Source organism: Callorhinchus milii, unplaced genomic scaffold (assembly GCF_018977255.1).
Source record: "Callorhinchus milii isolate IMCB2004 unplaced genomic scaffold, IMCB_Cmil_1.0 Scaffold18, whole genome shotgun sequence".
Classification (NCBI taxonomy): Eukaryota; Metazoa; Chordata; class Chondrichthyes; order Chimaeriformes; family Callorhinchidae; genus Callorhinchus; species Callorhinchus milii.
Window position 1 is genome coordinate 3,673,698 of NW_024704759.1, and position 144,179 is coordinate 3,817,876.

Genomic DNA, 144,179 nt, shown 5'->3' on the forward strand with positions numbered 1-144,179 from the left:
TGTCCTGGCGACAAACCCCTCAGATACAAAATAAACGATCATTCAACTTCATGGCTGTTTGTTGGACGTTTGCTTGTCCAAATTGGCTGCTACGTACACCTAGAAAATGCAGTCATTGCAGTTTACAGCAGTTCTTGTGAAACATTTTGAGACGTCCTTCCGATGTGAGTAGGTGTTACAAATGTAAGGATGATGCTGATTATTATTAATATCTAAGACAAAACAATCTGAAGGCTGAGAGTGGTGGAATTTTAGCTAACTCCTACTTAAACGTTTGAAGAGCAAAACAAAGCAAAAGTCACAAGTGTATCAGAATTGAAAATAGAGCAATAATAGCAATAATAAACCTTGCATTTGCTATAGCCCCTTACCACATCTCAAAGCGCTTCACAGAATATATTGTAAAGTGAATTGACTGTAGATTTTGTGGGTGAAACACGGCAGCCAATTGCACACAGCAGTGTCCCACAAACAGTCAACTATGTGCACAATTTCCAGTTCTTTCTCCTCCCCATCCCAACTGCAGCGTGAAGTCGAAATATGAATAGCAACGTTCATCTGTCAAACCAGAGGTGTGTTTGGCTGCTACATTCTGTAAAGTTGCTGGAGGCGATTCAATGAGACGGAAGCTGCACATTATTGAAATTGGATTTGACAACAAATGGAGATGTTAAACAAAATGCTCGGAATGATCTTAATTCCCATTAGCAGAATTTAGTCTCTGCTCCAGTAATGTACAGAAATATCACTGCTATTTATAACATCCCTCCCCACCCTATCGACCCCCCCACCCTCCAAAAAAACAAAAATCTACGAGGATTCCAATGTATGTTTTTTTTATTTCCAAGGAATGAAAAATGACAACCTGAAGCCTCCTGTAGGGAGCTGCAATAGATTTTCCTTTGAACGTTTTAAACGATGGTGCAATGTTTTTTTTTGACGGCTTTAAGCAGGCAAGGCTGTGACCATGGCACAAACAGAATGCGGTCGCATGGGGCGCTGGGGGGAAGGGAGGAAAGGAGACGGACGCAGTGAAGTATTGAGCAAATGTGGGCAGGTGCTGTTTTTATACCCTTACAGCACGAGAATGCAACCTCCTTTTGATGAGTTTTCCCAGTGCCTTTACTGGCTCGGGCAGCTTCAAAGTTGCGTTGCTGCGTTTAATTTTTTTCACTTAGAATCGTTGAATCCTACAGCACAGGAGGAGGCCATTCAGCCCATCGTGCCTGTTCCGGCTATTTGAAAGAGCTATTCAATTAGTAGAAACATTGCTGTGGCCAACCTGGTGGGTGCGATCTGCCCAGGTTGGCCACAATAACGTTTGCCACAAACAGCTGAGAAGTGAATGATCGAACGACTGGGGGAATCGTTTGCAATCTGGCAATCTGGGCAACAAATGTAATTTTGTTTTTGTGATTATTGTGTTAAACTTCATAGTAAAATCCTGTGAATAATAATAATAATCCTTGCATTTGATATAGCGCTTTTCATGTCTTCTAGATGTCTCAGAGCACTTCACAGAATATACTGTAAAGTGAATTGACTGTATTTTGTGGGTGAAATGCAGCAGTCAATTGCGCACAGCAGTGTCCCACAAACAGTCGTGGATTGAGTCACCAAATTATTTTTTTTTTTCTCTTAAGGATTATTATCAGGCATGTGGCGTAAGGAAACTTGGCCAAGGTTTCGCACTGTCGGGAATTGAACCCAGGTCTCTCGCTTGCGAGGCGAGTGCTCTAACCACTGAGCTACAGGACTCCTACGCTACTTCTCTGGACGTGAAAAATGCAGGATCGAATGCAAGGCTTGTTATTTATTTCAAGCGTATGCCCTGTGCTACCTTCATGTTGTTCCCTTTGCAAGGTGTGTGGGGGGCGAGTGGGGGAGGTGTGGGCTGAGCCATCATCTACATCAGTGAAGTAGTGCTACTCTTTTCGCAGTGCAGTTTCCCCAAAGCACATTAAAGAACCTAGATATGATGATGCTATTATGCCAGTGTTGCATGATTGATGATTTTCTTTTGGTCAGCTGAATGTCTGACAGATGCAGAAACCCATCACTGTGCTTAAGAATATCCAAACCAAGCTTAGATTTCCATGTATCCCACCTACAATATTGTTGGAATGGTATGCAAGCTCTCTCCCTGGAGGGATGCTTCCTGCTTTCCCAATTCCAGAAGGTATTGGGCATAGTATGGAAAGAGCCAAGGCTTGGGGACCCCCAGAGTGTGCGTTGGGGTAACTGCTGGAATCTAACCAGCTTGACTCCCACCCTCTGCCACCAGCGCAAGGGAAGAAAGCACCAAAAATCACATTAATCTTTTTATTTAAAAAAGATTATGCTAACTTTCTGTTTGAGACATCTCACTGTACGTCTGTTTGCAGCATCCCTGAAAACATAAATATAGCCAGCATTGTAGTGAGATTCCTTGGTCTTCGCCTGTCGCCTACTAATTGGTTCATTAAACCCATTTAGCAGCCACTCTGGGAAATAATGAGTAGATTTTAAGTACTCTATAAGCTTCTGAAACTGCCTGGATGCAGAGAAGTTGAAGTACATCAATGTAGTACTGACTTAGTCTAAATATCCTGGTAGAACGGGCATCACCGAATGGATTGGCTTCAAGATTCTCACTCTCGTGTTCAAATCTATTCATTCCCTGGCACCTTCCTACCTCTCCGACCTCCTCACTCCACCATCGACTAACACCAGACTCCTGCTTGTCCCTTGAACCTTCCGCTCCACCATTGGAGGTCGCGCTTTCAGCCACTACGCCTCGAAACTGTGGAACACTCGCCCTCAATCCCTCCGCCTTGCCCCCTGAAAACCTTCCNTTTTGATCGTGCTTACGCTCACCTCCCCCTTCCAACTTGGAGTCAGGCTCAACCACTGTTAAGCATTCTGAGAAACTACCCTGCGTGGAGGGTGCTATATAAGTGCAAGTTGTTGTTGTGGGTTAAAACTCCATGATCCCATCTCCCCAACTCTTGTCTGCCTCCATTGGCTCCCTATCCTTCAGAAGATCCAGTTCAAGATCCTGGTCCTCATATACAAAGCCCTCCATGGTCTCGGCCCCCCTCCACCTCTACAACCTCCTAAACCCGTTTGCTCCGCTGAGCCGGCTCCGGCCTGCTCCACTTCCCCCGACCCACCCACCCACCTGACGTGAAAGGCGCTATACAAATATAATCTTCTTGTTGCCATTGTTTAACCCCCACTTCAGGACGTGGAATCACATAGTCTAAGCTGACACTCTAATGCGGTGCTTGGGGTGTGCTGCATTGTCGGAGGGGCCGTTCTTCTGATGAGATGTTAAACCAAAATCCCGTCTGCTTGTTCAGGTGGATGTTAAAGATCCTGAGGCACTATCCGAAAAGCGAAGGGAGGTTCACTCGGTGTCCGGGCCAACATTGCCCCGAATAAAAAAAAATTGGTCGTTCACTTCTTGGTCATTTGTGGAACATTGCTGTGTGCAACTGGCTGCTATGTTTCACCCACACAATACACAGTCAATTCACTTTACAGTATATCCTATGAATCATTAGGAGACGAATCGGCGAGGTGCTCAGGCGCTATATCAAATGCAAGGAATTCCTCTTTCCACCCATCGTACCTTTTTTTAAACAATGAGTGTTTTAACAAAACAAATATTCATCACCATAAAGTATTCCTTAAGCTTCCAGAGCAAAGCTCCAGGATCATAAAGTGTCGCATTTTAGCGACGTTACGTGGATAGACGTCTCCAGTGTCCAGACCTGAATGGATGTGACTCCTTCAGGTAGAGTTGCAGATTGCCCTGTTCCAGTGTCTGACTCCATTCACGATCCATACATTGCCCTCAGGGCTTGTAAGCAGTAGTGGTGCACACTTCAATAAACAGCCACTCTCTTACTGCAGCAAACTGCTGATGTGGTGTGTTTGGTGGGTGGGGGGTGTGGGAAAGGGAAAGAGAAAGACAACCAGATCCAAAAAAAATTAAAATAAATAATAATAATTTGGACACTCAATCCACAACGGTGTGGGGGACACTGCTGTGTGCAGTTGGCTGCTGCGATTTGCCCAGAAAATACACAGTCGTTCCACTTTACAGTATTTGAATTCTATGAAGCGCTTTGAGACGTCTTGAAGGCATGATAAAGTGCTATATCAAATACAAGTATTATTATTATTATAGATCCAACCTTGATATACCTTTGCCAATGTCTTTGGTCGTAAAATGAATAATTTGCATCCAGTTGATTTTAATTGTTAGGACAAAAATACTCATTTGGATCTCAGCAATAATATGAATTATGAACTTGTTTAAAAAGTACTACCTTATTACAAAATCAACCAAATTAAATACATATTCCATATACATATTACATTCTAGAGCCGCAAAATAATGCAACATATTTTCAGCCGTTCAATATTTGAGTGATTGAAAAACTTAGCCTAGAAACGAAAAGTTGTGATTTTTGCAAGCTCAGCGATTGCAGGTCAAAGTCCTGGTCAAATCAATGGAACATTCTAGCAGGCGATGCACATATTTTTGCTAAAATTAATACATAATGGTTACTGTGGAAACCGCAGGCTTATATTTATGTGCTGAATCCATTTGGGAGGGAAAAAATTACTGCCACGATAGTCAGACCCAATAATGGTAAAGTGCCGGCGACAAGTCACATATTACAGGGTTGCTGTGGAAACAGGACGATTACTGATTGCAATAAATGGCAAAAGGCAATCAGACACAAATTAGGACACTGATAACAAAGACGATTGAAACCGAGCGCCTCCCAGTGGGTTTCAAATGTAACGTCACCATTTCCGTAGTTGAACTTTTCACAATGCGGAATAATAAGAATAATCCTTGCCTTTTGATATAGAGCCTAACCACGTCAGTGACACGTCTCAAAGCGCTTCACAGAATACACTGTAAAGAGGATTGACTGAAATGCGGCAGCCAATTGTCCTACAAACAGTTGTGGATTGAGTGATCACATGTTTTTGTATGGGAGGGGGATTATTACAAAAGCAATCCCCCATTCGACTAGCAACCTGGTTCCTACTTACTCCGAGGTAAACAGACGTGTGCAATAAGGAATTTTGCTTAAGCTTTCGGCCTGTACAGGAATGGAATCTGAATTACTGTTGAAAGCAAGACTGCAGTAAACGTGATATCTGCAATGGTTTCCTACACATTTACTGCAGTGCTTTCAACAGTAATTCGGGTTATTCGGACAGGACACTCATTCTGAGGTACCTGGGCGTGAAGCACAGTTAACAATCACTTCTCTGCCATTCTCAATGTCCATGAGGTCCCAGGTTTTGACTTTGAGCTCGTATTCTAGGCTGACACTCCAGTGCGGTGCTGGGGGTTTACTGATTTGTCGGAGGTCACATCTGCCTGTTCAGGTGGACGTGGCACTATTTGAAAAAGAGAAGGTAGTTTCTCCCGATGGCAACAATCTCCAGATAAGTTGGTCATACACTTCATGACTGTTTGTGGGACACTGTTTCCCTGTTCTGTGCTAAATGGCTGCCACATTCACCTAAAGCACACAGTCGCTGCACTTAACAGTAATTACTAAGAAGCCCTTTGAAGTTACAGCGTAATATCAATTGCGAGGATTATTCTCATTATAGTTACAAGATTTGCTGGGTTGACAGATTACACACCTGGCAGCAGCAGAGTTCCAGCAGTGAAGGAAGAGAAGATCAGAAACTGACCGAGACACCTGCACAGCACGAGAAGTGTTGTATGAATCAATATGAGATACATAAGACAGCTGCGCTAAATCGTTGGTTAAACCTTGACTTAACAGCAGTAAGGCAGGACAAACTGGAGGTCAGAATACACAAGAGGGAAAATATAAATGCCATTTCGAGTGATGCTTTGGGACGTCTGCCCGACATGAAAGGTGCTGTATAAATTTATACTCTGTTGTTTGCATTGTGCTTATAAAAAGCTTCAGTGAAAAATAAACCACAAGCACTTCCAATTATTTAGAAATTGACATTAAGGGATTTAAAATTCCATTGGGCAGTCAAGTGCAATACAGAAAAGCCATATTTCAGTGAAAATATTCTCCTTTCAATAGCAAGTCTGAGGCTAGTATTATGGCAATGAGATTGGTGCAATGAGATTGCTCATTGACAGCCAAGTTTCTGGTCCGTTCATAGAGAGAGGCATGTTCTCTTGGAGGAGACGCAGAAGAGTTTAGGAACTCACCCAAACCAGCCTCAGAATGGAGCCTGAAGGAGGTTAACAACAACAAGAACAACAAATTAAATTTGTATAGCGTCTTTCACGTCAAGAGGACATCCCAAGGCATTGGACAAATGGAGAAGGAAGAAGGAAACATTTTGAAATAAGAAAAAGGGTTTACACAGAAAAAGCCGTAGAGAGCAAAGCGGAGATCCAATGTCTTGGCTCCGCAAACCCTTGTGGAATCATAGCCACGAGTATTGTGCAGCCAACTTTATACGAGTGTCACCGATGGGGAAGGACAAGGTGCAGAGTTAAATGTACTAATAATAATCCTTGCATTTGGTATAGTGCCTTATCGCGTCTTCAAGACGTCTCAAAGCGCTTCACAGAATATACAAAAGTGAATTGATTGTATATTTTGTATAAATGTATGTATGAGGGAGAAGGGAATAGAGGAATGAGGGAGAGGATTGGGAGACGGGGTTTCAAGGGGTGGAGACTCCTTTGGAGCATAGATATCAGCGTTCACAAGTTGGGCCAAATAGCCACTTTCTGTGCTATAAGATCAATGTAATTTATCAAGATTTCCACTAGTTGCATTGAAGGACCAGTTATGGATGGGACACTGCAGGATATGGATGGATGACAGAATCAATCCTGCAGGCAACCTGCGCTCCTAAGTGTATCCACCTCACTTTGATCTGCATCTACCCAGAGTCTTTCCATTTTGCATTACTTCGATTCAGAGCTTGTTTGAGATTCAAGAGGCAAGAAAAAAATATGCCACTTACTCAGAAGACAAGTTAGGAAATATTTATGGATGAGAGAATGCAGCCAGGCCTCTCTGGCATCTAAGGAATATACATTCTGTAATGACTCCATCTCTACAGTAATATCCAATTTGACTAGGCACTCGGGCAGAGTGGTGAGCGTGGGCAGCTGGGTGAAGATCCTAATACTGATTTAGCAACTCATATGTTCTGATCCCAGTATAAAATTAATCCGCAAGACTCATCACACACTCAGGCACCTTTGTCGTATGAGTTTCCTAACAAACATTGATTGCCGTGGTCGAGGATCTCAATGTATACGAATGTGCAGCTGCCTGCTCCAGGTACCCTTCAGAAAGACATTGTTCTGTAATAGACCGCATCTCGTGCTTCTCGCTCTGCGGTAATTAGCTCGTAAATCCGAGGCCTTCCCTATTTGAATAGCTAATCCGACGGAAGTACTTTATGCACATCGAATTTACTACTAAAAACAGACATGGAGCACTGAAATGACCAAATGAAACAATTCTTTTTAATAGAAATTGTAATCACAATAACGCAGCTTCCCACTCTTTCTATTCAATGATTTAATACATTGTGGAGGAGAATGGTAACTAGGCCCTTTAAGAGAAGAATGGGCGAGCCATGATATGCACTGGTAATTTCACGTTGATTGTTCAACGTTCTTCCCAATACCCTTGAAGTAAGTTGCTCGCTGCACCTTCAGATTAGATTTTTTGTTAAAAAAAATCTCAAACTCTGTCAGACGTGAACGAGAGGCAACTTGAAAGCACCGTTTCATAAAAGTGTTTGATTTTAGCATTCAATTAACAACCAACAACGACGACAACCTGCAATTATATAGCGTCCTTCATGTTCATTAACGTCTCAGAGGGCTTCACGGAGATGTGGAGGGGGGGGCGGGGGGAGATGATGTTTGCTCCAAGCTCCGTCCTTTAAATAAATATATCATAATAATCCATTGGAAGGTCCCTTTCTGTTTGCATGGAATTGCACAGACTGGACAGCACAAAACACATCACTCCATCCAACCAGTAACGAGTCTGTGGACCTTGCTGCATGCAAATTGACTGCTGTATTCGCCTACAAAATACACAGTCACGACACTTTACAGTAAATCCTGTAATGCAGGTTGAGATGTCCTGCCAATGTGATAGGTGCCACATCAAATGCAATTGTTTTTAGTAATATTAATTATAATTGTTGTTATTTGGTTTGATAGTCCACCCAACCTAATCTCTCTCCCACACTCCTCGGTTCCCTTCCCCCTCATGAATGTCTCGATTTTCCTCGGATTCTTATTTCTCGAGTGCTACACAGTTCTGAGCATCAAATCCTCTCCTCCAGAAGGATGAGTCACAGAACTCCCATCTTAAGCTGGTTCATACTTCTCCATGAAGGGAACAAAACACCAACAAACAACCCACATTCATGAGCAATGGGTTACATGTCCTCTCTACGTGGAATTAAACACGGTGGGATTCCAAGCGACTTTCTCCAGAATGCAAAACGTCCCCTAAAAATATCCAAGCGATCCAATAAGGAAGATCAATTATAAGGAGGGGTGGCGGGGGTTGTGGGGGGGGGGGAGAAGAGTCTGCAGATTTGCACTAGCTATAACATTGAAAAGGATGATTCTTTTTCTCTCTCGCAGGCCTGTGATGTGGATTAATCTGCGTTGCTAGGTAACTCGGGGACCTGCACACTGCTGATAACACTTAAGGCATCATTTGCCCACCCGACTGCACTGAATCAGAACAAAGCTGAGTTAATGAAGCTTTCAGCCACTGCAGGCTCTTCCTTTGACAGGCTAAGCCAGGGTTACAGCATGTGTGACAGCCATAGCATTAATACCACGGCACTGAATGTCCCCCACAACTATAGCACCTCGGGTCTATTCCCAGAATATTGCAATGCAACTTGACAGTCACACAGCAAGTGACAGGATGACTCAGAGTCTGTCAAACACGCAGCAGTGGGGGGCTTGGGCAGTGGGGAGGGGAACAAAAATTATGGAAACCTCGTAGGAATATAAATCGCAATAGATCAGCTTGTTTCCTCAATTTTGAACAGTACGACGATGCTTAATATATCAATATGTTTCGTCCACAAAAATACATGGTCAATAAACTTTACACTATATTCTGTGAAGTACATTGAGATGTCTCAATGACATGATAAGGCGTTGTATCAAATGCAAGCATTATTATCATTAGTAATGGTATGTTTTTTTTGGAGGGGGCTGTTCTCTCCCCCCCCACCCCCGATGGACAATCAGTGGTTCGGAGACAAGGGATCAGAGGAAATGAGATGGCTTAGCGGGAGAGAAAATGGGAAGGGAGAAGAATCAACTCATAAAACACCTGACCGGACTCATTATAGGTGAGATAACCAACTATTTTTTTCACCAAAACACAAAGATTATTATTTATTTTTATTTCAAGGTGCTCCCCCCACCCCCCAAAAAGATCTCATTAGGTTGATTCCCTATCGCCACACAAAAAACACACACAATGCAATTCCTTACCTATATCCCGCACAGTAAATCAGGGAATGGAAATTAGTCACTTGCATAGAATTCTTAAGTTGGAAGCTGGTTCATATTATTTTCGTAAGGTGCGTAAACACCCCACGTCTCTCCCCTCACATTTCCCCCCCACTTAGCCAACTAATTTCCCCCGACCCCATGCCTCTGAACCATTGATTGTCTAACGCCTTGGGACGTCCTCCCGACATGAAAGGCTCTGTACAAATGTAATTTTGTTGTTGTTGTCTCCACCATATTAGCAGCCGTGCCTTCGGCCACTCTGCCTCAACCCTTTGGAACTCGCTGGCCCAATCCCTCCATCTCACCCCCTCTTTGCTCATCTTCAAATCGGGCCTGAAGACCTTCCTCTTCGACAGTGCCTATGGCCACCTCACCTTTCACCCCAGCATCAAAATCAAGTGTCATTCAGTGCTTCGAGATGCTGGCCCACGTGAGGCGCGCTGTGTAAATCTAAGTCGTGGTTGTTGTTCTTATTGAATTTAAGAATTTTCCACAATTCTGTGCCACCTTAAATTTTTAAGTTGTTTTGCGGGAGAGAGCCAGGGGGTGGGGGGGGTGGGGAGGGGTCGGGTCATGTGCATATGTTCGATCGATTAAATAATCACAAAATATGGCTTGCTCGCACAGTTATATCCATAAACGGATACTTATCCCTCGACACACCATCAAGGAGGTATAGTCCTTTGAGGTTTTATTAACATGGGTTGCACACAGCTTGCATTCCTCTTATCTCCGTCGCTGTGAGCGACACTGTGACCTTCAATGAATAACTGAATTAACAACAACGTTTTCTGTGCAAAAAGAAAAACGAAAAGCAAAATGGGAGAGCAGAGCTGCAATTATCCAGAAAATAGAGAAGATAGTTTGCCCTGACCAACAATCTCCCCCGAATATAATTGTTCATTCACTTCATGGCTGCTTGTGGGAACAACAACAACAAAATTACATTTCTATATCGCCTTTCACATCGGGAGGACGTCCTAAGGCGCTGGACGATCAGTGTTTCGGAACACTGCTGTGTGCAAAATTGGCTGCCACATTCGCCCACTAAGACACACCGTCACAACACGGTACAGTAATGTAGTGTCAAATAAGTGCTTTGAGACATCTGACCGATATCAAAAGGAGCTCCACCAAGCCCAAGGAATATTATTAGCTATTAATATTCATTATTAATTGTTATGTTAATTATTTTATTAGGTTCATGTTCATCAATCATCATCATCGCTGTCATGATTTTAATAGCTATTACAGCATAATCTCCACACCTTTACATCTGGCACTGGATGTTCTGGGCCCCAATAATAATATTTGCATTTGATTAAGTGCCTTATCACGTCTTCGAAACATCTCAAAGCTTTGGTATTGCAGTAACTTAGACTGAGTTCTAACGAGACTTCCCCACTCACCTCCCCCTCCCTCCCTTCCCCCAAAGTGAGATATTTTTAGACAAGGTATTTATCTTATGGCCTCAAAAGAATAAAGGACTGAATGGATCCTCTGGGATTCAAACCCCAGAAACCTTCAGGCGCTAATTCCAGTGCTCAGCCAACTGAGCAACTGAGGACGCTATATCAAGAGCATTAGCTTTCAATGCAAAAAAAACCTGGTAATGGAACCAATTGCTAAAACTAAGCAAAATAGCAAAGAAAACATGCTGAAAGAAAGTGCTCGGTGACTGGAATATGGTAAACAATTGCAGATTCCTCCAGCGAAGGGCATTTTACCTTTCGCCTCTAAGGGTTTCCTGCGGGACCTTCAGGTCACCTTCAGGCCTGGTTCGCCTGGTACAAAGAGTAAATTACGCAGCCTCTGCTCATTTAACGCAGCCGAGCTGCTGGTCTCCGATGAGACTGTGAAATTGCCAGTAATTTCCCATTTCAAGAAAACCAGGTCATACCCAAGGGGAACCTCAATCAACCCTGGCAAGTGCCAGGCACCAGGTTTCACTCTGCGACTTTGCATCTAAGCCTAAAATACAATACAATAGTACATTTGTATAGCGCCTTTCACGTCTGGAGGATGTCCCAAGTCGCTGGACAGTTAGGGATTTGGACCTGAGCAGAGGAGTTTGGATCAAGGAGGCTGGCGGTCAGGGAGGTTAGGAGGGTGGCCGAAGGCATCAAACAAACATTGCTTTCTTTCCGAAACACTTCCCCCAGCAATAATCCAATAATCAGTACTTTACGGACTTTGTCATTTAACCCTTGGTGTGCCATGCATTATTATAGCATGGTTTCAAGATCACTGGGCTAATACTTTTGTTTATAAGTAAAACTCTGTTTTGTGCTGAACATTATAATCTGAATCAAATTAAACTTGAATTTACGCACTGAACACTGTTACGCATCAAAGCCTGGGTCATTGCTTTATTACACTTAGTCACATTGCAGTTTATGTCAAGCTCAGGCAGTCTATTGTATATAAGGTTAAACCAAAGTTATATTCAAAGTAAAATCCTGTTTGGAAAGGTAAGACACCAATACTGATGTAGAGAATAAGGCAATATTGTCATTCAGTCTCACAGTCCCACTGATAGTTTGAAATTTTCTCTCTCTCTGTCATCATCAAAAGCATGAATCTGAATCTTTCTAAGTCTTCTATTATCCTACCTGGAATCTGCATGAGTAGCCAACAATCTGTAACTTTTATCTATTTGCAGAGAACCAAACATCCAGGCAGATTCGACTGTGTAGAGGAGAGCAATCAGGATTCCCTGGGTTAGAGGAGCAATTAAACAAGCAGGGGTCTTCAGTATCAAAAAGCAAACTTTCAGAGGTGACTCACAGATGTATTTAAAAGATTTTAAACGGGATTGTGAAATGAAACCCAGAACAATACTTTCAGAAGCACTGAAAAAGTAGAACAATTGTTCACAGGATTAGGGTTGCAAGTTCAGGACAGACACCAGAAAGTATTTATTTACACAGAAGACAATTAACAAATATAACAGGTTGCCTGGAAAAGTGGTTGAGGACAGGATTAAATAAAACATCAATGCTGTACTGTGAGGGTGGACGCTCTGAAAGAATGAGACTAAACCATTGTGACTGTGGACTAAGGTTGAATAAAAATCCAAAGCACTGACCAGAACCTGTTTGAATATTCATCTTCATTGAAGAAGCTCTCCATCCTCAATGAAAACATAGCTAAGGTTTAAAGACGTGTGCTATCAGGATAGGTTTGGGCTCCATTTTTTCCTGCTCTCCCCATGATAAATACGATTGGATTGAGAAAAAGCGTGGGATTTGTACCCAGTCTCTCTCATTCTTTTCTTGTATGCTGTGGTTAATATAATTCCGTTGCTGTTCCCATGGTATAACTTTGTGTATTTTGTTTAATACCATTTCAAAAGCAAACACAAAATCCTTAAAATAGGGATCACCACTTTTCTCGTTGCCAGTGACTGGGCAAAATGCTCTCTGAGACTATCCCTCACTAAAGCCGTTAACAATAACAATTGAACATCAAATGCACTGCAGGTGTAACAATCAGGTGAATATGTTTATCAATCAATGAATCAAATCAGTTGCACAATTGGCTATACAGCAGATTGAATTGGTACATACCACTGCGCCCCTTCTCTGACCTTGCCATCCTCCTTACCGTGGAACCCTCCAATTCTATCACGTTTGTAGGCAAGTACTCTATTGTCATCAAAAGCACCTTCGCTGACTGGAGTGTTTTGAAACGCGCTGACAGATTTATTTGGATTGCACAATGTGGGGCTCCTAGGTTTTTAAAGGTAAGAAAATGTCACGGTCCACAACCCAGTCACATTTTCAGCCATGTCTTCAACAAGCACATTATAAGCAGGGTTCAATGGTTCTGTGGTTCCACCTGTGCCTATTTAGGTGGATTCAAACTATCCCGTGTGGATAGTTTGGCCAAGAATCTCCCAGATAAAATTGATCATTCACTTCACGGCTGACTGTTTGTGGGAACGTTACTGTGCACAAATTAGCTGCTATGTTCATCTACAAATACACGTCGCTGCACATTACAGGTATTCTTGTGAAACACTTTTTGTGATGCCCTCCTGATGTGAAAGGTGTTCCATCAAATGTAGGGATTATCAAATGGAGTTGTTTTGCTCAGTGGTTAGAGCACCAGCCTTGCAAGCAAGAGACCTGGGTTTGATTCCCAGCAGGGTGAAATGTTGGGCAAGTTTCCTTACTCCACATGCCTCTGTTTACCTAACAGTAAATTGGAACTCAGTTGTTAGTCAATTGGCAGATTGCTTTTCTGGGGATAATAATCCTTCAATAAAAACAATAATAATTTGGTCACTCAATCCACGACTGTTTGTGGGACGCTGTTGTGCACAATTGTCAAGTTTTGCCCAAAAATATACAACAACAAAATTACATTTGTATAGCGCCTTTTACGTCAGGAGGATGTCCCAAGGCGCAGGAGTGTCAGTGTTTCAGACCCGAGCTGGGAAGCTGGGAATGGGGAGATTGGAGGGCAGTGGACAAGGAGGGTGATCGAAACCCAGTCAAAGAGTAGGGCCTCGAGATGAGTCCTGAAGGAGTCAAGGGAGGGGGCGAGGCGGAGGGATTGCGGGACGGAGTACCAGAGGGTGGGGGCAGAGTTGCAGAAGACCCACCCACCATGTGGCGGGGCACATGAAGCAGCGGGGCACGTGAAGCAGGCCGGAGCCCGTTGAACGGAGGGAGTGGGGAAGACGGTTGGGGGTTAGGAGATCGCAGAGGTAAGGGAGAGCGAGGCCATGAAGGTGAGAAGCAGGATCTTGAACTGTATCCTCTGTGTGATGGGAAGTCAGTGGAATCAGCCAAGGATGGGCCCGATAGGGTCACGGTGTCTGGTGCGACAAGTAGGGAGTGTGCATAGTCAAGCCTGGATGTAATGAATGCGTGTATGAGGGCCTTGGCAGCCTGAGGTGTGAGACAGTGGCAGAGCCGGGCGATGTTGTGGAGGTGGGGGAAGGCAGAGTGGGTCATGGCATGGATGTGGGGTGGAAAGGGTAGGTGAGGGTCAAACAAGACGCCAAGGTTCCAGACTGGCTTAGGAAAGTGGATTGTGCATCCTTGGATGGTGATGCTGTCAGCACCTGAGGTGTGAATCATAGAATCGTACAACACAAAAAGAGGCCATTCGGCCCATCGAGTCTGTGCCGGCTCTTTGAAAAGAGCAATGTAATGTCAATCCCACTCCCCAGCCCTTTCCCCATGACCCTGCAAACCCGTCCTCCTCAAATACCCGTCCACCGCGTTTTTAAAAGTAGTTATCGAATCGGCCTCGACCGCCCTTTCAATGCGTTCAAGATTCGAAAACTCGCTGCGTGAAAAAATTTCTTCTCACCTCCCCTCTGCTTCTTTTAGAGACTATTTTAATTCTGTGACCTCGAATCACCGACACACCCACCAGAAGAAACAGTTTTTCCGTTTCTAACCTATCAAATCCCCTCATGAGGCACTGTTGACGTTCAACTGAAGAAAGTTAGCTCTCATCCAGGACTTGGTGCCTGACAGACATTTTGTCAGGACAGCAGTGGTCCTGGAGTCAAGGCTGGAGGCAGAGAGATAGAGTTGAGTGTCATCCGCACACACGTGGAGGTTGACCCCATGTCTGTGGATGATGTCACCAAGAGGGCGCACATAGATATTGAAGAGGAGGCGACCAAGGACAGAGCCCTGAGGAACGCCACACAAGGCTGTGGGGGGGCTAGAGGAGAAATCGTTTGTGGAAATGAAGTGGAGACGGTGTGAGTGGTACAATCTGAACCAGTCAAGGACAGAACCATGAAGGTTGAGGTGAGAGGAGAGGCGGTGGATGAGAATAGAGTGGTCAACGGTATTGAAGGCAGCAGAGAGGTCAAGGAGGACGAGGAGGCAGAGGGAGCCCCGGACACAGTTGGACAGAGTGTCATTTATCACTTTGACCAGGGCTGTTTCTGTGCTGTGGGCGGCATGGAAACCCAATTGGAGGGAATCGTGAAGGGAGTGGTGGGAGAGGAAGGAGCGAAGCTGGGAAGCAACAACTCGTTCCAGGACCTTGGAGAGGAAAGGGAGGTTGGAGATGGGGCGGTAGTTTGAGAGCAGGAATGGGTCCAGGGAGGGTTTTTGAAGGATAGGAGTGATGACGGCTGTTTTTAAAGGGGTGGGAACAGTATACAGTCAATTCACTTTACAGTATATTCTGTGATGCACTTTGAGATATCTAAAAGACGTGAAAAGCGCTATATCAAATGCAAGGATTATTATTATTATAGTGATGTTGTTCTCCCAAAGTGAAAGGCGCTCTCTAAGTGTAATGTTGCTGTTGTTGTTCAGTTTGTCAGGCATGCGCGCTATTTTACCATCTACCACCAGATGGAGACACTGTGACAAAGTCTGGATGCACTTTGGTCTGGTTCACTGTGATGAGGTGTTGTGTGAAACACAAGTGATCCCAGTGCTAATGGATTGATCATCAGTTTACACTGATGTTTGCCAATGGCAACGACTTCAAGACCTGCAATGAAAATGACAGCAGAAATACGTTTGCAAAGATGACATTCTTTAATCTTCTGGGAAATAATTCACCGATTCACAAGGTGGCATGTTGAAGGGGGCGGCTGTTCAAACAAAACTACCTTAAAATATAAAATATTCTTAGAGCTATAGTGGTCGCGATACATAGAAAAAAAAACATACCAGGTATAAAAGTATTCACATTGAACAGTAAAAATCTAACAAAAAAGGGCAGGAGTGTAAAAGGAAAACGCAATACACGACACGCAGGTTTCAACTAATGATATAGGGAGTGGGATTCCACCCAGATCTCGATTTGATTCGTTTGATTCCTGTGGCATCAGCCATTTCAGAGGGTGCAGAATTTGGCAACCTGTTGATTTCCGTCTTGACTGTTGAGTCGGCTTTCCGCAGTTCTCAAAAGAACCTTGCAGAAAAATCAACGACGACAAAGGAGATTACATCCAGATGGAATTTTTTTCCCAATCGTCAAGAGCCCTGTTGGTTACTGCATTTATATAAAGAACTGCATTTCTTTTAAAACGCTGGATAAATCACAGACTGCATGTCTAAAACTGTAAAGTGCCAAGCATAATCCCAGTTTGTCGTCCAGGCTAATGATCAAGCTAATCTAATTGAATTTTCATGAGAAATAGATTGGGAGATACCGATTAATACTTACTAGCTTTTTTTTTCAGATGTGGTACATCAATGTATTAAATGTGGTTTTGGCACAAAAGTCTGGGCCATCCATTTTCTCTGCCTTCANTTTTTTTATGCTAATCACTTTGTCCGAGGGTTTTAAAAATAGTATCCAAACAAAAAAAACACATAAACATTCCAGAGATTTTTCACAGTGAGAAATAGGGCGAGCTTCTATTTCCCATATCACAGGATCTTTTTCTGACAGCATTTGGCAGTGCTTACTAAATGAGTCTTCTCTCGTCCCTCCCTCCCTCCCCCGTGCATAAAAATAATCAAGGTTAAATATATATTTTGTAGAAATGTCAAGTTCTCAAATCTCTCACGTTAACAAACCGACTAACAAAAAAGCTGATTTTACTTCACTTTCAAACAGCGGTAAAAGTGCCTCTTTTCTTACAACTGATCTGTACTTTTCCAGCTGAGTTTCTTCTAAGATGTGCCTTGCACAGACACTATAGCTGCACAGTCACTTCAGTGAAGGTGTGAGCTTTATAGAAGTGTCCTCGACAATCAGCGTTCAATCAGCAAACTCTCTTTTCTTTGTTTTGGATCTCGATGACAAACGGTCGCAAGTTAGCTTTCTTTCGGCTTTTGATGTTGTTTCATAATCCATTCGGCTTGTGGGTTAACCTTTAGAAGGTCAAATATGTGCGTGTCCGGATCAAGGCAACGTTCACCTAGTGGAATAGACATGACCATCCCAATTAGTATTGTTGCAAGAATATCGATTAGAGACCCGCCCCACCCACCTCCCTAATGTAAAAAAGGGCAGTTCACCCTAAGTAAATTATGTTTAGTTCGCTGGGTGTCTGACACATGCGGAAACCCATCACCATCCTGAATAACCTCCAAACCAGCCTGAGAGCTCCACTTTTGCACATCATCTAAGACGGAAATTGCCCTGAGCCTGGAAATGGGATGTGGGTTCTTTCTCCAGTACCACCTGTGCTGCTCACTTAATTCTGGAAAGGATCAGGGACAGGTTGGCAAGAGCCAAGGCTTGGGGAGCCCCAGAGGGTGTGTTCCGGCTTTAAACCAACTAAAACCAAGTAGATTGGCCACTGAGAACACCATAGAATCATAGAATTATAAAGCGCAGAAGGAGGCCATTCGGCCCATAACTCTTTGAAAAGAGAGAGCCAAATCAATCCCACTGCCCCGCGCTCTCCCCATAAGCCTGCAAACCCATCCTCCCAAACTGTCTGCAGTAGCACATCACTCACCAATATTACCACCAACTTCATACAAGTAGAATTCTGAGGAATCCGTGGATCCATTGCTACAATAAAAAAAACATATAGGCATGAGCAGCGATTATAAATAATAATTATTCTTCCACAAAGTATATAGTCAATTCACTTTACAGTATATTCTGTGAAGCACTTTGAGACATCTCGAAAACGTGATAACGCGCTTAATCAAATCCAAGGATTATTATTATTATTAGATAATTATTTGGGGAGGACTAGTTTGCAGGGCCATGGGGAGAGAGTGGGGGAGAGGGATTGATTTGCTAGCTCTTTTCAAAGAGCCGGTACAGACACGATGGGCCGAATGGCCTCCTGTGCTATGATTCTAATATAATAATCTGCAAGTTTCTTTCAAAACTGTTTGACCGTACTTTTGGTCATCTTTCCCTTCCTCACCGTCTTGTGCTCCACCCCCACCCCTATGCCCAGCCAGCATAGTAAAGCGCTTTGAGACGTCTTCCCAAGGTGAAAGCCGTGATATCAATGTTCATTGTAGTGCATTGCATAAGAACTGTCTTTGAAGTGAAGACTGAATTGAACAGTTTGCCAGAATCCGGACAATCTAAAACGCTGCATAAATAGAGTAGATCCAGCCCCGGGTGGAATTAACCCCACACACAGGTTTCCAATTAAAATACACTTTGTTTGGTGATGCCCCGAAGCATCGCCATTAACACCAACTCCGCACAGGAACCGGAAATGTCAGCTCGATTTGGAAATAATCACCATTTACAACTGTTGGACGGATCCCAGCTGTCCTGGTGCAGATGTTTATGAAAGTGCTGCACGAGATTGCGAGTGGTCATCTCACGCTCTAGGCAAACTTCCAGCGTATCTTTCAACAATTGAGGAGCTTGAATTCTTATCTTGTTAAACTGTTGGCAATGTAAAACAAAAACAATACACACATTATTTATGTTCGATAGCCCACAGCACACACACACGCGTGTGTGAACACACAGAGTCAAAGCACTTCATAGTATATCATCTGAAGTGTTTTTGAATGTCCTCCCGACTTGAAAGCAAATATTTCTTAGGTCAGGATATTAAGGGATACGGAGTAAGGCCGGGTAATTGGACTTGAGGTACAGATTAGCCATGATCTTATAGAATAGCAGAACAGGCTGGACAGGCTGAATGGCTTTCTCCATAAGCTATGTCCAACAATATTCACAAATAGATCTATCCATACAGTGACAGTCCCAACGCACCTATCTGATGAGTAGATCTCTTTCTGCCGGAAGAAACCATCAAATCTGATGATCGAGAATGCCAGCAATTTGGGGTATTAATGGATATGGGGCAAGGGCGGGTAATTGGACTTGAGGTACGGATCAGCCATGATCTTCTAGAAGTTGGCGAGAGAATCTTTTAATTGTTATGGTTAACAAAGGACACATGCAGAAACTCATCGCTGTACTTAAGACTATCCAAGCCAAAAAAAGTTCCACGTATGCTTGTCACCTACACATGGAACTCTTCCGGCGTTTGAAATGGAATGTGTACTCTCTCTCCCTGGAGGGATATAATATAAATAATAATCCTTGCATTTTGATATAGTGCCTTATCACGTATTCAAGAGCTCTTCACACAATGTACTGTAAAGTAAACTGACTGTGTATATTTTGTGGATGAAACGCAGCAGCCAATTGCGCACAGCAGTGTCCCACAAACAGTCGTGGATTGAGTGACCAATTTATTATTATTATTTTTTTGAAGGAATCATTATCCCTGGAAAAGCAATCCACCAGTTGACTAAAATCCGGGTTTCTACTTACTGCTAGGTAAACAGAGGCGTATGGAGTAAGGAAACTTGCCCAACGTTTTGCCCTGCCGGGAATCGAACCCAGGTCTCTTGTTCACGAGGCGAGTGCTCCAATCACTGAGCTACAGTACCCTTTGCTTACATAATTCCGGAGAGTATTAAGGGCAAGAGCCAAGGCTTGGGATGTTGCTGGAGTTCCACCAGCTAAAACCACACAGCTTGACATTCAGAACACTGACTGTTCTGGCAAAATTACCGCTGCTTATCGAGCTAAGACTACCCGAATAACAACAACAACATACATTTGTACACCCTAACCATTAGGGCTTTGGCTTGCAGGGTTAAGAGGAGCTAAGTGGGAAGAATCCCTGCTCCTGGTGACTCACACTATATCCCACTGAGCCTTAGCTATGCTGAGGCTATATGTGCCGGTAAAATGATTTGGTATTTTGTTGGTATGTTACAATGGTGAGCAGCTGGGACTACCCCTATACCTTGTTCCCACTACAATAGGACTAAGACAATCACAATCACCGTGATACATAGCTGTACATTGCTACATTACACTGAGCCAAACAGCCAGAGTATAGTAAAATACTTTATAATATTATTTCCAGCACTAATGGTCAACAAAGCTTTGCTGGGCTGAAAAGCAGCAACAGCAGAGAAATCGTAGCGAGATAAGGGGTTATTCCCCTCCTCCCTCTCCCACCCCACCTCCCTTATTGTTTTAATAAACAATCAATAAGTTTATTTTAATGAAATAAAGATAAATCTTTATTTACTTAAAGATAAGTAAAGATTTATCTTTTATTTCATTAAAATAAACCATCCTGATTTATTGTGGGGAGCTGTCATTTCACAAAGGAGGGCAATTGTTTTTCCCCAAATCATTTTCCAAAAGGAACACACTGAGATTGTATCAGCTCTACAGCATGTGCCTGATGTATTTATAGGGGAATTATTATAGATGCAAACTTGTCAGCCCTCGTCAGTGAGGAGATTGGGGTCAATGGTAATTTGAGGTTGCAGGAAAACAATCAATCAGTTTGAGCAAGCAACAGCCTCAACCGCACGGACACAGAGAATTATCTGATCGAGAGGGGAATGGGCTGCAAAAAAATCGATTATTATGCAATAAAAAGGCACTAGGCGACCGACTCACTGTGTTTTGCTTCTCCTGCTTGTCTTTTTCCGTGTGGATCTTGCGCAGAAGGTTTTTCAGCCGTTTGTCATAAAACTGATAGCGCTTGCTACTGTTCTCGTTCAGTTTCCTCACCTGAGCCACCAGGAAGAATGGGATCTAACAGAAGAGAAGAGAAGCTGTTGGACAGGCACTTGAAAAGAAAGCAACTCTGCAAGGCTATGCGGAAACAACAACAAAATTACATTTCTAAAGCGCCTTTCAGGAGGACATCCCAAGGCGCTGAACAATCGGGGATCAGGACCCGAGTGTGGGTGGGGGTGCAGGGTTTGGATGAGGGAGGGCAGAGAGGTAGGAGGGCGGCTGAAGGCACGGTCAAAGCGGAGCGTCTTGAGTTGTACCTTTAAGGAGACAGGAGGCAGCAAGGCAAAGGGATTGTGGGATGGAGTTCCAAAGGGTGGGGGCAGAGAGGCTCAAAACCCGGCCACCGATGGTAGGGGGGTTCAGGCGGGAGAAACAGCTGGGGGAATGGGACTAATTGGTTAGCAGGCCCAGGCACGAAGGGCCAAATGGCTTCCTTCTGCCCTGTAAGATTCTATGATTCAATGAGAAGAGAATCTAGGGCAACAATAATAATCCTTGCATTTGAAATAGCGCCTTCGAGATGCCTCAAAGCACTTCACAGAATATACCGGTAAAGTGAATTGACTGTATATTTTGTGTGCAATATTTAGGCCAGGACACCAACCAAGAAACGCGTAGCCACTAACATTTCACAGTGAAATCCTGCAAAGCACTTTGAGTTGGGCTCTCTCCAACGTGGAAGGCTATTTTGAATATAATATATAATAATCCTTGCATTTGATACAGCGCTTTTCACATCTTCTCGACGTCTCAAAGCGCTTCACAGAGTATACTGTAAAGTGAATTGACTGTATATTTGTGGGCGAAATGAGGCAGCCAATTGCGCACAGCAATGTCCCACAAACAGTCGTGGATTGAAAATGACCAATTTATTATTGTTTTTGGTTTTGGAGGGATTATTATTAGGCTCTGTGTGGAGTAAGGAAACTTGCCCAAGGTTTCGCCCTCTGCCTGGAATTGAACTCAGGTCTCTCACTTGCAAAGCGAGTGCTCTAACCACTGAGCTACAGGACTCCACAAATGCAAGGAATATTATTTTATTCTAATTAATAAGCCGTGATATGGTGTCCGGCAACAAAAGCCTAACATGCACATTCCTACATTTAAACATTAAAGGTCAGAAATTCCTCCTACTTTTAATCTGTAGGGGAAAAAAAACTATTTGTTTTAAAATATAAGAACTGCGAAAAATTATTAAATTCATTCTTAATTTGGAAGCTATTTTCCTCCCCATGGCAGATGTCAAAAAGAAAGCGGCTTCCAAATTCATGCCGAATTGAAGGATTTTCCCTTAAAGATTGTAAAATTAAATGGTCTGAAAACAGGCCAGGACTGAACGGAATTTTGGACCTTGAACAGTGGAAGCCGTTATACCCCACTTCATTATAACGCGGGCACATTGTATGTGCAGCAGGCGAATGCCCAACCTAACGTAGGTTAGGTTGTGTATCGCGAGACCGTTGGCCTTCTGTACAATACAATGACCTGGGAGTCGACCATCCTCTCCCTTGGCCCCCCGGCCATCATTGAAGTCTTTCTGCGGGAATGCAAAATGAATACGGAAGCAGCCTACCACCGATCGCTGGTTATAGTATCCCGCGAGTTGGGATTTTAGCACATTATAACAGTTCTCAGTTAGGTAATAGGCAGTCAACGTACAATCCAGAGGATATCCTGGTAATGGGTCAGCATCCGTACAATGTCGGCAGCCTTCTCCGCTTGCTGCTTCTCTTTCCCATCGGGAATCTTGTTCAGAATTCCTTTGTGCATGAAAAGGTTTGGCGCAATGATGGTGGAAACATTCCAGAGGTTCATCCTGTTTTTCTTTTCCTTTCCTATCACTTTGCACAGGAACTCTAACAGGCACTGCAGCAAAGAGGAGAGTGCATTTTAAACTGGAGGAGGGAAAATCGCAAGCTTTACATGCTTTAACAATTCATTAACATGTCAGACAATTCTTAATTCATACAAAGAACAGGATCATCCCCATTACAGTGTTCAAGTGCTTTCAGAAATCTTGAGATGTTTGACATGACATAAAAGCTGGAGTATAGACAACACAACTGCAGGAAGCACAGTATTGGAATGGCAGGAGATGGGGGAAGATCGAAGATCCCACTTTCTTCATCGAACCTCTCTTGTGTTTGTGTCCGATTGGGATTGGGGAATGAGAAACTCTACTAAAAGTCTGTACACATCTTGCTCTGAGTTTGTAGGTGAGGAGGTGAAGAATTTCTTTGGGGGTCGCTGAATGGTTCCAATAGATGGAAGTTCAAAGAATGATTTTAGGGATACAGTGGAAGCAAAAGTGTCGATCCTTTCACAAACAAATTAGATACATTTCTTTTACAAAATAATATTCTTGGGATACAGTGTATAGTTTGTATCCCAAGATTGTATTGCATGACCAATGGAACAACAACAACAAAATTACATTTGTATAGCACCTTTCACGTCGGGAGGACATCCCAAGGTGCCGGACAGGCAGTGTTCCGGAGCCGAGCCGGAGGGGTCGGGGAGAGCGGAGGGCAGGGGGCTGAATCAAGGAGATCGAAAGCACGGTCGAAGAGGAGGGTCTTGAGATAGGTCTTGAAGGAGGTAAAGGAGTGGGCGAGGCGGAGGGACTATGGGATGGAGTTCCAGAGGATACGGGCAGAGTGGCAAAAAGCCAGCCCAATTGTGGGGCGAGCGAGGCGGGGGACGTGAAGCAGGCTGGAGCCTGCTGAGCGGAGGGAGCAAGCAGGATGGTAGGGGGTTAGGAGGTTGCAGAGGTAAGAGGGAGCAAGATGGAAGGTGAACTGGATGGACCTTGGTCTTCTTTCAAATTCTTATGTTCTTATGATGAGCACTCACACATGTAGCCATACATATAGTACATCTATAGTTAAGGATTCAACAAGGCAGATAAGCCTACCTTCAGCGTACACCTATTTGGTTCTGGTAGGATCAGCACAAGGAGATTTAGAGCATGCAACCTCTGCTTGTGATCAGTAATATCTGCAAACGGCAGGAACATATGACAGCATCTGAATAAAATGCCATTTTGAACAAACTAAAAATACAAAGAAGCAAACAAGGCTTTCCTTAAGACAGAAAAAAGAACCTCTAATCCTTGATAATAATGCTATTTAATTAAAAATACTGAACTAAATCTTGCAGCCACAAAACCAACAAAAAAAAAGGACAAGTTCTTACTTTTGACTGCCGCGAACGCAGACAGATATTCCGTCGTCAACAAAGGATGAGGCATTTCACGGATAAACATCTTCAGCAAACCTGCTGCGTCGTTTTGGTTGACCTTCTCCCAGTCAAATGTTTTCTGGTAAAAGTTTTCTTCAAGTTCCTTTTGCAAATTCTGTGGGGGAAAAAATAATTTGAGGGGACGATTTGAGGGAAAGCATTGAATATTGCAATCTGCAAATATATATATATAAATATACTAGCTGTACCTGTTGCAGTTAGGTTTACAATCAAAGAATCTAATGTAGAATGTAGATTGGCACACAGATAGATAGACAGACAGACATTTCATCTTTATCTATATGTATCTAGGAGGACTCCTGTGGGAGGATTCATTTTGGCCATGCAGTTCTTTGAGTGGGCAGCTCATTTTGTTGCAGCCCTTTCAGCACTGAAGCGCAGCCGCTCTGTTCTTTGTTCTTCAGTTTCATTTAATTGGCCTTCTCTCTTTTGTCTATGATTTTTACTTATTCTTGAAAAGTTAGATTTTCGATTGGGCCCAATCTTGAGTCTTGATAAAGTATCTTTATAGTGATAAACATAAATGTATAATTTATAATCACTGGAACGTCCTCCTGATGTGAAAGATGCTTTAAAAACGTAATTTTGTTGTTGCCGCGGCTTAGCTTCGTCTGTGCTCTTTATTTTGTTCCCGCCGCCGCTTGGCTACATGCGTGCTCTGTGACACAGGATGCCACAGTGCCACGGTCAGCCGGTGCTGCCACCAGATGTAACTGCACGATGCCACAGCGCCACTTGGACTCGGAAGCCACCAGGTGTGACTGCAGCAAAAAACGCAAAACTGAAATACATTTTAGGTCACAACTCATGAACGATAGGAGATACCCGAAAACAAATATGCCCATGTCACTCCCAGGGGAAGACCTTTCCAATGAGGTATAAATCATGTCTCTACGTCAACTGGTTATTGAGATCCTTCTTGAAGCACAGGCAGGCAGGCAGACATTGTCGCTTTATTAGTAAAGATATATTTCAAAAAATCACTTTTTTTAAAAAAAAATCAAGTTTGGTTTGACTTTACTTTATTTTGCGCCAATACCTTCATTCGAGCAACTGAGCCGGATATGCGGAGAATCCCCTCAGTTTCCAGTCCCTTCTGTTCCAGACAGCAGAGCAACTATGGAGAGAGAAAGTTTACGTGAGTATTAAGACAATGCGACACAGCGACTGCAACTTCACAGCATCTCAAAGTGCTTCAAAGGCAATTACAATGCATTTATGCACCGCCATTCTTGCCGGGAGGATGTCTCAAAGCATTTTACACAGTGACTGGCACCTGAGTTGCATGAAATGGTAGCTAAGGTAGGTGAGGGGGTGGAGTAGATAACGACGACAACAAAATACATTTATATAGTGCCTTTCACATCGAAAGGACGTTAAGCAGTTAAGGATTTGCACTTGTGCTGTGCGTTATAATGAAAAGGTGTGTCGGGCAATTTTGAGATGACCAAAAGCATGGTCAAAGAGGTAAGTCTTGAGGAGGGCTTTGAAAGTGGGGAAGGAGTGGGGGAGTGTAGTGATTGTGTATTTGTATGAAAGTCATTCCACCACTCCCCTCCCATCCATTCCGTAACATTATCACCCAAGAATTGTTAATTGTTTACATTTATCTTCCCCACTGAAGAGACTTACTTCTTGAAGAAACAGCGGAACCTTTATGTTGGGAACAATCTTCTGATCATTTTCAATCAGTTGAGTGAGAGGGACCCCAAACAGCCGGTTATCTGCACAGAGACACCAACATCCAATATCACAAGTGGCTGAGTGGCACTTTAGGGCTTCAAGTTTTCAGACAATATTCCCACTCTCAGAGTTTCGCAAGATCAGTTTGGATGAAGAAGGCCCTTTGGCCGAGCTATCCTCATCCTTCAAGAACACGATCCCACCCATCATTGCATCCAGCTGCTTTTTAAATGAGTCCCAGTGTCCTGCCCTCAACCACCCTTCCAAGCAATTTGTTCCTGTCATCAATTACCCTCTGCATAAAGAAAAACTTCCTGGTGTCTGTCCTGAAGTTGCTCTTCATAAACTCTAAACCTACATCCTCTTGTTCTAATGTCACAATACACCCTAAAGTGCTGATCTGGGTTTTACTTTTTTGATCCCATTTAAACATTTTGTACACAGTAATCACTTCATTACGGTCAATTGCAGTGACTATTTTTTCAGGCCGATGTCACATTTGTTTCCCAGCAGCTATTGGGCCAATTTCACTACTAGGCCCAGGGCACTTAATCTCCACGAAAGAGGTTGGAGCAGCGAGTGAGAATAGCCCATTTGGACCGTTGAGCTTCTCTTTCCTTTGTTCGTGTCCAACAAAACCAGTTGACTCCATCGCCAATCTACCGCCTTCGGGTAATCTTCAACCACAGACTATGTAGCTTTTTACAACTGCTTTTGCTCCGGGTCTGGTCAATGAATTCATGGCTTTACTTTAATTCCACTATGCCAGCCCCCCCCAACCCCAATGAACCCACATTGAATACATACCGCCTGCCTTCACTTTCACTACTTTGTGCCTCTTCACCTCTATGTCCAAGGTATCAAAGAGAGCCGTGAGCTCAATGAGTGCCAGAGTGTGAACTTTCTTCATGTCCGCTGGCGACAGATCCCCCATCCTAGTCATTCCCAGTTTATTCTTGTGGATCACATATTGCTGTGATTAAGGGAAAATGCGGATTTCAGTATTCTGTTAGCCCCTCTAAGCCGCTGGGTCCTTAACCAGTTCCTTGCCTGTGGGCTCGCAACAGCACTGCGCTCTGCATAGTCTTAGCTTGCGAAACCGGTTTATCATAAAATTTAAAGAACTGTTTGAGAAATGTTTCAATTTGTTCCTTTGGAAGCTAGTTTTCCACAGTTCTTAAAACAACAACGGGCTTCACAATTACGGCTGAATTTAATAATCTGCCAAATATTCTGGACGCTCTGAAATGTTCTGAAAATAAGAGTAAATCTAGACCCAGGTGACATTTCTCCCCATTAATGCCTCGCAGTGTTTCACCCCACCCCACCCCCGCCCGCCCTTAGATTTCTAGGGAGACTCAAAAAAGGAAATTTCCCAACGATGAAGCTATTCATGACAGTATTTGACAAATTGACTGCTGTGAGCGCTTGCAAAATACACACTTTCCAGAAAGCCCTGTGAAGTGCTCCAAGATATCCCCTCGACGTGAAAGGCACTGAGCCAAACGTAAAGTATTTACTTACAGGTAAACTCCCCTCGTCTTTCCTTTTTCTCGCCTCTTTATCATCTTGTATCCTTTTCCGCCACACTGTCGCTTGCTCAGAGTAAGAGACGTCAAAATTGATCAGCTCTTCCTTCGAAGAGTAGCCTTGCCCTGGTGACGAGGTTTCCTGTCTATCAGGGTCGGCTACGAAATACAAGAGGAAAAGATGTATTTGGGAACCCAAGCCACACAGCTTCAGTTACAGTGGAAACATGTTATTTAGGGCAGTCAATGGACTGGCTAATTTTTCCCCCATACTAGTCAGTTTCAGATTTTGGTCAACTTCAGTTTCAAACAGAAGGAACCCATAACTCCACTGTAATATAATAATCCTCACATTTGATATAGTGCCTTATTATTTCATTCAGATGTCTCAAAGTGCTTCACTGGATTTCCTGTAAAGTTGAGTGACTGTGTATTTTGTGGGCGAAACGCGGCAGCCAATCCCACAATCAGCCACGGAGTGAGTGACCAATTTTATTTGGGGGATTGTTGGCCAGGACACTGGGAGAGCAAACTCCCTTCTTCTTGTTGATCAACAACACAGATCGCAGGTGAAATTGCAAGCTCTGTACGCAATCTATTCAAAGCCCTAAACTACGGTTCTACGCTACGAAAAAACTGTCAGAAACAGAATAGATGAGGAGAGGGTAATTAAATTTCACAGTCAATCCTTCTAAATGGAAGGGTTTAGCTTGCTTGTGCTGTTACCTTCGCTTTTGTCCTCTTCTGGTAGCAGGTACTTGAGACGCTGTTCTGCTTGTGTGTCCGACACGTCTTGCTGTTTCAAATGCCTGCTCTGCAAACATAATCCGTGAAAATATAATAAAGATTTCAGACTCAAGTGATAGCAGCATGTTTTCCAGACAGTTTTTGTGTTTTATTCGTGGCTGTTGATGCTGCTTTAGCCAGGTTCTTCTGCACAAAGTAAAATATCTCAAACTCCCTGAAAAGGACATATATTTCCACTGTAGCTTTCTGTTGAAGGAATCAATATTATTATAATAATCCTCATTTTTGGATTTGATAGAGCACCTACAACATCACTGTGTTTCAAAGTGCTTCATAGGGAATTGCTGTCAAGTGTAGTGACCGTGTTTTAATGGACGACAAAGTCTCACAGACAGCCATCTTCACTTATTGGCTTCATCAGTCCCCTGACGTTCTGTCAGCTTGTCTGTCGGACATCAAGAACTAGATGAGCGCAAATTTCCTGCAGTTAAACGTCAACAAGGCGGAAGCCATACTCTGCCTCCCGCCAACATCTTCTGTCCCACGGTTCCGACCTCTTCAACCTACCCGACCTGTCCTTAAAACTCTCCGAACCCATGCACAACTTAGGGGTCAAGTTCAATCCCCAGTTATCCTTCCTCTTCCACATCCGGTCCCTGACCAGCACCGCTTTCTTCCACCTCCGTCACATTGCCCGTCTCCGACAATACCTCACCCCAAAAGCTGCCGAAACTCTTGTATTCTTTGTCACCTCTCGGCTGGACTATTCTAACACCATCCTCGCCGGTCTCCCCTCCACTATTCACAAAATCCAGCTCATTCAAAACTCCGTCGCCCGTATTCTCACCCGCACCAAACTCCGTACCCCGATTACCCCAGTCGTTGCCAAACTCCACAGGCTCCCTGTCACAGAGCGGATCGACTTCAAGATCCTCACTCTAGAGTTTAAATCCCTTCATTCCTTGGCAACCCCCTATCTCTCTAACCTCCTCTCTCCTCATAGCAGTACCCCCTGCCTCGGCTCTACTGGATCCGGTCTCCTCCTCTTCCCCCGAATCCTCCGCTCCATCATCAGCGTCCGTGCCTTCAGCCACTACACCCCAAAACTTTGGAACTCCCTCCCTCAACCTCTTCATCTTGCCCCCTCCTTCCCCATCTTCGATCGCACCTCCAGTCACCTTCCTCCTCCCCCTGGCTCGGCCTTGGGCTCTGCCGTTGTCAAGCACTCGGAGACGTCGCCCAGCACCGAGGCGCTGTATAAATGGAAGTTGTTGTTGTGGGACACTGTTGCATGCAAATTGGCTGCCACATTCACCCACAAAACACACAATCCTTCCACTTTACAGTTTATCCTGTAAAGTGCTTTGAGACCTCGTATGAAGGAGAAAGACAACGTGTGAATTATCATTATTATTACTATAACATGATTGACCAATTCATCTAAAAGAGCATTGGCCAGGACACCAGGACAATCTCCATTCTCTGTTTGAATATAATAATAATAATAATAATCCTTGCATTTGGTATAGTGCCTTATCACTTCTTCTCGACATCTCAAAGCGCTTCATAGAATATACTGCAAAGTGAATTGACTGTGTATTTGTGGGAGAAACACAGCAGCCAATTGCACACAGCAGTGTTCCACAAACGTCACAGATTGAGTGACCACATTTTTTTTGAGGATTATCTCCGGCAAAGCAATCTGCCAATCAACTAACAATCGGGTTCCTACTTGCTGCTAGGTAAACAGAGGCCTGCGGAGTAAGGAAACTTGGCGGGAATCGAACTCAAGACCTCTCACTTGTGAGGCGAGTGCTCTAACCACTGAGCTACAAGACTCCAGAATAGCATTGAGTCTGGAATCTTTAATGCATATACATTGTGGAAACCAAAGGCAACAAGTCAAAGCTTTTTGGCTGTTACCTCTGGAAGCACAGCCTCCAAAGACATAATAATAATAATAATAATCCTTGCATTTGATATAGCGCTTTTCACGTCGGGAGGACGTCCCAAAGCGCTTCACAGAACACACTGTAAAGTGAATTGACTGTATATTTGTGGGCAAACACGGCAGCCAATTGCGCACAGCAATGTCCCACAAACAGTCATGGATTGAAAATGACCAATTTATTATTGTTTTTGGTTTTGGAGGGATTATTATTAGGCTCTGTGTGGAGTAAGGAAACCTGCCCAAGGTTTCGCCCTCTGCCTGGAATTGAACTCAGGTCTCTAGCTTGCAAAGCGAGTGCTCAACCACTGAGCTACAGGACTCCACTAATAAGAATCTTCTGTCAATCAAAATGAAGCTCCATTGCCTCTGGATGTTTCATTACTGACCGGTTTACCTGCTACACCTACAAATATAGACTGTTGGTAATCAACATCACTGTAACATGACCCAATGCTCGGAGCATGGAATTTCATTGTGAAAGACTTCAGAGACGAAGCACTGACAGACTGATGTTGAGTCAGTCAGTCAGGCATGTGAAAATTACTGAGAACTTGCCAAGTGCTACATCCTTAAAAGCTGCCCCTGTATCCATTCAGCCCTACCTTAACTGTTAAAAGCATGAGCTCATGGTATCACATACTCAATCAGTTTGAGTCAGTTCATTCATACTGCAGCTAAATTTATCTCCCCAATTTCCTTGAAAACCGTGAGTAGATCAGATGGCTCGTGTGCACACAGTACTGGTATTTTGCCTCCTGAGACCTCATCCATTAGGTGGTTATATTCATTGAGGGAAATCCATTCATTTTATTCTTTTGGTCGACCGTGTGTCTGACACATGCGAACACCCATCACCGTGCTTTAGAGTATCCAAACCAGTTTGAGAATTTCACATGGGTTTGTCACCTACACACAGTCTGGAATGGAAATCCGTACCTTCTCTCTCTCCTTGTGGTGGATGAACAACAACAACAACAAAATTACATTTGTATAGCGCCTTTCACGTCGGGAGGACGTCCCAAGGCGCTGGACAGACAGAGCTGCAGGATGCTGGGCTGGGGGTTGAGGTCAGTGAGGGTGGAGGTCAAGGGGGGGAAGAAGGGAGATCAAAAGCACGGTTGAAGAGGAGGGTCTTGAAGGAGGCAAGGGATTTACCTAATTTGCCAGATTTACCTAATTCCAGAGAGTATTCGGCGCAGGTTTGCCTGATTTTTTTGTGACTTGACTAAATTGGACGGGGAGGAAGCCGGGGAAATATTTTGACAATTTTTTAAAAAATGTTTGACAAAGATTATAACAAGAACAACTACTTGCATTTACGTAGCTCCCTTCACTGGGGGGGCAGCATCTCGGAGTTCTTTCACAAATGCGCTCTTTACAGTCAATCCTGTGCACCGTTTCGAGACATCCTCTTGACAGGAAAGGCGCGTTGTGTGAATTGCAAGGATTATCATTATATTTCATGTCATTAAAAGGAGCTAAGTTGCGCAAGCAGCTCTTTAGTAATCTCAAAACAAAAAGAGCAGACATTTCGAATTCCACACATGTCTTTGAGGTGAGGGTGTTCTTTTTGAAAGCATCCTGGGCAAAGGAGTGAGAGGTACAAGGGCACCCTGATCTACAGTTGAGATACCGCAACGCTGACTTGTTTCGAAAAGTCTAGAGAGTGCATAAAGGAGTACGTCAGGAGGATGTCTCAAAGCGCCTCACAGGGTTTACTGTAAAGCCCAGTGACTGGGTGTTTCGCAAGAAAAAATGCGGCAGTCCAATTGCACACTGAGATGTCCCATAAAAGAGTCATGCAGTCAGTGATTAAGTTTACTCAAGGGATGACTTGAGAGGACAGGAAATTGAGCTGCCCTATTTAACCGGTTTTGCCAAAGATCCCCGTTCCGTGACAAGTCAACAAGACAAGTTACAAAGCAAAGGGTTTTTGTTTGCTCAAATCAGACTTCGGCTGCCGCCTGCTGGCTGATTCCGGGGAGTGCAGATTCAGGTGTCTCAACGCAAGTCTCCAGAGCCCTAGAGTAAATGAGGTAGGTGGTGTCTGCTGATGATGGTTTGTGGCGGAAGCACACGCTGGGAGATTTCGATGCTAGATTCTCTCTCAATCCCAATTTGAATTCCCCCCCCACCCCAAAATAAGATGGTGGAATAAAACAGTACTGAACACACTGGTCCGGCCCATAAAAATCAGAGCGCTATGATATATGCTATGATATGATAATAATAAGGGTGAGATACAATGGCCACCACCGATCTCACTTCGGGTTCACACTCTGGGTTCACAGTGTAGTCGGACTTTATGCGACTTTATCGGACTAGAATTGAGTCAAGCTGCGGCGGTCAATTTTTTTTAACTGAACAGGTGACCAAAACGTCGTGATACCATCACAATGTCTAATAAGCCTCAAGGAAATGATGCTATTTTTGTTTTTGTTTCTCTAAAAGACAATTAGGGTAGTTATCACGGCTTTTTTGGGGGGTCACCCTGTATTTGGCAGCGACAAGCTGGTCGCACGCACTCACAGTGGAATTAGGAGCTGCGAAGACGTCCCTGACATCCCTGACGGGCTGTTTGATCTTCTTCCTCATGGACCGGGTGCAGGTTTCCACGCGGCGCTGTACGGCCGCAGCCTGCGTGCGGGTCAGTGTGGAGAGCAACACTATGTCATCATCGTCCCCGCTCTGCTCCCTGATCAGGGTGGAGAGCCCAGCATCCTGCAGCCAGTCTGCCTCCAGTTCTCCCTCTGCAAACAACCAGGAAGGACTCAACTGACCAGTGCAACAATGACAACAACATAGAGCGCCCCTCACTCAGGGTAGCACTTGACAGTGGCAGAGTACGACCCCCAAAACCCAAGCCGGGGGTGGTGGAGGGGGGAGAGGGGGAGGTGACCATAGGCGCGGTCAAAGATGAAGGTCTTTATATGCAACCTGAAGATGGGGAAGGAGGGGGCAAAGCGGAGGGATGGAGGAAGAGAGTTCTAGAGCGTAGCAATCAGCCACACAGCGCCAGAGCTGCTAAACTGGGAACGTGTAAAAAAAAAGCACGTTTCATACAACGCCTCAAAGCACCTCGCAACATATAGTGTTATGTGGAGTAACTGTGCATTTGTTTAGTCCAGTGGTGGCCTACTTATGGCCCGCGGGCCAAAAGTGATCCTGAGGGCCGTCAAGATGGCTCCCCACATGTGCGCACTAGTCTCGGTGACTCTGTTAAATTATTGTTTTTTCTTGATTGAATAATTCTTGATTTAGGGCATAAATTTATGGTATGGCATGGCGCCCTTTTGTCAGGAGGACATCTCAAAGCGCTTCACAGGGTATACTGTTAAAGTGCATCGATTTTGCCCACAGTGACGTCCCACAAACAGCCATAAAGCGAAGCGTTAGAAGAATTCCTCTCCCATTTGTTTTAATGGTGGGGGGGGGAGGAGAAGAGAAATCTGTTCACACCAGCAGGTTTCAAACCATTGAACAAATCAGTCACTGGTTTGTCCTTTTTGCACACTTTTGAAACAGTGACAGTATACACAACAACAAATTACATTTGTATAGCGCCTCTCAACGTCAGGGGGAACGTTCCAAGACGGTGGACAGTTGGGGATATGCACTTGAACACTTCAAAGGGAAAGCATTTTATCCTGAGCTGCAGTCAGTTCCTTTCTAAAGTCTAACTTGCCGACGACTCACCCTCTGGCGTTTTCACCTCCACGTTATTATCATCAGGCTCACTCCCGTGGCTCTCCTTGATGTTCTCCACTTCAGTCCAATAGTCGTCCATAGACAGATTGTCCAGTGAATCCAGGGAACTGGAGCAATCAGAGGACAGCTGCTCCTGCAAATGCTTGCCCGGAGCCTGGCTCATGGCTGGAGGATTTGACATCGACCTGTTTTTTTTTGGGGGGGGGCAGGCGGAAGAGGCCAAAAAAAACAAAAGCCTTTTTGTAAGAGGTACTGTAATAACTGCACACCTTTCTCTACAGTGAGAGACTTTAACATCCCATCAGCTACAGCACAAATACATTGAAAACAGTCAAAATCACAATCAAAATGGGTTTGTGAAATGCATTGGTTATTATATTGAATTAAATCCAGGATTACACACACACACACACACAGACAAACACACACACATATATACTCCTCGCGTGTCAGGAGTGCGCCTCATTTAACTTTACAAAGCACTTTACTAGACTTACTGTAAAGTGTAGTGACTGTATTTGTAGGCAAACACCAATCACAAGATTGGTTCAGAAGATTTGATCTCATCCATCCATAATACCCACCTAATGTCCTCCCATCACAGCATCAAGCCATCTGTTAAATGAGTCCCAGGGTCTCATAAGAAGGTAGTGTTATTCTGAAGAATCTACAATCCTCTAATTGCAGCAATAACAAACTAATGGGGAAAGATATAACTGGGAGTCCTGTAGCTTAGTGGTCAGAGCACTCACCTCACAAGCGAGAGGACCTAGTTTGATTCCTGGACAGGGCGAAATGTTGGGTAAGTTTCCTTACTCCATACGTGACTGTTCACCTAGCAGTAAGTAGGAGCCTAGTTGTTAGGTTCCTACTTCCTACGAATGGCGGATCGCTAGTCCAGGGGTAATAATCCCTTTAAAAAAATTGGTCACTCAATCCACTGTTTGTGGGACGCTGCTGTGCACAATTGGCTGCCATGTCTTGCCCACAAAATATCCAGTCAATTCACTTTGCAGTATATTCTGCGAAGGGCTTTGAGACGGCCTCCTGACGTGAAAGAAACTGCACTAAATGCAATAATTATATGTATTATACGGAGAGAGGGAGAGAAATATTTTACATATGCATTAAATAAAAGAAAATGATAAAAACAATCTGCTATTAGTTTGAGCGGCCAAGCTTGCAATTGTTTGAACAAACATACCATAAAATAAAACGTACAATAAAATAAACCACTTTACAATATATCCTGTGAAGCACTTTGAGACGTCTCAACGACGTGATAAGGTGCTATATAAAAGGATTATTATTATATTATTATTGCTATAAAACAAAAAGGGCCTTCCATTTGTAGCATCTTCATCTCCTAACGGACTTGAAAACCCAGAGAGGTTTTGAATATCACAGGGCTGAGTGGAGACTGAGCCTGCTTGTCACAAGACTCAAGTAACAGTCCCTGTGCAAATACTTACTGAAATGACGTACAAGAGTTTGCATTCGAAAATCAACAGGGGATAAGAGATAAACAGGTCATTTGTTTGCACCTCCGGAATGGTTTTGCATTGAAAAATATTCAAAAAGATCAAAGGCTGAAAGCAAAGTTCCTGTGGCTCTACTTCCTATGCATAATGCACACTGCGAAAGGAGGGCTGAAAATAGCCGCGTACAAATTTGCATTCTTTCCTCTCCCCTACCTTTCCTGATGATACTAACTCACGCTAGAGTATGCTCCCATGTGCGCCAGTCTGTCTCTAGTATCTTGTCCAAATAGTCATTCTTGATGTGGACCATTAGTGACAACAAATTACATTTGTATAGTGCCTTTCACGCGGGAGGACGTCCCAAGGCGCTGAAATTTGGAAGCACAAATGTCATGAGTTTAACATTATGCTAAAATTTCATAAAATGTAATTATGTTTAGACGACAAAGGCACATTAACCCTGCTTTCAGCCTTTAGCCCAATATAACTGGCTCAATTGAACACAGTCGTCCATTTACCAGTTAATAATAATAATCCTTGCATTTGATATAACACCTTCCACATTGAGAGGACATCTCCAAGGACTTCATGGGATCTTACTGTGAAGTGGAGTGTCTGTGTATTGGTAGGTGAACACAGCAACTGACTTGTGCACAGAAATGTCACACAAACAGCCCTGAAGTAAATGACCAATTTTATCTGGGGGATTGTTGGCCAAAAACACTGTGAGAAACAACCTTCTGTTTTTAAATTGTGCCATGGGATCTTTAAAGTCCACTTGAACAGGCAGACTGGACCACGGTTTAACGTCTCATCCGAACGACGGCACCTCCCACAACCATCCCCAGCACTGCAATGTACAATAACAACCCATTAATATTAAAGCCAAGAAAATCAGTAACTGTGAATGTTCAACTGCTAATGTGGTAAAATACTGTAATCAGAAACCTGAAACGTCTCAACAGTTTTCAGAGTTATTTTCCAGTTGCAGTGTTGCACTTGCTTTCGACTGTGCTCCTTCTTAAAGGATAATAAACTGACCCGATTCACTGATAACCAACAGATGGCATGGTAAATGAATGGCAAAACTGAGCCTGAGAGGATCGACATTGTGCCAAATTGTTTGGACAGAAGGCAGAAAGTTCTTTTTATATAAGCTTAATAAGTAACGCACCAATGTTAATGTACAACTCTTCTAAGAAGAATTTAAAAACCTTAACATCAGTTTAACTCCCATCCCATCGTTGCTCACATAACTCATTCCACTAATGCTAGGGATCATTCACTTCACTTAATGGTTGTTTGGGAAATATTGCTGTTCGCAAATTGGCTGTTGGGTTCAGCCACTAAAATATACAATCTCTACATTTTACAGTGAAATCTGTGAGATGCTTTGAAATGTCTTCCCAACTTAAAAGGGGGTATAGAACGCATCCTTGCATTTGATACAGTGCCTTATCACGTCGTTGAGATGTCTCACAGGATTTTACTTGTATCTGTCAGCAAAGGTTGCAGGCAATTTGGGCACAGCAATATCCAGCAAACAGTGATGAAGCGAGTGGTCAATATCTGTGGGCAATGTTTGGTTGAAAATGGGTTTTAATTTTAAAAAAAGCATTATAAAGCGGGACACATGGAATCATTTAGAGTTGAAATAAATGTGAAAAATTCAACTTCACAATTAAAAGTTCAGTGGAAATGTGTCCTAAGTCTTCTTCTGGGACCTACTTATTTTTGATCAGCTACTTCTTCTCCACATCATTGTCTTTCCAGAATGGAAACCTGTAGAGCTAAACTGAACTTTCTACAGTTTATACTTTATTTCAATATTTTATCTTAATTCACATCTAAGTAGGATGACAATTGTCGCTGAGCAAATTGAACGACAAAAATATAATCCTTGCATTTGATAGAGCGCCTTATTGGGTCAAAATATCTCAAAAAGACCTGTACTGTAAAGTGTAGTAACCCGTGTATTTGTACGTTAACGCAGTGGCCGATTTGCACTCAGCAAAGTCCCACAAACAGCCATGGAGTGATTAACTGACTTCATTCTGATAGGACCGTCGGCCAGAACGCCAGGAGAAAACTGTCCTGGTCAACAATCCCCCAAATAAAATTGGTCACTCAATCCACGGCTGTTTGTGGGACAATGCTGCGCGCAAACTGGCTTCCGTGTTTTGCCCACAAAATGCAGTCAATGCACTTAACTGTATATCCTGTGAAGTGCTTTGAGACACCTCGACATGGTGATAAGGTGCTCTATCAAATGCAAGGATTATTATCTCTGTCTCCTCGCTGGAGAGAGAGAGAGAGTCATTCCAATCTATCCCACCTGGGCAGAAAGTAGAACTATATCTCACACCACATTCATTCAATAAGAGAACACTCTGGCAATGGAGAAGATCAGTATGTTCTGTAGACTTGTGAAACTTTCTGGGGATTTTTCAGCCTAGTTTAAGTCACTTCTTTGGGTCCTTGGCTCATCTTTGTGTCTGTCTCTATCTGATGCGACAAACCTCCCCTTCCAGAAGGTCCACATTACAACCCATTTAAATTAGGCACCGCTTTGTAGGGAATGGGTTTTAAATGCCAATCCAACACATCTTTCACTTGGAAGCAACAACAAACAGTGCTGAAACACTGTATGCAGCGATTACTTAAAGTTACAGAACTTATTTTACTTACTTAGAAACACCCAGTTTCTAAACAGGATATTTGGAGTAAATCATTTTTCCTAAATATATATTTGTGGGTAAAAGGCCAACAAAAACCGACAGAGAAACGTCCACACACAAGAAACCCTTCAAAGCAGCGTTGAAACAAAATGATCCCCAAATTAATTTCCACAAGCACCGGCAGAGGGATTGTTACAAGGTTTTTATTCCAATTAAATACTGTATTAAATGTAATTCTAAATGAGGAGAGGAAATAAGTTTATAACCTCTGGGTTTCAGCAAAGTCAGAGCCAGCAACATTGCTTGCAACAAAAAGGCTAGTTTCTGAATTATAATGTAATATTAATTGAACGATAAAGAGACCTCTTACCTCGGAGCAAAAGAGCCCAGTGAGTGTCTGCGGAGGTGCTGTGGACAAATAGCTGGTCTTGGAATTTTCGTTCTGACTGAACCCTGAACGTATTTTAAAGTACTGCCATTTTGATCGTGTGCCATCTTCAGATTAAACGCTTCCTCCTTTTTTTAAGATTTCTTTTTTTTTAAATGGAAAAAAAACTCCCAAAGAGGCACTCATTCACTCACTCTCTCTCCAAAAAAGACCTTGCTGCCTGCTCTCTGACAGGCTCGCACGTGAAATCCCTTCAGCAAGAATTCAAAGTCCAACCTACAAGAGTGACGTCAGCCTATGTTTCAACTGAACGCGTTAACTCCATCCACTCACCACACACTTACTCTTTGACATAAAAAAAATAATCAACTATTTTGAGATCTATTCGACTGCTCTCCACAACGATCTTATTTCACAACAGCTCGATATTCAATATTTACCTTTTCTTAATTGTGACACCCAAAGCTCAGTGTTGAATGTAAATAAGGAAGTGGCCCTTTCTTTATTGCGGAACAAAAGTACCACAGAAATGCCTGGTGTTTCCAATCATAGGTTAGCAGGTTCTACTCCATTCCTTTGCCAAAGGTTAGGTGTCAGCTTGGCTGAATCTTGTGACTTCAAGCTCTACATCGGGAATTTACCCTGGAACTGGAGTGGCAGTCTTTTCAGCGCTGGTAGAGGTTGCATTGTCGATGAGACATTAACCCAAGGCTCTGTCTGCCTGTTCAGGTGAACATTAAAAGATCCCATGGCACTGTTTGAAAAAAAAAGGAGTTTCTCACAGTGTCCAGGCTAACAATCCAACCCCCACCCCCCCACCCCCTCCCCCCGATACAATTTGTCATATATTCCCTAGCTATTTGCAAGATGCTGCTGTGTGCAAACTGCATGCTGTGGTCAACAACAATAAATTACATTTGTACAGTGCCTTTTACATCAGGAAGATGTCCCAAGGCGCTGGATAGCAGCCGAGGGACACCCACTCGAGCTGGCGGTTGGGCTCAGGAGGGGTGGAGGGCGAGGAGAGTAGGGGTAGGAGGGTGACCAAAGGCACGGTTCAAGAGGAGGGTCTTGAGGGTCTCTGTCCTCGCCTCAGCTAAGTCATTCTTTTATTCCAAAATCTACCACAAACCAACTCCTCCGTCCACCCTCCCACGCCTCTGTCATCCTCTACTCCAACACCAAATGCGAGAAGATGATGGATTTCTTTGAGTCCAAAATTGAGGGAATCCACTCTGCCGCCTCTAGCCCCTCTACCAGCACCCCATCACCACCTCCCGCTCCCCTTCCAGCACCCCCCCATCCCTCCCTCCATACATTTGACCCTGTCTCCCCCTCTTAGCTCACCTCCATCATTTCCCATACGAAACTCACCATCTGCTCCCTTGATCCCATCCCAATCGCTCTCCTCACCTCCCAGCTCCACCTCCTTTCCCACCTACTAACAGATCTTGTTAACCTCTCCCTGTTCACTGGCACTGAACCCATCCTCCTAAAGATAGTCTTCATTACCCCTACTTTCAAAAAAACCTTCCCTTGACCCATCCCTGCTCTCTAACTTCCGCCCCATTTTAAACTTGCCTTTTCCGTTAAAGGTCATGGAACAATTCGTCGCTTCCCAGCTTCTCTCTTTCCTCTCTCAGCATTCCCTCCATGAACCTCTCCAATCTGGGTTTCGTGCTGCCCACAGCACAGAGACAGCCCTGGTCAAAGTGACAAATGACATTCTGTCCACCTGCGACCGGGGCTCTCTCTGTCTCCTCGTCCTTCTCAACCTCTTGGCCGCTTTCGATACTGTTGACCACTCTATTCTTCTCCACCACCTCTCCTCTCACCTCCAACTCAATGGCTCTGTTCTTGCCTGGTTCCAATCCTACCTTTCCCACCGTCTGCACTTCGTAGCCACCAACGGTTTCTCCTCTAGCCCCCTCTAGTTGCTCAGGGCTCTGTCCTCAGTCCCCTCCTCTTCAATCTATACATGCTCCCACTTGGTGATGTCATCTGCAAGCATGGGGTCAATTTCCTTCCACATGTATGCGGATAACACCCAACTCTATCTCGCCACCTCCACCCTCTGTCTGACATGAAGTCCTGGACGAGAGCCAACTTCCTCCAGCTCAATGTTGGCAAGACAGAGGCCCTCCTGCTTGGCTTCCAGCAGCACCTCCTCACACCTCAGCCACTGACACTATCACCATGCATGGCTGCACTCTTCACCTCACCGACCCAATCCGAAACCTCAGTGTCCTTTTCGACCCTCAGCTATACTTGAAACCCGACATTCGTGCCGTAACCCGTTGCACACCTACGTAACATTGCCCGCCTCCGCCAATGCCTCTCACCGCAGGCCGCCGAGACCCTGATCCACGCTTTCATCACGTCCCAGCTTGACTACGCCAACTGCCTGCTCACTGGACTTCCCAACTCTTCCCTCCACAAGCTGCAGATTATTCAGAACTCTGCAACTCGTGTCCTCTCCTGCACCAAACTCCGGGAACCTATCACCCCCATTCTTGCCCGGCTTCACTGGCTCCCCATTTCTCAGAGAATCGAGTACAAAACACTCGTTCTTACATTCAAGGCCCTCCACAGTCTTGCTCCCTCCTAACTCTCCGACCTCATAACCCTATATCAGTCTGTCCGCTCCCTCCGCTCGACGGACACCGGCCTACATTGGTGGTCGGGCATTCAGCATCTCTGCTCCCACACACTGGAACTCTATCCCGCAATCCCTCCGCCTCACCCCCTCTCTTGCTTCTTTCAAGTCCCGTCTAAAGACCTTCCTCTTTGATCGTATCCTCACTCCTGGCACCACCACCCACAAATGGTGATGGAACAAACACAAGAAAGTTCTTCGAACTTCTCCTGAAGAGTTTCTTAACTTATTTGCAACTTTTTTTAAAAAAAAGACAGCCGGCGTTGACACAGGTTGAAATGCAAGTTGCGAGACGAAATGTCTTACTATCGGAAGATGCGTAGTTAGAAGTAATATTGTTGATGGTGCCCAAGTGCGTGGGAGGTGAGGGCAGAGTCATAGTTAATATCAGTTAAGCAAAACATTAACAGCTCTACACTGCATGTACAGTCCTTCAAGCAGAATGCTTCGATGGAGAGAAAATGGTAGTAAATGGGGGAGGGTGTGGTTGGTGGGTTGGTTGGTTGGAGGAGAAAAAAAACACAATTCACCAGAGAATGGTGTCATATCTGCATTTCGGGAGAAACGCACTTTGAAAACCAGTTAACCCTTTCAATGCCCACTTGAGCGGGCATGGACAGAACCTGGGTTTCAACGTCTCATCTGAAGGGTGGATAATCAGAAAATAATATGAGCTCACACAATAAAGACAACAACACAACAAAATAATAATATTATTATTATTCACATCAGGAGGACGTCCCAAGGTGCTGTCCCAAGACGTCCCAAGGCATCAGTGTTTCAGACCTGAGTTGGGGGTTGGGATTGGGGAGGGTGGAGGGCAGGGGGGGAAGCAGGGTGAAAGGTCTTGAGATGAGTCTTCCCTCCCCCCTCGGGTCCAAAAACCCGACTGCCCAGCGCCCTGGGACGTCTTTCCGACGTGAAGGGTGCTATACAAGTGTAATTTGTTGCTGTTATTGAGTAAATTAATAATTAACAAAAGGGCCAATAAGAAGAATGTCAGGAGGTACAAACAGACACTGGGAGTGAGACAAAGTGTGTGGTTTAGAATGGTGAATTATTGAGAGTTTGGATGGACAAATAAACCTTGATCTGGATCGAGTTATAGCACAGTGCGGACTAGTTAGACCGAATGGTCTGTTGCCACACCATATCTCTAAAATCCCATTGTGTTGTTCCCAGTGAGATTTCCTCCCACCAACCGCCACCACCAGCCCCCATCCCGGATCAGGCATGGCTGTGATGCTCCCACGATCTGCCAACACTCAAAACCCCAGGACCGCAGGCGGAACGGGAAATGTAGGGCAAAACACCATCTGAAACAACCACCACCAACTTGAGTATATACAGCCCCCTTCAATAATAACCCTTGAATTTGATATAGGGCCTTATCACATCTTCGAGACGTCTCAAAGCGCTTCACAGAATATACTGTAAAGTGGAGAGACTGTGTATTTTGTGGGCGAAACGCGGCAGCCAATTGCGCACAGCAGCGTCCCACAAACAGTCGTGGATTGAGTGGCCAAATTATTATTTTTTTTCAACTTCATTTTATTTTTGAAGGGATGAATACCTACGGAAATCGATTCATCAATCGACAAACAAGCAGGTTCCTACTTACTGCCAGGTAAACAGGGGCGTGTTCGTGGTGTAAGGAAACTTACCTAAGGTTTTGCCCCTTATGTTTATGTAGGAGAGGGCTTCAGAAAGAAGGGGCCAGACTCGCTCGGACCTGGACTAACCTCTTCCCAGCTCCGGAAGCGCTTGTCTGCTCCTCTAGTGACTGCTTGAGTGCCAGCAGTCACCAGGGAAGCTTCAAAAATAAAATGAAATTGAAAAAAATAACGCCAGACCCAACTGGGGTGGGAGGTCAATGAGTGACCAATGCTAACAAAACTAAACCTCGTTGGCAAGAGTTAACTCTTAAGATCGTGTTGTCCCCACTCCACTCATCCTCTCCCTCCTATTTCTTTCTTTCTTGTCCTTTCACAAGCTGCTCACTCTAATCAACCTTCGCCAAGTTTCCTGCCTCCACGCCTCGTGGCTGGAGCCCGTCACTCAAGCAGTCACGATAGGAGCAGACAGGCACCTTTACCTGGCAATAACAGTGGCGCCTGCTATCGGACAATCGCACATTCTGTTCATACTTTGCAATCGGAATGGTCTATTGCTTCAGATTGGATAACTATTGAGTTAACTATTTCAAGCATCTCTTCACATGCCATTGTTTCCATTTCTAGATGTACCAAAGGTGATAGTTACACCGCAAATGCAAATGTATTTAAAGTCGCAGGAGCTGTGTGTTCATCTTACGCAAAACGAACACTACCAAAATAGTCGTCGACATTGTTGGGAAGAAAAATTTGGCTCCAATGAAGTTTCATTCACATTTCCCTCCAGAAGCTATACCTGAGCTGCAGATAAACTTGGTCACTCGCTTCATGGTGAGATTCCGCTGTGTGAAAATTGAACACCATATTTGCCTAAGAAATACACACTTTTCAATATATCTTGTGAAGCGCTTTTAGACGGCCTTCTGACAGATGCAAGGATTATTTATTTGCTTTCCTTTCAATTCCACTGTGCCATACCCACAGTATACTTCCCATGTATAATGTTCTGGTCAAGACTACGACAGATTTTAACCTGCGACTGATGCTTAAACTAGTGGATTTCACAACTGTATATAGAATACATAATCTGCCCATTGTGGCCCAGATTTTTGCTCAATATATAATTCTCTGCCTGTCAAAACCATCTGGCATCAACTCAATTCCCTCCTAAACTGTTTCTGTACCACCATAGAATACAGGATTGCCTTTTACTCTGTGTCACAAAGTGCCAGGGTTCAAAAACATTAAGAGAAAGTGCATGTGGAAATGGGGTGAATTAATACAAACGTTTTTTAAAATCCTTTGGAAACAGCCATTTGTAACCACGTTTTATGCATTAAATTTTGGCTGCTTCAGATTGGAACCAAATTGGTGCCAACTAGGCAGACCGTAGGCCCTCCACTTCCAACTGGCTAAATCCTTAAAAAGTAAAGGATTTGATGATCCATAACATTAAGGATGGCAGCTTGGTCAGGCAGAGTTTGAACGTAAGTGCTGTGTTACTTCGGCAATCATCTCAACTAAGGCAAGTTAGCCTGCCACTGGAAGCTTTAAGGAAAGCACGTCCACAATACTGCTTGGAGAGCATGTGGGTTCTGATGCTGAGAACAATTGGTTTGAAGACAACTTTGTAAGTTTCGGGACTGTGCTTGCAATCTGTAGGCTAATGTTCTATTATTACAGCCTACAATACAACCGGGTTGTTAGTCGATTGCTGAATAGCTTTGCAAGGGTAGTAAACACCCCCCAAAAAATTGGTTACTCAATGCACAGCTTTGTGCACAATTGCCTGCCACAAAACACACAGTCAATACACTTTACAGTATATTTTGTGAAGCGCTTTGAGACGTCTCAATGACGTGATAAGGCGCTATATCAAATCCAAGGATCTTTTTACAATTAAGCCAACATTTCGTGCCTATTTTGAACAACAAAGATTGTTCTCTTCTTCAGAACCTGTTTGTCACAGGACTTTTCAATTTTATTTTCAGGGCAAAACAAAGCAAGCTGATAAACCCTGCACGCTTCAGAAGTGAGTCAAGTTGCACGAGCTTCAGATTAAGTGGTTCCTGAAAAACAGGAGGTTTTGTGGAACTGAACACTACAAGAACAACAACAAAATTACATTTGTATGGTGCCTTTCATGTCGGGAGGATGTCCCAAGGCACTGGATAGACAGTGTTTCGGACCCGAGCTGGGGGTTGGGGATGGGGAGGATGGAGGGCAGGGGAGGGAAGCAGGGAGATCGAAAGCACGGTTGAAGAGGAGGGTCTTGAGGTGGATCTTGAAGGTGGTAGGATGGGGTTCCAGAGGGTGGGGGCAGAGTGGCAGAAGGCCCGCCCACCAATAGTGGTTTGGGATGTCCTCCCGACGTGAAAGGCGCTCTATAAATGTAATTTTGTTGTTATTGTGTTGTTGTTGAGCAAGGCGGGGGACGTGAAGCCGGCTGGAGTCCGCTGAGCGGAGAGAGCGAACAGGGTGGTAGGGGGTTAGGAGGTTGGGGTGGTAGGGGGGAGCAAGACCACGGAGGGCTTTGAAAGTGAGGACCAGGATCTTGAACTGTATCCTCTGTGTGATGAGAAGCCAGTGGAGTCGGGCGAGGATGAAACACTGAGAGCGACTAATAAAACATGGCATTTTCTCGGTTGTTCTTTTCCCCTCTCGATCACTGCAACAGCCAATGGCAAAATCTTGCGATTTGCTAAATTAAGTCCACTAGCTCCTTTGCGTTCAAATGTAGTCATTACTCCCACACAAAACAAACACATTTATATCATTGTGACTTTTGTACTATTTAATAAGAAAAATAATATTTGCATTTCATAGCACTTTCATCTGCTGCACTTCATTGCCAAGGTTTGCCCACAAAACACCCTAACTTACACCACTTTACAACATTTTGAGATACTTCAACAATGTGATAAGGAGCAACGTTAAATGCAAAGATTAGTATTACAATACAATATTACATTTGTACAGTGCCTTTCACGTCGGGAGAACATCCCAAGGCCCTGAACAGTCCAGGGATTTGGACCTGAGCTGGGGGGCGGGATCGGGGATGGTGGAGGGCAGGGAGGGTGGCCGAAGGCTCGGTTGAAGAAGAGGGATTTGATATGCGCCTTGAAGGAGGCGAGGTAGGGAATGAGGCGATAGGAATGTAGGATGGAGGGTGGGAGCAGAAAGGCTGAAGGCCCAGCCGCTGATGGTGAGCAGAGGGAGCTGAGGCCTGCTGAGCAGAGGGAACGGACAGGTTGATATGGCATAAGCAGGTCACAGAGGTAGGAAGGGGCAAGAAGGGGCAAGACGTGGAAGGCCTTCAAGGCAAGGATGACGATTTTGAACTCTATCCTCCCGGGGATGGGGAGCCAGTGGAGTCGGGCAAGGTTGGGCGTGATGGGGTCACGGAGCCTGGGTGGGAGAGGACACGAGCTGCAGAGATCTGGATGAACTGCAGCTTGTGGAAGGAAGAGTTGTGAAGGCCGACAAGCAGGGAGTTGGCGTAGTCAAGCCTTAGCTACGATGAATGCGTGGATGAGGGTTTCGGTGGGCTGAGGGGTGAGGCAGTGACAGAGCCGGGCGATGCTGTGGAGGTGGGAGAAGGCAGAGCGGGTGTCATGGCACAGATGTGGGGTAGAAAGGACAGTTGAGGGTCAAACAAGATGCCAAGGTTCCGGACTGGCTTAGTGAGGTGGAGTGTGCATCCCCGGATAGTGATGCTATCAGTGCCTGAGGTGAAGAGGCGTTGACGAGAGCCAATCAGGAAAGCCTCGGTCTTGTTGACGTTCAACTGTAGAAATTTAGCTCTCATCCAGGACTCGATGTCTGACAGGCATTCTGTCAGGACAGCAGTCGTTCAGGAATTGAGGGTGGAGGCAGAGAGATAGAGTTGGGTGTCATCCGCATACATGTGGAAGTTGACCCCACGACTGCGGATGATGTCACCCAGAGGGAGCATATAGTATCACAGTTCAACTGTAATGCCGTCACCTAGTGGTTATGGTAAAAGTGTACATTCGGGGATTGAGAAAACCACCAATTGAACTCCCACGCCCCACCCCCCCACCCTCCAGCTTAAGAAGAGAGAGAAAGCCTACAAGGAAAAATGGTCACATAGATAGAAAGCTAAGTCACTTGTTTGTACAAAGAAAAGCACTCCATTCTGTGCAAATCCAATCCAAACCTTCTCCATCTACATCCTCACTCACACCAAACCCCACACATCAACCTCCCCAGTCTTCGCCAGATTCCACTGGCTTCCTGTTTCCCAACTGATCGATTTCAAGGTCCTCCCCATCGCACTCAAATCCCTTCATGCCCTCCCCACCTTTGTGATCTTCTCCTACTCCATCAGCTAACGTGGACCTGCACCGTCTCCCCGCCCTCTCTGCACCACCAAAAGGAACAAGAGAGAAGTTGTGTGTTTATTGAGAAGTTGCTCCTGATGTCCTTGCCTGACAATCCCCCACATAAGATTGATCATTCACTCCATGGCTATTTGTGGGATGTTGCAGTGTGCAAATTGGCTGCTGCATTCGTGTACAAAAACACAGTCACTGCCCTTCAAGTAAATCCTGTGAAGATGTTTCCCACAATACTTATTCTTGCTTGTTTTTATTATTTTAATGCGAAAGTAGCACAAAAAAAGAAGACCACTAAAGTGTCTGAAATCTGCCAAATAAAAGGAGAAAAAGGTGCATCTTAACGCTGGGTGGCAATTGAAGAGATGCAAGGAAACACAACGGAGCAGTTACCCGATTTGTTATTTCCATGCACTAAGTTTTCACGTCCACAAGGGGACAGCACATACCTCTCTGTGGTTTCCTGATTCTCTCAATGAGAGATGCAATCAAATCCTTGGATATAACGCTGTACTTTCGAAATGCAACACGGAATTACAGCACCTAGCTATCAGGCAAGCACGATTCCTACCTCAGCCGCTTACTTCTGACTTCAATGACTTTCTCCTGCTCGCTCTCTCTAACTCCTCGCCACTGAGCAGTGTCGAAAGTAAACCTCACACTGATCTGTATAAATCGTACAATGGCCCAAGTCGTAAAAGTGCCTAAGTTTCTATTCTATACAAGCTTGACATAACTCGTGCTTTCATAAGGCGTATCAAACGTATGGTCCCAACTGATAATAACAATAATAATCCTTGCATTTGATATAGTGCCTTATCCCGTCTCCGAGATGTCTCATAGCGCTTGATAGCATATACTGTAGAGCGAATTGACTGTATATTTTGTGAGCGAAACTGATATGACTTATGTGAGGCTTACTGTGTAACCATAGCAACATCCCCTAGTGCGACTGCCTGCACGAGTTCTGCAGTGACAGTTACTTACATCACTTCTCACTTGTTGTTCCTCTTTTCTGTCTGATCCAACATTTTCTCAGTTTCAAATTGCAAACAGACGCAAAGGAAACCCACCCCTGCGCTCCCACAACACGTCAGCCACGTATGTATGAACACCATACAAAGCCCCTGCCTTAATGTCATTGCAGAAAACCTCAAGGTTAATTCAGACCACCTCCCATAGAGGGGTCGGCATGGGAGCTGGCATGGGGTTATTATAGGCTATTATACACTTTGCCGTGTCTAACCCTAACCTTCTGCCTTTCACTGTCAGATGCTGACTGACTCGTTGTGAATTTCAGGCCTCAACAGTCCTCCAGTCACTGCAGAAAGTTAAGAGTCTGGTTCAAGCAGAAATGAAACACTGGTCTCCATCACTCTCTGACCTCTGAAATGCACACACATTCTGATTCAAGCCCAGAAATCAACACTTATTTGTTTTTTGCACAGAGAGAGGCTGGACTGCCGAGCACACACAAAGATCGCTGTCAGTCGAGCTCCAACCAAAAGCTTTCCTCCTGTTTGAGGTAATGGGATCCTTGAAGCTCATATTACGATATGGGTTGCATCCTAGCCACGTGGTGTAGAAAAGAAAACCAGCCATGTTTCCGTCCTGTCTTAATTTACAGCAGATGGCTTTAAGATGACTGCTGCTCCAGTTTCCGTTGGATTATTTGCGGGAGCTTTAGCAATTTTGGTGATAAATTTGTGCCCCTGTGTTAGGGAGGGTGGTTTCTGGTTTCCTAATGTATCGCCTGATAATAATAATAATCCTTGCATTTGATATAGCGCCTTATCACGTCTTCTGGACGTCTCAAAGGGCTTCACAGAATTTACTGTAAAGTGAATTGACTGTATATTTGTGGGCGAACCCGCAAACAGTCATGGATTGAAAATGACCGATTTATTATCACTGGGGAGAGCTCGAATCCAAACTCCTGACAGTCCAGCACTTTGGGACATCCTCCCGACATGAAAGACGCTGTACAAAAGAAATTGTGTATTTATTTTTGTAGTGACTGTATGTTTTGTGGGCGAAACGCGACAGTCAATTGCTCACAGCAATCACTATGCTTTACAGTATATCCTGTGAAGTGGGTCGCGATGTCTCAATGACGTGATAAGGCGCTATATAACATGCAGAGATTATTTGTTTTATTTATTATTTTTGCTCTCTTTTTCCTCTCTGTTGATAGTTAGATGTGTTTCCAGTTGGTGGTTAACAGCCCAGTACAATTCGTCCCCCACTGGTCTGTTTCACAGACTGGAACCTGACGCTGTAAAAGGTCATCGCCTCAGAGAGTCACTGATGCGGTTTTATTTGATTTTGATGGCATCCACACTGTGGCTGCACTGGAGCTCTGAGGTGCCAAGTTTTTCAGAAAGTCTGAATTTTTCTGATGACATCCCTTCTCTTGGGAGGTTGCCCAGCAAAACATCAGCCACTCTCTCGCTGTCCTAGTTCTCACGCCCCATCAAATGTCCACCCTTCCTGGACAATTTACTGAAGGTTTTTCCAGATCTCATCTCGTCTGTGGTAGACCAAACACTGTTTTTGTTTTGTGTCTCATGCCTCACCCCCACTCAAACACTTGCTCCCCACACATTAAGTGTACAATTGAGGGCAGAGGAGTTTGGACTGAGCACTCTGAGATGCCGTCCAGGGTGAAAGGCAATATATAAATGCAAGTTGTTGTTGTTGTTGTTAGTGGATAACGTTAAACAGTGAGGGAAAACAGATTTTAAAATGAATCGATGATAACTTTTGGAATTATTTTGTGTCCTGGGAACGTTCACCTTGGAAAAATAGAGAGAAAAAGCCTCTGCTGTATACCCAACGATGATCACGAGGTTCAAAGCATGAATAAAACTCAAAGAAAATTGGGAGTGGAATAATCTCGCATTTTTAACTATTGTCCTGCTTCGAATTGCAAACACGCAGTACAGTTTACAGTTCAAAGTCTCTAACGTGGCCAAGCTGGAGTATAAAAGGGGAGGAGGCTTGGGTGAAGTATAAATACAGGGATGGATCTGTTGGGCTGAATGGGCTGTTTCAGTGCAATTCAATGCAACTCGCACTTGATAGCAGTTGGTGTAAATAAGTACTTTGAGATGAGACATTGAACGTGAAATGATACTATTAAAATGCCCAAAACAAAATCTCCCAAAATGCAAAATACTGCAGATGCTGGAAATCTGAAACAAAACCAGAAGTGGCTGGGAACACTCAGCAGGTCAGGCAGTATCTACGGAGAAAGGAAGGTGAGTCAACGTTTCGGGTCCACGACCGACCCTTCGTCAAATTCTCTCTCCTCTTGAGAAATAAATCTAAGCCTTGATACGCTGAACAGGACTTCAGGGTTCCAACACTGCCATGAACCCCTGATCTCCTGCCTGTGGAGTGTGCTGCACAGAACACATGCACAGACGGAGAGACAGACAGACCCACAGAGCAGACCGAAGCATAACATTGCTGATTTGAGAATAATAATCCTTGCGTTTGCTGTAACGCCTAACGAAAAGCTTTCAAGACCTTTCAGCAAATAATTTTGACTCAAAGCAATACAGTTAAGCAACGTAATTCAGTCGCAGTCACAGGCATTGAAAATGTGGATTTACTGCATTCAAATTTAGTTGACAATTGGGGATTTCCTTGGACTGTACCCTTGTGGTAAGGCCACGGAGAGGGTGGTGTGAAGGGGATTTCACTCCTTCCTGCTTTCTCTCTTGCCCTCTCCCTCACCCATCCCTGTACTTAGGAATAATAGTCACCACTATGATATCGAATTCCCATCACCACACACTCCTCCCACAGCAAAACAGAAACACATTGTTCATTGCCCTTGGGACATTCCAGCGAGCTTGCCTGATTAAACATTTAATGTCACTTTTATAGCCCTCTTCCTGGCTTTCAGTGAAAAATGGTGTGACCTCCACGAGCAGACATGAGGAAGGCAAGACTTCAAAGTTGCTTTGTAGATCAGAGGTGTGTGTGCGTGTGGGGGTGGGTGTTGGTCAAAATCACGTCTTGAACATTTCACGGCGTTAATTATGATGCCTGCCATAAACTGGAGAGATAGGATTGGAAACATAAAAGCACAAAAATGTTACGTGTACAATCGATATGAGGTACTCCCTCATGCCTGTTCTTGTGGCAGTACAACCGCAACAACTTGCATTTATATAACACCCCTCATGCTGGGTAGTGTCCCAGAGCGCTAAACCTGCAAAGCTCCTGAAATATCCAACTGTTTGGAGCGATTTTCTCGTAAATTGCATTGCTCCTAATTTACACATTCTTTGGAACAATGCAGACTGTATTTTGTGCTGCTGGTAAACTCCACAGAACAAATATAATTTTGTATTGTATATTGTAATACACTGTAAAATGAATTCACTGTATATTTTGGGGGCAAAACGAATAACGGAGCTATCAGCAAATATGAACGTGCAGAAAATATAAGAGTAATAATCATTGCATTTGTTATCGTGCCTTTTACATTGGGAGGATGCCTCAAAGCCATTTCACATGATTTACTCGAAAGCTCGGCTATTTTCTGGGCAATGCTGCAAACATTTTTGTTAAGACACTTAATTTCCGCAACAAGAGAAGTTGGGAGACAAAGCACAGACCTTTGGCACAAGCCCTTAAGATCCATTTTTTAAAGTCCTTTTGATTCCAAAAAAAGACTGTACCCTGCACGTCTCTCCTTCCTCTTTTATTTAAGAAACAACAGTTGTTTCCCTGATCTGAAACTTCCAACGGCTCCAATTGATGGTTCAATGTGGTCGGTGGAGGTGGGGGGAAGGAATTGGTTGGGGAGTGGGGAAGAGAAGAAAAATGAGGTCGTCAATTGTTGTTATAAGGAATTTACTTCTCCAGTTACTAAGTGATCCCAGATGGATGCTCAGGGATAAGCTGCTTTAAGCAGCTGAATTTTTAACTGCAGAGACCCATAAAGAGAGCCGAAGCTGTAGAAATTCCTGTTTAAAAAAAATCATTGCTCAGCTCGTGCGGTTAAATCTCTCAGATGACTTCAACACAAAAGCGCACACACACACACACACACACTTCCTTACCAGAGGCCCCAAATTCCACCTGGTTTTAGGGTTTAATCTTCAGAACTTTGGGATGTCCTCCCGACGTGAAAGGCGCTCTATAAATGTCATTTTGTTGTTGTAAGGCTATTGATTGACGTACAATATAAGATCTTTTACCAAATTTTACAAAAGTGCTTAAATGCAGCCTTCATCTAGTTATTCACTGTTCAAAGATGGCAGCAGCCAAGTTGTAATATAATTACCCTGTACACAGAATGTTAATGCACAGTCAATTCACTTTACGGTATATTCCGTGAAGCGCTTTGAGACGTCTCAATGACGTGATAAGATGCTATATCAAATGCAAGGATATTATAAGATATTATTATTATTATAACTGCTTTGTGCCAGTGTTTAATCCCCACACAAACCTAGATTCCTCCTCTTCCCCTCTATTCCCTTCTCTCTCATGTATGCAATCAAGTTTCCTCTCAAATGCTTTTTGCTTCAACCACAGCTTTCTATAGTGAGTTATACATTCTCACCACCCTCTATGAGTGAAGAAGTTTCCCTGAAACGCTCTGTTAATTCTGCTGCTGGCTAGCTTACATCTGCATCCACTCAGTTCAGTCTTGCTGACCAGTAGAAACAGCCCTTCAATGTCCACCTCATTGATATCCAATGTCTTCCTTCATCACCTCATTCCCAACTGGGAAACATAATAATTACTGTCAATTTTGACGACCTCTGAGTTTTTTTGCTTGCAATGGACAGGACGGGTTAAAATCAATGCAAATTAAACCTCCCACGCTTTCTGACAGAATCACTGCTTAATTGCTGTGATTAAGTAACACGTTCCTCAACTCTACTGGCACAGCAATCACAAGTGCATTGAGCACAGCCACCACCGACCCACCCCTGCCCCCACACATACACCACTGGCAGATGGAAGTTGAATGAAACAAACCCCAAAACATAACAACAGCAGGATTCAACTGAAATGTTCCTAGTTATAAAAGCAAAAGGTTTAATCTGCAAGATTGTGGTAACTTTTATGAAACAGGAAACTGTCATTTAAATTTCTTTAAAAGATCATTTCCAAGCATTCAGTAAATCAGCTGCTGCGACCAACACTTCCTACCAAAGTGCACTCGATTTTTAGCAAACCGGTTAAAAATCGCTGCTGCTCGTACCTGAGATCTATTCAAGGAAGAGCTGGAATGAATGGTCTCTCTGCCTGACCTACAATAATCAGACACAAGTGCCCTGCTGCCAACATCTGTGCAAAGCGGCTGCAAAGGACAATGCGGATATGTCTTAAATTAAAAATGAGTTAAGAGGATATAGTGCAGGTACAGTATCTCTCGCTTGGTTCCCTTATACTCCACTCAACAACAACTTTTGTTTATATAGCACCCCTCACGCAGGGTAGTGTATCAGAGCACTTGACAGTGGCAGGACCTGACCCCGAGACAGGGGTGGGGAGAATGTGACCATCAGCACGGTCGAAGAAGAAGATCTTCAGGCACCACCTGAATATGGGGAAGGAGGGGGCAAGGCGGAGGGATCGAAGGAGAGTGTTCCAGAGTTTCGGGTACCGTCCACTGACTTTCACACTGCTCTGTGCACGCTGTTGCAAATAAGAATAATGGTACAGGTGCTGAAACCTCATCGACTGAAGGCCACAAGTAATTAGCATTAAACATAGGAGTCAAACCACCAACAAAAAGGGGAATTACGTTCACAGCGCTATTGGCAGACAGTTTATATCCATGCTTGAGTTTAATATACTTCCTGTAAAGCTGAAATTTCTCATATGAATTGCTACCAAGTGTAGTGACCGTGTATTTGCAGGCAAGAGCTGCAGCCAATTTACCCACAAACAGCCAATGAAGTGAATCACCAACTTAGAAGGAGAGTTGTTGGCCATATGGACACCCACACACCTCCCTCGCTTCCCCACTGGTAATATTAGCGCTGATAACATTCGGATTACACACACGCGCACATATATATCAGGTCGGTGAGCAACTCGAATGCAACGGCAAGGCAGAAAATGTCAGAGCTCTCCGCTGTTCCACGCCTCTCCATAAAAGTCCAGGCAGGGGAGCACAGCACTGATGTCAGATGCTGAGATCCTGCTCTCGACATTTATGCTGTGAGCCGGAATGGTCTGGCAACGGAGGGGGAATCGAGCAGCTGTGTGGAACCGTGGCCAGCTCGTTCACGCGCAAAACACTTCCGACGACTGGCTCCCACACAGCTTCGAGCAGGCGTACTACCAGCGCCCACAAATTGCACGCACAAAGTCCTAGACTGCACCACAAAGCACTATGTGAAATGTAAGGGTTATTATTATTATTATTATTAAAGATTAAAAGCCTTGGGAACTCTCTGATTACTTGGCCGGATTCCGCGGCATTCCTTCGACTGCCGATGCCATGGGGATTGAAACTAAGAGGTAGCATACTCACCCTCATGTTACCAGGGCTAATGTTACTATAGTGATAGAGAGGGCGGTGTGTTTACGTGTGCGTGTGCTTGAGGGGGAGAAGGAAGTGAAGCGGAATTTGCGCAGTCGGCCTAGTTCCAGGAAGCATCTAATCAGGTGAACTGTCTCGCCTCCTTCTTTATAACAAATGGAGATTTCCTGGAGGCTGGAGTCTCACATTCCACTTCAGGCTGCGAGGGAGTTGCGAGCATGGAAACAGAAATGGATCAAGGAGAATTAAAAGGAAACGTTTACATTCCTTTCACTAATCACAATTTTTTTTTCAAAAATCCCTTTTATACCAGGACAACCCCTTTGGGCACCTGAACAACAACAACTATAACAACAACAATTTGGCCTCAAAATTCACAAGAGACGTTGCGAACGAAGAATGGCTCTTCGGCAGGCCACAGGTGAGCACAAGAAGAGCCCATCGAGCCAATAGACTCAATGGGTTGAACAGAGATTTGCTATGTTTTACTGTTCTGCGCTCTTGAACAAGGTTTTGGAGAAAAATTTAACAGCAAACACGTGTTGTTAATTGCAACAAAAAAAAGCCCTTCCCTCCCTCTCACACCCAACCACACAAGCACCATCAGCCCTCTCAAACTAACAGTCCACGCTAGCCTCCAGCACACACAACGTAGAGCAGGCTTCACGGGATCAACTTAAAAAGCAGTAGAAGGGTGGATATGGTAGATAATTACAGGGAATGAGTCTGTAAAGTAATTATACCGCACTGTACACAATATACGTCAACATTAGATTTCTCACACAACGATTGATTGGAGGTCGTTCCAAATGAGCAGTGGAGCTATCAAACTACAAATAACAGACATATCGGGTCATCATTCTGCGTTCACGGTTTACTTAGAATTATGTGGTGATGGGGAGGGGGAAGGAAACATCTTAAAGAGAAAAAGAGGGGAAAAAAATACTTACAAAAGTCCTCACTTTTTACATTATAGCTCACCTACAAACTTATACAAGTCATTGCACTTCAGTGTGCAGCACTTTGAGACGTCCTCCTGATGTGAAAGGCGTTGAATCCTAATGCAAAGGTTATTATTATTATCCTCCATCATTCAGTTCCTTGTGACCATTTTATGTCTGAAAATATTCACAATGAAAGCATTTCACACATATCATCATGTCACCATCAAATTTATTGGAGTGCCTTTGAAATCTCAAGAGGACTAATAAATCTTGGTAACCTCTATTTATAGGTATATAAATCGTGCCCAACAATGCCTATAATTTTCCGAGTGGGAAGAGGACGGTAAAATGCTTGTGCATTTTCCACAATGATTCCCTCTCCTGTCAACAGCAGGGTAAGAACCAGCCTTCAAGAAAATGCCAGGCATGTCAACAAGGAAACGCTCTTTTTAGAGGAACGTCACTCTAGAACTACGCCTCGTCTGCTCACTTGATCCAAAACAACAAGCTTGCATTTATATAGCTTCCCTCAGGCAGGGTAGCGTCTCAGAGCGCTTGACAGATGCGGAGCACGATGGCGAGGCGGGGGGAGGTGACTGTAGGCACGGTCAAAGAGGAAGGTCTTCAGGTGTAACCTGAAGATGGGGAAGGAAGGAGCAAGGCGGAGGAATAGAGGAAGAGAGTTCCATACCAACGTGGAGTCCTGTAACTCAGTGGTTAGAGCACTCACCTCGCAAGCGAGAGGACCTGGGTTTGATTCCCGGGCAGGGCGAAACGTTGGACAAGTTTCCTTACTCCACACGTCTCTGTTTACCTATCAGTAGGTAGCAACTTGGTTAGTCGATTGGCTTCTCCGGGAGTAATAATCCCTTCAAAAAAAATTCAAAAAAAATTGGGTCACTCAATTCATGACGGTTTGTGGGACACTGCTGGTCGCAATTGGCTGCCACGTTTTGCCCACAAAATAGACAGTCAATTCACTTTACATTATATTCTGTGAAGTGCTTTGAGACTCTCAAAGCTGTGATAAGGTGCTATATCAAATTCAAGGATTATGATTATTATAACCAGGCATTGCTTTACTGCTGAAAACAATAGAGGACGGAAGGAGAGAGCCAAGTTTGTAGTGTTAAGGTGCTAAGTTCTTATATTATTATTATTTACAAGGCTACTCAAACAGCAAGAGTAAAGAATGCCAAAAAACATCATGTACCTGTCAAAGGTCTTTCCTCGTCCTAACCTCTCTTGGGGCGAGTCAGTTTTAGGAGGAATATTTCTTCCTTCTCAATTTTGAACCAAGCGCCAGGGAGTATATTCTCTAGAGAGATGCTGCTACTTCACCTAAAACAAGTGTAAACTCGTCTGCAGCGACCAGAACATTTCCATATTGGAGGAGCTGGCGTGATTAAAAGTAACAGCTGAAGCAGCATCTCTGACAGCAAGTCCAGTCCTGCCTAAAGAGGTGCTTTGGTGAAATCCTGCGAACCTGAGCGATTGAATTCAGCCCATGGGATGAGGTGGATGTTAATACCCGTGAGGACTTTGTGCCCTGTTACATGTCTCAAGATGCACCACCCTCTGGTACTGTCCCAACATGCAATGTCATTGCTTGAACAATTTGGGAATTCTAAGGAATATAAACACCTATGTTATTTAACTCGCTTTGGGGTGGCGCCACACTACACTGTGGTAATGATTATTATCATTATAACCAGCCATTGCTTTACTGTTGAAAATAATGGAGAACGGAGGGAGAGAGGCAAGTTTGCAGTGTTAAGGTGATGAGGCGCTATATCAAATGCAAGGACATATAACAATTTATATAGCGCACTTCAGGGTCTCGGAGTGCTTGAAGCCCTGATGGTCGGTGAATTACCATCCTGTACTGAGGTCGCACTTCAGCTCTTTTGACTCGAAACGGCCTGCATCAATATTGCAAACATATCATGCCAGGCTTGACAGCAGACTAGCATTCGGGTAGTACCTTTCACATGAAATATTTCTAGCGCTTTACATTTCTACAAAGTTAAAAGCTGTGCATCCGTAGCTAGTTGTGTCACACTGTGAAGTGTGCTAATTAAGTAGCTTAACAAGTTCCATCTTATGTGCAGATGCGGTGAGATCATGTAGAAGACATTTTTTTTGTAGCGAGCGCAACAGATTCCTTATCAGAGAAAGCATCCCTCTAAAGACTTTACTGTCTACCAGGTGCATTATACTCAGCATTGGACTTTGAAGTCAAATTGGTGGCTGTTTGGGATTCTTTCCTCTCAGCTCCTGTCCAACCCTGCAAGCCAAAAGTCTCACAGTGAGGGTGGACCCAGGTGGACAAGCAGCAGGAAACTTGCCAGACAGCACTCGAAATGGCAAGCTATGCGGTTTTAGTTAGTTAAACTCCAACCGTTACCACGTCACACGTTCTAAGGTCCCCACCTCTCGGGGCTAACACACTTCAGAATTCGGGAAACAGAGTGAGTCCCTCTTTGGAGGGAGTGTGCATAATAATAATAATAATAATAATAATACGCGCATTTTCGTGCATAATTTCACCCACAAAATGTACAGTCAATTCAATTTGCAGTATATTCTGTGAAGCGCTTTGTGACGTCTCGAAGACGTGATAAGGCACTATATCAAATACAAGGATTATTAGTATTATTATTATTTGGCATTCCATTCCATAGGGAAATATCCACATGTAGACAGCCCTCATATGTGGAACTGAGTCTCGGTCTGGTCTGGATACTTCTAAACCTGATGATGGGTTTCTGCATGTGTCAGACACCCCTCAGGCTGACCAAAAAAAAATAATGGCATCAGAAACCTTAAGCAAGTTCAAGCAGCTTCTCTTTTTCATTCAGAGTGAGTGCTTTTCTGAATCCCAACCGAATTCCGTCCCAGGTCTTTGTTGCTTCACATAAGGAAATAAGATTTTGAAGGATTTAACTCGTCCAACGGCTTATGAACAACATAGAGAAAAAAAAGAACAACATTCCCAGTTTCCACATCCCCACCTTCCTTTTCCAGCGGTGTTTCCCGTCTCTCACACACTTCCCTCCTGAAGGATGTTGAGTCCCTTCCCGAGGGAGCTCAGGATCCCCCCCACCCCCTCTTCTCCTTACCTTCCAACAGCAGAGACGCAAGAGACAAAGGAAAGTTCATTAAAAAGCTAAAGCAACCGAGCTCACCAAATCGCTTCCAGGTTGTGCCTCTCTACCAGTCCTGTGCAGTTGGCAATGCCTCCTCGCCCCAAAGCTGCTCAGAAACAACTCAGCGATTTCTGCTGTGCTACAGGGACCGGCTTGTATCAGCGCGCTCTCATATCCAGATAGCACACAAAGGACGGACGATGAACTGAACAAGATAAATGACAGCTGGCTACAGCCGTCTGGTTTCTATTTCCACTTGTAACCCTGGATATAACTCACATGCCGCTTCGTCACTCGTGCGTTGGCCCGGCTCACTTGTAAAAATAAAAATCAGGCTTCGCAGCTGGCTACGGATCATTGTCTTCTGATGTATCCCGAGCAAGTTTAGCCGATTTGAAAACGGGGCAGCCGACCTTCACACACCACAAACAGCTATGAAGCGCTGACCGATTTTATCTGAGGTATTGTTGGCCAGGACACCGACCGGGGGAGAGAGCGAGAGAGAGAGAGAGACACTCTCCATTCTCTTTTCAAATAGTGTTGTGGGATCTTTAACATCCACCTGAACAGGCACAGTTTCACAGTTTCATCTGAGGAATGGCACCTCCAACAATGCAGCGCTCCTTCAATACCACACCTGAGCATTCGCCTAGACTGAGCTCAGACTATGAACATTTCGAATAAAGCCCTTCATTTGAAAATAAAAAAAATTGCCCTTTTTTTCATATAAACCATTCCAAGCATTACCAAGCTGTCCCGAAATTGAACACTGACACATGACCACATAACAGCTTGGATCCTTGTGCACAGAGCAAGCAGAAGTTCTCCATTATAAGCTTGTGGTAGTAAACATATGATACAATTAAATTGTAATAGTTATTGTCTCACTTGTGGATGATGTTATCGTGATAAAAATAACAAACGACTTTCCAAACCAAATGCTGAACCAGATTTGCCTCTGCAAAAGGCACTACAGTAGTGAACGAAAACACACCTTTTCAGTAGTTAGGTAAAGTGAAACCATTATTTTGCCTCCGACTTTGTATGAATATTAAAAAAACATAACAAAACCAATTCAGAGAGCGAAAAGAGAGAGAGAAAAAGGCATCGGATTTTCAAGATGGTACACAACCAGATTTCTTGCCTCTCAGAAAAAAATACAACGCATCAAAATTAAAATACAGAAAGGGGATAATTACCATCGGAACACAACCACAACACAACTTGCATTAAAATAGCACCCTCCAGGCAGGATAGTTATTGTCAGTAAATACACTGATGCTCAGTGAATCTCCATTACCTGTCACTTTTTACTATATTTGCCCAACATCTCACTACGTTTATAAATAGCTTTGCATAAATAAATGCATAAAGCATCTACCATTGTGGCAAACAAAAGCCACCAAGGAAACATGTGCCAAACCTCCCACATAACTAACCAAACTAAATGTATAGTATTTACACTGCTGAACAAGACAGACCAAGACATACAAAGCAGTCAGTAAAACAGGAGTTGCCTCGGGGAGCAACCGGATTGGGAACATGTTAACTTACCGTTGCAGTTTTCTGTTTGTTACCTGATAGTAAACAGAGGTCAGTTTTCCTGAAGCGATCAGGGCTTTGTAAATGCAATGTTTTATATTTTATTCAGCAGCATATCCAGTCCCTCCACCCCCCCCCCCCCTACACACACACACACACACACAGAAGCACACGTCCCCCTCCACACATCTTACTGCTGATCTTTACTTGGGAGGAAAAGAGCGGATATCTGTGTGGCCATCCTACTTCCAGCCACCAGCAAAGCAAAACCACAACTCTAACCAGACTTCCCCATGGCAACAGGTCCAGCTGCCATTAGCAACCAGCACAGCTGAGTTTGGGGGCTCCTGCAAGCTTTCCTCTCGTCGTCCTTGTACGTTGGGTTTTGTAGGCAACACACACACACACAGACACAGAGAGAGAGAGAGAGAGAGAGAAGGTGAAGGAAACACTTCCAAAAAAATAAACGTATTAAAAGTTTAATTTTGGCCAACACCTACCTCGAATAGTTTTGGGTTGGTGGTGGGTTTGAGAGAGAGATGAGAGATGAGAGATGGTGAGGAGGAGAAGGAGGAGGAGGAGAGTGTGGAACCACAACCAACGCTGCTAGATTGGGGGGGGGGGGGGGGGGGCGGTTCTTGGCAGAGCTGCGGGAAACTTTGCGATCGTCCGCGAGGAGAGAAGAGGAAAGAAGAAGAAGAAGAGGAGGAGGAGAGAGAGAGACAGTCGGTGATGGGGTTCGGGAGTAGTGAGCAGTGACGCTGAGGCTGAGGTTGGCTACACTGGCGCTGACGTCACTCAACTCGCAACAATGGGGGGCGGGACCAGGATTTTAATGAATGAACCCGATGGGCAGTGAATGAATGAATGAATGAATGAATGAAGAATGAATGAATGGCCCGTGGGCTCCAGGGCGGGACACAGTGCTACCGACTGGCAAACCGACTGCCCTTAACTCCCTCCCCATCACGTTCACATTTATTCGTCGTTTATTTCGCCGCCTCCTCCCTTTCCTCCTTCAAGGCCGGTCTCAAGACCTTTCTCTTCGACCGAGCCTTCAGCTCCCCTCTCGACTCTCTACCCCCTCCTCGCTCCCTCCCTTCCCTCCCCTCACCCTGACCGTCTCCCCCCCCCTCCTCGCTCCCTCCCTTCCCTCCCCTCACCCTGACCGTCTCCCCCCCCCCCCCCCCCCCCCCCCCCCCCCCCCCCCCCCCCCCCCCCCCCCCCCCCCCCCCCCCCCCCCCCCCCCCCCCCCCCCCCCCCCCCCCCCCCCCCCCCCCCCCCCCCCCCCCCCCCCCCCCTCCTCGCTCCCTCCCTTCCCTCCCCTCACCCTGACCATCTCCCTCCCCCTCCTCGCTCCCTCCTTTCCCTGCCCTCACCCTGACCATCTCCCCCCACCCTCGCTCCCTCCCTTCCCTCCCCTCACACTGACCAACTCACCCCCCCCCCCTCGCTCCCTTCCCTCCCCTCACCCTGACCATTTCCCCCACTGCTCGGGTCCCGACCCAACTGTCCAGCGCCTTGGGACGTCCTCCCGACGTGAAAGGCGCTCTATAAATGGAATCTTGATGTTGTTGTTCACCCATTTACACTCCCCACGAGCTATTCTCGGACTCCACCAACCGGTTTGGGTTCGGGTTGGCTAAAGGTTCTTGCAGGATCACATTTAATCTCCCTCTCTCCCTCCCTAGAAACTCCCTAGTCTAAGGTTTCTTGAAGTTGATGTCGTTTCTTTTGTTTTCCTATTGGTGTATGTGTGTGTGTATATATATATATATAAAGTTTTATATATCAAACCGTGTTGCTTACAAGCTGGCAAGGTGCTGGGCTCCTGTACTTTTGAGTTCAGTTTTTCCCTCACTCTTAATAATAATAATAAAATAATCATCATTCCATTTGATATGGCATCTTATCATGTCCAAAACCCAAAAACAATAATAAATTGGTCATTTTCAATCTACGACTGTTTGTGGGACATTGCTGTGCGCAATTGGCTGCCGCGTTCGCCCACAAATATACAGTCAATTCACTTTACAGTGTGTTCTGTGAAGCGCTTTGGGACGTCCTCCTGACGTGAAAAGCGCTATATCAAATGCAAGGATTATTATTATTATTATTAAGATGTCTCAAGGCGCTTCATAGATTATATCGTATAATGAATTGACTGGAAATTTGTGGGTGAAATGCAGCAGTATTTTTTTTTCAAAATTACAAAAACGTATTCAATTTCCTTTGGTGAGATTTATGTTCTGCATCTTGTTTGTTGACATTTTGGAAAAAAAAATTGGTCACTCCATCCCAGACTGTTTGTGGGACTCTGCTGCGCGCAATTGGCTGCTGCGTTTCGCCCACAGAATATACAACAACAACAAATTATATTTGTATAGCGCCTTTCACGTCAGGAACATATCTCAGTCAATTCACTTAACAACAACAACAACAAAATCACATATGTATAGCGCCTTTCATGTTTGGAGGACGCCACAAGGCGCTGGATAATCAGTGTTTCGGACCCGAACTGGGGGTCAGGATTGGGAAGGGTGGAGGCCAGTGGTGGGGGAAGGAGGGCGATCGAAAGCACAGTCGGAAAGGAGGATCTTGAGATGGGTCTTGAAGGAGGCAAGGGAGTGGGCGAGGCGGAGAGACTGTGGGATGGAGTTCCAGAGAGTTTGGGGGCAGAGACAAACAAGGAGTTTGCATAGTCAAGCCTCAATGTTATGAATGCGTGTATGAGGGTTTCAGTGGCCTGCAGCGTGTGACAGTGGCGGAGCCGGGTGATGTTGCAAGGTGGGGGAAGGCAAAGCGGGTCATGGCATGGATGTGGGGTAGAAAGGATAAGTGAGGGTCAAACAAGACGCCAAGGTTCCAGACTGGCTCAGTCAGGTGGAGTGTACAACCATGGATGGTGATAATGTCAGCGCCTGAGGTATGGAGGCACTGACGGGAGCCAATCAGGAGAGCCTCAGTCTTGTTGATGTTCAACAGAAGAAAGTTAGCTCTCATCCAGGACTTGAAGTCAAAGCTGGAGGCAGAGAGGTAGAGTTGGGTGTCATCTGCAATCATGTGCAAGTTGACCCCATGTCTGTGGATGATGTTACCAAGAGGGAGCATATAGATATTGAAGAGGAGGGGACCAAGGACAGAGCCCTGAGGAACGTCACACAAGACGGTGCGGGGGCTGGAGGAGAAACTATTTGTGGAGGTGAAGTGGAGGCGGTGTGAGATATGATCTGAACCAGTTAAGCACAGAGCCGTGAAGGTTGAGGTGAGAGGAGAGGCAGTGGATGAGGTTAGAGTGGTCAACGGTGTCGAAGGCAGCAGAGAGGACGAGGAGGACGAGGAGGCTGAGGGAGCTCTGGTCGCAGATGAACAGAATGTCATTTCAAACTTTACAGTATATTCTGTGAAGCACTTTGCGATGTTTCAATAAGTTGATGATGCACTGTATGCAAGAATTATTATTATTATTATTATTATGTATAGGAGAGTCCTCATGGAGCAGAGGGCAAGAGTGGCTGAAGGTTTGGCCTCTGATGGTGTGATGGAGGATATGAGGGATAAGTAGTAGCCCAAAGTCAGAAGAACAGAGAGTGGGAGACGTTTACAAATGAAGGGAGGACAAAGGGATCCAATCCATGTTACACCCAATACTTTAAGACGTTAAACAGTGTAACACACCCAACCACACAGCTTACAATTCAAGACAGTTTCCACTAATTAAAGCTTGTAGGGTCATGTCCACCCCTTTGGGGCCTGGTTGGTAAGCCAAAAAGACCAGTCATGCAATGTGTTGGATTACTGCAGATCAACCGGCCCATCTCCTCAGAGCCCATTTGACCTGGGAGATCCAGGATTCCTGGCATTTTATCAAACTTTATCAAACAAAGGGAAGGAAACATACAAGCATACAGAGCTAAAGGAAGCAACAGCGATAACATAATAACAATAATAATAATAATAATCCTTGCATTTGATATAGCACTTTTCACGTCTTCTCGACGTCTCAAAGCTCTTCACAGAATAGACTGGAAAGTGAATTGACTGTATATTTGTGGGCGAAATGCAGCAGCCAATTGTGCACAGCAGTGTCCCACAAACAGTCGTGAATTGAAATGACCAATTTATTATTGTTTTTTTTCTTGAGGGATTATTATCAGGCGTGATTATAATTAATATAATTATAATATTTTATATATAAGTGATTATTATAAGCTTATATATCAGGGGATAAGACATTCCTAGATGTCATGGAACCATATCAGCCTTGTCCAGAATAGAAAAAGGATAGACCACGAAAGCATGGGATATCTGGACTTTTGCTCTGTAGGATGAAAGAAGAGTAGATTTCTGATACTTCCCTGATTGAAGTACAATGAATTCCATGATTGTCAGAATAAGACTTTCACAATAAGACTTAAGAAACCTCTTTTGGAAAAAAGGAGGTGAGGGAAAGGAAGAGTGGAGAGGAAAAGTATGTTTTTTCCAAATTCAGCCCACCTTAGCCAGAAACACTCCCACCTCTCAGTCAGAAGATTATGGTTTCAAAACTTTCGCAGTCTAGACTGACACTCTAAAACAGTTCTAGGTCAGCGCTGCATTGTTGGAGGTGCTGTTCTTTGAATGAGACTTCAAGACCCGTCTGCCTGTTCAGGTGGACATTCGAGATCCCCCGACATTACTTAAAAACAAAACTGTGAATTATTCCTGGTTCACTGGCCAACAATCTCCAAGATAAAATTGGTCATTCAACTACACGACTGTTTGCAAGATGTTTCTGTGCTCAAATTGCCTGCCCTGTTCGCCGACAAAATAACCTGTCAATACTCTACAGTAAATCCTGTGAAACGCTATGATACAAACTCAATGACATCCTGGTGTGAAACGCACTGTGTCAAATGTTGTGGAGTCCTGTAGCTCAATGGTTAGAGCACTCATCTTGCAAGCGAGACACCTGGGTTCAATTCCAGGCAGGGCAAAACCTTGGGCAAGTTTCCTTACTCCACACACCTAATAATAATCCCTCCAAAAAAAACAAAGCAATAATAAATTGGTGATTTTCAATCTACGACTGTTTGTGGGACACTGCTGTGTGCAATTGGCTGAGAAGCGTTTTGCCCACAAATATACGGTCAATTCACTTTGCAGTCTATTCTGTGAAATGCTTTGAGACGTCGAGAAGACGTGAAAAGCGCCATATCAAATGCAAGGATTATTATATTATTAAATGCAAGGAAATTTGCTGGGCCACTTGGCAAGCCAGATCTTGGAATTCGGCAGTTAATTGTGTTTCTCATGTGTGTTGCTAACAATCCACACGGCTTCAGAGTTTCCATGACTCACTGATTAAACAGGTTGCATTTTGAGGTCGTCAGGAGATTGGGCGAAGAGGATGGATGTCAACAACACGGACAAAGTGGTAAGCAGGAAGTAATCCCAGTTCCTGGAACTTTGTATCACAACAATGTGGTAGCACACAAAAACAAATATATATGTATAGATCTATTTGTACAGCCCCAGGTTGCACATGTAAAATACAATCTGAAAAGCCGATTGACTTGTGTACAGTCAGGGTGCAATTACATATGAAATTATTGCAACCAGGAAACACACAGAATAAGCTTCTTTTTATACTGCTTGCATTCTTTTATCTTCTTACTTGCTCAAAAATGGATGCGACGGTATTGCTGTTACGCTTGAAGCCCAGTAGTTTACGTGATATAAACACAACAGGATTACAACGGACAAGTTGTGCAGGTGGAAGGGAATTTTGGTCACAAGTGTTTTCCATTAATATCTGAATTACATAAAATAGACGATGGGGTGCAAGCCTGGCTCAGTTGGTAGCACTCTCTCACCTTAGAGTTAGAAGGTTGTGGATTCAAGCCCCTTGTTGAAACTTTGAACTTATGTGGTATAGGCTGAAGCTCCAGTGGAGTGCTTGGGGGAAATGCTGCATTGTTGGAGGTACTGTTTGTTGGATGAGGTGTTTAACTGAGGTCCTGTCTGCTTGTTCAGGTGGACGTTAAAAGAGAAGGGAGTTTTTCCCAGTTTCCTGTCACTGTTGCTTCGAAAAAACATTTATGTTGCGAAAATATTGAAAGTAACAAAACATGCCAATTGTTCCCAAAGCAAAGTCAAAAGCCTTGGGAAACCAATATTAAACAGGTTATCGGAATCGGGCCATTTATGTTTAACCCACATGGGATATATAGTGGGTTACTTGTGCTGGAATTGGCACGTAATACATTCAACAGAGCTCCATTGTTTGCGTGCTCTAATCAGACAAAACAAGGAGTGGTCAGTCCTGTAGTAGAGACCTTGAGAGTGCACATATGCAATGTTCAAAACAACCCATACAGAAATACAAGCTCCTTGTCTGAGCAGATCATTCATTGTTGCTGAACCATGTGTGTTAATGAGTGTTGAATTATCTACAAGTGCGGGGAGACAGTTAAACAATTAATTCACTGCTTTTATACAGGAAATATTCACACTGAAGAATAGTGTTAACTAACCTCACTAAAAGACAATGTGCTGAAAGTGCTTTATTTGAGTGAAACGTGCAAGTAACTGGCAATAGCAAAAGGTCCAATAAGATTTTACAAATGTCGGAAAGCTCACAGATTTGTAGTTAGGTTTCTCTAGCTGCTGAGCGTACCTCAGCTTGGAAAAGCACTTGCAGTTGAGGTCCTCCTATAATGGAAATCCAGAAATAATTTAGGAAAAAAACTCCTACAATCCAATTTTCCCACAAAATGCTTAACAAGATCATAAGATCAGTTCGACTGAAGAGGCTTTTCGGTGCATTTGATCTTATCATATTCTGTGAAGCGCTTTGAGACGTCTAGAAGACATGAAAAGTGCTATATCAAATGCAAGGATTATTATTATTATTATTATCCTTCTCGAATCTCCAGCCCAGTGTCTTTCCATCACAGCATTCAGCTGTTTTTTTAAAAAACAAGTTCAGTATCCTGGCATCTATCATCACAGAATCGTTCCTAAAACACTGAGTGTGAGATAAATCACATTATATTTTTGTTGTGTTAATCCGCAATTTTAAACAAATACTTTCTTTTGCTTTCAATAAGGCCAAATTGAGATGTGGCCAAATAGAAATGTATATTAGTTGCCTGTACAGTAATATTCCAACAACTACTTTTTTAAAAAAAAGCATTTATCAGCGCTTCAATAAATTACACGTAAAATGTGACTGATCACAGTAAAAACAAATATATTTTGACATATTTTCTTATCGTCTTCCTGGAATAATCTTAGTACATTATCATTGACCTATGGATAATCCAAGCAAATAGTTGCAACTTCACATATACAATATATTATATATATTATGTATATCTTGTCAACCACAAATAGTTTTGATTTGAAGCTCATTCATTCCACTTGACACTTCTTGGCATTCAGAGAACACATTGCATTGTAAAATTAAAAGAAATACCGAATGATGAACAGGGTACAAATATTCTTCCCACCTGCCTGCATTGCACTTAAATAGAAAGGAATGTCATTTTAGAATGTCGTCTGCACTTTTGAACATTAGAATTGAATTATAAATCTTTAGCGCCGGCCCGAGTTTAATGCTCATGATCTTCACGATATCTGCTTGATTGAGCAAAAGGAGAGCTTCACCATCAATCAACTGCAATAGAAAGTGAACACATGGATCAGTTACTTGCCAGTAATATCAAAATCAAAATGCAATTGAGAATATATCTTCTTTCCACAAACCCCTGTAAAACATAATGAAACCATTTCTAATTCATGCTCTCTGCACATAAGCAAATATCCGTTTTAATTATGCACATTTATCCTCTCCTAAACATATATATTTTTAAGCATTAATGCCGATTTTTAAAACAGTTAGTCAGTGCAACAATAAAGTGAATTCTTCCAATGTTTAAGCACCAGTTTTAAAATTCCACCGGCGTCTAGATTTACCGTGCTAACGTAGCAACAACAAACCAACTTGCATTTATATAGGGCCCCACAACCAGGATAGAGTCTCAGAGCGCGTAATTTAGCAATTCAGAGCCTCCAGAATTTGACAAACTATTGAAATCAGTCTCAATTTTGAAGCTGCTTTTCTGCAGTTCTTAAAAAAAAGACAACGTACAAACAAAAAACACCAAAATGAGTTGGATAATAACAACAATAATTTGCATTTATATAGTGCCTTTGATGCCGGATGGTGTCTCGGAGCGCTTAATAATTGAAGTTTATGAATTGAAAACAGCTTGTGAAGTCAATGTTCTATTTGTCCGGGAGACGTGAGGTAAAGCAGTAAGATCTACATAGAACCACTTGCAACCACACTGCACCAGGAAACAATAGAAGCAGCTCCAAGTTCACGTTCATGCTCTCACCTCGAGGCCTGTGATGTTTGCAGATTTTATACATTGATCAAAGCTAAATCTATATGCTAACGTGTAGCCTGACAGGATCCATTTGCATTCAGAGAAATGATGCGAGATGTGCTCCGCAGTGGAAGGCAGTGGAGTGTTAGGAACCACCATCAAAAGCACATTTTAAACATTCTGAGACAGTAATTTTAGATCAGAAATATTGAGTGGAAAAAGTAATTGAAAATGCGTTCCTCCTGAGACCGCGAGGAGTTATTGACTGCAAAGGTCATCATCATGGTATGAAGCGCACAGTATGATTTGTGTTAACGCTCTGTATTAACTGTAATGGCTATTACTCATCCAGAGATCTGTATCATTTGTCATTTATACGTAATACATTTCCCGTGATTTATTAGCCCCGTATAATTTTGACAAAGAATGTCATTACTGTTCACCACACCTTCCTAAACCCAGTGAGTATTTCAATGATTAAATACGACATTTATAATAATAATTATGATAATATCCTTGCAATGGATACAGAGCCTTTCAAGTCAGGAGGACACCTCAAAGCGCTTCACAGGATTTACCGTAAAGTGTAATGACTGCGCATTTTTTATATTGTACATTTTGTCGCCTTACAACAATAACAACTTGCATTTATATAGCACTCTTTACGCAGGTTAGTGACCCAGAGCACTTACACATAAACCAGGTAATGTTTATAAAAGCAAAACCAAATGATACTAAAACGATAGGAACACTACCTCCTCTTTAAATAGCTTTGCTTGGTGCTCAGAGCCAGTAAGTGTCTGGACAAAGCTTCCCACCTGTTTAAAAGAAAAGACACACAATGACTGGTATTTCAATATGAATTCATAACAATAAAAAGACACTTACAATGATCTTGAGCGGCTCAAGATTTATTAGTCAATCTCAGAGATTAGTTCTTAGACCCTTGGCAGTGGAAGATACACTTAAGAATATTTTTTAGGGGAAAATAAGTCTTTTTAAGCTTTAATTACAGCTTCCAATTTCATGATTTGTGTAGAGCTCTTTATTAAAACACGATTTAATGGTGTAAATACACTCACTCACTTTGTTGTATTTATAAATACAACAGCAACAAAAAATAATAAATTGGTTCAAAAGGATCAAACACACACACACAAAACACACACACACAGGGAAAAAGAACTCCCGCAACTGAATGTCATCCTGCTTAGTATCTATTGTACCTCTTCGACGGTCCATTGGGCCACTCGGCTGGCACTGATTCCTGACACACCGGGAAGCAGTTTGCAGTGTTGCTCCCAGCACAGGGGCAGCGACCGGCCTGGATGCGGTGACATGGCAGACATGAAGACTGATTGGTGCAAGACATGCTGCAAACCATCATTTGGAAAACCTGGAGAAATGCATCAGAAAGACATCATGATCGTTACCCCGCATGTAACCTAATGCACTGACATGCAGAAAAATAGGTACGTCATCCGATAGCTTAGACACATTCGCACTGAAAGTCAATGTCAGCCTGGCTCAGTTTGGTTAGCACAAGCTACTAAATACCAGCTACCAATAATTCCTTAAAAAAATAATAAATTGCTCACGCAATCCACGACTGTTTGTGGGGACGCTGCTGTGCACAATTGGCTGCCGTGTTCCACCACAAAATATACAGTATATTCTGTGAAGCGCTTTGAGACGTCTCGAAGACATGATAAGGCGCTATTTCAAATTCAAGGAATATTATTATTATTGGGAGCACAAGTGCCTCTGAGCCACAAGATGGTGGGTTCAAGCCCCACATCAGGGACTTTGAGCTTACAGTCTAGGCCGACACTGTACGCAGTGTGTACACTGCATTGTCGGAGGTGCTGTCCTTTGGATGAGATGCTAGACCGAGATCCAGTGTGCCTGTTCAGGTGGAAGTCAAAGATCCTTCCTTGCCTTATTTGAAAAGAGAAGGGGTGTTCTCTCAGCATTTTGGCCAACAATCTCCCAGACAAAATCAGTCATTTACTTAGCGGCTGTTCGTGGGATACTGCTGTGTGCAAATTGGCTGCCGTGTTTGCCTACAAAACCAACAGTCACTACTTTTTGCCGAAATCTTGGGAAGCGCCTTGAGGTGTCGTCCCGGCGTGAAAGACGCAATATCAAATGGAAGAGTTACGATTGTTTATAAGGCTGACCGCAGAAATAACCAAGCTTGCTTGGGAACATCGAAACTTTGGTACTGTAAGCCAACACATGGTTTGGAAAGTTTGATAGATTAGGAGTCAGCATCGTGTGGAGATGAAGGGAGAAAGAATAAGAGAGGAGGGAAAGGAGCACTGAGCTCTGGGATTTTTGGAATACCAGTTGAAGTTTGCTTTCTGCACGTTATTTGACTTTACAAAAATAATCGTCAGAGCTGGATTCAATCTGTTTAATTTGCTTGGCTTCTGCAGAAACAAACCAAGATGTCAAACGGCAATATTTGCACAGAGCAAAGAAGTACAACCGTGCAAAGTTCAGTCGGTGCAGTTTCATTGCAATCCGAAGGCTGCTTGGTGTGAACACTGCAAAGCAGAATTGTGTGCCGGTCGGAGGAGGATCAAATCCAAATAGAGATAAGTGAAATTTGTATTAGAAATTAAATATTGAACATGCTTGATATCAAAGAAATAACCTGTGCTGCAGAGAATGATGCATTTGAACTCACTCTGAAAGCCGACTTTCAAGTCTTCATGTTGCAGTTTATGATACTTGGGGGGGCGCCCAATCCTGAAAGACAAAGAAAGTCCACGATATAGTAGGAGGCCCTGCGACCCTTTATATCAGGAGGTTCATTGACCCATCAACCATAGTTAGGCTCCGAGACAAGTGACGATACATTATGAAGCACATTTAATCCTCAGCCTTTCTCTTTCTATATCCATTTCACTTCACAGGCTGTGTAGATTGGGTCATCAGCCCTCGTTTCACCCACAAAATACACAGCAAATTCACTCTACAGTATAGTCTGTGAAGACCTTTGAGACATCTCAAAAATGTGATAAGGAGGTAAATCAAATGCAAAGATTATTATAGTTTACACCATTGAATATGGGTTCTGTGTGCAAATTAGTTGTCACTAACAATGTTTAGCCAAAGGGGAAAGTGTGTGACAGCCTAGTGCTGTGTGTTGAGGTATACGCATGTGAAGCATGAAGGGATCAGTTACTACAAACAAAGCTTCGAAAAATGATTATAATGTGGAACAGTTTTACTTTGGCTTCAAGAGGTGCAGTCGGGTTCGGGACAAGGCTGGATTTTAAGTTCACACGTTATCAAATTTGTACATAACAACTTTTAAATTACACGTAGTAATATTCTTTGCTACATTCCCCCGACTCGCAGCCCCCCACCCCCAACCCCACCCCCCGCGCACACATACGCGCTCGCACAATTGCTAATGAACAAGTATCTGTGGTGGTATTCTATCAATCACGTTATCATAGAATCCTACAGCATCAAAGGCCATTTGGCCCATTGTGCCTGTGCAGGCTCTTTGAAAGAGCTATCCAATTCGTCACACTCCCCACTCTTTCCCCATAGCCTTGCAATTTTTTTTCTTTTCAAGTGTATATCCAATTCCCTTTTGAATGTTATTATTGAATCTGCTTCCACCAGCCTTTCAGGCAATGCATTCCAGATATTTGTTATTTAGTTAGCAGTTATTGCTGTGATACATCTCGATGTTTATTATGCCATTTCAGAATTTGCCACACCAATTACGGTAAGCTTTATTTTTCAAATAAATACAGCCAGTTACCCTGATTCCTCAGTACACACTGTGTGTGTATTGGCATTCTGTGAAAGTATAAAAAGAACTGATGCAAAAACAAACCTAGGAACTATTCACACCAAAAAAATGACATGTCAAACAAAATGCATCTGTCTAAATGGATAAATATTTAATTGCTTGGATAAAGTTAATTTAAAACTTCAGGAATTCGGGAATTATCTGTGTGTATAACATATCATAAGATAAGTGAGCTTCCGGGTGAAGATACTAATTTTTCTGGTGGTACGAAGAGGAAATATAATAATATATTCCTTGCATTTGATATAGCACCTTATCATGTCTTCGAGAACTTTCAAAACGCTTCACAGGATATACTGTAACGTGAATTGACTGTATATTTTGTGGGCAAAATCTTCAGTGGGAAACTGTTACGTTGACAGCCTGACTCAGTCAGTCGCTCTCTTTCCTCTGAGCCAGAAGGCTGTGGGTTTAACCTCCACATCAGTGGAACTCACACTCTGAGCTGATGCTCCAATACAATGCTGGCGGAGAGGGAGGGGATGCTGCATAATATCCTGGCCAACAGCCCCCCAGATAAAAATTGATCATTCATGTTTTCAAGGGACATTGTTGTGTGCAAATTGGCTGGCAGGTTTGCCTAGAAATACACAGTCACTATACTCTGCAGTAAAAATCCTGTGCCAAAGGTAAATTACTGACTTGTTTTGTTGAATATTCTCCTGAAGCTGGCTTTGTGGTGTTTCTCATTATTACCTGCCGTGGTGGTTTGATTTCCTTCTCCGACCAAATGACATGAAATTCCTTTTTCGGGATGACCCATCCGTGTCTGACGCCTCTGCTTTTACCCTTGCTTGGTTTCTTTCAGCTAGCGGGCAGCCTGACAGGCGGTGATGTGCGGTGAACTTGCCAGTAACATGGCCTGAGCCGTCACAGCCAGGCGTGGGGCACTTCCTGGAGCAATCAGTGAAGACAAGAGAACACGGCATTGAAAAATGTATCAAGTTCATCCACTCTTTACAGTGCATTCCCCCTCCCCACCATATCCAGGCTCTTTGAGCCCATTGCCCCCTTCCTTACTTGGTTCCTTCCATTGCCTCATCTCACCCTACATTTCCAGTAACCCTACCATCCTGCTCAGCAACCACAGGCCTGCTTCATGTCTCCCACCCAATTCACCCCACCATCAACGGGTGGGCTTTCAGCCATTCTGTCCCTACTCTCTGGATCTCCATCCCAGAATCCCTCTGCCTCATCCCCTCCCCACCTTTAAAACCCAAGTTAAGACCTTTCTCTTCAGACGTGCTGTGGCCACCTTAGCCCCCACCACCCCCCTGCCCCCCGACACCTCCTTGAATGCTCCCCACCCCCAGGTTGGGCTCCCAGTCAACTGTGTGAAGCACTTTGAGACATCCTCCCGGGGCTATGAGAAAGTAACACTGTTATTGTTGTTGCAGGTAAAATCAATGGATAAAAATAAGGCAAACAGTACTTGGGTAAACAAAATAAACTCTGTAATGTTGTGACTGTATCTCTCTCCCTGAAGGTCAGAACAGATGGAACCATTCTGTCGAGAAAGTATCCAGATTTTTGGAAATTCTACCAAAAACAATGAGATTTTTGCAGCACCTACCCAGCAATCATGTGAATAAAATGAGGCCAGTATGAAACATAAAACAGACTATAACACCACATTTGTTGACACACTAAACTTTACTGTATACATGTAATTTACGCTGTACACAATAGATCTAATTGGGAGTTTAGGAGGAATTTCTTCACATAGAAGGTGGTGAGAATATGGAACTCACTGGCAGAATCCGTGATTGAAGCAAATAGCACCAATGAGAGAGGACTTGATATGAGGGAGAAAGGAATAGAGGGTAAAAGTGAGGGAGATAAGAGGGTATTGGAGTATTCAGAGCAGCATAGATTAGTTGAGCCAAAAGGCTATAACACACTATCTAACTCGAGGTAACATCATAATTTCCAATGTGAAACCACAATTTCAACAAAGAAGCCAATTTACAGATGAATGAGAACCACGTTTTTTTATCGCTATCGCATTGTTGTTATGGCTGGAGATCCTGAGTAACCGTGTATTTTTGAGAGAAACTGGACAGAGCCTTTATTGATGTGGACAGCAAACAAGCTGATAAATGCTGAATATTTTGGCTGTTTGTTCAGCAGCAGAAGTCTTAATGGAAAAAAATCACTGGTTTGGGAGCTGACCCAAATCTTTCATTGCAAACTCAGCCAACTCAGCTCAGAATTGCTTCAAGGTCCAAAAATTTCAGCAATCTTTGAAAACCTGATTTACGTCTGAAGATTTTACCATTGAGCACGTGGTCAATATTTACTCTTCAAATCAGACTGACGGTCATTCTGGTGTTTTGTCCTTAAATAACACAGTCTGCTAATTCACTCTGCTCTTAGCTATTAATAATTTAACATTGACTGACCAAAAATTGACTCTTCATTGGATTACTTTTACAAACCCTTTTAAGTGTCATTACCACCACTTGGTGCGTACTGCTGCCAGAGGTGAATTATAAAGGAAGTTTCTCACCTGTGATGGGAGGTGTACTTTGAACCTTTTGTGTGTCCAACTGCCTTATACCCTGGGACAGGACATCCCACCTGCCCAGGATCTGGTGAGAAATCTACTGCCTCTGGAAAAAGAAAAGTCAAGTCCTTTTTGATCACACGCGCTGCCGCAAATATTATTTCGAAGCAAACAATTTCACAGACTTAGACAGATCTGAGCATTGCATATTTTCACTGAAACATTTTCGGCACAAAAAGCGAAGGGGTGAATTACGTTAAATAAAAAGAAGCCTAAAGCAGAGCGGAAAGAGGAACAAGGAGTCTGTGTAGAGAAACAGCGCAGATTTCATGTATATGGAGAGAAATAGAAAGAGGATGTGACTCCATCTCCATGCCTGCCTTGGATTACCGCTTAACTTCCTAGTTTTGCCAGGCGTGTCTCCTCAGAGGCAGTTCAGCCCAGGGAGACCATGGCTACTGGAATATATTTTCTGATCCTTTTTTTTTGTCTCACAAGTTCGGTTCAGCCCATCTGATCTCATCCTTCCAGAACACCCACCCAACTTTCATCCCATCCCAAATCCATTGCACCTCAGATCGTCTAAGATTTAGAAATAAATTTATAAGTATACTGTGTGTTGCATTCTTTGAAATGACTGGGCAATCTGAAGATGAATATAAATGATATATGAACTGCCAAGTTTTAAAGAAAACCATTTAAAGAATTAGACAGGTACTTGAAAAGGGAAAACATGTGCAGGGCTGTGGGGTAAGAGCAGGACTGATTGAGTGGCTCTTTCAAAGAGCTGGTACAAGCACGATGGGCCGAATGGCCTCCCTCTGTGCTGTCAAGTTCTATGATTCTATGATTCTCAGAGAACAGGCGGCATGGATTGGCACTGTACTCACTGACTGGTGGATGGAGAGGGTAACCTGTTCTAGCACACCACCCGACGGGGTGTATATCGGGATTGTCGGCATCCACCCAGTAATTGTAAACATGACTCCATCCGTCAAAATGGATCTGTTTGGAAAATAACCAGAGAAGAAATACACAACAATAATTTGCATTCACACAGTGCTCTTCACGCAGGGTATCATCTCTGAGCACTTAACAATTTTGATGCCGAGCCTTTGAGAAAGGGGAGGTGACCGCAGGCGCAGTCGAAGATGGTCAAAGAGAGGGCAAAGTAGGGGGATTGAGGCAGAGATGTTCCAGCTGTTCAGGATGTCCTGCATTGTGAGCACGAGCAGTGTGATTGAGGGCAGAAAACATTGACAAAAATTATCAGCAGAAGCCCCTTCTGCTTCATCCAACACGCAAAGTAGGACCTGGACCTGCTATTTTATATGTTGATTCCATGCAAATGGTGTCCTTATTTAACACAAAAGAAACAAACGTGTTGTGAGGGTGTTGTTGCTGCATTGCTCAGTGATTTGGGATCAATCAGTGGGGGAAACTGACTGATCCAAGATCTAAATCCGCAACACGGCCTCCTCGGACTTACCATTACGCCAACATATAAAGCAGCAATCTATTGCCACATGTTGTCAGTCCGCAGCGTATATCAGTAAACGTAGTTCGTTCATTACCTTGATCCTGTGATCATCCACATCCACAATCGTGGCCACGCGAATCAGCATGGAGTTACGCCTGTCCACAGCTTCCAACTTCATATTTATCTGGAAGCCGTGTGGAGGATGCTGGAAGTAAAGGAAAATATATCAGCCAAAGTTTCAAACGTTAAAAAATAGTTTTTTTAAAAAAAAAGTTACAGCTCCAACAAGTGAAGGCTTTTGGAGGAACACCGATAGCTCTAGGAGGTGTGAAAAGCACTTACTATTTTAAAAGCACGAACAGGAGCTGCACACGATCCAGTTCCTTCCAAATATTTATCCCAGGAAAAATGCTCTGGATGGGGATGACCTGAGTTAAAGTTAATCAAGAGGGAGTCTTAACGCTTCGACACAATGCGCAATTGGACGCCTAGTTTCGCCCACAAAATATACAGTCAATTCGCTTTACAATACGTTCTCTGAAGCACTTTAGTAGAGACATCTAAATGAAGTGATAAGGCTCTATGTTAAATGCAAAGATTGTTATTATTATTCTTGATTCACTGCGTAAAATCAGATATCCTCCAATCTTGAAAACAAAATGGGAACTGAAGCAAGTTATAACAAAACCCAATTCTTATTAGAAATCTGGTTTAAGCACTGGTATTTCAATTGCCCGTCTAACAGCTGTAAGGGTCAGGTGGGAAGTGATTACAATGAATTATATAGAATGATAGAGCAAGGAAACAGGCTGAGCAGGGGAAAGGGGAGCATCCGTAACCGTAGCAATGCGGGAAGTATTTTTTTAAGAAATTAAGTTTTAATGAAGATTAAAAGTTTGCGACAAATATTACCAACCGCATTTCTAATTTATGGGGCCTTGTTTATTTGGGCTGCAAAGAGTTTTAATTCAACTCTGAGACACCATGTGTCAAGCGGTCTGAGACGCTACACCCTCGTGAAGGGCACTATATTTGTTGTTGTTGTTGTTGTATGGATGTCCTGCTAAATCGCACCTTGTGGTGGTGTGAGGGTCTTTCCATGTTCCTGGCACCAGCCCACAGGATGGATGTACGGGCTACTTGCGTCACACCTGGTAGGCAGAGAGACCCACAAAAGACAGTCACTTTACAGTGTATTCCGTGAAGCACTTTGAAACATCTCAATGATGCGACAAGGCGCTATATCAAATGCAAAGATTATTATTTTATTATTTAGTCCCCAAAAAGTTACACACCCACACACAACTTTCGGGACAGTTGATAACAATTATTAGATGATTCCAATAATCCAAAGGGAGAAAGATGTAGGTCACAGAGAGACTGGCCTCGAAGGGAGATGATCAAAACATTCTACTTACAATCGAAAAGACCTACCAGTAATCATAGGTGTCGTCCCAGTTGTCAAAGTGCACCAAAAACCTGTTGTCAACTATATCTGTCACCGTAGCAACGCAAATCAGGGATGGATTCATTCGATCAACCGCTTCCAGTTTCATGCCCACACGAAATCCCAAAGGGATGACAGACTGAAAGAAATTCATCAATAGGATCAGCATTGGGATCAAACAATGAGGCTGGTAATAATGCAGTCAAATTTCCACAAAGGCAATCCACTGTCTCAATTCCAAGTTCCACGTTCGTTAGCAGAAAATATGCTTTGGCACTAACGAACTCCTGACTGGAACTTTATATCATTAGCGAAAAGTGTGCATGTATTATTTTCTTGAACTTGCTAACTTTTTGAACTCCCAATTAAATACGATATAAAGCCCCTCCCCTACCCACACCCCCACCCAACCACCTCCACAAGTCATTTTTGTAGCTTCTTTGAGTAAATCGATCCTGAATTACCGCAGGTTTGTGCTCCCACTTTGCTGAACTCAATTTGAACTGTCAAAAAAAACACTTCACACACAGAACCCCCATTACAACTGCCAAACTTTCATCTCATCCGTTATTTGCATTCAAGTGGCAGATTATGAGGCAACATTGACCCACTTACAGTAATGAGTTTATGAACACAATTTAATTTCTGCATGAAGATAAAAGCAGGAAACCCCACAACTACTGATTGGATTCAAACCACGGTGCCAGAAATGCTTCTGTGTAGAATGTCTATTATGCCACACACAAAAAAGAAATTGATGTAAAAGTTCCCCATAGACTATTCTCTGAAAACTCACATTACTTTGATTGCAGAAAAGTTGTTTTGGTGCAGCTTGGGATTTGGTAATCCTCAGATAGTTGGCCCATTTGAACTCTTCCTCCTTGTACCCTGGAAAAACACAGTGTGATATTTTAAATGAGCTTATTAATGATAATCATAATAATACTTACATTTCATAAGGCACCTTTCTTGTCAAATGGACATCTCAAGGCGCTTCATGGGATTTACTGCAAAATGCGTAGACTGTGCCTCCCGTAAACAGATGCAGCAGCCAATTTGCGCACAGCAATGTCCCACTAATAGCTATGAAGTGAGTGACTAATTTGTATTTGGGGTATTGTGGTCAGGACAAAGGAGAAATTCCCTTCTCTATTTGAATAACGCCACGGGAACGTTAACGTCCACCTGAACAGGCAGACGGGGGACCTTGGTTTAACGTCTCGTCCAAAGGACAGCATCTCTGACAATGCGATACTTTCCCAGCACTGCACTGGAGAATGAACTTAGACTATCGAGTTCAGTCTCGATGTGGGACTTCTGACTCAGAGGCGAGAATGTCACCAACTGAGCCAGACTGACACTTATACGTGAATAGCGTTACTCTTATATAGTCTCCATTTTAACCTGTTGGAGGATCTAGAATTCTTTACTATATTGACGATCGGGTGCATCGTAGCATCATTCCACATATCTGTTTGGTGTGATGCCATCTGGTGGGAAATGTGTGCCTTTATTCTGCAGAGTTTAATCCCGATGTCCCAAGTTGGTGAAATATCACCCGTCATAATCATTGAAACTACACTGTTGTTTTATGATTGTTGGAACAGGGTGTATACAAAACAAAATCAAATGCAGTATATCTCTGATGATAATGATATCGTGGATTTTTTTTTGAGGGATTATTACCACTGGAAAACGATCTGCGAATCAACTAACAACCGGGTTCCTACTTACAGTTACACAAACAGAGCCGTGTGGAGTAAAGAAACTTGCCTAAGGTTTTGCCCTGCCCGGGAATCAAACCCGTGTCATCTCGCTTGCGAGGCACGTGCTCTAACTAATACGCTACAGGACTCCACATTATCTGGAACTCTTTTAATCCATCCTTCCGCCTTGCCCCTCCGTCCCCATCTTCAGGTTAAGCCTGAAGACCTTCCTCTTCGACTGTACCTACGTTTTCCTCCCCCTGCCTCACCATTGTGCTCCGTCACTGTCAAGCACTTGGATAGTCTGAGGGATTTGTGCCAAACAGCATCGTGTCTCTCACCTTTCGGAGGGTATAATCTGTGCCCTGTCTTCTCACACCATCCTGCGGGGTGGATGTCCAGAGAATCAGCATTCACCCAGAAATCGTGGCACTCTGAATAGCCATCAAAGTGTAGCCGCAAACGGTAACCACAAACCTGCGAGGGATCAGATTCAGTCACCACTTTCCCCTCTTTGAGTAACTTTTTCTCTCGATGAACAAAAAAAGGATACAATATATAATAATAATAATCCATGCATTTAATATAACACCTTATCACGTCTTCGAGACTTCTCAATGCGCTTCACAGAATATACCGTAAAGTGAATTGACTGTATTTTTTGGAGGAGAAGGAAACACAGCAGCCAATTGCGGATAAATATTTGAGGAAGAATACTGTTTAAAAGAAAAAGGGATGGGGAAAGAGTAGGGCAACGGGATACAGGCAGATAAGCGGAGGGGTGGGGGGTGGTGGGGAGCAAGAAATAGCCAATTTGATGATCCTAATAGCCTTCTTTCGTGCTATAAATATTGCCAAATCTGTGATTTAATTTGCCTGTGGTCCTTGAAACAATGACGACATTTTACATTAGGCTGAACTTGCACTCGCTATGTATATGAATAATGAATTGAAGCTTTCTGTACCTCGGACACAGTCAGTACAAAGTACATAGATGGATGCGTGGGATCGATACCCTCCAACTTCATCCCAACCCTGAAACTGTTTTTATTCTGGGGGAATAACTGGCACTGTCAAAAACAAAAGCTCAGTGTCACAACAGGAATAAAAGGAGAACATTTTCATGTCTACAGTGAATGCTCCCATTAGTAAGGCTCGAGATATGGAATCAAACATTCAGGCAAATTCAAGCAAATTGACAGCTTTATAAAGGAAGTAAATCCTTGCCATGACTTTCACACCGGGAGGACATCTTAAAGCACTTCACAGGATTTTACTGAAAAGTGTAGTGACTGTGTATTTTATTGGCAGACATGGCAGCCAATTTGCACACAGCAATGTCCCACAGACAGCCATGAAGTGAGTCTATTTTAAAATTACCTAAAAGAAACGGAATGAATCTTCGGGCAAAGCTCATTTCAATGTGTATGTCCCAATTTGCTATGTGATCATTGTATTACTTGTCTTCTTACTTAGTGCACAGTGACATCTTTAGAGTGGTGCTACTTGCTAAATGTCAGGTGAAAAAAGGAACACAATCACCAACGGAGGCAATTCTGGCTGAACTGAGAAAAACAACAAAATGAATCTGATGATTAACAAAAGGTTATTACCTCTCGAAAGAGTTTGACTGGCGCAGGGACTGCCTTTTCACTCTCCAAATATGAAACCCAAGACCAGAGTGTGTTCTTTTCCATTGAAGAAATACCTGGGGGGAAAAACAGTGAACATAGATACTTCTGATAAAATGTGAGGATTATTATTAACCCTATTTACTTATTTACTCCCAAATCCAAGTTTAGTTTTAACTTTTGAAATATTTCTTTTCAGAAACAGCATTTCAAAGGATAAATACTCGAGGAACAATCATATTAAATGATACAAGGAAAGAGCAGAGGAACGGGATTAGGGCAGGTCGCTTCACTGGGGGATCAAACATCTGCATAGCCTATTATTCTGGTCACCTCAAGGCTTGACACACGCAGAAACTGCTCTACATATGCATGTCATTTAAGCATGAAAATTGCCTTGTGTCTGGAATGGAGTGTGTACTCTCTCCCCGGAGGGTGCTACCCAAACTGAGGGAAGTATTAAACACAGACTGACAAGTGCAAGGGGTGGCATGTTGGGGTATTGCTGGAGTTTAAGCAGCAATAAATATTCTACAAGTCTAAATAATAATAATAATAATCCTTGCATTTGTTATAATGCCTTATAACCTCTTCGAGGCATCTCAAAGCACTTCACAGAATATACCGTAAAGTGAATTGACTGTATATTTTGTGGGCGAAATGCCAAATTCCTGCTCGATGGGTATTGCTTATCCAATGTCATATTGTATGAATTTTATTTTAAATGCAGACAGACAAATGAACCTCCCATACCTTGTCCAGACACCGTGCAACTAGGTTCAACAAATTGCAATTGGCTTTTGTCACCCACGAAAGGTTTTCTGACAATTTTTCGCTCTTCTTCATGTTCCTCCTGAAAACCATTGAGAAATTTAAATAGAAATTGGAAATATCTTAAGTGTCAAATTTAAAATTTAATTGGCACCACTGCATTCAACAATTTAAATATGCGTAATGTTTGTAGCAACAAACACGGGTTTCGGATTTTGTTTCCTGTCCCGCGACAGTGCTCAAGAACCAGGCTGACATTCCAAAGAGCGTTGGGGTTGTGCACAACATTGTTGGAGGTGCCGTCCTTTGAATGAAATGTTAATCCAAGGTCCCACCTGCCTGCTCAGGTTGACGCTAAAAATCGTCTTGCACGATTCGAAAAAGAGAAGGGAATTTCTCATGAGGTCTTGGCCAACCGTCCACCAAGATAAAGTGGATCATTAATTTCAGGGCTGTGTGTGTGAAATTGTTGTGTGCAAATTGGCTGCTGAGTCTGTCGACAAAATGCACACACGTAACAGATGTGAGAGGGTCTATTTCAAATGCAAGCATTATTATTATTATTTAGCGAGAGAGAGAGAGAGAGAGAGAGGGGGAGTTCAATTCTGTATCAAACCAAACTGGATCACAAATAAATGCGTGTGTCATACCTACCACCTGCTCTGATTCAGTAAATTCGTAACCGTACTCTTCATCTGATTCTGTCCTCGGACTCCGGCACATCTTTCGCTTTCTCTTTTTGACCCGTTTGAGTATCGCTCCAGCGCTTCTTTTTACTGCTGCACTCTCCATCCTCAGTGACCTGTTCAATGGACAACAATAATTTTGTACGGCTACCATAGTAGACATACACTGGATGTGAGAGGAATTGAGTGATGTACCAGACAACCATATCATCTAGGAAAATCATACACAGTACCATCAAACATATCTGTATGCGTGTCTAATCCCATTTTTAAATATTCACCTTGCTTTTATATTTTTTTAAAAAGGAATTTATCCACACACTTTCTGGGAGTTTTTCTTGCCTCACTTGACAATTTTAATGCCGTTGCATTCACCTCTTCCAGTTCTGCCGAAGTCATATCTTAAGCTAAGCAGTCTTTTCACGTTGGATGTGATCATCCTGCTCAACATTTTAGAAAATATAGGTGATCTGGTCTCTCCATGGCCCCCTTTTTACCCAAAGAAAACCGAGTTGATTCTATGGCTTCCATTTAAAAAAATACATAAATCTTGTGAAGTCGGCATGTCACTTACCATGCCATTGACTCGCCACTGTAATGTAGCTCCAATTACAAAAGAAATCTCTCTAGCGTACTGTGACTTGCCGTAGGGGTTTGCTATCTGTTGCTTGGGCACCTGATATTGTTTTCCCCGAGGCAGATATTCAAATGGAAACTAATTAACAGGCAATCTCTTATCAAATGCAGTACCTTTTCTACAGAGGCATCAATAATGCTACTGAGGACTGCGGCCCATTATATTGTTCACAGTTGCACTAACTATTAGATCTTCAGTTCCCAGCGTAAATTATTTAAGTCATCTCGTTTGTTGGCTTTCATGTACAAATTCAATTAGGGATGGCTAATATTGATCACTTGTCTTGTTACCTTTGGCAAAGAGTCTTGTTTTGGATTCTGTTTTTCAAGTTATGTTCTGGGTCGATAGCGTACCATCAGTGACGTTTGATTTCTGGAACCCCAACTTAAGTACTCTGGCCTCTGAGTCATAATGTTGTGGATTTATGTCGAGAATTCAAATTCGCAGTCTATACTGACATGACAAATGCAAATGGATCTTCGGTTGAGAGGTTAAATAGAGGTCCCACCTGCCTGTTCAGGAGCATGTTAAAGAGCCCGTGGCGCTAGACAAAATAGAGAAGGGAGTTCCCCAACCGCGGTGTCCTGGGCAATGATCCCTGAGATAAAATTGGTCATTCACTTAATAGTGTTTATGAGACACTGCTGTGTGGAAATTGGCTGCAGGGTAACGTGACTGTGTAATGTGAGAGAAAACACCTTGCATTTATATGGCGCCCTTCACGCAGGGTAGCATCTCGGAGTGAGCGGTGCCTTTCGTGAGATAGGGAGGAATGGTATATGAAACTGGAACTGGACCAGGCAGACTGCTATGGACTTTTCCTGCTCCGAAGGTTTCTTTGCTTGTATAATGTGTGCAGGTCGTCATGGTGATGAATTTCTCATGGTTACAGCCAGGGTGAGAGCAACTGCGCAAATGTTTGGGTTATTTTTAAACCGCGAGTGGCTCGCAAGAACGTGTCTCTGGTTGGGTCGTGATCTCGGTGAGCCCAACAGACCCTGTGCCGTCCTGAACACACCATCTGGGACGTGTGCACTGTATCAAACGCTCGAATGCTGCAGAGAGTGGCACATCTGTAGCAGTCCTAACTTCTGTAAAGGGGAGTGACTGTGCGTTTTGCGGGTGAATGCAGCAGCCCATTTTCGCACAGCAACAACCCACAAACAGCCACAAAGTGAATGACCAATATTATTTCAGAGACTGTTGGCCAGGAAACCAGGAGAAACTCCATTCTGTTTTTGAATAGTGCCATGGGATCTTTAAGACTGAGATAGATAGATTTCTTATTGCAAAAGGGATTAAGAGATATGGGGATAAGGCAGGGTCAGGTTATTAGCTGGAGTTAGATTAGAAGATCAGCCATGATTGAATGGCGGGGCAGGCTCGAAGGGCCGAATGGTCTACTGCTCCTACATGTTATGCTATGTTAACACCCCCATGAACAGGCAGACAGGACCTCAGGTTAATGTCTCGTCTTAAGGAATTGGCTCCTCCAACAATGCAGGACATGCCCAGCACTGAATTGGAGTGTCATCTTAGACTATATGAGTTCCAAGTCCCGATGTGGGATTCACAATCTTCTGACTCAGAGGCGAGAGTGCTACCAACACACCTAGTATCAGGAATAAAATGTCCTTTCCAGTTTTCGGTGAATTGATGCAAATATCTTACTTTTCTTTAAACTGCTGAAGGCAATGCTCACTGCAGAAGTGACCTTGGCTTCTGATGGTGTTCACTGTATAGGACAGGCCGCAGTTCTCACAACAGCAAACGCTTCCTAACTTTGGCAACTCCTTCAAGCTAGATACACCCTTCTCGTTCCCTGCAATTGGGGGGCAAAAAGCAATAGATTCTTCATAAAAAATGCACTTGTCTACATTAGGGCCTGAACATGGTCATTACATAATAATCATATCTTTTTATTAATGTCTCAAAGCGCTTCACAAGATTTTACTGCGAAGTGTAGTGACTGTGTAATTGTAAGCAAATCATACCAGCACATTAAAATGGCACTTCTGCTTTAAAGCTGGCTTTACGACCTTATCTTTTCAACCACACTTTCGGTCACTTTTCCCCCTTCATCCCCCAATTCCAGACTATCTATGTGAAGTCATCTATGTGAAGCGCTTTCAGACATACTCCAGATGTAAAAGCGGTTATATAAATGTATGTTGTGTACACACACAAATAAACACACACACATACATGAATGCATGAAGAATTAACACTGTTATTATTTCCTGGAATTCAAAATGCATTAAACCGAAACTGAAATAGCATTGAAAATTTAGTACCAACTCATATTTATATAAAAATAAAATCAGTGCATTCTGAAATTATGTTAAATTAAAAATGTATTTTGGGTGTCATCCAATTTACTGACAGAAGATCAATTAGAAAAATGATCTGGATACGGAGCGAGTTTACAAGATGCAAACCTATTTATTGGCCTATAAACTTCTCGTGAAACATTTTCTTGATGGGAGTACAGAAAGAACAGGCCATGGACAACAAAAGGGAACACACGGTGCTTTGCTGGACAAATTTGTGCTGCTGAAGGACACTTATATAGTAGATACAAGGCCTAAATGCTTAATGTATTTTACAAAATTTCTATTCACTCCAATCAATAATTTTCTCTGAATCCATTTACATTTTTTTTAAATTTAGAGATTAAGATGGATTTTGGGAGATAAACCACAGGATGGAGACATGGAGCTGTGTATCAGTCACTAGCGCCGCTAGATGTTTCCTCTCGAATCCTGAAGTACTTGGGGGGGAAAAAAAACTGTGAAACACCAGCTTCAAAATGAGGAATGAATCTCAGAATTTTCAAAAAATTTGCAAACCCCTGAAATTAAGAATATAGTCTGAGTCTGGAAGCAGATTAGCCATAGATTTAAACTGATGTTACCAGGGATAAATGGAATCAGATACTACCAGGAATGACTGGGCAGTTTGCAGCCGTACTCTCTGAAGTTGAGACAATTGAGAGCTATTTAAGATTAGGAGAGAATTCAATAAGTCAGACACTGACAGGTTGTTTCCACTTGTTAGTGAGTTCAAAACAGTGAGGGGGGGGGGGAACTCAAACATTGGAAAGCTAGTCATTGAAGTAAAACAGAGTTCTGGAAAAACGTCTTGATACAGAGGGTGGTGAGAATGTGGAACTCTGTGACAGGAACTGTGGCTGTAGCAAAAGCCATCAACATATTTAAGAGGAAACTTGATGCGCATGTGAAGGGGAAAAGTATAGTATAGGAGGTGTAAAGGCTTGGTGTGCGGTATTAACACTTGTATAGACTATTTGGGGCAAATGTCCGTACCGTATCAATCAATGTAATTCTATGTAACCAGGTGAAAATCCTCATCTGTAGTATACTCTCATTTGTAGTGTAGACAGAATGTCTGTCAGACATCGAGTCCTGGATGAGAGCTAACTTTCTTCAGTTGAATGTCAACAAGGCTCCCGTCAGCGCCTCCACACCTCAGGCACTGACAGCATCACCATCCAGGGATGCACACTCACTGAGACAGTCCAGAACATTGTTTGTCCCTCAAATGTCCTTTCTACCCCACATCCATGCTATGACCCGCTCTGCCCTTCCCGCTCTACCCTCCTCTTTGACTTCACCCTCCTACCCTCCCTGCCGTCCACCCTGCCCAATCCAGAATTTTGTATTATAATTTTTGTGTTGTATAATCCCCCAATATGTTTAAAGTGTCACAAAGAAATCAACTCACTCTGATTCAATAGTATATTTTGCACCACCGCTAAATTTATCTTGGGCCAAAAGCATGAACAGAATAACCTGATATATATTTTAATACATCCCATTAGATGTGTCTTACTTTCACAACCACTGGCTGTATTCCAGCCAGTCTGATCCCAAGCATCGCTCTCCTCCGTCTCCACACTGGTTTCCACAGCGACCTCTGTCCCACGTACCCCAGGCATCACCTCTGTGTTTGCAACCTCCAGGGAACCAAACTCATTCACTCTGAACTGCGTGGGGTGGGGTGGGGGGGGGAGAAACAAGCGGATTATCCCATAGAGCACAGCAGAAGTACGCAAAAAGATATATAACGGGGGCCACGAATCTGCAACAAGTAGGAACATAGGAACAGAAGTCGGCCATTCAGCCCCTCGAGCCTGATCCACCATTCGATTAGATCATGGCTGATGTGTACCTCAATTCCAAATAGCACTCAATTACATAAACATGAATTAAAAATGCAGTAATCTTACTTCACTTCAATTCCCTTCAACAATCATTCCCTTAATATGGGGAGATCATAATAGTAATCAACTAAACAATCACTATGTTTGTTACCACCATTGCAGAGCTTATCAAAAATCATACACTGCAATGAGCTCAATCCACTTTCCTGGTTTAATTAATTCCAAGGGAGAAACGGGAGAGCAATTCACTTGGACTAGACAGACTGTTCTCATTGCAACTGCCCCACTTTCTCGCTAACACCAGAGTGACAGGCTGCACAAGAAATAAACAAATAAAAGCACCCAAATTGAGTTCTAATGTGTTTAAATTTCGTATTAACTTTATGCTCAAAAGCATTAGTTTATGCGATTAGTAATGTCTTTGTGGCCTTGCGGAGAAAATAAACACATTCACTGATGGCGTTGTAAATAAAATATTTCCTGTGTCAAGCCTAACAAATGTTATAGATGCAAAGCTCTGCGCTACATTATCTGCAGCCAAAATGTGAACAAACCATCCTTGTGAACACATTTATAAACCAGCGGGGTTCAACCAGCAAACAAAACAGCTTAATTAATTATATTAACCATTAAAAATAGCTGCAGTCAATTTCCAATAAACATTTGGCACATCGAAGCTGATGTTCATCTGTTGATCTGGAAGTGATGTTTAATACCAACGGTAGACATGGACTAACACCTTCCCTTTGAGAAGCACCACGGGGACTTTGACATACACCTGAACGGGCAGACGGGACCTCGGTTTAATGTCTCAACCGAAGGAACGGCACCTCTTACAATGTAGAGCAAACCTCAGCAGTTGAGTGTATTAGAGTGACAGCCTAAGACTCTGAGCTCAAAGTCCCTGTGGCGATCTGATGATCCAAAACGTAGCCATTTTTTCACTATTCATGTATAGTGAGGCCTCTTGAGATATTGGACCCAGTTGACCATGTTACATTGGGAGGGGGGGGGGGGTGCCCTGTATAATGCTGATTCAACAAAAAGATTCACAAGAACAACAACTTGCAATTATTTAGAGCCCTTCGGAATGGAGACTTAAGTGGATCATAAGAATGGAACAGAAACAGAAGTCGCTGGGAACACTCAGCAGGTCAGGCAGCATCTATGGAGAAAGGAAACTGAGTCAACATTTCGGGTCCACGACCCTTCGTCACAACATAAGAATGGAGACTGCTTCAGGATAACCATCGATAGTGCTGACCTTTAAATTGCTGCCAGGTAAGGTAGCTCTCCCATCCTTCCATTCCAGAATACTGAGCATGTCACAGCGGTGCAACCCACTGATCTGTGGGTTGACAGTCGCCGTCATTGGGACGGTGCTTTCTGACTGCTCCACTTTGATCGGTAAAGAGACGACATGGGTTTCCCGAGGTACGGTTTGTGGATCCGGGTCAGTCTCCGATGGATTAATTGGATTTATATTCGCTATGAAACATAAGCAAAAGTTTGCTGGTACAAGTACACCAGACATTTTGCCTCCTGGCCATAGCCCACGCATTAGTTCATCACCTGAAAACTGCAGTAACTGCAATAACATTAATCTTTGGTGTTACAATATGGGAGCGTCATCTTGATACAGTGAATATTTAAGAAATATTTCATACACAGCTGGAAGGCAGAGGTGAGTTCATGCACAATTTCTTAAAGGTAAGCCAGTCACTGCTTCTTGGCAGATGTTTTCTTATGGTCTTATGAAACTGTTAAGTTTCAACTGGGCGAAACCAGAAATAAGATCCTTTCAAACGGTCTTTTTTTTTGGTCGCACTCGCCTCACAAGCGAGAGACCTGGGTTCGATTCCCGGCAGCATGAAACCTTGGGCAAGTTTCCTTACTCCACACACCTGATAATAATCCCTCAAGTAAAAGAAAACAAACAATAATAAATTGGTCACTTCAATCCACGACTGTTTGTGGGACACTGCTGTGCGCAATTAGCTGCCGTGTTTTGCCCACAAATATACAGTCAATTCACTTTACAGTATATTTCGTGAAGCGCTTTGAGACGTCTCGAAGACGTGAAAAGCGCTATATCAAATGCAAGGATTATTATTATTATTATGTGAAAATCCATTCTATGCTGAAAAGTATCCAAATCGAACTGAGAGTTCTATTCATCCCAGCTGTGCTATTTCTTATCAATCAATAAATCAATAATCGTTGCATTTGATATAGCCCCTTATCATGTCCTTGAGATGTCTAAAAGTGCTTCACAGAATACATTGCAATGAGAGAGAAATGTTATTTTCTTATCACTGAGAGACTTCTTGTCAATGAGAGGCAAATTCCCATAGAATGAGGATATATTAAATGGTCTGATATAATTTGATAGAAAGCTGATTCTTAAACTCAATCTTAATTCAGAATCAGCCCCCATCCCCTCCCCGCAGTTCCTAAAAAAAAAGCTTCCAAGTTAATAGTTTAAGAATTTCGACAATTCTGTGCAGTCTTAAAAATGTGAAGCAAAATAATCTATCGCCTAACGCAAGGTGAAATTTTAAATAATAAATAATAATAAATTGGTCACTCAAACCATGTTTGTGGGACACTGCTGTGCGCAATTGGCTGCCGCGTTTCGCCCACAAAATACTCAGTCAATTCACTTTAGTATATTCTGTAAAGTGCTTTGAGACGTCTCGAAGACGTGATAAGGCGCTATTATCAATTGAAAGGATTATAATAATCCTTGCATTTCACCCTGTCAGGAATCAAACTCAAGTCTCTGGTTTGCGAGGCAGGTGCTCTAACCAGTGAACTACAGGACTCTACTTGCCAATACTACAATATAGTTATTATTATTATTATTATTATAAGTACAGTACCTGGAATAATGAAAGCTTTTGCAGCTAAGTGAGTATTCGGAGCAGAGCTGTGGCTGGTTACCACCTGGAGACTGACTTCATTGGGAGAAGCTCCCGTGTTGGCCATCAGTACTTCCAGTCCCGCTCTGCAATTAGTGCAGATAGATAGCTTGTGTCTTGTTTTTTGAACCACCTTTCTTTTCAAGATCCTCCCCTCGGGCAAGGCTGGAAAAGTGCAAAGGTATGATTTTCTCCGTCACGGGATTGTCCCAGGTTCTTCACGTGAAGCGGAGCGAAGAGCAGGTTACTTCTTCAACCCTTAACAAATCATTCTTCCTGAAGAGTTCTGATGGTCCATCCATCACACCAATGTGCTCTCCACAGGTAGTGCTGGAAATCGGTGTGATTCAGCACAGAGTTTTTTTGGAGTGGGAAGAAGAGAAATCAATAAATTCAAATTAGGGTTGTTTATTTTAATTGTACAATGTAATAAGTATAAAAAAACATTAATCTGCCCAAGAGTAAACCCCACTGAGTGGGGAATACTCTCCTCTGCTAACCCCCACTCCCCACCTTAAAGGACAAGAACAAGAATAATAATCCTTGCATTTGATATTGCGTCTTATTGCATCTTCGAAGCATCTCAAAGCGCTTCACAGAATATACTGTAAAGTGAATTGACTGTATATTGTGTGGGGGAAACGCAGCAACCAATTGTGCCCAGCAGCGTCTCACAAACAAGCTACAATTGGAATTAGAGTTAAACTAAACTTCAGTGGGTGCCTTTAACTACCACCGCTACATAGATGGGTGTTCTAGAATTAATCTGAGGTGGACTTTAGCAGTCCAATTAGAGCACAAACATAAACAGACATGGCTTTATTTATTTCCGTCGCCTTTGCTTTCCACTAAAGACACATTTCCTACATTGTATTAAATCTAAACCAAGTGGTTGGTTCACTGCAGAAAATTGAAGAATGTTGTTGAGAATATTTTACATTCAAGGTGACATCGTATATGATGGCCTTTAAAATGCTCCATTGATAAAAACAAAATCAAATGCATGTGAATAATCTCAGCATTTCAGTGATGTGTGTCTGTTCGGCTCTAGTTGTGTTCCTGCTTATAACACTCAGGTTTTCATTCATTTATTCATTCATTCTACTGTGAACTGGGGCTTCACAAAGCAGCACAAAAACCACCAATTTGCAAATTAAATCAAAACAAGCGCATCCATTTCAAAATGTGCATTTCAAAAAAAAATCTGCCCAAACCCCTTTTTTTTTTAAAAAAAAGAAAAAAAAATCTAACATTTAAATGCATAGATACAGCTGAGCATTTTTTTCCCCCTCTCAATCTGATCAATTCCCATAACAACAAAAGCTCATCGTTCAGAAAACAACGGTATTTCATCGTTTGATTATAATCAGACAATGTCAAAAAATCAATTGCATTATTATCATTAATATTATTATTAAGATGATTATTATAAATGTTTCAGGCCATCGTTGACTTGTGCTTACCTGACTGACATTCCATGTCTTGTTAAAACATTTGCTCTCCATTAAAAAAAATAGGGAACCTATTTAGTTATTTATCTGTCTGGTGAAACTGACCTTCGTTTTTGATAGGAAAAACGAAATATAAATAAATCCTAAATAATAAACCGCAATAAGGGCTGTCAGTGCCATCATTTCTTACCAAAATGGCCGAGCTGGGTACCAACAACAGCTACAGTAACATTACGTGGGATAAAAAAAAAAGATGTCTTTAATTTAATGGGATTACAGCTGAACTCTCCAGACAGAAATGCAAGTGACAGATGCCATCCTCACTGTCTTGTCAACCCCCCCCATTTAAACCCCTTTAATTTCCCTGCCCCACCTCCCCCCCCCCCAAGAGAAAAAAAGTTGCAAAGATTGTTTTAAGACAAGAAACCCCCTCTCCCCTCCCCTCCCCTCCAGAAAAGCCAAATGTTTTAGGAGATTGGCAGAGACTGGGTTTTGCTGCTGTGATGCTCCAGTAGTGCCTTCGTTACCCGAATGGGAAATAGAAGCGCAGTGAAGAAGGTGACAGTCAGAGTGATGCGCACAGCAAACACAACCCCTCCCTCCCTCCCTCCCTCCCTCCCTCCCTCCCTCCCTCCCTCCCTCCCTCCCTCCCTCCCTCCCTCCCTCCCTCCCTCCCTCCCTCCCTCCCTCCCTCCCTCCCTCCCTCCCTCCCTCCCTCCCTCCCTCCCTCCCTCCCTCCCTCCCTCCCTCCCTCCCTCCCTCCCTCCCTCCCTCCCTCCCTCCCTCCCTCCCTCCCTCCCTCCCTCCCTCCCTCCCTCCCTCCCTCCCTCCCTCCCTCCCTCCCTCCCTCCCTCCCTCCCTCCCTCCCTCCCTCCCTCCCTCCCTCCCTCCCTCCCTCCCTCCCTCCCTCCCTCCCTCCCTCCCTCCCTCCCTCCCTCCCTCCCTCCCTCCCTCCCTCCCTCCCTCCCTCCCTCCCTCCCTCCCTCCCTCCCTCCCTCCCTCCCTCCCTCCCTCCCTCCCTCCCTCCCTCCCTCCCTCCCTCCCTCCCTCCCTCCCTCCCTCCCTCCCTCCCTCCCTCCCTCCCTCCCTCCCTCCCTCCCTCCCTCCCTCCCTCCCTCCCTCCCTCCCTCCCTCCCTCCCTCCCTCCCTCCCTGATGGACCACAAGGAAGCTCTTTACTGATTGACTTGCAACGTTAGGTTTCTCCTCTCCGACCGGTGTTTGGTCTCGATTTTTTGATTTTTTTTTTTTCCTTTTTCAAAAATAAATCAAAGACAGTTCCCGAAATCCACATTTATTTATTTTTTTGTACCTACCCCAGTGCAACGCTCATCACGTCTTGGCCAGTGGGGCTGTGAGCCACTGGTTTTGCGCATGGGCACTGTTTGTGGGCACACTCCCACTCTGCAGATACTCCATATATATATATATATATATACACACACACACACAGAGCACAAGGAAGAACTTACCCTTTATTTGTCTGCAAATCCCGAATTGTCCTTCCTATTGCTCGAGGCAGCTTTGCTTAAAGCTTTAGAGAAACTGGTGCAACGTAAACCTCTCCATCAGTCTCCATCTGTGCATCATGTGTGTGTGTGTGTGTGTGTGTGTGTGTGATTTTTTTTTAAAAAAAGTATTGAATCACTGTGAAGCTGTTATCAATGCTTCTGAATTTGATCACTGGGACCATTGTGGAATCCACCCTTCTGGTTAACTTTTAACATAGGATGGAGATGCCACTGAGCATAACCCCAGTGAGTTTGGACACTGACCTGGCCGTGCAGTCCAGGCTGTTGGGACTGGAATTCTATATACTGCGGATGAATAGAAATTGGGCATTCTGGACCCATCTTAGCCACCGAACCCAAAGATTGCTCCCTTCCAACAACCCCCAGTTCCGAAAGGTCGACCTGAACAATTAACTCGCTTTCCTCTCTCCCAACGACTTCTGCTTCTACTCAAGGTTACCAACATACAGGAGGAATACGATTATATTCATTATCCTGAAATTTGGGAATCAATTTGGGAGACTTTCCCCTTTCGACAATCCTGCCCTCAATGAAACCACCTTCTGGTGGTAATATTTCAGGCTGGTCCAATTTCATTGATGTTTTCGATTGAAGTGTTAAAAGTTGTTCTTTTTGTTTAAAAAGTTGAAAAAAAAAACCCACTTACGTTTGGTGAAAACATGCAAAATGTTAGGATGTTGCACAAAACGTGCAAGTTTGTATAAGAAGTCACTTTTGAAACAAAATTCAACTATGAGTTTCTAGCTAGAAACTTATATTTATGTTTGATGAATCCCTGATAAACATTGGCATTGTTTAATGGCAAAAGGGCAGCACGGTCAGTCTTCATGTGGATCAAAACTCCACTTTTGTTTGCTATAATTTGAATTTCAAAATGCAGGAATTCATATTTTGAAAACTAACGTTTTATAGAGAAACACATTAAAAAAGCATTGAAAGATGTTTTTTCAACTCTCCTCCTTCCAGGCAATGAACTCATTCATCAGTGATTGGGTTGGTTTCCAGGTGAATTTTCTTGGTCAAAGTACATTCTATGGTGCATACGATTCCTCGTTTGCGCTCATCACTGGGACACTGCTGTCTTGCTTCCCCCTTACCTCTGTGACCTCCTAACTCCCTACCATCCTGTTCACTCCCTCTGCTCAGCGGGCTCCAGCCTGCTTCACAGCCACCGCCTTGCTTGCCCCACTTTTGGTGGGCGGGCCTTCTACCACTCTGCCCCCTCTGGAACTCCATCCCGCAGTTCCTCCACCTTGCCCCCTCCCTCGCCACCTTCCAGATCCATCTCAAGACCCTCCTCTTTGACAGTGCTTTCAATCTCCCTGCTTCTCCCCCCCCACCCTCTAACCTCCCCGATTCCAACCCCCAGCTCGGGTCCGAAACTCGTCTGTCCAGCGCCTTGGGACATCCTTCTGACGTGAAAGTCGCTTTGCAAATGTAATTTTGTTGTTGTTGTGCAATTGGCTGCCACGTCTCGCCCACAAATATATTCAATTCACTTTATAGTATATTCTATGAAGCGCTTTGAGACGTCTCGAAGATGTGAAAAGCGCTGTATCAAATGCAAGGATTATTTTTATTATTTTATCCGTCACCTTTAGCAACATTTCTAACCAGATTTTCATCCTGATCCTTTTGGAACAATGGTTTTTGCTAGGTATCTGATCCAGACTTAAATACCATACATACCAAACATTGCTGAATATCGCCAAAGACTGTGCAACATCAAAACAGATGGCAAGATAGTACTGCACAATGATGCCATACTAACACTCATCTGGGTTTTGTATTATGTAATGGGTTTATGTATCATGGGTTCGATATTTAGCATTTTACCACTTCAAAAAGCAGTGAGCAACATTGCCCCAAAAGCCCAGGTCCTTCCCACTTACATTTCATGGCAGAAAAATTATGCTCATTGGTTTGAATTCACTTTATCTTTTACAATGGCCTGAGAAAGGCATACATGTGTACAAGCACATGTACATTGAAACCAGTACAAGAGTGGTGCCAGCCCTTTGGAGTTTGTCTGAATGCTGTACATCAATAGTTGCTGGAAAATACTGCCAATGAAAGTCAACAACGTTGCAAAAAAAAACTCCTGCGTTGATTGCAGCAATGGACAGTTTTAGTTGAGAACGTAGATGAACGAACAATTACTTAAGAAAGAATATGTTCTGTGGGTGCTCATTGAAAGACTGATTTACTAACGTTACAATTTATGTATAGGCTCAAAAGATGTTAGGAATACTATCATTACACCACTAGAGCTCTTTACTATAGAATTGGCCGAGTAGTTGGCTTGCACAGACTTAACTAAGCTTATGTTCGAGTTCACACAATGAACCATTTTGAAATTCCAAGAATTTTTAAAAGATGGTAACTGTATCCAATATATGCTTTATCCAGTGGTGTATTTATTAAACATTAAGACTCAATGAGGGAAGGTCCACAAAAAAATACAAAACATCCAACAATAAAAATGCTGTATAGTTTTAATGAAACCATGCATATTTTGAATGTTCCAGATGTAAAATGCATGTAAATGCTGGTTTGCAAGAAATCAATAACCTAAATAGATTACCATAGATTACTTTTCATAGTAAACAGGAGGGTCTTGCATGAAGTTCTCCTTGGTTTTACTACCCGTGTGAAGGGCGCAATGGAAATACAAGTTGTTGTTTACTGATGTTCTGGGGTTCATTATACTCTCACGCTCCCCAATCAATTACCTCTGAGGCTACCGCCTACAAAGTCATGCCAGGAAGCAGTTATTTTATTTGAATTTCCAATTACAAGTTCAACAATATTCTCACTTGTAGTTTAAAAATGTACACTTCTGGCACTAAAATAAAAAGTATTTAGATGTTCGGTGACAGCTCATAATACACATCTGTGCTGCAGCTACTCCAGTAATAAAATAGGAAAACAAAATCCAAATTGAACACACTGCCAAGTAGTACCTTATGTTGTGAAATGGTGATCAATATTCATGGGGAAAGCATCAGTGCTACCACTTGCACTGCTTATTGCTTGATAGGACTTGGTAATTTGAAAGTTTATATACAGTTGAGCATCCCTACACTGTACTCTACACTAGAAAGAAACAAAACTCCAATTTTGAAAATGTTGGAGTCCTCATCAATGGTGCATTTACATATACAGCTAGCTTAGAGAAACATCCAACTGGAATTCAGTGTTCATTACAAAAAGTTGATACTAATCCTTAGAACGAGATCTTGACCTGGACACAGATCTAGATCGAGACCTAGAACGATTTTCTGATTTTGGCTTTGTTTTCACTGGAGAAGTAGACTTGTTTCTTGACCTGGAGCGGGATTTTGAACGTGAACGTGACACCGATTTAGCATCTCCCTTCCCATTCACTTTGGGGGAAGGAGATCTGCTGTGTGATTTGTTGTTTAATGCAGATTTAGATCGGCTTGGAGACCTGGAGCGAGAGCGTTTATCAGATTTTGCTTTGGAAATGCTTCTCGATCTGGATTTCCTTTCTTGAGATTTCGATTTGGACCGAGAATGATCCTTGCTTCGTGATCTGGATTTAGAACTGGAAATGAAAATGAAAAATTGCTTTGCATGAAATCATCACAAACCATTTTGCCCAACGACCTTCATAAGACAATTATGTGAAAATATACTGTACATTTAATCTGGTATACAGATTTCATTCCAAGATCAATTACTCCAATAAAACAACCCAGTTAGGAAACCTCAGGTCAATGGAGCTTGAAACTCCTCAACCACTTTGCATAACAGAAGAAAAAATACAATGCATCATAAAACAATGCATTTATCTGTGGCAGCTCAATTTGATCATTTCCGTGCAACTCAGTAATGCCACCAATGATACCCTGCCTCATCAAAAGCTCACAAAACTGATCTTTAATCGCCACCAAGTTGGCTGATGGATAAGTTCCCAGCAAAAGACACCAGAAAAAACAGTTTGGGGCATCCACACAACCTCCTCCCCCAAAATAATAAAACGTGCATACATTTCCTAGTGATGTAAATAAAACTTGACCATGTGTATAAATGAAGCTTGGTAAGTAGGTTAGATGAGCTATCCCCACCCTTCACAAAAGAGGATGCTGCCAATATCACAGTAAAGGCGGAGGGGGTAGAGAAATTGGATAGGATAAAAATAGAGGAGATATGAAAAAGGTTAGCAGCACTCAAAGTAGAAAAGTCACCCGGCCCGGATGGGATGCATCCTAAGGGAAGTTAGGGTGGAAATAGTGGAGGCTCTGGCCACAATCTTTCAATCCTCCTTGGATATGGGAGTAGTGCCTGAGGATTGGAGGGTTGCTAATGTTGTTGGTTCAAAAAAGGGGAGAGGGATAGATCTAGTAACTACAGGCCAGTCAGCCTAACGTCGGTGGTGGGAAACGTCTGCAGACTGCCACCAGTTCGTCAGTAGTCCAGACTATTGGATGCACCGAGTTCCCGTCAGGCATTTCGCCCACAAAATACAAAATCAACTCATCATACAGTATTCTGTGAAGCTCTTTGAGACATCTTGAAGACGAGATAAATGCAAGGATTATTCTTATTTTTATAAGCCGGGACCAAATAATATTTCACTTGGAAAAACACAAGTTAATTAATGACAATCAACATGGATTTGTTGAAGGCAAATAGTGTCTGACAAAACTAGATTTCTTTGATGAAATAACAGAGATGATTGATGAAGGTAGTGCAGTTGACGTAGCGTATATGGACAGAAAGCTTTTGATAAGGTGCCACATAATAGGCTGGTTAGCAAATTGAAGCCCATGGGATAAAAGGGATAGTGACAGCTTGGATACAAAATTTGCTGGGAGGCAGAAAGCAGAGGGTAGTGGTGAATGGTTGCTTTTCAGACTGGAGAGAAATATGGAGTGGTGTCCCCCAGGGGTTGGTATTAGACCTGCTGTTCTTTTTGATATTCATAAATGACTTGGATTTGGGTATAGAGAGCAAAATTTTAAAGTTTTGTGTTATCTGGGTGGTGGAAGCAGATTCAATAACAGCTTTCAAAAGAGAATTGGATAGGAAAAAAAATTGGATAGAAAAAAAAGGAAAAACATGCAAGGATATGGGGAAAGAGTGGGATTGATTGGGTAGCTCTTCCACAGAGCCAGCACAGGCACGATGGGCCGAATGGCCTCCTTCTGTTCTGTAATATTCTATGATTCTTTGAAAAATAAGCACACTTTAAAAGCAGTAACTTCATAATGCAAATATTATTCAAACGCTATAGATGTGGTAAATGTGAATACAATTGTGCTGTTCATAAACATTTACCTTTGGCCTGCCGCTGATTTGTCAGTAGTCCAGAGAATTGGACGCACCGAGTTCTCGTCAGGCGCTTCGCACCTGTGAGGGACGACCCAAAAGATGTCAAATTTTGACCTGGTTGCTCCAGTGATGTAAGTGGGTCCAATTAACGTTCGGCCTCCAGATTAGCTGGAAAACAAGCCTCTGGTATTGGTTTTTAGCCAATTGGAATTAAGGTTTAGATCTTTACCTCAGGTTATCGGTGCATCAATTGGATTTTTGAATTCTGCTCCCAAAGCCACCACTAGAAGGTTTTGGAAACAACTCAGTTGCATCAGTTGCGTCATGACTCCCCAATTTTATTGTAGCCCATTCCAAACAAATCTTTAAACTTAGTAGATTTGAGGTCGAAAAGTTTAAGACAACCCTTCAAGGTTTCAGTCACCAGAGAGCTGCTCAAGCAACCAGCTTTTTACCATTTAAAATAAACCAGGGTCAGTGAGTAGAGTTCTATGCGTTCACCATCTAAGTGCCTAAACAGGACAGGACTCTTCTCAGTCCTCATCAAGAGAAGGAAATATTTTCTGATCCAAAATGTTCTACCACTGACAGCAATGTCACATCACTTCCATAGCATAAAAGGTCATCACAACAAATGATACCCAAGTGGACCCAAAAATACATACCAGAATGACAATTATACTCGTGGTTGCATTATTAGGAGCATTTAAATTTCTTTCAAGTCCAATACACAACAGCAGTTCCTTTCATGCTCCTCTTTACTGGATATTATTATATACCAATCGCATCACTCACTGGCTGTTTCGAGATCATGCATAAATTTGCAAATGCAACAGATCACCTTCAGCAATAAGCTGCTGTTGAATTTATCTATCCTCAAAGACGGCCATAAAAAGGATTAGAATCAAATTGCAGTTTCATTTTTGTGCAATTTCACTGTATAACGTTAGAACCAACATGCCAGATGCGTGTGCTTTCCCCAAGGCCACAAATACAAAACCGTTGCTTAAAATTTCTTACCGAGAACGAGATCTGCTCTTAGAGCCACTGCCAGATCGGCTTCTGCTGCTTCTTCGACTTCTACTACGAGAATGACGACGGCTTCGAGACCGGGATCTGTCAATTAAGTTGAGACATCATTTAACACATTCATTGATCTCATTTCCACCTCACTCCACATCTCCCAACATTTTATAAATGAAATTAAAAAAAGGAAATTTTGCTATGTTAATATTTACTGTATTTAAAACCTCATAATTATGCATATTGGTAGGGTGGAGGAAGTTATACTCTTATACTCTCTAATACAAAGAAATGCATACTTCCCAATATTGAACTATAATTGAGGCATCGTAATGGCTCAGTGAATTGATACGCTGTATGGTGAGGTACAGAGACTTGCTACCCAATCTCCATTGGGGGTATGAGGGTACCATAATTGGTCTTCGTATTCCCACGTCATCATCTCAATCATTATTCATAAACACCTTCTGGAAATGTGCATGAATGTTGTGCAACAGGAAGTCTCTCGCCTCTAATGGTCTGGACACTCAGTGTCAATGAGCACTTAGCAGCTGACTTGTTTCATTGTTTTTTTAGTCTCAATACATAATGTCAAAGTAACATGTTATTAGCTTCATTACTTCGAAAATCTTCTTGTTCAGAAGGAATGATTGAAATACTTTTTAATTAAAAAAATACAGAAAACTACAAATGGCAGATTTAGAGATCAAGAAGAGAAACAACATCTACAGGTCTATCTACATTCTACAGAAACTCACCCAATTACAATTTATTTCTTAGCAAATAATTTGAATTCACCAGGAATTAGTCATACAGAAAGGCTTCATATAAATGAGCTCTCACCGTGATCGACTTCCAGATGAAGAACGTCTGCTGTTGCGTGGTCGGTCTTCCACCAATCGAATCTTCCTCCCATTGATTTCACTGCCATCCAGCTTGTCCAAGGCCCTCTTCATATCAGAGTATGACCTGAACTCAATGACCCCTTCGTTCATATGCTGTTTGTGAGCATCTGCATACGTTACTTCACCCGCTTGTCTCATGAAATCCTTAAAAATAAAATATGCCAATAAATTACCAAACTCAAGCAATTCAAAGGCTTACTTAAAACTCCCATTAACATATTTTAAACAAATACCTACTTTCAGATCTTGCCAGCTGCAACGACTTGAAAGATTTTCAACAATCAATCGGAACTCTGTGCGCACAGGTGGCCCATATTTTTCTCTTCCAGACCTACGGTATCCATAACCGCCTTTGGAGATTTAACAAAAAAGCCAGTAACTCATCAACTCATGGCAAATTTACAATATTCTGAGCAATTCAATTTAAATGATTCAGAACCGAATTTTTTTGTTTTAAGTTAAAACAATTTAACGCAAATGTTCTATTTATTACTACATTGACATGCACATCTGCTCATATTTCTAAATATTAAAACTAAATGTTACATTATGTACTTACATTCTAGCAGATTTTAGAAGTTTGGTACAAGACACATAAGGTAACAGGCACCTAGTTCAGATTAACCAGACATGTCTAACCCTTGGCATCCTCATCACCCAGGTCTAATGGCAAAGGTAGCTGTCGTCATGGCTTCCATTAGGTCAGCCAAACGCCAAAGGCCACACATTGTAAAGCCAAGGCCAATCGAAACAGGCAGACATCTTAGCCTCATTGGACTCTTTCAATTAAAAGATCAAGGTCTTGTTAACAAGGTTTGGATGAACACTTTGACATTTATACAATTCAAACAGTAAAAACACCTTTTTAAAAAAATTTAAAAGCAATAAAAAGTCAAATTAAAATCAAATTATTTGAATAAACTATTAAAACAACTCACTGCGACCACTCCCATAACCACCTCCGCCACCATAGCTTCCATCGCGGCGTGGTCCTCTTGCGTGTTCAACTATCACACGCTCCCCACAAAGTTCTTTCCCGTTAAGTTCATAAACAGCATCGTCAGCATCACGCGAGTCTTCAAACTCAACAAATCCATACCTTTAAAAGTTGCATTTAAGTTAGCATTGGTATTGGGCCAAATTTGCAAATACATCTTGTATCCAAGAAATGAGATATTGAAAATGGAAACAAAATTGGGTACAAATTTACAAAGCCCAATTCTATTCGTCTATTATAAAAACAGAAGTCACTGTGAACACGCAGCAGGTCAGATAGCATCTATGGAGAGGAAAATGAGTTTACGTTTCAGGTCTATGAACTTTCATCAGAACACTGTTCTGACAAAATGTCATAGACCTGAAACGTTAATTTATTTTTCTCTCTCCATAGATGCTATCTGACCTGCTGCACGTTCCCAGCGACTTCTGCTTTTATTTTAGACTTCCAGCATCTGCAATATTTTGCTTTTATGCCTGATATTTATTTTCAAAAGTAAATGAGATAAAACAAGTTATTTTAGGAAATCATATCTTGAGATACAGTATACAGTTTGGGACATGAAATGCATGATACCAGGATGGTGGAAGGCAAACTGGATGAAGCTTGGTCTTCTTTCGTCTAGCAATTCATATGTTCTTATGTCTCGTGTGAATTTCAAATTGATCTTTCTGGCAGAGGCAGCGCCAAACACAGGGAGATCAAATTGCAATGGATTTCTTAAATATATTTATATATATCAAGCGAAGATCCATTAAACAATAGTGTAGATAACAAAACTGAGTTTCAAACAAAGTAACTGACAATTGAATGATTCCAGCTCTGAATGTAGATACTTCAGCGCTCTTTCAACCCAGTGATTGTTTCAAATATATCATATTAAATGAAAATTTTACAGTTATATTAAATGCGAATGTGAACCCCAAAAACTAGGCAGGTTACGTATGATAACCCAAATGAGCAGCTCGCGGACTGAATACTTCGTCACCAAGATCTGGATGAAGTTCCCCGACAAAATATCAAGTCCTTTGTTACACTGTGTAAAAAAAAACAAAGACCCACGTGGAAACAAACCACTCTTAAAAGGCAAAAAAAAAAACAGTTGCCCCCGTTTCGCAAAGCTGTTACCCCAGAAAAGACGCATCAGTCCAGCTAAAGCCTTGCTCCTGGTCGAGTACAAACGTGTCTCGCGAATGCGAGGGGGGACGACGACGAGCATAATTGTTCCATTATATTTATTATTGCAAGAAAATAGACATAGAGGAGCGAAGGAAGGGGGTGGGGGGAGGGAGGAAAGAGAGAGAGACAGAGAGAGATAGTTGGAGAGAACAATGCACTCTGGGGATAGGATTCTGAGGGTCGATGGTGGTGAAAAGAGGAGAGAGAATAAAAAATGGTTCCCTGACAAAAAAAAACCTTCAAAAACCTCAGCCCCCCCCCACCCCCCAACAACACCCCAAAATAAAAACTACAAGATGCATATTTATTATTTTTTACACACACACACACACAAATACAAGGGCAGAACTGAATGTGTGTGTGTGTGTGTGTGTGGGAGGGGGGAGAGAGCTCGAGCAGCAAAATGTGCTGAGAAAGAAGAACCATTCCCCCTGTGTGTCTCCCCCCCACACACACACACACCTCCCTCCCTCCCTCCACTCCCCACACTCCGAGCCGTGAACCCCTCTCTCTCTCTCTCTCTCACACACACACACATAAAGAAGCGAAGGCGGCGGCACAGCACAGCACACACAGGCCGCCATTTTACCTCTCCTCACCCACACACCACGGCACACATGCGGGGCCGCGCAAACACGCGGCGGCCACCAGGCCGGGCCGGGCCGCGCACCCCCTGCCAGGCCAGGCCGCGCACCCCCTGCCAGGCCAGGCCAGGCCGCGCACCCCCTGCCAGGCCAGGCACCCCCTGCCAGGCCAGGCCAGGCCAGGCACCCCCTGCCAGGCCAGGCACCCCCTGCCAGGCCAGGCCAGGCACCCCCTGCCAGGCCGCGCACCCCCTGCCAGGCCAGGCACCCCCTGCCAGGCCAGGCCAGGCACCCCCTGCCAGGCCAGGCCAGGCACCCCCTGCCAGGCCAGGCCAGGCACCCCCTGCCAGGCCGCGCACCCCCTGCCAGGCCAGGCCAGGCCGCGCACCCCCTGCCAGGCCGGGCCGCGCACCCCCTGCCAGGCCAGGCCCCCTCCTCACTCCTCAGCCTCTCTCTCTCTCTCTCTCTACACACATACACACAATCTCTCCCTCACCACAACAACAACAACAACACCGTCAGCGCCAGACAGACATGAGGTAAATGTGGGCGCATGGAGATGGGGGGGACAGGAGCGGGAGGAGGGGGGGGGGGGGTTAAGGGTGGTCAAGCGCCCCCCCTCCTCCTCCTCCTTCTCTCGCTCTCCCGCGGTTCCCGTCTTCTCACCCGTTCTTCAGGTCCACCTCCAGCAGTTTGCCGTAACCCCTGAAGAAGCGCTCCAGGTCCCGCTCTCGGACCTGGTAACTCAGTCTCCCCACGTACACGCGAGGCATGGCTTCGGGGGATGGTGGGGAGGGGGGGGGGTCACCGGCTGATGATGGCGAGGAGGCGGCTGCTGCTGCTCCTCACTCGCTCTCTCTCTCTCTCGCGCTCTCAGTAACGTGGCTGTCCGCCTCCCCCCACTCTCCCCTCTCTCTCTCTCTCTCTCTCCCACCCCCACGCCCGGGGCCCGGCCTCCCGCCGCCGACGACTACTGCGAGCGCAGAGCTGCCGTCTACGTCACCGCTTCCCGCCGGTCAGCTGAGCGGCCTGGTGTCTACGTCACCGCTTTTTGCGTACCTTTCGCTAGGGTTTATGGGATTTGTAGTTGTTTTTTTTTGTGGTGGTGGTGGTGGGTGCGAGGGGGGTTCCTCCTCACTCCGCCCCCCAGAGGAACTTAAAGGTAGTGCAGCCATGTTTTCTTTTAAATCAGTGCAATCTAATCATTGAAGCCTTTTTTTTAATAAAGAATGATATACATATTTAAAATGATATATATTGTATGTTCATGTTTCGAATTATTCATATTACGAATAATTTTATATATTGTATATTATGGATACATCATTTCTGTGTTTTGGCAACAAATAATAATAATAATTATTATTTTTAAATAATATTATTATTATAAATAATAGGCATTCCCAGCAAAGCGTTTGAGAAGTTTCAACATTATACCTATAGGTGATATGTCAAATGCAAGGATTATTACAGTTACTAACATATTATTTCAATAACATTGACAACTTAGACTTATGTTGCACCTTGGACATAAAAAGAGCAAAAAATAGTAAATTGTCATTATGATTGAAATAATGTTAATAACTGTAATAATCCTTGCATTTCACGCTGTCTTGTGCTTGCTCTTGCATTGTTTCGGCCACAAATATACGATCAATTCACTTTGCAGTATATTCTGTGAAGCGCTTTAAGACGTCTAAAAGTGCTATATCAAATGCAAGGATTATTATTACCATAAGTGTAAATTGTCATTATTGTTCAAATCGTGGATATAATTAGTATTTCCACACTGACGGAATCACTTGGACAGTGGTAATAATAATAATCCTTGCATTTTATATAGTGCTTTATTAGGTCTTAATATCTCTAAACAACAACAACAAATTTACATTTGTATAGTGCCTTTCACATTGGGAGGATGTTCCAAGGCACTGGGGAGAGCGTGGGTGGACACTGTTTTGATCGAAGTCAACATTTTCATCTTTGTATCTGTGCCACAAACGTATCACCTCATATCGATGTAAAGCGCACAATATTGGGTGGATTTATTCTTGGTTTACAGACTTGGCTTATTGCAAAGCAGCTGTACTTAAACTATGATGGTTGGGCCGGTCCAGACATGCTTTTTTTTAATACTCCCTGTGAGATAGGTATCAGAAATAAATATTAGCAGTGTTTGGTGAGTCTGTACAAACTCCCAGTATGTGACGTGTTTTTTTTATTCTTCAACTCACAAGCTGTGAAATTGATCTAGCTTGATAATTATTGGGTAGATGGATTCCTCCCACTGGAAAAACTGCTTTTGTCTTAATATATCCTCAACTGACTATTTTCAGACTGATTTGGGTTCTGGTGGATTCCAAGCTAAATGGAGTGTGAAAGTTCTGCAGATGAGTGAAACCGGGCTATTAAAATTGAAAGAACAGAGGCAGAAATGTGAATGACTTAGTGTGGAATTGGAAGAGTTAAAGGCTGGAAAAATAAAATAAATCATGGAATGAGAAAATGCTACCCTGACCATCAAAACCACAACATACTGATTTAATACCTTTTCACGTCAGGAGAAAATCACAGAGTGCTTCACAGGATTTGTTGTAAAGTGTAATGACTGTGTTTTATAGGGGAAAGTGGGTGAATGGGCATTTTGTACTGGAAAAAGTGAAAGCTCACACTTTTCTGAATTTGAATTATTAGTTCTACAGTAGAAATCCGAAGGGATGAATGGTCCAACTTGGATGGATAGCGCCACCTGCTGTAAAACTACAGTAGTCGTAGTAATGGCAGCAATTGCACAACAACAACAACAAGATTACATTTGTATAGCGCCTTTCACGTCGGGAGGACGTTCCAAGGCGCTGGACTGTGTACAGCATTTCAGACCCGAGCTGGGGTCAGGGAGAGAGGAGGGAGGGGAGGGGAAGTGGGGTGACCGATGGCATGGCCCAAAGAGGAGGGTTTTGAGGCAGGACTTGAAGGAGGCTAAGGAGGCGGCGAGGCGGAGTGATTGTGGGATGGAATACCAGAGGTTGGGGGCAAAGTGGCTGAAGGCTCTCCCGCCAATGGTGGGGCGGGTGGGTCAGGGGATGTGTAGCAGGCCGGAGCCGGCTGAGCAGAGGGAACGGGCGGGTTGGTAGGAGGTCACAGAGGTAGGGTGGAGCGAGGCCATGGAGGGCTTTGTAGATGAGGACCAGGATCTTGAACTGGATCCTGTGAAGGATAGGAAGCCAATGGAGTTGGACAAGAATGGAGGAGATGGGGTCATGGAGTTTGGTGTGGGAGAGGACACGGGCTGCAGAGTTCTGGATTATCTGCAGCCTGTGGAGGGAGGAGTTGGGAAGGCCGACAAGCAGGGCGTTTGCATAGTCGAGCCTGGAGGTGATGAAGGCATGAACAAGAGTTTCAATGGCCTGAGGGGTGAGGTAGTGGCGGAGTCGGGCGATGTTATGGAGGTGAGGGAAGGTAGAGCGGGTCATGGCTTGGATGTAGGGAAGAAAAGACAGTTAAGAGTCGAACAAGACACCGAGGTTCCTGACTGGCTGGTGAGTTGTAGTGAGCAACCATGGAGGTTGATGCTGCCAGAGCCTGAGGTGCTGAGGCGCTGGCGTGAGCCAATCAGGAGGGCCTCAGTTTTGTTCACATTCAACTGTAGGTAATTTGCCCTCATCCAGGACTTGATGTCTGACAGGCAGTCTGTCAGGACAGCAGTGGTCCTGGAGTTGAGGGTAGAGGCAGAAAGATAGAGTTGGGTGTCATCTGCATACATGTGAAAGTTGACCCCATGTCTGCGGATGATGTCCCCGAGGGGGAGCATATAGATAGTAAAGAGGAGAGGGCCAAGGACAGAGCCCTGGGGGACGCCAGACATGACAGTGCGGGAGTTGGAGGAGAAACCGTTAGAGACAACAAAGTGGAGATGGTGAGGGAGATAGGAATCGAACCAGGCAAGGGCAGGTCCGCGAAGATTAAGTAAAGAGAAGAGGCGGTGTTTGAGAATGGAGTGGTTGACGGTGTCGAAGGCGGCAGAGAGGTCGAGGAGGACAAGAAGGCAGAAGGAGCCCTGATCACAGATGTTCAGAATGTCCAAATCAATGGTGACTAATGCATTGCCAGAGTGTAAGAGGGCATTTGACTTCATGAAGACCTTTCTCAGTGAAACCTATTGTGATTAGTGCACAAAAACATGATCATTTTAATTTTAAAAAATAATCACTACGCCTTGTGTATTTTATTTGGCCACGCACTTTTTTAAAAAATTGTCCAGATTAATAGACGCAGCACTTTTGTCGCCTCTAATTTATATTAATAATAATAATAATCCTTGCATTTGATGTAGTGCCTTATCACATCTTCAAGACGTCTCAAAGCGCTTCAGAGAATATACTGTAAAGTGAATTGACTGTATATTTTGTGGGCAAAATTTTGTGGGAGAAATTTAACATCCTGTTTTTTTTAATAAAGGAGTTTGACACTTTGCCAAGATTAATATGTACAGTGTATTCTCTGCAATGGGAATATCTCATGCACTGCAATGTTTCGCTGCTCTCATCACCAGCTGTGAAAGCAGACTGACACACTACTCTGACCCGCACGTCAGTCATTTTTTATCATTCGTATATCCAAGCAATGATTCACTTCAAGAAAAGTGACTTACGAACTTCATTTACCCAGGAGGGCACTTTCTTCCCTGACTCATTTTGTTTAAATCCAAGTTTAAATTTAGCTTCAGGAGGTGGCTTTAATCATTATTTCATTCCCCACGATTCTATTCCCAGCATCTTTTCTCCCTTTGAATCAAGAGTCACTAAATTGCTGTCAATCACCGTACCACAAGAGCTGTTCGGATTCTGCGGAAGAAAGACCATGTATATTAAATAGCTTTGACCTAAGTTTGTTCCAAAAAGCAATTTTCTCTTGTTTTTCTAAGTGTATTGGCACACGTTCTGTTGTTCTGCACAGGCTACAATCAAAACAATGTAATTTTCTTGTTCCCCACTATTAATACTTTCAAATGTTTCTTTGCAGATTTGTTCATGGTTAAAACCTCAAAGAATGAAGCATTCAAGCACCCTGCAAAGGTAATATAGAACTCCAGGAATACCAAATTCAATAACTTGAATATGATGCCTGTATTTTAAGGTGGAGAAACTCATAATCGAGATAGCCTTCTAAAAGGTCCAGCAAAATTGGACGGTCAACTCCTAAACCTAATGCTTTATATGTGCGATCAGCACTTTGGAAGATGAGCCATATAATAATCCATTTGACATTGAGGGAACTTCTTAATGCACTCCACAGGATTTTACTGTAAAATGTAGTGACTCTGCATTTTGTTGGCAAACGTGGCAGCCAATTTATTTCGGTAAAAAATCCCTTAAAAAAAATAATAATTTGGTCACTCAATACACGGCTGTTTTTATTGGTCACTGCTGTGCGCAGTTGACTGCCACGTTTTGCCCACAAAATGTACAGTTTACAATATATTCTGTGAAGTGCTTTGAGATGTCTTGAAGACGTAATAAGGCGCTGTATCAAATGCAAGGATTATTTATTATTTATAATTTGCGCACAGAGAAGAGAGAATGGTTGAAATCTCGCTTTACCAACGATGGGGCAGGTTGGGAGGGGGACATGAGCAGACTGTCATTCACTGAGCAGAGAAAGCCATTGAGGTGGGAGGTAAGATTGCAGGAGGTCACAGAGGTAAGGTGGGGCAAGGCCGTGGAGGGACATAATTGCGAGGACAAGGATCTTGAACTCAACCTGCTAGGGGGAGGGGGGACTAAAGCCAGATCCCAGGTCAATGTGAAATCAAAAATGCAAAAAAATGTAACGGTGTCTGAGCCCTGGAATTCTCCACTGCCTTTGGCCTCCATCAGTGTTGCTAAATGATCAGCTAGAAGGTGAATTCCTTTCATAGACTGCGTACTGTACCCTGTGAGTGTTTCCTCCCCGAGGGCTGAAATTCCATCTTGTCTTAGCCTGAAAGACCTTTTTGTCTTAAAGTTTAAGATGGCGTACAATTGTGGAAAGCTCTCAAGTTCAGGCTCAAAAAATAATAAATCGGTCACTCAATCCACGACTGTTTGTGGGACACCGCTGCCGCATTTTGCCCACAAAATATACAGTCAATTCACTTGACAGTATATTCTGTGAAGCGCTTTGAGATGCATCGAAGACATGATGAAGTGCTATATGAAATGCAAGGATTATTATTATTAATTTGAAAAACAATTCTTTTCAAGAATTGCGGAAAACCTCTTTCAAATGAAGAATTTTTTCCCCGTTCTCTGTGATCTTAATCTACATTATTTATTTACACGGAACCACCTAGCAGATTAAGACCAGTTGAATTTCAAGCCTCTGCAGAGGTGGGGAAATACAGCCAGTTTAAGAAATCCAACTCAGGTGGGGTGTAGGTCAAACAACTGGGACTGAACTGATATCCTGAAGTTCCAGTGCCCTGCAAAGAGGAGACGTTAAACTGCCCATTAATCCATATATTAAACCTACATCCATCTCATTCTAGTTCGAGATAAGATCAGTTCCTTAATAGAGCCTTAAGCCACAGCTTTATGTTGCATGTGTCTGTTTAACAGCAGATAACAGTTCTTCAATAAGAAGATATTGAGACATCGAACTCCCTAAAGATTAGCGAGACAATTGAATTTGCCTTCCATTGAGCCAAATAAGTTTACGTGAAGCTTCACATGTTCTTGCACAGGCCATTAGATGGCGAACTGTGTGTTAAAGAAGTGCTCCAATGAGAAGCAAGTCAGACTGGCCCAGGGAACGTTCCAAAGAGCTGGAGAGAGGGACCCTTCAAAATAGGACATTTCATTATTCCTGGGAGAGAGTGCACATTCCATTCCAGACACAGGGTGGCATATAGATGTGGAACTCTGTTTGGTTTGGACGCTCAAAAACTTAATCATTGCATTTGATAAGGCACCTTTCACATTGGACAGGCGTCTCAAAGCACTTCGCTGGATATACTGTAAAGTGTAGTAACTGGGTATTTTGTAGACCTATTTGCACACAGCAGTGTCCCACCCGATGAAGTAAAAGACCAATTTCATTTAGGGGATTTCTTGAGCGTGGTGATGGGTTTCCGAGTGTGTCATACACACTGGCCGCTTNAAAAAAATGAAAGAAAAGGAAAAGTGCAGATAAATAACTTTGACTTCATCCATCTCAATGCACAATTTACTGAAAGAAGGAGCCAGCTTTATGAATCTGTCAGATTACCGTAACGTGACAATTGTTAGCACTGAGACTGCTTCAAAATTCAGCTCAATTAATTCTAACGCACATTCTCTGGCCATGGCTTTGTTTGGTTTTGAATCCCACCCTCTCTCTGCGCTTTGTGTCTGCCGCCACTTCTTTTCACTGTGTTGCATTTGTGTTGCATTTGCATCGTGTGGAAATGAGGCAGACACAGATGACACTGACTCAGTCTGCAGGATTAAGAGCAATTACCCTTCGCCAACCTGAAGCTTTTATGCCCGGTTTATCTGCAATGCTTTTGGCAGAAACCCCCCCCCACGTAAAACTCAGAACAAATGGAGCCGTGAGCCAGGAAAGTGATTATCTCACAAACCTGCCTGCAAAGCTGCAACCAACTGTTTTTCTGCATGACAATGCATTTGCACGTATTTGCATTGCTACAGTATAAATACAAGTGTAAAAACCACTACGCCCACAGCTCAGAAACTGTGCATTAAATATTCTTGGGCTGTCCAGTGGTTAACATAATGGTGTGGAATATTAGATTATTACGCAGGGCATTTTCTCACCTCAATAACTTTAATAACACTTTAAAATGGTTATTAAAGCTCTGTTCATTCATGCACGAGATCTCTTAAGCCTTGGGTGAGAACAGTTGGGAGGAAGAAATAAAGCAGAAATAAAAAAAATATTGCTTCACCTCTAGCACGATAAAACACACATCAGTTTTCCCCATCAAAAGGCCAAACATGTATATTTCCTTTACTATCTTACAATAGTTTTGATAATAATAATCTTAAATAATAATCCTTGCACTTCATATAGCACCCTTCATGTCGGAAGGATGTCTCAAGGCACTTTTTACATGACGTACTGTAAACCATAATGTCCAATTTTATTTGGAAGATTGCTGGCCAGGACACCAGGAGAAACTTTTCCTTTTGAAACCTTTTGAAAAGTGCCAAGGGATCTTTAACACCCACCTGAACAGGCAGATAAGACTTTGGCTCAACATCTTGTTCAAAGGATCTCACAATGGCAGCCCCTGCATTGCACTGTGCTATCAGCCTAAATTATGAGTTCAAAGTCCCAATCAAAGGCTTGAACCCACAACACAGAAGCAAGACTGAACCAGGTTGAGACACACAAGCGCCAAAGCCCTATTCAAAATTGGTTTATCAACTTTGATATTCTCTATCAATCCTCATTCCTGTAATGTGAATCGCATTGCAAAACAGTGTGATGCATGGGAATCAACCGTGGCAAATCCACTTTTATTTATGTAAAAAAAAATGTATCATGGAAGTGAGAACATGAACCCTTATTTCTAGTAATGAAAGGCAAAGATCTCGCGTTTTTATAGAAGGAAATTGCAATTGCTATGTTGCCGTATCACATTGAAACATCTCGAAGCACGTCAAAAGAAATTACTGTCAAGGTTAGTGTTTTTATAGGCAAAATAGATGCCATATACTTTGGCTGGTTGTACATTGGTCTAGCCAGAGCACTTTCTATGTTCCCTTAATGGAACACAGTCTAACCAGAATGAGGCCCTTTTACACTTACTGCCCTTCCTCACTCAATTGCCCCCTAGGTATCTTTGGCATTTGTCCACGTAGGAAACCTCAGATTTGTACTGCAATTATTACTTGGATATTTAATTCCGCATTTAGTCCAACAGTTTGTTGCTCTAGTCATTTCTGCTAGGAGCAATGTAAGACTGGTCCCAGTAACTGGCACTCCCATTCCCACCTCCCTTCAAAGTGGCTGATCTCTGCTTGATGCTTTTTAAAAGCACGAGATGAAGATCTCAATATCAATCTAATAATCATTATAAAACAGTACTATGATAGGATCATATGTCCTATTAATCCATGGTAAGAACGTGTTGGATCACCAGCCTCCCGTAGACACTAATCTCATTTTATGGTTACATTTATATTGTACAAAATAATTTTTTGTACAGTTGAAATTAAAGCGCAGACAGTAGGGAACGCACATATAACATGCACTCTTTGCCTCCTCATAAAATAATAATTGCATCACATAAACATAAAAATAACAACACTTTGTTTTTTTTAGGATCTGAAACCAACACAATACTTCATTCACAACAACAACACACACAGTCCTGTTAGAGCTGTTTCTGCGCTCTAAGCACTTGGACTAAAAACAGCAAAGTCTGGAAAAACCACAGCCGAATCATTCGCAATCCAACATACCGTGCATTTTCTGTTGTTTCAGATCTCTGTCAGTCATGTCGTCCGTTTGGTTTAATCTCTTCCATAACATCCGTCACATTTCACATTGATATTTTTTTTTGAACTAAAATGATGAGGAATAATATATTTTTTAAAATAACAAAAAACAGAACGATAGTGAGGAAACCCACAATGGAATGCAAAGCACAGCGATGAATGCCTGAATTATGTTTAAGCAATCAGCATATTTAATGATAACAATCTGCACCATCAGATTTCGAATACATGTAGTTTTTGGAGAGTAACACTGTTGCCTCAGCTCCTGATATTAGATGTGCTGTAGCACAAAATAACAATGGGGACTTTACTGGTACAGTACTGTGTGAAGCCAGTGATGTAGAAAGTGTTTACGTGAAATTGCACACAGCGATTAAATTTTTTTCCCCCCTTAGTTGTAGTTTCTAGCACATCCTTGTTGGGACTTTGAACTCATATGGTCTCGGCTGACACTCCCAATGCAGTGCTGATTGCATTGTTGGAAGCACTGTCCTTTGGATGAGATGTTAAACCGAGGTCCCGTCTGCTTGTTAAGTAGGACGTTAAAAGATTCTGTGGCATTACTTGAAAAGTCAAGGGAATTTCTCCCCCATATCCCAGTGAACAATCCCCCCAGATAAAAATGGGACATTGCAGCACCCAAATGAATTGTTACTATTGCCGACAAAATACACAGTCACTATACTTGACAGAAAATCCTGTGAAGTGTTTGAGACGTCCACTTTAAGTGAAAGGCAGTGTACCAATGCAAGGATTATTTTTTTATTACAATCCAGAGAATTACATGGAACCACACAGCACGGAAACAGGCCATCTGGCCCAACTAGTCCGTTTATACTCCTCACGAGCCCCCAACCCAAAGTTCTAGTGTAACTTTGTTACAGAATCAAAATGAGCCAGTAGCGAAAAATAAAAGTCCACGATCCGAACGCAATGACTGCAGGCATTACAAGCAATGTTGTTCCCTTTGTGGCCCCTGTAGAACTCATTCCCAGGGGCTGTCATTAGTCCTTGTGAGTAGCAGTGTGATTTCACCATTTAAACTCCAGCAGTAAGCACACCCCACGCACACTCTGGGGACCCCAAGACTTGGGTCTCCCCAGTCTGTGCCTAATACCTTCCGCTGATTGTGTCACGGTGCTGGGTGCTTGTTTCAAACAATTTAGGGCCTTATTCATTCCACTCGCTGAAGTGAGCTTTCACACAGCTGGAGGGTATATTTGCGATGGGACAGCTGCCTTCTGCTGACATTGGCATTGTGTGAAGCAGACCCCAGCCTCAAGGATCCCTGATTGCAGCTCCACGTGGCTAATTTAAATGCATCATTATGCAATTGGCAGTCTGTCTAAACCTTCGCTTGATTGGGAAAGAGTCTTTCATACGGAATTCATCAACCTTAGGCTAGAATATCAAACATGCACCATGTGCAAATGGAAAATACTCAGAGCATCAATTTGTTCTGCAGCTGTGTATCATAGATGTGCAGACGTCCAAAAAACAATAGCATTAAAGTCACGCTACATTTTCTGGAAATTTGCAATTTCATTGTTTCGATTCAAATCGCAATTCTCTTTTCAATCTAATTCTTTTTAGCGAGTCCGTTTCATTGTGATTACCATGCTGAGTGAACTACAGACAGCACTGATAGATCTGTTTATCCTGGAAACAGCTACTGTAAAATCTCAAGTATATATATATACATACTAGCTGTACCCATTGCAGCTACGCTCGCAATCAAAAGCTCCAATATGGAATGTAGATTCTAGTGATACCACTCACAAACCATTCAACATACCATAAACACTGTGTACACCTTCAGCAGAACTGCCATACATGTGCGATGAGCTTGTTTAGGTCATAGCTCATCAAGGATAGGAGATCTCCCCCCCAAAATATGCCCATGACACTCCCCCATGCAAGAACCTTTTCGATGAGGTATAAATCGATGAGGTATGTATCGCCAATCGGGTAGTGCATTATTGGCAGACTGACACATGTGCGGTGTGTGAGGTGTCCTGGGACCTCTCTCTTCTACTCTCTCGGCTCCTGGTGCTCAGTCAGTCTGATCAGGTCTCAGGCTTCACTTTAACCCTCCCTCCTCCCTCCCTCCCTCCCTCCTGACACATTCACTCACTGACACACACACACTTATATAACCTTTCCCCTCTCCTCCCCCAAAAAGCTTTCCCACTTCCTCACTCTTACCCTTGAGAGATTATGGGACTCAGCGTAATTTTTTTTGGGGGGGTGGGGGGAGAGATTTAATTTTAAATATGTAGCATTGAATTTCTTTTTTACCACTCTCTTCCCCATTTCTTCCCTCTCTCTGTCCCTCTCCTGATGTATCTCTCTAGAAGGGTGTGTGATTTCCTCTGTCGCTACTTTATTGCAGAATACAATGCATACCTCATGTTTCGGGGCTTAAATAAAACATTTTTTAAAATAGCTCATCAATGATAGGAGATTCCCCCCAAAAATAAATATGCCCATGACACTCCCCCTTGCAAGACCTTTCTGACGAGGTATAAATCATGTCTCTACGTCAATCGTTTATTGAGCTATTGGCGGACAGTCAGACAGGCAGACAGACATTTTGCCTTTATTCGTACAGATAAATAGGGATTTGGAAACAATGGATTGCCTACAGAATCCGTATTGATTGGTGACAAGTCGTGAAAGAGTGCTGGAAGCAAAGGACAATATCACTATCTTGACATCCTTCCCACACAGGTCAATTGTTCTCAGATCTGCAGCAAGGTTCTGCAGAAAATAATACCCCCGCCCTCAGATCTCTGCTGGTGAGAAGCGTGTTGGTGAATATTTGTCGGTAAATGTGGCCACCGATTTGAATACAGCAAAGTCTCAGGAAGCGAAGGACTTTTTATATTCGCCCGATTGTTGGCCCGGTAATCGGGAAAAACAAGCCGTTCACCCACGAAAACAGTCACTCCACTTCACAATAAATCCTGTGAAGCGCTTTGGAATGTGCTACTAAAGTGAAAGGCGCTATCATGCATGCAAAGATTATTAAACTCCTCCCGACATTGAAAGGCACAATATAAATGTAAATTTGTACTGTATGGCACTGTGTGGTATTAGAAAATACTCTTGGCTATTCAGTTAACAGAATGTCCGCATCACTGAATATTATCACTTCTCTCTATCAGTATTACACTTTTCCAAAACAGCAGAAGTTTCTGGCATTGAAATGCAGTATGTCTGTGGAGTTTCTAAAGTATCATTTGAAACACAAAGCAATCTTAATCACCCGCAGCTCCACTCTGGAGGATTAATTTCCCGCCTCAATTAATGCCAGCCCCTACACAGATGTAGTGAAATCTGCTGGCAGTACGGCATACTATGAGAGCTGAAGATTTGGTTTGGTTCAACTTTATTCTGATGGCATTGTTCTGCCTCAGGGCTTTGGAATGGCTTTTAAATTGTGGAAGTTAACACATTTACAAACCTCTCTTTGTCAAGAGAAAAGTAATTTAATAATAATAATAATAATAATCCTTGCATTTGATACAGCGCTTTTCACGTCGGGAGGACGTCCCAAAGCGCTTAACAGAATATACTGTAAAGTGAATTAACTGTATATTTGTGGGCGAACGCGGCAGCCAATTGCGCACAGCAATGTCCCACAAACAGTCATAGATTGAAAATGACCAATTTATTATTGTTTTTGGTTTTGGAGGGATTATTATTAGGCTCTGTGTGGAGTAAGGAAACTTGCCCAAGGTTTTGCCCTCTGCCTGGAATTGAACTCAGGTCTCTCGCTTGCAAAGCGAGTGCTCTAACCACTGCGCTACAGGACTCCACAACCCCTAAAATTTTGTTACGTCGGATCAAATGTAAGTTGTACCCCTGTCACTGCGGCTAGGGTTCCACCTGATACCTCCAACATGCACCATAAATCAGCACTGCATTGAAATGCATTCACCTGGAGAATATTTTTTTGCTTCTGGAGAAAACGTTGGAAGGTTGGACGCTACGATGCTCCTCAGAGAAAAATCCAGCAGAGGATCACTGTGAATTTTGAAGCGATGGGGAAATAGGAGGAAGGATATGAAGGGAGTGTGGTTTAAGATGACATGGGCGCCTGGTAGGAGGGAGATCTATAGCATATCAACACCAACCTGCATCTATATAGCGCCCTTCATGTAGGATAACTACCCGAAGTGCTTCACAGACACCGACTTGATCATGGCATATCAGTTAACAGCCAGGTTTACTGTTTACAGTGTAGCATTGCTGCCACTTATATAGCCGTGCGATTGATTTTCGGATTACATGTAACACGGCCTTATCTGCATTTGATATTCAAGTCGTCATAGGAATAATATCTGAACCGCCCCCTGCTTCACACCCATTTGCACTCTGAATAATAAAAGGCTTCTGTAAACAGCGCAAAGTGATGGGTTCTATCACAGAGATATACAGCTCTTTGATCTCATTATATCTACCCTAGCTTATTGGCGTTCCAAGTCATAAACCATATTGGGTCAAGTGCAGAAAGAAATCTGCTGCTGTGAAGAACTTAACTCTGCTTTCCACCTGAACAGAGAACCCTTAAAATAACACAATCAACTCCCCCCACACTGATTTTTCTCAAAGCCATAAAGCAAGGATCATCATTGGCCTGGCTCAGAAACTGAAATGTAACCACTTTTGCTGTAAAGCCATGTTGATATTGTCACTTTCACTTTATCCACTACGACACTCTTATTAATCTCTGTAATTTGAAAGAGCTGTCTATGTTAAATACATTACATCACCTCATCAGCAATTGCTCAGAATCTCAGAAATATAATTCGAACAATACTTTCTTACCTTGTTACAGCTGGTGGAAGAAATCAGGAACCGGCAGATGGAGTGTCCAGTATATGTATCAATATGTTCAATCGTGGTGTAAAATGATCAATCACAGTGAATGTTAAAATACATCATTGTTATAGAAAGGCGGTAAATTTCTATTAATTGCAGGAAAAATTTACTCCCTCGGTCCCAAAACCATCAGCTCCTTGTTTTATATTACTTGAAACTCATTTTCTACAGCACTGTTCATGAGAACTGTGAAAAAGTATCAAGGTTAGAAATTCTCACTTTTTTTTCGGATGTAGATGTGATTAATGAAATGTGCTGTTTGTGCTGTTTGAGTGGAGTGATTTGTGCAATTTTTGTGAAGTTTCAGATACATTTTCCCTGTGTGGATCTGAACACAGGGAAACATTTAAGCCTTGGTGAATTTTTTAAGATTTTTACCAAAGGACAGCACCTCCTGTGTAAGATTTCAGGCCATTGAGGTATGTACAGTGGTCTCACCTCATCCAGCCTTCCTGGTAACCTGTCCAATCATAAAATGCTCACTGGGTAAAGAAATATCTCCTGGTGTCTGTCCTGAAATTGTCTTTTCCAACCCTCAACCTGTGACTACTTGTTCTGCTGCCTTGGTGGATATGAGAGTAATATCAAAATATTTCTGAATTTAAAATCTCTTAAAGTGAGATTGGGAGGTGGGTGAATTTGACCTTCAGCCCGGACATCAGCCATTGTCCTTTCAGGTCAAGTCCTGATTCTAGCTCCTGACCACTGCCACAAGAGCAAGGGGGAAATACAAATACCTTCTAGTAACTCACATTCAGAATTGCTGGCCTTTAAATCGGAGCATTAACTTTGATCCTAGTTACCAGCAGCAGGAAAAGAACCCATGGTGTCAAATCACAGCCGGAATAAAACATTTTTAAATCCCATTTATCTCTCCATTTGCTGCGTATAATAGTAACGTGGGTCGTTGCTGAGATAAATGACAATGAAAGTTCTCCACATTTACATCATTCAGCGCCATTCACATGCCTTGTGAAATATACCTCCATTACCACCACAGGTGCGGCGATACTTCCCTGGATTTTCCTGCAGTTACAATTTGTTTACCAGATGCTTGAATTGCAATTTGTCATTTTGCTTAAACTCCGAACCTGTTGACCTCTATCCTGCTGCCATGGCACAGAAATACTTAATTCACGAGCATAATGTGTTAGTGTTCAGAGGGATTTGGGTGTCCTTGTACACCAGTCTCAAAAAGTTAGTTTGCAGCAAGCAATTAAGAAGGCGAACAGCATGTTAGCGTTCATTGCAAAAGGTTTAGAGTAATAATAATAATAATCCTTGCATTTGATATAGCGCTTTTCACGTCGGGAGGACGTCCCAAAGCGCTTCACAGAACACACTGTAAAGTGAATTGACTGTATATTTGTGGGCGAACGCGGCAGCCAATTGCGCACAGCAATGTCGCACAAACAGTCGTAGATTGAAAATGACCAATTTATTATTGTTTTTGGTTTTGGAGGGATTATTATTATCACTGTACAAGAGTAGGGAAGTCTTGCTGCAACTGTATAGGGCCTTGGTGAGACCGCACCTAGAGTATTGTTTGCATTTTTGGTCTCCTTATTTAAAAAAGGACATATTTGCCCTCGAGGGGGTGCAGCGTAGATTCAATAGGTTAGTTTCTGTGATTAGGGGACTGACCTAGGAGGATAGGCTGAATAAACTAGGGCTATATTCTCTAAAGTACAGAAGAATTAGGGGAGATCTTATTGAAACATATAAGATTCTTAAAGGGCTGATAAAGTAGACACTGAGGGGCTGTTTCCCCTGGTAGGAGAATCTATAACCAGGGCTCACAGTCTTAAAATTAAGGGTCAGCCTTTTAGAACAGAGTTGAGGAAACATTTCTTCACTCAGAGGGTAGTGAATTTATGGAATTCACTACCCCAGAAGGCTGTAGATGCTCAGTCCTTGAACATCTTCAAGGCTGAGACTGATAGGTTTTTAAAAAATAGAGGGATTAGGGGATATGGGGATAGGGCAGGTAATTAGAGTTAGGTCTGAAGATCAGCCATGATCTCATCGAATGGCGGGGCAGGCTCGAGGGGCCAAATGACCTACTCCTGCTCCTAATTCTTATGTCTTATAAATAAATAATAATAATCCTTGCATTTGGTACAGTGCCTTATCATCTTAGCGACATCTCAAAGCGCTTCACAGAATATACTGTAAAGTGAATTAACTGTATATTTTGTGGACGAAACCTAGCAGCCAATTGTGCACAGCAGCGTCCCACAAACAGTCGTGGATTGAGTGACCCAATTTTTTTTTTTTTTTTGAAGGGATTATTACCCCTGGAAAAGCGATCCACCAATTGACTAACAACCACGTTCCTACTTCCTGCTGGATAAACAGAGGCGCGTGGAGTAAGGAAACTCGCCCTGACCGGGAATCGAACCCGGGCCCACTTGCTCGCGAGGCGAGCGTTCTAACCACTGAGCTACAGAACTGCTCGTAATAATGCAGAGAGGGGAAAAAGAAAAGGGTGTTTTGGAATTTTCAATTTAAATTCTGGAATCAATCACATCCCCGATGGCCCCATAGTGTACTGCAGCATAAATGGGGGCAATTTAAATCTGATCCTTTGGGTAGAGAGCTATAATTTGAAATGGAACAGCTGTAGCAACCAGTATAAGTGTAGCCACTCTGCTAGATTCCACCTCGCTGCACTTCAGTCTCTGTGCAAATTGTACCGTTTTTACATTGAAGCAGGAAACATTGAAGCCTACGAAGCACAATGCAGACTAAACAACAATGGTCCCACATTTGATACAGTGCCTTGTCACGCTGTTGAGACATCTCAAAGTCCTCCGCAGGACTTTCACTACGGACGTGTAGTGACTGTGCATTTTTGCAGATGAACAATCCGTGCCTCACAAACAGATGTGAAGTGAGTGATCGATTTTATACGGGAGATTGTTGGCCCCATAGAGAGACCCGGAGGTGGAATTTTACCAATTTGCACACAATGTTAAAAATTTAGGACATTGGTCGTAAAGCCAAAGAACACAAGAAGCTTGAGGTCCTGGATATCTGTTTACAGGATGTCTGCTCCAGACATTTAAATATAACTTCACACCTTGCCAAATGTTTAAATCCAATACTGACACTAAGTCCTATTTAGAGGCTGTGTCAACAAATCTTTTTTTTCCCAACGTTTAGCAGAGACAAACTCAAGTGCTACTGAAAGTCCTTTGAAAGTATGATTCAGACAATAGGGTGTTGATGAAACAGTGCAACAACACTGACTGAATATGATTATGCATCATCTTGATTTGGGAGATTTAAGGAAGTAGGAACTGGATGAAAATTAAATGGAATGTGGCTATCAAGTGGGCATGTTATTGAAGGGTCTGTAATTTACTACAGAAGTAACTGAAACCATGCTTCATTTCCAAACGTATTCATTTCCAAAGAAATACGTATGTATGATTGATTGAGTTTTCTTTTGAATTCGATGTAATTTAGGCCTGCAGATGGCTGGAGCTCTGCCAGCACTTAAAAAATCCACCCACTGTTGTTCTTTTTTTCATAAATAACCTTAAATAAAGCAGGTCACCGTGCAGTTATGTAAGGAGAAATGCTCTCTGTACCTGCCTTCAGGCGGAGCTATTATGCACCCTGTATAATTTTCCTCTGCACGACAAGAAACCTTTTCAAGACATCGAATGCCACTATCCCTGGATTTATGTACCTTTATTCGCTTTGTCAATAGGGCTGAAGGCATCTCACAATAAAGGTTGTTCCTGGTTCCTTCAAGGGACATATGAATATATTAGATTGCAAATGCACATTGTGGGTTAATCTGTCCACAAAACTAAACTGAGCCTGTTCATACAAATCCCCATAATAATAATCTTTGCATTTAATATTACGTCATTGAGATGCCTCATAGCGCTTCAAAGGATATATTCTAAAGTGTAGTAAATGTGTAGTTGTAGGTGAACGTGGCAGCCAATTTACGCACAGCAATGTCTTGCAAACAGCCATGACATTTTATTTGGGGGTTCTTGGCCAGGACACCGAGATAAACTTAAAGGATTCTCAAAGGAACTGATGTGAAATCACAGGCAGCTCCAGCAGGTTTGAGTTATACTGCCTTAAGTCTTGAGAGCTGTGTCCAGGAGCTTTTTCCATCTATACTTGGCACTTCTTTGTTGCAAGTGAGATTCTCTCCTGTGTAATTTTTTAACAGTTGACTATGGGGTAGAAATTCTGCCTAGGTCAAGATTTACTTTTATTGGTTAACATTTCAGATTCAGCAGAATTTGTGCAACTTTCAAAGCCTGCACGTTCATTTAAGAATTTCTATCCCTAAATTATAGCAGTGTTCACGAATAAGTGGCTTCAAAGCACGTACAATGTAAAAACCCAAGCAAAGGAAATTGCTAAGCCAGGCTTTTCGCAAAAAAGACATGATGGTAGTGTTGTAATACTCCAATTAGTCTCTAAACAAAAGCCAGAGCCAGAGTTGATTTCAGTTGTGTGATTAAGTGACACAAGAGAAATATATGGCCCATATTAGCAGCTGCACTGCATTTACAATGATTGAAACCATACAACAACAAATACACATGTGGACAGTGAGCTGGGTCATTTATTTCAAACCCATGACATTAGTTTGCAAGAATTTGCAATGAACATCTTGGGGATAAGAGCCAAACCAAATAAAACCCTCAATTAGTTACAACTTAGCCAAAATTGTGATTGTAACGGTCCATCGGCAGATCTGGCTGGACCTTATTAAATCTTACCACTCCGCCCTCGCCTCCGCTAAATCGTCGTTCTACTCCAAGACAATCTTGGAGGCTAAGGCCAACCCTCTACTCCATCATGAACCATGTCCTCCACCCACCCGCTCACACCTCGCCCATCCTCACCTCAAATGCCAACTGTGAGGCGATGCTGGACTTCCTAGAATCCAAAGTTGAGGGGATCCGCTCAGCTGCCTCTGCCACTGCAACTACTACCCCCTCCCCATCTCCTCCTCGCACCCCAGCCCCTACCCATCCCTCCCTCCACACCTTCGAACCTGTCTCCTACTCCTCTCTCATCACCATTATAACTCGCATGAAACTGACCACCTGTTCCCTCGACCCCCATCCCTACCCCTCTCCTTGCCTCCCAGTTTCACCTCCTTGCCCCTCTACTCACAGACACATAAACCTCTCCTTGTCCACTGGTACTGTTCCCATCCATTAAAAATTGCTGTCATCACTCCTATCCATAAAAAACTCTCTCTGGACCCATCTCTACTCCCAAACTACCGCCCCATCTCCAACCTCCCTTTCCTCTCCAAGCTCCTGGAATGAGTTGTTGCTTCCCAATTTGCTCCCTCCTCTCCCGACACTCCCTATCCTTCAATATCTATATGTTCCCTCTTGGTGACATCATCCACAGACATGGGGTCAACTTTCACATGTATGCGGATGACACCCAACTGTACCTCTCTGCCTCCACCCTTGACTCCAGGACCACTGCTGTCCTGACAGAATGTCTGTTGGACATCAAGTCCTGGATGAGAGCTAACTTTCTTCAGTTGAACATCAACAAATCCGAGGCTTTCCTGATTGGCTCCCGTCAGCGCCTCCTCATCTCAGGCACTGACAGCATCAATATCCATGGTTGCACACTCCATCTTGTTAAGCCAATCTGGAACTTTGGCATCTTGTTTGACCCACAACTATCTTCTCTACCCCACATCTGCACCATGACCCGCTCTGCCTTCCCCCACCTCTGCAACATCGCCCAACTCCGCCACTGTCTGACACAACAGACTAACGAAACCCTCATGCAGGCTTTCATTGCATCGAGGCTTGACTATGCAAACACATTGCTTGTCGGCCTCTCCAACTCCTCCCTCCATAGGCTGCAGATCATCCAGAACTCTGCAGCCCGTGTCCTCTCCCTTTCTAACTTTCTAACCCCCTACCATCTTGCCCACTCCCTCTGCTCAGCGGGCTCCAGCCTGCTTCACATCCCCCACCTCGCTCGCCCTGCCCCCACCCACTGGAACTCCATCCCATAGTCCCTCCACCTCTCCCCCTCCCCTGCCTCCTTCAAGGCCCATCTCAAGACCCTCCTCTTCGACAGTGCTTTCGATCTCCCTGCTTCTCCCCCTGCCCTCCATCCTCCCCGATCTCGACCCCCAGCTCGGGGCCGAAACTCTGTCTGTCCATCGCCTTGGGACGTCCTCCTGACATGAAAGGCGATATACAAATGTTGTTGTTGTTGTTTTAATGCAGATTGCTCATCCGTTGTATCAGCTCATAGAAGCCAGGATTCTGCTTTGAATTGGTGATTGTTTCATGATGGAGAAAGTGGAAAAGACGAGAGTGGCGACAGAATCAGAAAGCATTGGATTGACTGCTCTGAGGAGAGAGCGCAAGGATGATAATAACCATTGCATTTTATACAGTGCCTGAAATATTGAAATGTCTCATAGTGCTACGGAGGTAATTGGTAATTAGTACAACTGTGTATTAGTTGGCAAATGGACCAGACAATTTGAATACAATGAGGAGCCACAAAGAGCCATGACGTGAATGACCATTTTATCTTGAGATTGTTGGTCAGAGATCATTGGGAAGGCAAAATTAAAGTCCCATTCTGCCGGTGCAATTGGACAGGAAATAGCTCCCTACACCCGACAGCAATTACCCGTGAAGCACTTTGAGACGTTCCAATATTATAGGCATTATATCAAATGCAAGGATGATTATTGTACTTTAAACGTACACGGCTGCTTGCGAGGGGTGGAGTAAGGGAGACAAACGATATGCAGGCTGGGAGAAAGACACAGCAAAATTTGCTTTGTGGGATTCAGAGGAAGAACAAGGGTACCCTTGCGTTTGTATTCTGCAAAAGTCGCCGACAAATTTGATTAAATTCTTCGTGGTAAGTGAAATATTGTGGCCATGTCAAATGGGAAATTGTGGTTTGAGGCTTCCACGTCTTTCTGGAAATTCACTGAGATGGAAATGAAGAATGGCGCAGCGATTCTGATTGAAATCGAGCCATTCTTTGACCTTTCAGGGGTCCGGAGAATTTTAAACAGCGGCTAAACTGATGTGCTCTGAATATGCAAGTGGTTTCCGAAGCACTTTCTTTTGCGTTGTCATTGTGAACCTTTGAGCATTTTACTCGGATTCCACAAGCGTTGCAATGCACAAGGCATCTCATCTGTGGACCATCATAACTTTGCGGCCAGCAAAGAAGCATTTTGGAATCCTTAAAGCATAAAACCCGCGGGCTGAAATTTGTAACGTTTCATGAGACGTTCCTCGTGATAATTATGAAACATCGCAATTGTATTTCAAATCGCTTTATTGGCACTTTAAGTGTCGTTAGCAATATCGGCGTTTTATTTACAATCTCTTTCAACAAACTTTTAAATCAGTTAACGACTTGCACGATATCAAATTTTGTTTAACAGAAAATTCACTTTAGTAGAGACCTTGTCTCAAGTGAATTTATGCTGTTACTCCTGTCACAGCAAGTGAATTTGCATACAATGATCGAGTCAATGAGAGCTTTTAAGTCATTCCTGGATCCTGCAGAGGCAGAGGATTAAGAACGTAATATTCTGGAGCTGGGCCAAAACCTTGTTCTCAAAAGCATCTTGAAATCACTAATGGGGCAGTTCCTATTATTTGAAGTCATCTGCCCCTTGTGAGCTTGCTGGCCATTACGTGGAGTGCTGGGCCTGGGTTCGATTCCCGGCAGGGCGAAAAGTTGGGCAAGTTTCCTTACTCCACACGCCTCTGTTTACCTAGCAGTAAGTAGGAAGCCGGTTGTAAGTCAATTGATGGATCGCTTTTCCGGGGGTAATAATTCCTTCACAATAAATAAAAATAAATTGATCACTGAATCCATGACTGTTTGTGGGACACTGCTGTGTACAATTGGCTGTTGTGTTTCGCCCACAAAATATACAGTCAATTCACTTTCCATTACACTCTGTGAAGTGCTTTGAGATCTCTTGAAGATGTGATAAGGCGCTATATCAAATGCAAGTATTATTATTATTATAGATTACAGCCATCACATCCATTTTTAGGGGCATGATACTGTGTACTTCTGTATTGAGTTGCTTAAACCATCTTCTACCAAAACCAATGAGTGTTTCTGGTGTAAGAGGAGAAAATTAATCAATAAAATTATCTTACTGTTCTTCAAAATAATGATTCAATACTAAACCCGGTTACAGAATGACTTTTGAATTAGAAGTTGTATCTATTTCACAAAATCCAATAAAACTGGTGTTTTACGGAACAAATATCTTCAGCTTAAATCTATTTCGCCATAAACTATTTTCATGGAACTGGTAACTTGGGTCCTCCGATTCCCATTATTCTGTGGAAAAGAAATAGAGAGAATGAACTTGCTTCTTACTGCATTTTAACATGTATTAACATTTTGCAAATAATTACTGTCAATTGTTTGTGCCAGCAAGGTCCTACAATAATAATAATAATCCTTGCGTTTGATATAGTGCTTTTCACGTCGAGAGGACGTCCCAAAGCGCTTCACAGAACACACTGTAAAGTAAATTGACTGTATATTTGTGGGCGAACGCAGCAGCCAATTGCGCACAGCAATGTCCCACAAACAGTCGTAGATTGAAAATGACCAATTTATTATTGTTTTGGGTTTTGGAGGGATTATCATTAGGCTCTGTGTGGAGTAAGGAAACTTGCCCAAGGTTTCGCCCTCTGCCTGGAATTGAACTCAAGTCTCTCGCTTGCAAAGCGAGTACTCTAACAACTGAGCTACAGGACTCCACGAGTCCAAATAGTCGCAAGGTGAATAATCAATTGATCCTTGGAAATCATTCACCAGGACACACAGAGAAACTCCCTTCTCTTTTCAAGTAATGTCTTGGGATCTTTAATGTCCGCCTGGCTTGTCTGATTACACAGCACTTGCCCAGTTCTGCGGCAGAGTGTCAAGCAAGGTTGAACCCACGACCTTGTGATCCAGAGGTAAGAGTGCCAACTATTGAGCAAATGTTAGATACATTATAGTCCATCCTCGATCAGAGTCAAACACATCAACGTTATACACTGAGCTTTGCAACATCCATTTTTAAACATGGGTCCCAGACGTTGCAGATTTCTTAGTCAATGCGTGTTTTACAAGTGCCAGGCATTAGACTGGAGGCTCACACATTAATTTTGCACTCAAACACTCAGGTATTCATTTCAGGAAGCAGTGCCAGTGTGTTGACATTGAGAACTTGTGTGAAAACCAGAATGCAGGAAATGCCTGGAATAGTCAGTCTCCTGGCTCCCCTTATTCCTTCAGTACATTTGCTCAGTCAGTGCCGGCATCCCCTACCTTTGAAGAGAATTTACTCTTATTTTCCCCGGTTGAGATTTACTCCATTTTTTTGAATATTTCAGAACGTTCAGAATTTGGCAAATTCTTTAATTCGGTCTTGATTTTCAAACCGGGATTTCTATTGATTTCCTTTTTTAAAAAAACAACTGAAAACTGGCTTGAGCGTTAAGACTGAATTCGACAGTTTGCCAAATTTCTGAACGCTCTAAGAAAATAATAATACAATCCTTGGATTTGATATAGTGCCTTATCATGTCTTCGAGACGTCTCAAAACGCTTCACAGAATATACTGTAAAGTGAATTTACTGTATATTTGTGTGGGTGAAAAATAGAGTGAAACTGGACCCACGTGGATTTTTTACCCACGTTTTTTCACACAGCTTGTAAAGAGCTACGTCAGGAGATTTCTCAGTAAATGAGCAGATGGAAGGAAAAACACTAGAATTCAGCTTTTGTTTGCTCTCATTGCTACGATTTACCAACACGAGTTAAGCCAAACTATTTAAACTATTAAAATTAAGACTAAATTGTACAATGAGAAGCTAAATACTTTGTTGCAGAAAGAAATAAAACCCTTAAGTTGTAAATAATAAGGATCGGATGGCAACAAAAGCAATTTTACTGGAAATTTCAAGGATGTCACAAAATCCTTGGTTTTACAATTTTACTGTAACACATATAGCGCACTGCTTTATACAACATGTTTCAGTGATTCTTAAAAGAACTTACAGAGGGCTGGCTTCATCATTAAATCTGTGTTTAGGAACTTGCCTCTGGAATGCTATAAGAATAAAGGTGGAAATTTTTCCTAGCTGCCAACGGCACTATATATGGGAAATGATCTGAAGTTATTCCCCAGAACAGTCTCCTACCGATTCAGAAGCAGCACAACCATGTGAAGGCAATTCAGATGGTGTTATCCAAAGGAGGATTTTGTAGGGGGAGAGATGGGAGGGGAGACAGGGAAAAGGCAGGGAAATGGGCCTGAACACAGCACAAACACGATGGGCCGAATGTCTTCTTCTGTACTGTAAATTTTTATGTTTCTGCCTGAACGAGAGCTCTTCATTGAGTTCCAGCTGATGAATTTTAAAGCTCTAAGCTTTGCCGAATGTTTACAGTGTTCATTTTTGAGTAGCTATTTTCCTAATAAATCTTTTTCCTTCTTTCCTCTGCCCCCCTCCCCCTTAGATAATAAAAGGAAACAAGTGTCATAGCCTTAAAAATGTTCCATAAAATGACGAGTGAGTCAATTATCCAATATTGGTCTATAAAAAGGTTTCTTGGTTCAAGGTTAAAGAATCCACTGAAAGATTTTTTCCCTCCTACATCAGTGAGTCAGTCACATTCCATCATGTTGTTCTAATCATCTCTGAAAGGGGGGAAAAGGCAGAGGTAACTGAACAATCTGAAGTAATGGGATCAATCGCTCTCTCAAAACAGTTGATACAACAACAACAAAATTACATTTATAGAGCGCCTTTCATGTCAGGAGGACATCCCAAAGCACTGATAAGACCATCCTATGAGGGCATAACAGATGAGAGAAGAATGTGCAACATATTTACTTAGGATTATCTAACCTTCAGCCGCTTGTCAACTCTACTTCCTGTCTAAACCAAACTGAGATTGTGTCTGGAAAACTGCTCTTTGAGTGTTTAGGGAATAAAGGATTATAGCAGAGGTGTACCTCGTACAGAATATCGTACAGAGGTGAGCCTGACACAGACCAGTTGGACAAATGGTCTCTGTTTCCATGTTTCGCTGTCTAATCACTATATGTGACTCTATGTAACTCAACAACAGCACCTTGCCTTTATATAGCGCCCTTCACGTTGAATGAGAGGAGCTTTAAACTGGTTAAGAACCCTCCAAATAAAAAAAAGTCTGTTTGTGGGGTTTATTGCACATCTGCGTTTTTTCATAAATATACAGTCACTATTACTTGAAAGTCATTACCCATGAAGTGCTTTGACATTTTAGGCACTTTGTCGTTTCCGGGGATTATTATTGCGTGAACCTTTGAAGCGTTATTGTCGGCAAGAATTTCTGAACACTCAGGATGGTTGCGTGAGCAAAGACATGTCACATCTGTGTTATTCTAAACATGAGTCATTAGAGTACACCCACCAAGCATTCCGGTAAGGCACTGCTGTAACTCCGAGTGGGATCCGGAAATTAGGGCTTCTCATTCCAATCACTCTTTGAACTGAGACAAGACAAATCATGCCCTCCACTTTCCAAACCTATTTCTATTTCTTTCTGATCCCACTTATGCTCCCACACTGTCTGTCAAGGTTTTTGGGACATTTTCCTATGTGAAAGGGAACTGTGTAAGTGCAAGTTTTTTTTTACGTATGTGAATTTAAAATAGTCTTGCTCCTCACAACAGATAGACAGAAGACCAAATAAAATTGGTCATTCACTTCATGGCTGTTTGTGGGATATCGCTGTGTGCAAATCGGTTGCTGCAGTTGCCTACAAAACACAGTCACTACAGTACTTCACAGTAAAATGCAGTGAAGCTCTTTGAGACATCGTGACAATATTGTGCTACGTCAAACGCAAGGATTGCTGTTTTTATTATAGTTCTAGAATCCAATAGGCAGAGAGCTGGGAAGATATCAACACATTTCACTGGAGTGAGAGTGATAGGGCCTGGATTAGATATTTCTTCACAGGGCTTTATCACTGTGAGCTTTGACCTCTTGATAAATGAAGCTCAGGTGTTGAGCAGTCAATCTAATCAAATTTGACGGATGCTAGTGACAAAAAATGGCTGACGCTTTACATTAATAAAAAAGGAAGTTGGGTTATATGGAGGATTTTTTTTTAACGTGTAAGCAGGGAATTGAGCGAGAAATCTTTTCAAAAGGCATTTTTTTTTAAAGGTAGGATTCAAGCAGGGCAACCCAATTCTGCAGTCGACTGAGTTGGGAACCATCTGGGTGTTAGAGAATGAAATGTTTTGGGTTCCTTTGTGTGTTGCTATCTTTTTAGGTTCGGCAAAACAATTGTATGGAATCGTGCCCCCCCCCACCCCTAGGTGCACACACACACACACAATACACACACATGCACAACACACACAACATACACATACACACACACAACACACACAAGTACACATATATGCACACACATGCACGCACATACACACACCATCTCCAGCTAACAATAAGATTCTAACTCAGCTCCATGTGCTATGTAGCAGCATCTAAACACTGACTCTGGTCTGAAAAATAATTAAAATTGTGAGACTTAATCAATAGCCAAGACAGTGACCGAAATGTTTTTTGAAATAAAGCTTCAGAACAGGCCATTGTGCTTAGTTTGTGGGTGAGTGGGGGTGGGTGAGGTGGGAGTGGGAGGAGATTGTGCTGGTCAGTCTCCCAGCAGTCTTTCAGCATCACAAGAAAAACATGACTTCTTTTCATAAGAAACGTCACATTTTTCACCCCTCTGTTTCTCAGGATCAACAATAGGACAGCAAAGGAATGACCCAAATCATTCCACCTAATGCGTCCCACGGTGCTGTATATAAAAACAGCAAACAGGCTTGTGGTGATCTCAAACCCAAACTTGGGATCTGGGTGAATGTTATAAATGATTTTGTTTTGTTTGTGGTTTAATATATCATCTGAAGCGTTCAGAAATGATGGCCATTTGATCCTTGCTTGGATATCTCATTACTGGCTGCGTAAATGATCACGTTTACATCATAATTCGGGAAAAGTTCTTAAACGTAAACAGGGTTTCTTGATGTTGTCACTGTTAATCAAAAGACCACAGGAATGTGCGAGACATCACTCTGACCATTCCCAAAGTGAATCAAGTAATATTAAAAATACAATTAATATTCCTACACTCTATCTCTTGTAGTCCTCAAATGAATTCTCTGCTAAGCAGCGAGTTAATTTCCTCCTGGGTTTGCTGTTACCATCAGTACAATAAAATGGAAAATTAACTCAGTTTGATAACGTGCATCAGTCCAAATGCAGGAAGTTTCAATCAGTTTCAGAGGCTTGGAGAATAATTGTTGTGGCTCAAAAGAGGGGGGCAGGGGGACTGAAAACCTGAGATACATCATCTCCCACGAAAACATTACATTACCACACAATTTCTTTTGTTAAAGTAGCGATAAAATACTCAAGAAAAATTTCAGCCTGGATTAAATTAAATGTAAATATTCACTTAACAGGCCCTAAGACATTTCAAGCAAAATTGTTTCAAACCAGCACTTTATTTACTCTGAAGTTAAAAGTTCCCACTGGAGTTATTCCATCCCATCTGCAGAGATCACAGATACCAAGAATGTGCCCAGCACTTAATTTCAAAGGAGATGCTATCATAAGCGGTCTATTTGTCTCAGTCACTTTGGATTTTTTACGTGATATATGTACTTTTCGTTCCAGTTCGCCCTCCTGATCTTTCGTTCTCTGGTCTAAAATAATAATAATCCGTGCATTTGAAATAGCGCCTTATCATGTCTTCAAGATGTCTCAAAGCACTTCGCAGAATATACTGTAAAGTGTAGTGATTGTGTGTTTTGTGGGCGTTTTTGAAGGATTGTTAGCCCCCAAAAGCGATCCACCAATCAACTAACAACCATATTCCTACTTACTGCTATGTAACCAGAAGCGTGAGGAGTAACAAAACTTGCCCAAGGTTTCGCCCCACCCAGGAATCGAATCCGAGTCCTCTCGCTTGTGAGTTGAGCGCTAACAAACTGGTGATGCATTGCGTTATAACACAGTGCCTTGACCATCAGGGAGGAACAACGCTGAACTCTGTAGTTTTACTCATAAAACACCCACACCCCCACCCACCGCCTCAGTATGTGCCCAACAATCCCCCAAATAAAATCGGTCATTCACTTCACCGCTGTTTGTGGGACGTTGCTGCGAGCAAATTGGCTGCTGCGTTTGCCTACAAAAAACACAGCCGTCACGGCCCTTTACAGTATATACAGTAAGTGCTTTGAATACCCCCCCACCCCCTACACACACACCAACGTGAAAGGCGCTGTCACAAATGCAAGGATTAAGACGATAACAAAGTGATTGAATGACTGGTGCTTCTTTTGAAACAGACGGTGTGGAGTCCACAGGCTGCCTTTCTGCTCTTTCCTCATTCTCAATGCTGCAAAACTGAATCTGAGAAATGCTCAGAGTCCCTCTTGAATTATTAATCACCAGAACCATTTTGAATAAATAAAAGTCGTGCAGTTATATTCCTTCCCGTTTGATGTTGAATGATGTTTTAAACATTTTTAAATCATCTTAATGCAACCTAAACATGTAACAGGCCTCCTGTATAATACTGTGCTCAGGAGAGAGATCTGCCGTAAGAAACATTGCCTTATATGGTGGGTTTTACACATTAGCAAAAGAGTTATAAACAGTGGACCTCACATTTCCTCTTCTCTGATATAAATGTTGCAAAGTGGACTTTTTCCTTCCGGCTTCGTGACGGCCGTGTTTCAGGTAGGAGCCCGGAAAAATCATACAAATTGACAAGAAATACTCAACAATCAGATTGAAATCCTGGCCATTTCAAACTAAGAATCGCTGCTTGCGCTGCTGGGGAAATATATATCATAATAATATAATCTTTACATTTGGTATAGTGCCTTAACACATTGTCAAGATATCTCGAAAGTGCTTCGAAAGATTTTACTGAGGGTGTATTTGTAGGTGAACAGGATAGCCAATTTGGGCACAGCAATCTCCCACAGACATCCACTTTCCAAAGAGTTTACGTTTACCTTACAAAATGTCAGGATAATAAAGGTCCTAAATGGATGTTTAATTGAACAGCGCTACAAATATCCCACAGAATTTAAACAGCTGTCATTTAAACAGAATTTAAACAGCTTCATGCAATGGATTACTCTCAATTGGGAAAAAAGTGGCTAAAATGTTTGGAATAAAAATAGAATTCTGCTTTCAGTTTACATGACCACACAGCTGTCCAAACTGAAATTAACTGAAATAAAGAACAAACTGCAGTAAATTCTGAAAACCTGAGGCGAGAAAATTCTCTTGCCGTTTTGATTTGTACAGCAACTCTGTCCGTGTGCTCCTAAAATGGGATTTTCCCATCAGACGCTCGCACATCATGAAGGTCTCTAGACGTAGAAGCAAAAGCAAATTCAATTCCCAGTTATTCAGACTGCTCTGCTCTTAACCTCCAAGCCTGTCATGTTATTTAAACACACAGTGAATGGAAGCCTTCTCTCAATTATCCAACTCTTAAAGGCATACAATCTTCAAGACAAAAATGATAGACAAACTGTTTTTTTTGTTGGTTTGTTTGTTTGGCAAAAATAGATGAAGTGCAGATACATTTGGCAAGACGACTTCAAGCCAAGATACAACAACAACAACTTATATAGCGCCCTCCGCGCAGGGTAGCATCTCAGAGCGCTTAACAGTGGCAGAGCCTGACTCTGAGCCATAGGGGGGGAGATGACAGTAAACAGGGTCAAAAAGGAAGGTTTTCAGGTGGGACGTGAAAAAGGGGAGGGTGGGTCAAGGTGGAGGGATCGAGAGAGAGTGTTCCCGAGCTTCGGGTACAATGGCTGAAAGTGCAACCTCCAATAGTGGAATGGAGGCTACGAGGGACGAGCAGGAGGCCAGTGCCAGTCGAGTGGAGGTGCCGGGTGGTGGATTGGGGAGTGTGGAGGTCGGAGAGGTAGGGAGGTGCCAGGGAGTGAATGGATTTGAACACAAGTGTGAGGATCTTGACGTCTCCGTTCGGTGATGGGCAGCCAGTGGAGCCTGGGACAGAACTGGTGAGATGTGGGTGAGGAGTTTGGTCCAGGTCAGTATGCAGGCGGCAGAGTCCGAATCAGCTGGATCTTGTGAATGGAGGTGGTGGAGGAGCTGGGGAGACCAGTGAGGAGTGTGTTGGAGTAATCCAGGTGGGAGATGACAAACGCATGCACGAGGGTTTCGGCTGCATTTGGAGTAAGGTACGGTCGGAGGCGGGCAATGTGGTGGAGGTGGAAGAAGGCGGTCCTGGTCAGGGATTGGATGTGAGGGAGGAAGGACAGTTAGGGGCCGAACCGGATCCCTAGATTGCGCAATGGTTCGCTGAGTCTGAGGGAGAGCCCAGGGAGGTTGAGTTTAGATCCGCAGGAGTGAAGATGTTGATGAGAGCCAAGGAGTATGACTTCCATCTTGTCCACATTCAGCTGCAGGAAGTTTACACTCATCCAGGCCTTGATGTCTGCTAGACAAGCTGATAGAACATCGGACCTGGAGTCGAAGCTGGAGGAGTCAAAGTAGATTTGTGTATCATCCGCATATAAGTTTACCCTGTGTCTGCAGATGACATTGCTAAGAGGAAGCATATAGTAAGGAAAAGAAGAGGACCAAGGATGGAGCCCTGGGGTACCCTGCAGGAGACCAGGCAGGGGCAGGAGGAGAAACCAAGATGCCGTGATAGTGGCAACGACAAGGTTTGAGTCAGTTTTTTTTTCAACTGAGTGCAAAAATATTATGAACACCTTTACATCGAAATAATGCACTGTTGGAATAGTTTGTGTGTCTCATTGAATGCTTCTATTCTATATAAAATCTGCCTTGCCCTCCAAAAACAAATGGGGTTGACTCTTCAGTTCTGATTATTTTCTTGCGAGTGACCAATGCTTCCATAGTTTGAGGTTCAGCCTTGCATTTGTTGCAATCATTCGGTTTTTAACCTTCAGCTCCAAAAGTACTTTCTAATCGGTGGCCCTGCCCGTTCAATGCGGTTATCAGAGTTGTAGAAATGACTGTGTTAATGCGTCACACTCATGGGTGTCAGACGCAACTCAGCAAGTATCTCAATCCATCTACTGAGGTCTGAAGTCGTGCTGGATTCTGTTCTCATCATTGACATGATATTTGCTACGTATAATAGGCAACCGTATGTTGAAATACGTTTGCTCTTTGATGTCTTCAATATTCTATTTGCTGGGTCAATGCATGTGAAATTTCACATCACATGAGGAAATTTGATTAAAATATTATCCCAATGAAATTAGATCATCTTGAAGAAGAGCATTAGAATACAGGCAACAAAGAAAGACATTCAGCCCCTGAAACACAGTTCTTTCACAGGTCATGCTCAACGTGGATCAATTGATTCAATCTCCTAAAGAAGGAACTAATCACATCAACAATTTCCAAAGTCTGAACTGACCCTTAAAATCGTATCCGATCAGAGTTCTCTGAAATTGGGCTTTTATTAGACAGCGATGAAATAAGGCTCAAAGTGACTAAATATTTAAGAACATGGCACTGGAACATGGTCAAAGGTGATGCTCATTAGAGTCATCTCGTGAATTGGTATTGATTAGATTGATTGCTGTTGCCTACTCAAATCAGGCACAGAGAAGGCCTTATTGCTACTTGTACTGGAATGAATGCAGGGAATTAAATTTACATTTCTGCAATCCTATTGCAATGAGAACCAACAACTCCTCACAACTTAGACACTTCCACAAATATGGAGCCATGAAACCATTGATAAAGGAGGTGCATTGTGATAACCATTCATCAAGAAGGGTCACAGAGTCTTCTCCCGGCCCATTGAGATATTCTTCACCAACTGATACCAAAAACTAATCCTTGCATTTAACATAGTGCCTTTCACATCGGGCTGATGTCTCAAAATGCTTTACAGGATTTACTGTAAAGTGCAGTGATTCTGTAATTTGTAGGCAAACGTTGCAGCCAACTTATGCATGGCAGTGTCCTGCAAACAGTCATGAAGTGAATGACCAATTTTATCTTAACTCCCTAGCCTAGGACAATGTTAATATACTTTACATGTTTACCTTTTTTCCCCAAATACTATGAAATTCATACAGATGCAAATTCATGTGTCTTCACTACTACAAAGTATTCAAAGTCAATGTTTACTGTAAAGTTCTCCTCATATTTGCTTTTCAGCTCAGATAACCCACTCCACTACTATGTCAGACATTTTCAAAGGAAAATACAGCATTCCACAAGAGAGACATAAGCCAGATAAACATGCAGATGGAGCATGCGTAACAGATGTAACTTTGATAAGGAACAAAAAGTTAAAGAGAATTATTTAAAGGTACAATTGATATACAAGGCATGAGAGCTTGGAGATGGGACAGAGTCAGGATATTCGGGTGACAAAGGGAATGTTAGAAAACACATAGGTTAGGAATATCTCTAAAAACAAATAAAGAAAGAAGCAGCAGGAGAGCATTAATAGATGCTTTCAAGCAACATCAAGACTCTGAGCAAACAGAGGTTATATATTGCAGTTGTGGGGCCATTAAAGCAATCTTAGGTCAGGTTGTCTTTTGGTGCTCACAAAATTGATGGCAGCCAAGCTGCAACATATGGCCCAGAGCTAATCAGAACTACTAAAAGCAGAGCAAAATAGTAATAAAAATGTACAAAGCAAAATTGAATATAGCAAGCACAGTTGTTGCTGGAAGGAAATCCATGATTATACCTTATAGTCACTCTGTTGCATTCTTGACAGCGAGGGGAGCACTGTACTCAGAAAATTCTGCAGTGAAGTACTGTTGGCAAAATAGCTCAGGACAGTTAAAAGCAGAAATGGAAGAAAGCATTAAAAAAAAGACAACAATTTACACTTACATCGTGCCTTTCACATCGGAAGGACTCTCAAAGTGCTTCCACATGACTAACTGAGAGGCAAGTCTGGAGCGGTAATCTGAGGTAGTGTGGGATGGGTGATCAAAAATCCTTGTTGGAAAGATGGACCAGGGACAATCATAGCGTATATACGAGTGAAAGTTTAACAGTTCAAAGAGGTATTCAATCAGTATTTCTCAACACGTAAAGCAAAGTGCCAGAGCTAATGATATGTTTGATTTATGAGGCAATTAGCAGTCTGAGGGAATATTTCAGTTTTATTGTTATTGTGCAGTGTGACTTGATATTGTAATTCAGGTTAAAAATACCAATGGAGAAAAAGCATGACTCAGATCACAGGTTAAAAATTAATCTCAAAACAATGTAGAAATATTTTAAGTCAACAGAAATCAAAAAGGATTGAGGAATGAATTGAAAAGAATGGACTAAAAAGAGATAAAATCATGTTGTGCAACAAAAAGACAAATGTGTCGTTTTAGGGATAAGATGGGTAGAAATATTAGATTGTAGATGATCGAGAATTGGCAGAAGTATTCAATTAATTTTCACCTTGGTTCATTACTTTATCAATGAGGATTAAACAAATTTTAATTCCAGTTATTTTGGCACAAGATTCTGTAATATGTGAAGATTTAAATGTGAAGATACTCAACTGGAAGAGGACTAATTTCAGTGAGTTAAAAAGGGACCTAGCCAAGGTGGAATGGAAAGACAAATTGGTAGGTAAAACAGCTAACGAACAATAGGAAACCTTCAAGGAGGAGATAGTTCGAGGACAGAACAAACATATTCCCACAAAGGGGAAAGGTAGTGCATCCAAATCTCCCTGGATGAGTAAGGAAATTGGGATTAAAATAGAACAGAAAAAGAAGGCTTATGATAAATGTCAGGTCCAAAATACAGAAGTTAATCAAATATAATATAGAAAGTACAGAGGAGAACTGAAAAAGGAAATAAGAGGGGCAAAGAAATTGTATGAGAAACGATTAGCGGATAACATAAAAGGGAACCCAAAGGTATTTTATAAGCATATAAATAATAAAAGGTAGGGTGGGTCCAATTAGGGACCAAAGAGGAAATCGTGTGGAGGCAGAGGGCATGGCTGACGTACTGAATGAGTACTTTGCATGTGTGTTCACAAAAGAAGAGGATGCAGCCAATGCCACAGTATCGAAGGAGAGGGTAGAGAAATTGGATAAGAATAAACCGAGAGGAGGTACTAAAAAGGTTGATGGTGCTCAAAGTAGATAAATCACCCGTCCGGATGGGATGCATCCTAGGTTACTGAGGGAAGTAAGGGTGGAAATAACGGAGGCTCTGGCCACAATCTTTCAATCCTCCTTGGACACCGGGGTGGCGCCAGAGGACTGGAGGGATGCAAATGTTACTCCTCTGTACAAAAAGGGGCAGAAGGATAAACCTGGGAACTACAGGCCAGACAGCCTCATGTCAGTAGTGGGGAACCTTCAAGAAACTATAATCCGGGACAAAATAAATTTTCACTTAGAAAAATATGGGTTAATAAAGGACAGTCAACACGGATTTGTTAAAGGCAAATCATGTCTAACAAATGTGATAGAGTTTTTTGATGAAGTAACGGAGAGGGTGGATGAAGGTAATGTGGTTTATATGGATTTTCAAAAGGCGTTTGATAAAGTGCCACATAAGAGACTTGTAACTAAAATAGAAACCCATAGTATTAAAGGGACAGTGGCAGCATGGATACAGACCTGGCTGGGAGACAGAAAGCAGAGAGTGGTGGTGAACGGTTGTTGTTCTGACTGGAGGGAAGTGTGCAGTGGTGTCCCCGGGGTTAGTATTGGGACCACTGCTGTTTTTGATCATATAAATGACCTGGACTTGGGAAAAGGGAGTACAATTTCCAAGTTTGCAGATGATGCTAAGCTAGGAAAAGTAGTAAACGGTGAGGAGGATAATAGCAGTCTGCAAATGGACATAGACAGACTGGTAAAATGGGCAGACACGGGGCAGATGAAGTTAAATGTGGAGAAATGCAAAGTGATGCATTTTTGAGGAAGAATGAGGAGTGGAATATAAGCTGATGGTACAATCTTAAAGGGGGTGAAGGAACAGAGAGACCTGGGGGCTCATACATGTAAATCTTTGAAGGTGACAGGACAGGGAGATAAAGCTGTTAAAAAAAAGCATATGGGATACTCGGCTTTACAAATAGGGCATAGAATACAAAAGCTAGAAAGTTATGATGAACCTTTATAAAACACTGGTTAGGCCTCAGCGAGAGACTGTGTTCAGTTCTGGGCACCACACTTTAGGGAGGATGTCAAGGCATTGGAGACGGTGCAAAGGAGATTTACCAGGATGGTACCAGGAATGAGGGACTTCAGTTATCAGGAGAGGCGAGAGAAGCCGGGATTATTCTCCTTGGAGCAGAGAAGGTTAAGAAGAGACTTAACAACAACAACAACAAGATTACATTTGTATAGCGCTTTCATGTTGGGAGGACGTCCCAATGACAGAAGTTTTCAAAATTATGAGTGGATTTGATAGGGTGAACAAGGAGAAACTATTTGCACTGGCGGGTGGGTCGGTAACCCAAGGACACCGATTTAAAATAGTTGTTAAAAGAAACAGAGGGGAGGTGAGGAGAAATGTTTTTACGCAGCAAGTTCTTCGGATCTGGAATGCATTGCCTGAAAGGGCGGTGGAAGCCAATTTGACAACAGCTTTTAAGAGAGAAGTAGATAATTATTTGGGGAGGACAAGTTTGCAGAGCTATGGGGAGAGCGCGGGGAGTGGGATTGCTTTGGAGAGCTCTTTTCAAAGAGCCGGCACAGACACGATGGGCCGAATGGCCTCCTTCTGTGCTGTATAATTCTATGATTCTATGTGGTGTAGAGGTCAGTTTTGCATGCCATAGGAAGAAACGTGTGAGGAACCAAATGTGCACAGAACATGTTGGGACAGTCAAGCAAGGAACTGGGTATCAATAGGTCATGCCTGTTGAATCTACTAAAATGCTTTGAAGATATAATTAAATAAATGGATACGAAGATAAGTCAATGGGCCATAATTTACTTTGAATTTCCGGCAACCCTTTGATTAAAGTTCTGTGTTTGAATTTTTTATATAATGATTAAGGTGCATGGAATTCATGGCAAATTAGTGAACTAGATTGAAGATTGAATTGATAATTGAAAGCAAAAGGCAATGATGGTGAACAAAGTCCACTCTTGAGTAAATATTATTGACTAGCACAAGTCACACCTGAGGCCCTTATCAACAACTACAATGACTTGCATTTATATAACGGCCTTCACACAGGGTAGCGTCCCACAACACATGAGGACGTATCATGGACAGTCCTTATGAGAATCAATGACGGTAATGATAATCCTTACATTTGAAACAGCAACTTTTACAGCAGGAAGATATCTCAAAGGGATTTGCAGGATTTTGTTGTAAAGTGTGGTCACTGTGTACATTGTAGGTGATATGAAGAAGGTACAGCTCACATTTGCTGCTTGCACCAAGCTAGCGACGTGTTCTAGTGATGCATGAAAAAGGCGTTGATGCCATTGACAGGAACCACCGGCAATTGTTTTGGCTAAGACATAGGAAATTCAATGCATATAGGGTGTACAAGGTGCACCACACACTGGAACAGACATGTGGATACCATGAACAATTAAGCAAGGTAGAGAAGGATTTCGTGTCATTATTAACCGTTCACTGGAAGTATTTAAATAATGCAAACTTGTTATGAATTAGGGTAATCCCTCAACGGGATTTATTGTATTGAAATATAAGATTCTAACCTTGTATATATCGCCTGAGGGATTAAACTATGTGACGGCTCAGTGCCATACCACGTGGTACATTTACTCTTATGAGGCATTCAGTGTCTTAACTACTTTGATGTCTTTTGCTTGGAACGACAAATTGCATTCCCAAATATGCCCATTACTGGAGATGGGAGTCGACGTCTGCATCCCAGCTTTACTGTGAATTTGGGAATCTGCTGCTGCCATCAAGATCATTAACACATAATACATGTGAGCTGTCTCGAGCACAGCCACAGACACGATGACTCATCTCGCTGTGACATTAGCCTCTGTTTGCAAATCTTGTATTTTCTTTATTCTGGTTGTGAGCATTTGCAGTCAGTTCAGGCTTAAAGCGCAGTCCTCTTAAAATACGGTGGCAAGACATCTATCCCAGAACTTCAGGTTTCCCTATGCAATTCAGAGAATGTGGAACCGGTTTGCGCAGTTCAATGGATTCACTGCCAGAATACAATCCAGGTTTCTAGGAGAAACTTCGAAACCATCTTTTGGCTGAAGCGCTATATCAAATGTAAGGATTATTATTTTGTATATGTTCTAACCAGGTCACTTTATTATCATAATAATAATAATTATAATCCTTGCACCTTATCATGTCTTCGAGACGACTCAAAGCACTTCTCAGAACATTGTGTAAAGTGAATTGACTGTGTACTTTGTGGGCGAAACCGTGGCAGCCAATCGAGCACAGCAGTGTTCCACAAACAGCTGTGGATTGAGTGACCAATTTTTATTTGGAGGGATTATTACACCCAGAAAGCGAGCTGCCAATCGACTAACAACTGGGTTCCTACTTACTGCTAGGTAAACAAAGGCATGTGGAGTAAGGAAACTTGCCTAAGGTTTTGATCTGCCCAGGAATCAAACCCAGATCCTCTCGCTGGTGAGGCAAGATCACTAACCACTACGCTACGGGACTCCACTTTCTCTTCTGTTCTATTTCCAAAAGCAAATGCGAGGCGTAGTGCAGTGACCAATCGTCAGTGTTTCTTTCACTCGGCTCAGTTCCTGACCTGAGCAGTGTCGAGAGAGAAATACTGTGCATTATCTCCCAGCAAAAGGGACAAGGGAAGCTTCAGAGGGGAGCACCATATCTGTATGGCCTACAGATCCTCTGGGCAGTTGATTACAGTTGATATTGGAGCGGCAGGCTTGACAACATACCTGCCTGAGTACCCCTGTAAACGTAAGTATGTGTGTGGGGGGAGGGAGAGATAATTTTACAGCCAGATAGACTGCAATTAGATGCTAATTATCAGTGCTGTTACCTCCAGGACTTTGATGGACTGTTTGCTTAAAGGAGCTTGAAGATCCAGTGTGTGTGGTTCAGAGCTGGTCTCCGCACAGCTAAATTCTTCAATAAGAGCCTCAGCTGGCCAATTTTATTTTAACTAATGGAGGGAGGGAGAGAGGGGAGGATGGGTATGTACTTAGTGTCATCAAAAAAAGCTTCATGAATGTTCCAGCGCTCGTCTGTGCTGTGCCTTCTCTCTCGGACTCCCTGCGACCCAGCTGCTCGAATCTAATTGACAGTAATAGCTTTGCAGAGAGAGAGAGAGAGAGAGAAAATAACTGTAAATGCTCGATGTCAGACTGAGAGCGGTGAACCTTGGCTTGGTCATTATCTGGGACAGACGATTTTAGAAATGCGGGGGGTGGGGGGGAAGAAGGGTGACCAAAGGTACGGTCGAAGAGGAGGGTCTTGAGGTGGGTCCTGAAGGTGGCAAGGGAGGGGGCAAGGCGGAGGGATTGCAGGATGGAGTTCCAGAGGGTGGGGGCAGAATGGCAGAAGGCCCGCCCACCAATGGTGGGGCGAGCGAGGAGGGTGATGTGAAGCAGGCTAAAATATGAATTATGAACTAAAATTGCTTTTGTTTGATTAAGTTCTTTCTGAATCTCCTCTCAACATAAATGAAACATAACAAAAACATCCTGCATTAATGAAATTATTGCTTCCAAATGCAATATTGAGAGACATATTATAAGGTTTTGCTTACTTCAAAGAAAGATATATTGCTCCCTTATAATGAAACTTACTAAACTCCAGAGAACCCTTTTTTTAATATAGGGGATATAATATTTTAAAATGAAACCTGATCACAATTTATTATTTTCAAATAAATATCTTACTTTCCTACAATGATGTGCGCAAATTGGGTGATGACTAAATTCGTAGGCATCAGCCGAAAGGAGACGGGAGTTTTTCCCATTGTCCTGGCTAACATTCTTCCAGATGAAAAAAACACAATTGTTCACTTAATGGCTGTTTGTGGGACGCTGGTTAGCACAAATTTCCTGCCACGTTCACCTACAAATACACAACAACAAGTTGCATTTAAAGAGCAGCCTTCACGTGGGTAGCATCTTGGAGGTGCTTAGATGTCACAGTTACTCAGACAGTAAATACACAGTCACTGCTGTGAAGTGTTTTGATGTGAATAAGGGGCTATATCAAATGCAAGATTTATTAATATTAATGCCAGGAGAATAATCCTGAGCAAAGTGGAGGGGCGAACCACAACCTTCACATCATAAACAATGAATTAAACATAGACTCGTCCAAGGCAGTGATCATTTTAATAAGAATCATCCCATCTATTGTAGCATTAGATTGCAGCAATGAAACAGATGATTGTGCGTGTATCCTAATCATGGAACGGAGACGAATGCCTCAAAATATGCCAACTGTCAGCAGGTTCTGCTAAGGTGGCTTAAACATATTGCAAAGTAACCCTTTTTCCAATTAATTGAGCATTTTCTGCAATCCCATTTACTGAAGTGACAGATACCAAGAAGGTATTCTTCAATTCACACTCCTCTGTCGCAGAGGGAACAACAGGTTTCCCTGCTGACTCCAGTTCCAATGCAGCTGAATTGGAGGAATCGGCTATAAACAATGATTAGACAAGCTAGGATTCTGCAGTCTTGAGAGAAGATGACTCAGAGGGGATCTTATGGAGATGTGTAACATTTTCAATGAAATTGAGAAAATAAACCCAGAACAATTATTTGGTATGCACCAAGACAGGAGGACACACATTTAGAGTTGCAAAGGGGGCAAATTCAAGCCAGACACCAAAATAATAGAACTCACTTTCTATTGTGCATGCACTGTTATCGCAATACTTCCATTCAAGTTGAACATAATCTGTACTGCACTTATCTATCCTAAATTTGGAAAACCTTAAACAAACTCTGTACTTTGTACACAATATATACTGGCGTGAAGTGTCAAACTGGACTTGCAGAAAAAGGTTGTCTTTGAAACTCCGTGTTGACAATTCAAAGGTAGGATTTGATTAATAACATTGCATTGAAAAGACCTTGTGGATTACAGCGATAACCTTCAGACAGACAGCAATTTGCAACAATAGCTTCTTATTTGTTAACCAGTTTGAATTAGCTAAAGCCCTTTATCAGACCGGTAGTTATTATCTTTCTTTGGTTGAAACCATATCATTTCAGAAACAACACCGGGACCACTGTAGGGTGGGTGTTCTAGAAAGTCAAAATCAAATGGGCCAAAAGGGCTTTCTTCATTCAAACCAATCTTGTGAAATGAAGCCCAGTTTGTCAGACAAATGCCTTCTCCTGACAGAGTTGAACTAATAATAA

General features: G+C 43.0%; 3 protein-coding genes across 7 annotated transcripts; all 3 read right to left on the reverse strand.

Moving 5' to 3' along the window:
* Positions 1–16,040: 16,040 nt before the first annotated feature.
* On the reverse strand, positions 16,041–60,828 carry LOC103172046 (rho GTPase-activating protein 40). Of its 3 annotated transcripts, none has more exons than XM_007884866.2 (15): positions 60,727–60,828; positions 33,884–34,080; positions 32,717–32,937; positions 28,216–28,303; positions 27,485–27,648; positions 26,768–26,933; positions 25,910–26,001; positions 25,317–25,394; positions 24,212–24,371; positions 23,931–24,013; positions 22,676–22,882; positions 20,894–21,031; positions 18,690–18,838; positions 17,937–17,992; positions 16,041–17,390 (listed from the first exon to the last, which is right to left on the reverse strand). In XM_007884866.2, the coding sequence occupies exons 2-15, from the start codon at positions 34,074–34,076 to the stop codon at positions 17,287–17,289; spliced, it is 1,899 nt and encodes a 632-aa protein (XP_007883057.2). In that variant the 5' UTR covers positions 34,077–34,080; positions 60,727–60,828; the 3' UTR covers positions 16,041–17,286. The 3 variants fall into 3 exon arrangements, with proteins under 3 accessions (XP_007883057.2, XP_007883050.2, XP_007883044.2); XM_007884859.2 differs by lacking the exon at positions 60,727–60,828 and adding an exon at positions 58,724–59,105; XM_007884853.2 differs by lacking the exon at positions 60,727–60,828 and adding an exon at positions 38,425–39,114.
* A 6,586-nt stretch (positions 60,829–67,414) lies between these two features.
* Positions 67,415–90,624, reverse strand: l3mbtl1 (L3MBTL histone methyl-lysine binding protein 1). 2 transcript variants are annotated; one of them, XM_007884841.1, is made up of 21 exons: positions 90,366–90,624; positions 88,748–88,971; positions 87,153–87,306; positions 84,972–85,122; positions 82,632–82,779; positions 81,960–82,059; positions 81,189–81,283; positions 80,541–80,645; positions 79,917–80,052; positions 78,666–78,757; positions 77,857–78,008; positions 77,497–77,573; positions 76,765–76,850; positions 76,517–76,627; positions 75,833–75,947; positions 74,946–75,048; positions 73,133–73,330; positions 71,294–71,355; positions 69,828–69,997; positions 69,357–69,419; positions 67,415–67,886 (listed from the first exon to the last, which is right to left on the reverse strand). In XM_007884841.1, exons 1-21 carry the CDS (start codon positions 90,469–90,471, stop codon positions 67,752–67,754), a joined length of 2,583 nt encoding a protein of 860 aa, XP_007883032.1. In that variant the 5' UTR covers positions 90,472–90,624; the 3' UTR covers positions 67,415–67,751. The 2 variants fall into 2 exon arrangements, with proteins under 2 accessions (XP_007883032.1, XP_042197747.1); XM_042341813.1 differs by lacking the exon at positions 81,960–82,059 and having other exon boundaries at positions 82,628–82,779.
* Positions 90,625–95,783: 5,159 nt separating this feature from the next.
* LOC103172025 (serine/arginine-rich splicing factor 6) lies at positions 95,784–104,360 on the reverse strand. 2 transcript variants are annotated; one of them, XM_007884828.2, is made up of 7 exons: positions 104,039–104,359; positions 101,551–101,711; positions 100,850–100,962; positions 100,551–100,756; positions 99,705–99,800; positions 98,691–98,762; positions 95,784–96,954 (listed from the first exon to the last, which is right to left on the reverse strand). In XM_007884828.2, the coding sequence occupies exons 1-7, from the start codon at positions 104,143–104,145 to the stop codon at positions 96,606–96,608; spliced, it is 1,104 nt and encodes a 367-aa protein (XP_007883019.1). In that variant the 5' UTR covers positions 104,146–104,359; the 3' UTR covers positions 95,784–96,605. The 2 variants fall into 2 exon arrangements, with proteins under 2 accessions (XP_007883019.1, XP_007883022.1); XM_007884831.2 differs by lacking the exon at positions 98,691–98,762 and having other exon boundaries at positions 104,039–104,360.
* Between the last annotated feature and the right edge of the window lie 39,819 nt (positions 104,361–144,179).

Bases quoted from the DNA above. Each gene is read 5' to 3' on its own strand.
- LOC103172046 (XM_007884853.2), bottom strand. From the start codon at position 38,549: ATGGCACACGATCAAAATGGCAGTACTTTAAAATACGTTCAGGGTTCA. The intron at 24,372-25,316 runs GTATTGGCGCAA...TTTCCCCCACAG, and splicing joins GCTCAGTTGCTCGAATGAAG to AATTTGCAAAAGGAACTTGA. The intron at 22,883-23,930 runs GTAGGCTTATCT...TCTTTGCTGCAG, and splicing joins CAAATAGGTGTACGCTGAAG to TGCCTGTTAGAGTTCCTGTG.
- l3mbtl1 (XM_007884841.1), bottom strand. From the start codon at position 90,471: ATGGCCAACACGGGAGCTTCTCCCAATGAAGTCAGTCTCCAGGTGGTA. The intron at 85,123-87,152 runs GTAAGACACATC...CCCCAATTGCAG, and splicing joins TACAGCCAGTGGTTGTGAAA to GGAACGAGAAGGGTGTATCT. The intron at 82,780-84,971 runs GTAAGATATTTG...TCCATTGAACAG, and splicing joins CTTCAGCAGTTTAAAGAAAA to GTCACTGAGGATGGAGAGTG.
- LOC103172025 (XM_007884828.2), bottom strand. From the start codon at position 104,145: ATGCCTCGCGTGTACGTGGGGAGACTGAGTTACCAGGTCCGAGAGCGG. The intron at 101,712-104,038 runs GTGAGAAGACGG...CAACTTTTAAAG, and splicing joins GAGGTGGACCTGAAGAACGG to GTATGGATTTGTTGAGTTTG. The intron at 100,963-101,550 runs GTGAGTTGTTTT...AAATCTCCAAAG, and splicing joins TGGTTATGGGAGTGGTCGCA to GCGGTTATGGATACCGTAGG.